At 44.4% G+C, this 144,179-nt stretch overlaps 1 protein-coding gene across 2 annotated transcripts; it reads left to right on the top strand.

Annotated features, from left to right (window-relative positions):
• The first annotated feature begins 56,932 nt into the window (after positions 1–56,932).
• LOC143935278 (protein-glutamine gamma-glutamyltransferase E-like) lies at positions 56,933–127,998 on the top strand. 2 transcript variants are annotated; one of them, XM_077459025.1, is made up of 14 exons: positions 56,933–57,047; positions 71,429–71,617; positions 75,186–75,398; positions 80,908–81,026; positions 83,987–84,115; positions 88,889–89,063; positions 90,008–90,143; positions 96,710–96,813; positions 100,104–100,346; positions 107,200–107,514; positions 117,797–117,859; positions 121,329–121,486; positions 122,738–122,871; positions 127,517–127,998. In XM_077459025.1, the coding sequence occupies exons 1-14, from the start codon at positions 57,020–57,022 to the stop codon at positions 127,671–127,673; spliced, it is 2,163 nt and encodes a 720-aa protein (XP_077315151.1). In that variant the 5' UTR covers positions 56,933–57,019; the 3' UTR covers positions 127,674–127,998. The 2 variants fall into 2 exon arrangements, with proteins under 2 accessions (XP_077315151.1, XP_077315152.1); XM_077459026.1 differs by lacking the exon at positions 117,797–117,859 and having other exon boundaries at positions 127,517–127,997.
• Positions 127,999–144,179: the final 16,181 nt, after the last annotated feature.

Below are 144,179 nucleotides of genomic sequence, written 5' to 3'. Positions count from 1 at the left end.
TCGTCTGTACTCTTGCCACCAAAAGAGAAAGAGATTGCCACCCAACCGCGTCCTGCCAACCGATGACATTATTGGCTGCTAAGGACTCGACGGCAAGAGTACGGAGAGGAGCAGAGATCGGGGGGGGGGGGAGGTGTGGGCACAGCTCTCTGCCTCCTCTGTACATAGGAGTTACCCATGTGCTCTCCCTCCTGTTAACAGAGGCTAACAGAGGATCGATCGGATCAGGTTGTTGCTATGGAACCCCAAAGAACTCATCACTTCAGTTGAGAAACACTGCTGTAAGCAATCCTCTAGTTGACTTTACTCTTTGCAAAGCTTATAAATACTACAGCACTTTAATTTTAATATTTTATAAATGTTATCCCAATTTTTAAGAATAAAAAATGTGCAAAATAAAGCTATTGTATGGCACTCTGGACATTGAGGGTGTACACCTGAGGTCTCTTGTGTTTACTAAGTTGACAACTACTGAGCTAAACTGTGATATAAAGCAAATCACACTATTACAGTTTTCAGATTATTTAAGGCGTCAGACGATGTTTTCTTTGTCAAAGAAAACATGGACCAAGCCCTCAGCTAATGGCTGCAATTATGTTGTACGGCTTTTTGTTATTTACTTCGCCTTGGCATTAGATTCAATCTGAGTTCAGCAAGTATCTTGTCATGTAATTATCAAACACTTCCTGCTAAGAAACATGCATTGGCTCCAAGGCCTATTGTATTGTGATGTACTGTATATTCTTATTAACCAATAGGATATTAGAAAAAATGCAGCTTTTACTCAACAAACCAAAATAAAAAGTAAAAAAGAACTTTGGTAAAAATAAAGCAAGTAAGCAGGTTGAGACTCTACAATTATGTATCTAATGCCCAACCAGGGTTTCTTGTTTAGTTAGGTGTTTGTTTCAAAAAGGGAAATTGATTCTTTGGCAAGTAAAGGGCTTTTCTATTTCTCTTTATTGGTAATAGAATTAGATTTTCCACAGAATAACTTAAAGCACTGTACACCAACATCTCTCTCAGTAGCACAACAAGTGGGTAACTTGTATAGATGTGTGTGAACACCAATTTGGGTCCGTCTCCCATCTCCACCTCCACTCCACCTCCACACCACCTCCACTGACTAGGTGCTAGCCCCGTCCATCACGGATTCCAATGAGCAAAAAAGAATTCTAGTTGATCGCACATCCAGTAAAATCAGCTTTATTTCAGCAAGTCCATAAAAACATGTCCAGATACACAAATAGAGGGGAACAGCACCAGCTAACGTGTTTCGCACTTCCTTAGCGCTTAGTCATAGCTCACAGCAACTTGTGCTCCAGGGCACACACTCCAGACAGTGCATTCTACCCAGAATTCTTCCTCTGTCATAGGAAGGACCTCACTAGGAAACAGGATTAAGTCTTGCTTCTCCAAATTGAGGCATCAAAAGACCACCTATTTCTCTCTCTCCGTCTCTCTCTTATTATCTCCCTGAGGGCCTCATAGGTGGGAAACAATTATTTCCTTCAAAAGGTCACCAACTCTGGTCAACAATAGTCCTAGGTTCCCCTCTCTGCACTGCTCTTTATTAGAGTTTGACAGTCTCTCATCTACTATTCCATTTTCTGAAGTTTTTGGTAAACAAAATGACTTTATGGTGCCATAGTGTCAATAGGAGTCCACACAATCGGATGTCTCTGAACTTTGAACTAAAAGTCTTTTCTCAGATGAACAAGTATGACATATAATCAAACTGGTGGTGCTTCCTGGAGTTTCGGGCATTTTTTAGGGCAGTTTTTAGTGAGTTTTTCTGGCGTTTTTTTTCAGGCATTTGGAGGCAGGTTTTGTGAGTAGTGTTGGTGTGGTTTGTGGAAGGTCAAGTTTCTATGTGCTCCTTGTGTGCTCTCCAGTTTTTGGAAGATGTCTGCTAAGAACAGTTTCCTCGCATGTGCAGCAGCTGCACTACTGATGCTGGAGGAAGAAGAGCAAGAAAACATGAGCAGATACTGGGTCTACCCTGTTAATGCCAATGGAGAACAGCGTGGTCAGTTCTGGGTAATGTACAGTGATCTCCGAGTGCATGAAGATAAATTCTTTGAGTACACACAGATGTCTGTAAAAAGGCAGATTCATCTCCTCAACCACACAAAGTTTGTACAATCTCAACAACGTGTGATAGATTATTTACCTATTATGAATCTTCTATCCTATAGTTTTGATGAGTTGCTTGGGTTACTCTCTGCACATCTGCAGAGAGAAGACACCTATTTTCAGGAACAGTATTTCATCAGTGGAAAGGCTCATTATCACACTGAGGTAAGCAACAACAACACACCTCCCCGTCATACTCCCCATACCCTATCCAAACCCCCATCTCCCACTCCCTATCCCTCTCTTCTCTCTGGAACATGTTAAATGTTCCACCCGATTTTGGAACTTGCAATACATTCCCAAGGCTGCTTCACCGATATGGGGAGAATTTCCCCATACTAGCTGACACTAGTTGAAAGCAGTGTGGCTGTGCGGGCCCGCACCCACATGACCACGTCATTCAAACACACAGCTACGTGTGTCTGAATGACTACAAGGCCAGACTAGTGGTAGTACTCAATGAACTGGTAACTGTACGGGTAAGGCGGATACACTGACAGTGTGCTGGAGACCGGCATAACATCAGCGATCTGGTGAGCACTATGCAATGATAGGCTCCTGCATGCAAACAAAAAGTAAAAGATGCCTTTTTTTTACCTTAAAAAAAAAAAGATAATTTTTAGGTATGTGCACTGCTGAAAAATGTGTTAGTTTTCGTTTAATTCATTTTTTGTTTTTTTCGTAAAATTCGAAAACTCGTAAATTCTAAAATTTGGCATTCGAAAATCAGGAATTCATAAATTTGAAAATTCAGACATTTGAAAATTTGAAAATGAGAAAGGAAAATCCAAAAATTTTAAATAACTAATAACGAATTCAATTGTCTGTTAGGCCGCGTACACACGCGCGGACTGTTTGCCCAACCTTGTTCGTCAAACAGTTTCGGCAAACAGTCCGCTCAAAATTTGCATGAGCGGACTTGCCCACACACGAGCGGACTGTTTCAGCAAACTGTTTGCCAAACAGTTCGCTCAACTTTTGAAATGAACGGACTCGCCCACGTAAGGAGGAGGCAAATCCGCCCATTTCGAGCGCGTGTACAGGTAGGCGGGGCCTGCGAAGGAGACGTCGCGGGCTCCGCCGCCTGGAATGGGCTTAAAGGGGAACCCCAACGCCGAAAAAAATCGGCGTGGGGGTTCCCCCAAAGTCCACACCAGACCCTTGTCCGAGCACGCTGCCCGGCCGGCCAGGAAAGGGGGGCGAGCGAGCGCGCCCCCCCTCCTGAGCCGTACCAGGCCGCGTGCCCTCAACATGGGGGGGTGCCTTGGGGAAGGGGGGGCCGCGCGGCCCCCCCACCCCAAAGCACCTTGTCCCCATGTTGATGAGGACAAGGGCCTCTTCCCGACAACCCTGGCCGTTGGTTGTCGGGGTCTGCGGGCGGGGGGCTTATCGGAATCCGGGAGCCCCCTTTAAGAAGGGGGCCCCCGGATACCGGCCCCCCACCCTATGTGAATGAGTATGGGGTACAATGTACCCCTACCCATTCACCTGTGAAATAAAGTACAAAAAAAAACACAACACAGGGAAAAAATATTTTATTGCACAGCTCCGGGGGGTCTTCCGTCTTCGGGGGTCTTCTCGCCGGACTCCTCCGCTATCTGTGTGTAGCTCTTTTACTAGCGGAGGAGTCCGGCTTTCTTCCTCCCCGCCGCCGGCCTCTTCTCCCGACTTCGGGGGTCTTGTCCCCCTCTTCGGTTCTTCTGCCGGGCCACCGCGCCTTCTTGTAGCTCTTTTACAGGCGGTGGCCCGGTCTTCTGTCGCCGCTGCCTTCCGTTCTTCTGTCGCCGCCTTCGGTTCTTCTGCCGGGCCACCGCGCCTTCTTGTAGCTCTTTTACAGGCGGTGGCCCGGTCTTCTGTCGCCGCTGTCGTCGCCGCCGCCGCCGCCGCCGCCTTCCGTTCTTGTTCTTCTTCTTGTTCTTCTTCTTCTTCTCCTGGAGATGTTGACTCGACGAGCTCTCCGGCCGGAATGCCAGGGCCGCGCTGTGCGGTCACTTATATAGTGACAATGGGGCGGTGTCACATGGTATATGTCACATGGGTTGGTCACATGGGTTGATGTCACATGGGGACTATGACATCGTAAGGGGGCGGGGTCACCATGTGACCAACCCATGTGACATATACCATGTGACACCGCCCCATTGTCACTATATAAGTGACCGCACAGCGCGGCTCTGGCATTCCGGCCGGAGAGCTCGTCGAGTCAACATCTCCAGGAGAAGAAGAAGAACAACAAGAAGAACAAGAACGGAAGGCGGCGGCGGCGGCGGCGGCGACGACAGCGGCGACAGAAGACCGGGCCACCGCCTGTAAAAGAGATACAAGAAGGCGCGGTGGCCCGGCAGAAGAACCGAAGGCGGCGACAGAAGAACGGAAGGCAGCGGCGACAGAAGACCGGGCCACCGCCTGTAAAAGAGCTACAAGAAGGCGCGGTGGCCCGGCAGAAGAACCGAAGAGGGGGACAAGACCCCCGAAGTCGGGAGAAGAGGCCGGCGGCGGGGAGGAAGAAAGCCGGACTCCTCCGCTAGTAAAAGAGCTACACACAGATAGCGGAGGAGTCCGGCGAGAAGACCCCCGAAGACGGAATACCCCCCGGAGCTGTGCAATAAAATATTTTTTCCCTGTGTTGTGTTTTTTTTTGTACTTTATTTCACAGGTGAATGGGTAGGGGTACATTGTACCCCATACTCATTCACATAGGGTGGGGGGCCGGTATCCGGGGGCCCCCTTCTTAAAGGGGGCTCCCGGATTCCGATAAGCCCCCCGCCCGCAGACCCCGACAACCAACGGCCAGGGTTGTCGGGAAGAGGCCCTTGTCCTCATCAACATGGGGACAAGGTGCTTTGGGGTGGGGGGGCCGCGCGGCCCCCCCTTCCCCAAGGCACCCCCCATGTTGAGGGCACGCGGCCTGGTACGGCTCAGGAGGGGGGGCGCGCTCGCTCGCCCCCCTTTCCTGGCCGGCCGGGTAGCGTGCTCGGACAAGGGTCTGGTGTGGACTTTGGGGGAACCCCCACGCCGATTTTTTTCGGCGTTGGGGTTCCCCTTTAAGCCCATTCCAGGCGGCGGAGCCCGCGACGTCTCCTTCGCGGGCCCTGCCTACCTGTACACGCGCTCGAAATGGGCGGACTTTCCGAGCGGGAACAGTCCGCTCATTTCGAAAGTACAGCGGACAGGCCCACACACGGGCGGACTGTTCGCTCAAACACAGTTTCAGCGGACAGTTTTTTGGAATTTCCGAAAGACTTTGTCCGTCCAACTGTCCGCTGAAACTGTCCGCTGAAAGCCCACACACGAGCGGACTGTCCGCCCAAACACTGTTCAGCGGACAAGGTTGGGCGAACAGTCCGCCCGTGTGTACGCGGCCTTAGTGAACGTAACGAATACAAATTTATCTGAAGTTTCAAATTATCCGAAATAAAGAATGCTGCATCTAAACAAATAGAATGGAACAAAATAATAATAAATAATAATAATAATACATTTTTCTTATTATTAATTTGTTAGGTTCCATTAGTTTAGATATGGCATTCGTTATTACAGATAATTCGTAACTTCAGATAAATTCGTATTCGTTACTTTACTAACAGCCAATTTTAAAAGAAAAATCAGGCGAAATTCAGTCATTTACAGTTCGTTTGTTTTTCGGCCGGTTAATAGACACAAATGGGTAACCGAAGGACAATTTGGAAATTTTCTGCTGAACGAACGATAAATTAAAGGGTTAATGTGTTTCCCCTCCAAACTGTTTGCACTAAGTATATGTGAAAAAACAAACAAAAAACTGATTAATTTATGTCCATTGAGTGATTTATCAGTCATTACATGATGGCAATATCGTTTGCTCTCACGCCGAATGTTCGTTTTCCAAAAATGGGTTTGAATGATTTTTCATATAGTGTATTATTATTAGTTAGTTATTATTTCAGATTTTCAGATTTTCATTCTTATTTTTGGAATTTCGTTCTTTTGAATTTTTGGATTGCTTTGGATAGTAATAGTTATTTTTGGATTTCCAAATTTTCGGATTTTACAATTTTAGAATTTCCAAATTTTTTTAATTTTGAATTTTCGAATTCCCGAATGTTCAAATCGAATTTCTGAATATTCACAAAAATTTGAACATTCGGAAATTCTGATATTTCTGAATCAACAGATTTGTCTAAATTTGTTAAACTAATTTGGAACTAAATGAATTGCACATCTAATAATTGTCTAATAATTTTTTTAATATCCTTAACCCTTAACCTACTCCCCTGCAATCCTAACCTCCTACTCCCAACCTCCTTCCCTCTCTACCCTACACACTATGAAGAAGAGACACATATACACAGATATTGCTTAAAGTGTACTTGTAGTGCACACATTTATTTATTTATTTATTTTTAAACTGTATGCTTTAATAGTATATAATATAAAATAACGATCTAGCCACCTCTCTTCTCACCCTCCAAAGGAGAATGAACAGACTGATAGAAAGGCATCACTATAACCATTGAACCATACTAACCATACTAATGTCATTTATTTCCAAATGTCCTTTTGTTATTTAAAAAATCTGTTCTGCAGAAAGAAGTTATTATGTTATTAAAAGCACTTAGGTGTAAGTAAGCTATATTGTAGATTTATGTTTTCTTTCTGTAAATTAGACTTAAATCCTTTTTTTGTCAAAGATTGAATTACTTTTTTTTATTTCAATGGTTTTTATTGAAAGTTGCAAAATATGTTTGACATTTTGGCATACACTTTGTGCTATATCTCAAAGTATGTATACAACAAGCTCTTCACAGAAAAGCAACTTACTAAATGCTGATCAGCACATTTATCATTCTATTATTGCATTTCCAGAGAATTCTGTGGTTTGGAAAGTAATTGTAATTGTAATTATCATCCTGTCCTCCCATTCCCCTAAACCCCACTGGGGGGGGGGGGGGGGGGGGTGATTGCCATGACCACAAACATCTCCCTAGGAGAAGAAAGGAAAGAGTAGAAGTAGGAAAAAGGAAATTTCAGAAAGAAAAGAGAGGTAACAGAGAGATGTGCACGCCATATAATTAATTTGGTGGGTCCCTGGTGATTGAATTACTTTTAAAGCTTAGGTAGAATAAAGCTAAGTTACATTAAGAGGCCAGACATGAGGAAATGCACCTGGATGTACGCCATGTTTCTAGATCCCTATCATATTTAAGAAATGAAATGTTCACATATCAGTGATGCAAATATATTCAGGTATATGTAAAAAGTCACAGACATTAGCTCATTGTGACATGTTTGGGAAAATAAAAAATAAACATCTTCCTGGAAGTTAGCTGGGAATTTTAATTATATAGAACCAATGACCCATTTAATTATGTATATACAATATTTATTTTCAATATGTTTGTATCTGTAGCATTGACATAGGTAGCGCTTTAAAATGATACCTATTATCTAGCTTTTATTCCCTTAAGCCCCATACACACTATCAGATTTTCTGCTAATTTTTGTCATCAGAATTACCAAAACCATGTAGTGCAAGGGCCTGCCTGATTTCATACAAATTTAAACACCTAAGGTTTGACCTCATATTATATGGTTTTGGTAAATCTGAAGACAAAAATCAGCAGAAAACCTGATAGTGTATATGGGGCTTTACTATTTAGACCAGGGTTTCTCAACCAGGGTTCCATGGAAATCTAGGGTTCCTACAGAGGTTGCTAAAGGTTCTACCTCTTAGATAAGTTTCCATTGACACCATTGATCTTTTTATCTATCTGTAAGGGGCTAATTCTTCCCAATGAGCACAAGTGTAAGGAAGGAGCATCCTTCCTACTATCACACTACACTAATGTATCATGAGTTGTAGATAGAGTACATTTTAACAGGGGTTCCCTGAGACCGGAAAGTTGTTTCAAGGGTTCCTATGTGTTGAAAGGCTGAGAAAGGCCGATTTAGACCCTACTACTTCCTGCTGCCACGGTGGTGGTCTGCCTCTTGGCGGTGGGCTCTAGTGATGGACGAACTTCCGACGGGACGTTTCGCGAACGCGAAACGCGAACGGACACAAACGTTCGCGAAAACGACCGTTCGCCGCGGGCTCCATTGACTTCAATGGGAGGCGAATTTCGCAAACCTTTAGGTCGAATTTGCGGCCACGGGGTAATTATTAGGGGGTAGCACGTAGTCCCACCACCTGGACAATAGCATAATACATGTATGAGGTGAATTTGGGATCGATAACTACAAGCATTTTTTTTTTATTTGGGAAATTGTTCTGACAATTCAGGACTATGGAGCTAATGAAGGCAATGGAGGAGAGGGAAGGTCAGGGACCAGGGTAGGCAAACAAGAGGGTGCAGGAGATACAGAGCACTGACAGCAGCACCGTAATACAGAGCACTGACATCAGCACCGTGACATACAGCGCTGACAGCAGCTCCGTGACATACAGCGCTGACAGCAGCTCCGTGACATACAGCGCTGACAGCAGCTCCGTGACATACAGCGCTGACAGCAGCTCCGTGACATACAGCGCTGACAGCAGCTCCGTGACATACAGCGCTGACAGCAGCACCGTGACATACAGCGCTGACAGCAGCTCCGTGACATACAGCGCTGACAGCAGCTCCGTGACATACAGCGCTGACAGCAGCTCCGTGACATACAGCACTGACAGCAGCTCCGTGACATACAGCGCTGACAGCAGCTCCGTGACATACAGCGCTGACAGCAGCACCGTGACATACAGCGCTGACAGCAGCTCCGTGACATACAGCGCTGACAGCAGCTCCGTGACATACAGCGCTGACAGCAGCTCCGTGACATACAGCGCTGACAGCAGCTCCGTGACATACAGCGCTGACAGCAGCTCCGTGACATACAGCGCTGACAGCAGCTCCGTGACATACAGCGCTGACAGCAGCTCCGTGACATACAGCGCTGACAGCAGCTCCGTGACATACAGCGCTGACAGCAGCTCCGTGACATACAGCGCTGACAGCAGCTCCGTGACATACAGCGCTGACAGCAGCACCGTAAGCAGCCCCAGGAGGAAGTCAGCACAGCACAGGGATGGTGTGATCCCCTCATAATAAGAACCCCCAGGAGGAAGTCAGCACAGCACAGGGATGGTGGGAGCCCCTCATAATAAGAACACCCAGGAGGAAGTCAGCACAGCACAGGGATGGTGGGAACCCCTCATAATAAGCAGCCCCAGTAGAAATATGACACCGCTCAACCTCTTCAAAGAGGAGGGTAGGGGCATATAGTACGGTGTGCTTTTTTGGGTCAGGGAAGTGAGCCAAATGAATTAAGAAGGTCTGTGTGCTTGATTCCAAAAATTGTTTATAGACATATACATGGTCTACTGATCACATGTGTTGAATTCCTCCGAGATCCATGCCTCATTCATTTTTAGAAATGTGAGGTAGTTAACACTGTGGTGAGCTAGGCGAGTACGCTTATCGGTCACAATCCCCCCTGCTGCGCTGAACGTCCTTTCGGACAGGACACTGGATGAGGGGCAAGCCAACAGTTCGATTGCAAATTGGGCAAGCTCTGGCCAGAGGTCAAGCCTGCCCACCCAGTAGTCTAGGGGTTCATCACTCCTCAGAGCGTCCACATCGGCCGTTAACCCAATGTAGTCGGACACCTGACGGTCTAGGCGTTCCCTGATGCTGGATCCGGATGACACCTGTCGATGGGTCGGCTGAAAGAATGACCTCATATCCGAAGTCACCAACACATCTTCAAACCGGCCTCTTCTTGCAGGCGCTGTTGGATTGGTACCCGCAAATCCTTCTCTGGGAGTGGGAATTGCTCCTCTGCCAGCGCACGCAAAAGCAGAATGCAGCATTTCTCGAAGCAAGGCCTGGAAGTGCTGCATTCTGACAGCCCTCTGCGACGGCGGTAACATTTCCGCCATTTTGTGTTTGTACCGGGGGTCTAAGTACGTTGCCACCCAGTACTGGTCCTTGACCCTCATGCTTTTTATACGGGGGTCCCTATTAAAACACTGGAGCATGAAGGCCCCCATTTGCACTAAAGTGGAAGCGGTGTGGTGGCCTGGCTCCTGCTCATCATCCAGGATAATGTCGTCCTCTTCATTCTCCTCTCCCCATCCTCGCACAACAGGGATCCCAGAAAGGTTTAAAGCATGCTCTTCTTGCTCCTGCTCATCCGCCCCGGCACCATCCTCCTCTGACTCCTCATCAGACTCCTGTTGTTGACTTGTCTCAGATAGAGTAGCCCCCCCTGGGAATTCATCCAGCATTGCGACTTCCTCATCTTCCCGCTCCTGCTCCTCCACAGCCTGATCAATGACACGACGCAATGCACGCTCCAGAAAGAAGGCATAAGGTACCATGTCACTGATGGCGCCATGGCTGCGACTGACCAGTTTGGTGATCTCCTCAAATGGCCGCAGAAGTCTGCATGTGTCGCGCATGAGCAGCCACTGGCGCGGTGAAAAAAAACCCAGCTCCCCAGAACCGTTTCTTTCGCAGAGTTCATACAGGTAGACGTTAACTGCACGTTTCTGCTGGAGCAGCCTATCAAGCATATAGAAGGTTGAGTTCCATCGCGTCGGGCAATCGCAAATAAGACGTCTGACCGGCAGATGGTGTCGCCGCTGAATGTCAGCAAGGCGAGCCATGGCCGTGTAAGATCTTCTGAAATGGGCCGAGATTTTCCTTGCCTGCCGCAAGATGTCCTGGACCCCAGGGTATTTGACAAGGAATCGCTGCACGACCAAGTTTAAGACGTGTGCCATGCACGGCACGTGCGTGATTTTGCCCTGTTTCAATGCGCTAAGCAGATTGGCACCGTTGTCACACACCACTTTACCAACTGTCAAATTGAGCGGTGTTAGCCACTCATCTGCCTGTGAACGCAAAGCTGAAAGGAGTGCCGGGCCAGTGTGGCTCTTTGCTTCCAGGCACAACAGACGCAGCACGGCATGGCAACGTCTCACCTGGCATGTGGAATAGGTTCTGGGGAGCTTGGGCGGTGCAGTGGAAGAGACGCTAGCAGCGGAAAAGGAGGAGGCAGCTGAGGAGGAGAGGGAGGAGGATGGAGTAGGAGGAGGAGAAGAAGAGTCAGGCCTGCATGCAATCCGTGGCGGTAAAACCAAATCTACACGGGTGCCACGGGTTACATGCTTGACGGCCGTCAGAAGGTTCACCCAGTGGGCAGTAAAACTGATATACCTTCCCTGCCCGTGTTTGCTAGACCACGTGTCTGTGGTCAGATGTATCTTGGCACCGACACTGTGTGCCAGAGATACATTCACTTGCCGCTGAACATGGCCATATAGCTCTGGGATGCCCTTCTCTGAGAAATACTTCCTTCCTGGGACCTTCCATTGTGGTGTTCCAATGGCCACAAATTTGCGAAAGGCCTCCGAGTCCACCAGTTTATATGGCAGTAGTTGGCGGGCTATGAGTTCTGACAAGCCAGCCGCCAACCGTTGGGCAAGAGGGTTATCCGGCGTCATCATTTTTTTACGCTCAAACATTAGGCCCACGGAAGCCTGCCTTTTTGCAGAAAAATGTGAGCTTGGCGTGATGGAAGGTGGAGTGGAGGACAATTGTGAGGAGAGAGGAGAAGGAGAAGTAGAAGACGAGGCTGGACGGTGAGAGCCTGCAGTGTGGCTTTGTGTGTTCCGTTGCTCCCACTGGGCTCGGTGATGGCTGCTCATGTGCCTTCTTAAGGCGGTCGTCCCTAGGTGAGTATTGGGCTTACCGCGACTAACGCGTTGACTGCAAAGATTGCAGATGGCAACGCTATTGTCAGCAGCGGACACGTTAAAAAAAGCCCACACTGCGGAGCCATGTGCCGGTGTCCTGGGAGCGCCAGATGTGACCGTACATGGTCGATGACTCGCTCCTGATACATTTGCAGTCTGCTTTGTCCCTGCTGTGCAATGTAAGTCATTGCTGCTTCTCCTCCCTATCTGCTGGTCCATATCTCCCTCTGAACTCCCCTCCTCTTCCTCTCTTGTGGGCACCCACGTGACATCACTAGACACGTCATCATCAACGTCACCTTCCCCACCGCTATAAGTAGAGTAGGCAGCAACACCGGGGACCAACCTCCTCCTTGGGCTGATCTGGGTACTGGCGTCAGACTGCTGAGTAGCGCTTGTTGCTACCTCCTCTTCCTGATCCAATACCAAGAGTGGCTGCGCATCAGAAATGTCCTCTTGATATGGATCGGAAAATAATTCCAGTGACTCAAGCGGAAGGTATGTGGTGGTGGTGGTGGTGGTCGTGTTGTTGGTGGTAGTGTCTTTGGGGGTGCACATAGCAGAGAGTGAAGAAGAGGGTGCAGATCGAGAGGATGAGGAGGGTGCAGAAGAGTAAGGCTGAGCGAGCCACTCAACCAAGTCTGGTGCATCCTTTAAAGTAATTGAACGCACCTTCTGCAACTTCCCACTTTGGCTCAAGCCTGTTGCTCCTGCCCTACCCCTACCACCCCTGCGGAAGGGCCTGCCTCTTCCTCTGCATGTCATTTTTTAAATGACCCTGTGACAAAACTCTTAGTCCCTATACCGCTGAAGGACTGCTGCAGTATAGGTGAGCGGTCAGCAGTGGTGCACGTCAACCCTATCTATTGTGGACCGATAGCGGTCCTTACAGAACAGCAGACTGTACCGCACTCAAGCCTATGTACCGTAGCACCCTATACCAAGTTACCAGTCCTTATAAGAACTTTTGTGGACCAAGCAGGTTGTGTATTAGTGTTTAGCAGACTGTACGTCAGTCCCTATACCGCTGAAGGACTGCTGCAGTATAGGGCAGCGGTCAGCAGTGGTGCACGTCAACCCTATCTATTGTGGACCGATAGCGGTCCTTACAGAACAGCAGACTGTACCGCACTCAAGCCTATGTACCGTAGCACCCTATACCAAGTTACCAGTCCTTATAAGAACTTTTGTGGACCAAGCAGGTTGTGTATTAGTGTTTAGCAGACTGTACGTCAGTCCCTATACCGCTGAAGGACTGCTGCAGTATAGGGCAGCGGTCAGCAGTGGTGCACGTCAACCCTATCTATTGTGGACCGATAGCGGTCCTTACAGAACAGCAGACTGTACCGCACTCAAGCCTATGTACCGTAGCACCCTATACCAAGTTACCAGTCCTTATAAGAACTTTTGTGGAACAAGCAGGTTGTGTGTTAGTGATTAGCAGACTGTACGTCAGTCCCTATACCGCTGAAGGACTGCTGCAGTATAGGTGAGCGGTCAGCAGTGGTGCACGTCAACCCTATCTATTGTGGACCGATAGCGGTCCTTACAGAACAGCAGACTGTACCGCACTCAAGCCTATGTACCGTAGCACCCTATACCAAGTTACCAGTCCTTATAAGAACTTTTGTGGACCAAGCAGGTTGTGTATTAGTGTTTAGCAGACTGTACGTCAGTCCCTATACCGCTGAAGGACTGCTGCAGTATAGGGCAGCGGTCAGCAGTGGTGCACGTCAACCCTATCTATTGTGGACCGATAGCGGTCCTTACAGAACAGCAGACTGTACCGCACTCAAGCCTATGTACCGTAGCACCCTATACCAAGTTACCAGTCCTTATAAGAACTTTTGTGGACCAAGCAGGTTGTGTATTAGTGTTTAGCAGACTGTACGTCAGTCCCTATACCGCTGAAGGACTGCTGCAGTATAGGGCAGCGGTCAGCAGTGGTGCACGTCAACCCTATCTATTGTGGACCGATAGCGGTCCTTACAGAACAGCAGACTGTACCGCACTCAAGCCTATGTACCGTAGCACCCTATACCAAGTTACCAGTCCTTATAAGAACTTTTGTGGACCAAGCAGGTTGTGTATTAGTGTTTAGCAGACTGTACGTCAGTCCCTATACCGCTGAAGGACTGCTGCAGTATAGGGCAGCGGTCAGCAGTGGTGCACGTCAACCCTATCTATTGTGGACCGATAGCGGTCCTTACAGAACAGCAGACTGTACCGCACTCAAGCCTATGTACCGTAGCACCCTATACCAAGTTACCAGTCCTTATAAGAACTTTTGTGGAACAAGCAGGTTGTGTGTTAGTGATTAGCAGACTGTACGTCAGTCCCTATACCAATGAAGGACTGCTGCAGTATAGGGCAGCGGTCAGCAGTAGTGCACGGCAACCCTATGTATTGTGGACCGATAGCGGTCCTTACAGAACAGCAGACTGTAACGCACTCAGGCCTATGTACCGTAGCACCCTATACCAAGTTACCAGTCCTTATAAGAACTTTTGTGGACCAAGCAGGTTGTGTGTTAGTGATTAGCAGACTGTACGTCAGTCCCTATACCAATGAAGGACTGCTGCAGTATAGGGCAGCGGTCAGCAGTAGTGCACGGCAACCCTATGTATTGTGGACCGATAGCGGTCCTTACAGAACAGCAGACTGTACTGCACTCAGGCCTATGTACCGTAGCACCCTATACCAAGTTACCAGTCCTTATAAAAACTTTTGTGGACCAAGCAGGTTGTGTGTTAGTGTTTAGCAGACTGTGCGTCAGTCCCTATACCGCTGAAGGACTGCTGCAGTATAGGGCAGCGGTCAGCAGTAGTGCACGGCAACCCTATGTATTGTGGACCGATAGCGGTCCTTACAGAACAGCAGACTGTAACGCACTCAGGCCTATGTACCGTAGCACCCTATACCAAGTTACCAGTCCTTATAAGAACTTTTGTGGACCAAGCAGGTTGTGTGTTAGTGATTAGCAGACTGTACGTCAGTCCCTATACCAATGAAGGACTGCTGCAGTATAGGGCAGCGGTCAGCAGTAGTGCACGGCAACCCTATGTATTGTGGACCGATAGCGGTCCTTACAGAACAGCAGACTGTACTGCACTCAGGCCTATGTACCGTAGCACCCTATACCAAGTTACCAGTCCTTATAAGAACTTTTGTGGACCAAGCAGGTTGTGTGTTAGTGATTAGCAGACTGTACGTCAGTCCCTATACCAATGAAGGACTGCTGCAGTATAGGGCAGCGGTCAGCAGTAGTGCACGGCAACCCTATGTATTGTGGACCGATAGCGGTCCTTACAGAACAGCAGACTGTACTGCACTCAGGCCTATGTACCGTAGCACCCTATACCAAGTTACCAGTCCTTATAAGAACTTTTGTGGACCAAGCAGGTTGTGTATTAGTGTTTAGCAGACTGTGCGTCAGTCCCTATACCGCTGAAGGACTGCTGCAGTATAGGGCAGCGGTCAGCAGTAGTGCACGGCAACCCTATGTATTGTGGACCGATAGCGGTCCTTACAGAACAGCAGACTGTACCGCACCCAAGCCTATGTACCGTAGCACCCTAGACAGACCAAGTTACCAGTCCTGATAAAGAGCTTTGTGGAACAAGTGAGTTGTGAATGATTAGCAGACTGCAGCAGAAGGGCAGCAGTCAAGTATAATATTCTTTCTATATTTGGAAGAAAGAATATTATACGTGTACAAGCCTATTACCGTACCACTGATACCAGTCCTGAAAAGAACCTTTGTGGAACTAATAGTAACAGCAAGTCTTTAAAATTATCCTCACTGCCTGACACACTGCTTCCTGCCTGTCCCTATACAAATTGGCAAAAAAGAGTAGGCTGGAACGATTAGCTGGAACAGCTCTTTTGTGGACCTGATAGTAACAGCTAATGATGATGATGATGATGATGATGAAGAAAGACTAATCTGGCTGAGCTGTCCCTAAAATAGCAGCATACAGCGCTCTGTCCCTTTATCTAAACTGACAAAAGAAACTCAGGCTGCTGACCTAACACCTATACCAGTCCTGAAAAGAACTTTTGTGTACCAAATAGCTAGCGTTTTCTCTGTCCCTACTCCACACAGGATCCTTTCCCTACAGTGACAGAAGAAAGAATGTAAAATGGCCACCGGATCGGGTGTATTTATAGGTTAGGGGGAATGTCCAAGTGTCCATGAGCTGTCATGTCTCAATTGGTTGTCCTGTAACACATGATAAACGTGTCACGAAAGGTTAAAGTTCTTGTATACATTAAACACGTAAGTCCGCCGGGGCGAACGACGGAAAAAGGCGTTCGAACCCGCGGACGGCGAAAGTCGGAAATTCGCCGCGAAACGACCGCCGGGCGAACCGTTCGGCCATCACTAGTGGGCTCTGAAGTCCCTATTTTGTGCTAACAGGTGCGCCATGATTCATCATAGTAATGTGAGTTGTATATATTAATATGTTAATTTTTGCACATCATGTATAATTTTGTGAAATTTCATGTATACTTATACATATATATTTTCTCTACTAAAACAAGCATAGTGCTGCCCTACCCTGAAGAAGCCATGAATTGGAAACGTTGACCTGGCAGACCTCGCTACCTGAAGCGTACAGTCTCTACTATTTTTTACTCTATTAGACTCATACATATATGGAAAAACTTCCAGTACTTCTGTAGAGTATGTGTGATATTAACACGTGGTGGATATATTTGAGGCTTTTATGCCTTCGTTTTTAAACTCTATTTTAATGTTTAACATTAAATTAATGTTTTATAATTTGGTGTGGTCTCCTATCCTGAGCCGATAAAGTCCGGTCTCTTCTGGAGGTATCTAACTTTTGTCATTCCATAATTTTCCACACTGTTATCTAGATTTGCGCATATCTATTACCTATTCATGTATGTTCAAAGGACAGTGGGGTCTGATGCCATTTAACCCACCAGTAAAGATTAGGGAACAATGCAAAAGCACTGGAGTATACTGGGTAAATGTGTCAACTCAATATGCTGCCACCTTGTCCTGCACTATATAACAGCCCCTACCACCTTTATCATAAAAGCAAGTTTACTCATTGCTGCCAAAATCGCTATTTGCAATTAAACTTTAAAAACATATAGCATGCCACTTAACACGGAATGTGTTACTGCTTGTAGCCCAGTTGTTGGACTCTGGGGTGGTGTCCATACTTCTATGTCTTTTACTTGTTTTGTAACATGGTTAGATGCTCTGCATAAAGTGTTTACTTCATTCCATGTCTCCATTAAAGTGGACCTTCCATGCAAATGGTTGGTTGGCATTACTCATTGCCCTCCACCTTCAAACATAAATGGCTTGGGCCTCATGCACTCTGGTTTATTGTAAACGCTGTTCCTCCTGACAGGAGAAAGTCAGCATTAAAAACTCACCTTAAGCTGCATTTTTTCAAACCAGTTTAGGTTAGTTTAACCACTTAACAACCGGGCCATAGCCGAATGACAGCTACAGCGCGTCTTGATAACTCTGGGAGGGTGTTTATTGACATTCTCCCAGAATCGCACTCCCTCTCGCCCCCTGAGGAGCGCACACGGGAGTATCCTTGACCGCTAGGTCCAGAGGACCAGGCGCTTCACAGTATATGGCCGCTGACAGTGGCCATTTACCACGTGTTCGCTCCGGTAAATGCCAAAGCGATCACTTGTAAACAAACTGGCGCCATGTCCAGTTCCTCTCTCCCCTCTCTGTACCTATCAGTACAGTGTGAGTGGAGAGGGGAGAAATCAGTTGCAGCAGCGCTGTGGGATGGACCTGTAGTGCCCATTGCAGCCTCATCCATCCATCCATGCTTAGCCATCCCTTTCTCATACTCATCCATCCATGCTCAAACATCCATACTCAGCAATACTCATCGATCCATCCTCAACCATCCCATCCAACCCCAGCTGTACCCAGCTGTGCTCATTCATAATCAGCCATCCCATCCATACTCAATCATCCATATTTATGGTTCAACTATGCTCAGCCATCCCCATCCATGGCTCATCTATCCCCATTCATGCTCATCCATGCCAGATCAGTTCTCATCCATGCCACTACAGTGCCTCACAAAAGTGTAATAGGTAGTGTGACGGTACAGTTTCCTGTCCTAGTAATTGTCACCCAGGGTTCTCAAATAGGCAGGTTGAGGGGCTCCAGGAGTATTTAATGTGGAGGACTCTGTTTTATCAGTTTCCTCAGTTTCCTCCAAAGTTTGTAAAATCCACTTGGGGACCTGGAGCCCGGAGATTCCATAGCGTTATGGGTGGGATGGAATCTCTAATCCTGGGACTGGGTTTTTGGAACAGCCTGGGTCTGGCTGGTTGATTGAGCAGGTGGGTCCTAGGCTTATAGCAAAGTTAGGATTAGGGTTCTCGGCTCCACCCAGAGAGACAGGAGGTCTCCAGGAGTCCAGAGAGTGCAGGTGTGCACTAGAGAAAGCCAGAGACCCAAGTCTGAGGATCCAAGAGACCCAAGTCAGGAAATATTGGCTGTCTGTGGAAGTGCAGCCAGGCAAAAAGCATTGCTTGTTGCAGGTGGTGTACCTGTGAATGAAAAGTCTTTTTTTTTTTCCTGCTATGAACTGTGTTTGTGTGCATGAGACAGAACAATCTGTGTGTGCACTGTGCAGGTGAGGAAAGCTTGCATGAAGAGAAAAGCAACTTGCTTTAAAGAGACACTTTAATTTTCCTGGACTATGTAAAGTTGTTCTGGAGTCCCTAAGTATGGGGCGGTCAAAGCTCCTAAAAGAAGCAAGGTTTGCTGAAATGAGAGACAGAGCTCTGTGGTTGGAGGGGTTGTTACCGCCCGAACGAGCCCCATACATACCTGATCAGAGTTTATCAAGGAGAAAAAGAGCTGGGGTTGTCCCTAGCAACACTGGTGCAATGAGTGCACAGGTGACTGCTGTTATTGAGAGTCCACCAGCATTTGAATCTGCAGTGGATTGGTGCAAGCGGCACCTGGCAGGAATTAACCAAGCTACAGAGGAAAGCAAGCCAACCCTCAGTGCAAGGGGAATGCCGCTGAATGTCCATAAATGGAAGAGGGGTGTTGTTGCCCCTGGCAAAGCTGCTGCAGTTAAAACAGCTATTGTGAAAGATGTGAATGTGTCACAGCATGAGACAGGATCCAGCAGAGAGAAGCCCATGCTATATGCAAGGAGAGAGGCTGATCAAAGGCTGAGGATGAGAGTGGTTGCCCATAGCAACGCAGAGGAAGCCAGTCGGGTTGTTTCTGTACCATGGGCTATGTCTAAAAAGGATCGTGAAAAGTGGCTTAAGGAGGAGCCCATATATCATGTTGGAGAGAGCCAGCAAAGTTCTTCTGGGAGAGTGCGGTCTCCCATAGCAACCAGAGTGAAATTTATGCCTGAAAGGAGCTGCAGTAGAGATTTGGTTCAGCGTCCCCACAAAGAGGCCTGTGCATTCCGGCCAGCTGGGAATCACCAGGAGAGAATCGCTTTGGAAAAAAATCATCCAGTACCATGCCTGGAATGTGGCCAGCTGGAGCATGGTGGGTTTTCTTGCCCTAGGTTCAGGGCCAGATTAACATAGGGGCTATTGGAGCTGCAGCTCCAGGCCCCTTTCTCAAGATAGGCCCATTTTCCCCCAAAAAAAAAAAAAAGATTGACTTCGAGGATTGTAGCTCGGCAATCAGGAGTCACAGAGACCCCACATTTGGGGGGTAGGTAGCTAAAGACCCACTCCAGCAATGGTTAAAATATGGGGCTGCTATCATCTATGGTTCCGGAGATACAGGGCTGCTTGCACAGCCTGTCAGAAGCTACATACAGAGCGGCCAGTTTAAACACAATCTGGAACACTCTGCAGCAGACTGAGAGGATGAACTCACAGAGCTTATAATAATTATTTGTACATTACTTATGATAATTAACCCCTTGGCAACCAGGCCCATTCTGAGACTTCTCTCCTACATGTAAAAGTCATCATTTTTTATGCTAGAAAATTACTCAGAACCCTCAAGCATTATATATTGTTTTAGCAGACACTCTATGGAATAAAATGGTGGTCTTTGCAACTTTTTATGTTACATGACATTTGCGCAGCAATTTTTCAAACTTTTTTTTGGAAAGAAACAGTTTCATTCATTAAAAAAACCCACTAAAGTTAGCACTATTTTTTGTTGTGTACTAAGCGATGCTTTAAATTTTTTTACAGGTTACACGTTTAGAGTTACAGAGGAGGTCTAGTGCTAGAATTATTGCTCTCGTTCTAACGATCGTGGCGTATGTAACCTGTGTGTATCTGGCTCTGAAACTAACCAGTGCCTACCCAGGGACTGACTAGTATCTCACCCCAGCCTGTCCCCACACACCCTCTCACCTGCTGACCTGTGAATCAATCACTCCCGCAGTGTTATTGTGTTATTGTGTTCTGCCAGTGAATACAATGATTAGTGTTGCTAACTATAGCTGGCAGCACTGATTGTTTTGGGGAAAACCTGACAGGCTGGTTGTACTCAAGTCGATTAATAGGTTGACTTGTGTAAAACCAGCTAGCCCATACATAGATCGACTATGGCTGGTCTCTGCTTAATTGGTGTAATTTCAATCCATGTATGGCCCGATTAACCACTACGCAGTCCCTAAACATCCTTCCACAAACCTTTACATTTTTCCTTCCCAGATTACTTCATCCTCCTCTCCCATACATAGTGCCCACTGTCATACTCTCCACACTTCTCTCCTATACATAGTGCCCACTGTCATACCCTCCACACTCCTCTCCTGTACATACTACTCACTGTCATACCCTCCATACTCCTCTCCTATACATAGTGCCCACTGTCACACCCTCCACACTCCTCTCCTGTACATACTACTCACTGTCATTCCCTCCATACTCCTCTCCTATACATAGTGCCCAGCGTCATACCCTCCCTCCACACCCCTCTCCTGTAATTACTGCTTACTGTCCTACTCTCCACACTTCTCTCCTGTACATAGTGCCCACTGTCACACCCTCCACACTCCTCTCCTGTACATACTACTCACTGTCATTCCCTCCATACTCCTCTCCTATACATAGTGCCCAGCGTCATACCCTCCCTCCACACCCCTCTCCTGTAATTACTGCTTACTGTCCTACTCTCCACACTTCTCTCCTGTACATAGTGCCCACTGTCATACCCTCCACACTCCTGTACATATTGCTCACTGTTATACCCTCCACACTGTTCTCTTATACATAGTGCCCAATGTCATACCCTCTACACTCCTCTGCTGTGCATACTGCCCACTGTCATACCCTTCACACTCCTCTCCTGTACATAGTGCCTTCTGCCATACCCTCTGCACTCCTCATGTACATAGTGCCCACTGTTAGACCCTCCACATTCCTCTCCCTCACCTGCACATACTTCCCACTTTTATAGCATCCATACTCCTCCCCTATGCCTCTTACCCACAAAAACTGTTCTTTAAAATTATACTGAATATCCTCAATGTTACCAGCTCTAGAATGGGCACTTTTGTCAGTTCAACTAAAGGAAATCTCACAGTCCTCATATTTGTTCTGCCCCGTTATTAGTATTTATTTAATTTTGTAATTACTATTGTGATGTATAGAGGAACACGGGGGATGTCAGCCACTCTAAATATAGCATTTGTAAAAAAGCGTTCCTGAAAATATTTTTGAAATGTTGACAACTATGCACTTAGGCACTGCCCAAGGGCCACAGGGTCAGTAGGGGGCCCCATGAGAGGCTCGTGATATTAAAGCAGTAGTAAACTTTTCGAACATTACTACTTTTTAGAGGCCCTGGGGTAGGTTATGCCATAATGTACAAGTATGCCCAGCATATTAGCACATTAGGGTACACTTAAATTGTCAGACTGAGCCCTCCAGTGCTGTGCTGTGATCAATCCGGTGGGGCCTGGGCACTAACATCTTCACCCGGTCTTCCTTCTGGGTTCTTTGCCTTCGGTCACTTGCCTTGGCCAGGCTGCATTGATGTCATTCCCACACATGCTCATGTGCATCCTCTTTCTCTCACCCCCCCCCCTTTCTCTCTCATCCTCGATCCCTTACCCCTCACACCTCTTTCATCCCCTTTCTCTCTCTCTCATCCTCCCTCTCTCTCTTTAATTTAATTTGTTATAACAAAAAAATGTTTGTAAAAGGCCCTACCAAAATCCTCAGCACCAGGCTCATGATGTTCTTAATCTGGCCCTGCCTAGGTTATGGAATACAGCTGGAGATAATGTTGCTGAGAAAAAAGTTTTGCCTGTAGGCCCAGATTCCTGTGAAAATATGTTTGCAGTCACCCCTAGCAACAAGGAGTTTCCTGTTGTGCCTGCAGGGGGTGCTAAACAGTGGGAGATGCCTGTTGTAGTTTCATCCCATGGCCACCAGGGGAAGTTGGCCAGTAAAAGTGCAGCAGAGGACTGGTGCATAAGACAACGTACTCAAATGAAGATGGTGACCCCAACTACTGCGGTGGGTAAGACTGTCTTTAATGAAATGATGGCTGGAACTGCTGATTTCATGTATAAAAGGACTGGTTACGAGACTGTCCATGATGATGTGAGAGTGACCCCAGTTAGTGGGGTCACTGAATGTGCACTTGAGAATGACTTTTCCCTATACAGTGGGAATGCAAGGGTCAAAGTCCAAATAGAACCTGTGTTGGTGACTAAAAGTGTTGTGCCTAGTGACTATCAGGCTCAAGTTGACCGTGGGCTAGGACAGCCTGAAAAAGCTAAAAATGCTATAAGTGTTACTGTTAATGAAAAGTTTGCTGCTGTTGGGAAAACTTTTGCTCTGAAAGAACCTGGGGTTAGCAAAAATGGGCCATTGCCTGTAGCAACTGGTGGTAAGACAGCACAGTTGTCCACAGGAATCTCCAGGGAACTTCATGTATTGGAGTCAGAGGTTGCCCTGGACAACTGCGATGTCACTCTGGTGGGACAGAATGGAACTGTACCCTGTAATGGTAATGTGTTAGTGCAAGCTGCTAGTACTAAAAATCTGCAGGTAAATGGTGGATTAACACAACCTGTGCAACATGCAAAGGTGTGTGAGGTTTATGAAACGCAAGCCGAGCAAGGTGGTGAATATGGTGTATTGCAACCTGTGCTACCACAGTCTGACATGATTTACAATGACTGGTGTAATGAGTCTGCAGCTAAGCCAGTCTGTTCTTATGCGTCTCCTTGGGCAGATGGATCGGTGCTGAGGAGTACCGCAGAAAGGAGCGCACATGCAATAGATTGGGATAGTTGGAGTAAAAATCTTGTCTCCCTGATAGCTAAGGCTTTTATGCACAAAAATAAGGTGGACATGGTTTCTGCCGTACCAGCAGGAGGGGCCGCAGAACAGCCTGTACCTGAGGGCGCGGTGACTGCTGCAGGGGTTAACCCTGATGAGCAGGATGAACCAAATAAGGGCACAGCAGAGACATTGTCCGTGACCCACAAAACTGAGGTTTACATGGAGTGTCAACGTGACGTCACTGGTAATGTTCTGGAGCAGTTCACTGATGCTGAGCCTGAGAAGGTGGGTATGAGTCCAGCACCTCTCAGCGCTCTGGTGGAGCACCAGGCTGTGTTTACCTCCAGCTGGGAGGGGGTTCCGTTAACCGTCGCAACTTTTCAAGTCTCAGCAAGTGAGTCTCTCTGCATTCCCAGTGTCATGAAAGTCCCCAGGAAGGACTTCGGTCTGGAGTCAAGGGCCTGGTTATTAACCAAAGCATTAAAAGAGATGCTTGAACTTTGGGATGTACAGCCAATCTATACTAGTGTGTCTCCTCGACAGTCTGATGGTCTGGTACTGTGGAGTCCCACTAGGTGGAGCACTGTATGGCAGGCTGTACAGAGCAAAGCAAAACAGGACAGGAATGGTTTATTCCTAAATTTGTTACTTTTGTTAAAAGTTGCCACTACGTATGCTGCTGGATTACGTCCAGAAGAAATATTTGAGACAGACTTTGGAGAAATGGAACATAAGCCTAAAATGTCTGTGGTTTCACCTCCTAACAGCCAGATGGGAAGCATTTCTGCTGCTATGGTTCAGGGTGGTGCTGGTCAGTTGTTGGTGAAGGGCACGTATACTGCACCAGTGGAAAAACCACATGAGATGGAAGGGCCAAGTGTGAACCTGAAAGCAGCAGAGATCCTGACCAGGGCTCAAACAAAGGTGGTTAAAGAGACTGGGGTCCCCAGTCCAATGGTTGGTTTAGGTGACAAACCTAATAAGGTCCCCGAGACAGGGGAATGGACAAGGAGCGTGATGAAAATTGTATGTGGATCAGACGAGAGCTTGCCTGTTCAGGTGGATAAAAATACAGATGGCATCAGAACAGGTCAAGTGGTAGAACAGCTACCAGGGGAGGCGACGTCCTGTGAGGTTCTTGTGGGTGATGACGGCCCTCCAGTATGTGTGCCCTCTGCGGACTCTACCCTAGCAAATGTTAAAAAAAATAGGCATAGGTGACATGTGTAACATTGAGAGGTCTAATGTTGGTTTGAATATGTCTGTCAATGATGAACCAAGTAATGTGTTAATGGTACATGATAATGTGGTGTCCAAAGGTACAGGTAAACCTGGTAAACAATTAGTGACTGCTGAGTCAGGTACCAGAAATAAGAGGCGGGTTCCCGTTATAAACACTATAGAAATAGGCCCCCTACAGTCTCAGAACAGTAATGCTGAGAGAGTTTTGGGGAAACCAGGAAACTTGAAGCGTGAAGGCAGAAGGGTTGGTAGAAAGACCAGGGGTACCCTGTTTAAATTTCAGGAGAAGAAGTCCTTATGGAAATGCACCCGGAAGAAGAGTCGGGAAGATCTCAAAACCCATTACAGAGTGACAGGGGGGCAAAGTGAGAGGCACCAATGGAAGTGGTGGGTTGAGTTCCCCTTTAGGAGAAGTGAGGTTGGACAGGGTTTGACTTCTGTAAGGTGTAGTTGGCACATAGGTGCCAAAAGGAAACAATGTGTTTCGCCCTCTGGTTCGAAACAAGGGGGAGGGATATGTGACAGTACAGTTCCCTGTCCTAGTAATTGTCGCCCAGGGTTCTCAAATAGGCAGGTTGAGGGGCTCCAGGAGTATTTAATGTGGAGGACTCTGTTTTATCAGTTTCTTCCAAAGTTTGTAAAATCCACTTGGGGACCTGGAGCCCGGAGATTCCATAGCGTTATGGGTTGGATGGAATCTCCAATCCTGGGACCGGGTTTTTGGAACAGCCTGGAGTCTGCCTGGTTGATTGAGCAGGTGGGTCCTGGGCTTATAGCAAAGTTAGGATTAGGGTTCTGGGCTCCACCCAGAGAGACAGGAGGTCTCCAGGAGTCCAGAGAGTGCAGGTGTGCACTAGAGAAAGCCAGAGACCCAAGTCTGAGGATCAGAGCAGTGAGGGGCTGCTTTCTAGATAGACACTGTGTGTGTTAAAGCTGTGCGCATCTGAGACAAATGAGAGCCTGAAGTGGAAGGCCTGAGCAGCAAGGAAGCTGAAAAGAGGTACAGTAGTTGTGCGGGAACCCTGTTATATGGCCAAGAGGGCTGAATTGTAAAGCCTAGGTGGCAGTGCTGCTAAAAGAGAGCCAGGTGGCTTGGCATTTTTCATGTATTGTTTTTTGGCAGAAGAACCCCTGTGTGGGGGGGCGTGGCCTGGGGTGCAATGGAGTAGGACGTCTGCAGTCAGTGCTCCGCTCGTCCGTACTCCTTTTCTCATCATCCTGCACCATCCTTCCCCTGCATGCTACCTGGAGGACCCTGACTTACTCCTTGCTCTTCCCCTGGAGCCATCTGCCCGTTTTGGAGGCCGCGCGGCGCCGCTCCGGTAAGCTGTATCTCCCTGGGGGCAGCCTGTAGGAAAGTCCGCAGCTTCGGCCTAGTCGCCGGAGCGGCGGCCATTTTGCTCCACCCGGCGGTGGATTTCTCGGCCCTCCTCAGCCCTCCGAGCCGCTCTGGAATTGCCCCACACCACTCCCGGCTCCCGGATCGCCCTCTGCCGCGGGTGTGGTGCCTGTCAAGTTGGTAGAGGCCGGTTGGATAGTCCGCGGTGCCGGCCTGGTCCCCGAGCCTCTGTAGGCCTCTTTTACAGTTGTCATCCATCCATCCGCCTGCCTGTGGCTGCCAAATCGCCCCCTGCCGCCTGTGAAGTGCCCCTCTATCCTGCAGCAGCCAGTTAGACAGCCTGCGGGGGCCGGCCTGGGCCCTGGAGAAGTGGCCATACTGCTACACCCACTGCAGTCCCTTACTAAGTACTCTGCATCCACCTCCCCTTCCTGTGCCCATTTCTCCTCTGCTGCAGCCACTGATCCTTGCAGGCACCAAGCCCCCATCTGCTAACCGTACCTGCAGCACTTGGCGATTGTTACGAGAGGGGCGACTGAGGAGCTGGCCTAATATCTAGCGGCCATCTTGGAACACCCCGGACCATCCTGGACCATGTCCCCTCTGAAAAAGTCCAACGAGGCCGCTGACAAGCTTGCCAGATACCGCCGCCATGAAGAGGACCACCGGGCCAAATATGGCGCTGGTGTTCCCTCTGACGCAGACCACTCTACGTCGGCCACTACCCAAGTCCTGGACGCTATAGCCCTCTGTCAGAGTACGCTTACCTCCAAAATTGAGGAGGTCAAGATTGATGTGTCTCTCATCCGGCAAGATCTCTCTACCCTCCGGGATCATGTGGCAGAGACGGAGACCCGCATCAGTAGAGCTGAAGACATCATACATCCCCTGTAACACACCACTGACGAGGTGCGCCATCAGCTGCAACAGCTTTGCGCGAAACAGGACGACATGGAAAACCGTCTCCGAAGATGTAATCTCTGCTTCATCGGCCTCCCTGAGACAGCTGAGGGCAACGATCCGGCGGGTTTCCTTGAAAATCTCCTGACCTCCACCTTCGGAAGAGAGGCATTCTCAGGTGATGTTCGCTGTGGAGAGAGCTCATCGAATTCCAGCCCGCCCCCCTCCCCAGGGGGCCCCACCGCGTACTCTGATTGCGAAATTTCTTAACTTCAGAGACCGTGACAAAATCCTCCGCCTGACTAGAGAGAGGGGCAATATCCCACATACCAATACTCATGTGGCAGTATTCCCAGACTTTTCCAGCGAGGTACAACGGCAGCGATCCAGGTTCCAGGATGTTAAGCGACGCCTTCGGGTTCTACACCTTAAATATGCAATGCTGTATCCTGCGAAGCTTCGCGTGGAATGCGAGGGGCAAACCCACTTTTTTGAAGACCCTGCCTTGGTATCCACCTGGATTGACCAGAGAGAACGCCGAGACTGAACATGTCACCCTACATGTCAACTGTGAATGCTTTTCCCTTTTTTTCTTTCTCCCGCCCCCGTGGATACCCGCGATCTCTCCTCCTGCTACTTTGACGATTGAGTCGTCGCAATGAGCACACTATCAATCGACGCCCCTTGCAGGGCCGGGGGACTATCCCGGGAAGATTTTCTTTACATCTCGTACTGGGTCTCACAGCATGCCTATCCTCTCCCGGTGTTCTCGCTGATCTGAGATCCCTACCTCCCCTGGGCCTGAGGAGCACCTGGGGAAGACCGATGATTATACGACATCCAGGACTTTTCTATTGTACTTTATTCATCATCCCTATGGCGGGCGGAGCTCCTCCCTGCTTAGCCATGATGGTATCACACCTTTGTGGCCCCTGCTCCCCATGCACCTTTCAGAGAAGAAGTCGCCCCCCCTAGGATTTTTAGGACTTTTGTGTACTTCTCCCTCCCCCATTTGTCTGATTTTTTTTTCTCCCCCTTTGTTTTTCTCTCTGTTACCTTGGGTATCTATGCTTCTCTGCAATTAAGTTCCTTGCCTCCAATGGATTCTAAACATTGGATGTCCCCTGTTGGTACCCAGTTATGGGGTATGATGTCCAAGCCGTGTTGGGGTGGCGCTGGACTGGGTGGGGGGTGGTATGTTGTGGTTTTTATTTTTCTTATACCGCTATGTTTGCTAACGTTTGTTTATGCTAAAGGTACCATGTTAAAGTCATACATGCATTTTTGGAATTGGCTGCTATTGTGTTTTGTGCGCACTGACTTGGCCATGACTGCCCTGTTGATTCTGGCCCGCCTATGGTTTATTGTTTACGCCCTGCGCCCACCATGAGCTCTTTAAAGTTCCTTACGTGGAATGTCAGAGGCATGCGGAATAAGATAAAACGCACTGCCGCCCTGACATTCCTTAAGTCTCAGCGTGCTGACATTATCGCGCTTGTTGAGACCCATGTTACTGGCCATCTCCAGTCCTCTCTTAAGAAGCCGTGGATAGGTTGGGCGTACCATGCTACCCACACCTCATACTCCAGGGGGGTTTCGGTCCTAATTGCTAAAAGGGTGCCGTTTAATCTAGTGCTGCTCCAGACGGACCAGCAGGGCAGATATGTATTCCTACATGCCACCGTTAATGTATCCCCTATTTTGATAATAGCCTGCTATGTCCCCCCCTCCCTATAACTCGGTTGTACTTAAGGAGGGCCTTGCATTTATGGCCCACTACCCCTCGGTGCCGGCAGTGTGGATGGGGGACTTTAATATGACCCTCATTCCCGCTCTGGATCGCATGGGCACCCCGGACTCCCCTGGTGACCCACCAGCCCATACCAGACTACACCGTATATTGACCGACTTTGCTCTTGTGGATACATGGCGCCACAAGCATCCGCATGCTCAAGCATACTCGTGCTTCTCAGCCAGCCATAACACAATGTCCCGAATTGACTTCATTCTCATTTCACAGACCCTGACACCCAGACTGGAAGATGTGGGCTTTGCTCCGAGAATCCTCTCGGATCACGCCCCCTACTGGATTACGATGCAGCTTCTGGGGGTCTCTCCCTCTCCTACTTGGTGGCTGAACCCATTTTGGCTGGCCGCCCTGCAGGAGCAGGAAGACATCCCTACGGAGTTGCAGCACTATTTTGCAGTTAACGGGGACTCCACTACGTACGACATAGTGTGGGACACATTTAAGCTTTACGCCCGTTCCCTGCTCACCACACGTATTAACAGACTTAAGCGGTCGTCCAAACTTGTTGTCCAACAGGCTACGGACCACCTACAAAGATTGGAGGAGGAGTTTCATCGAGACCCCTCGCCTGACGCAGCCAGTACTCTTAAGCTCCAGCTACGACAGGTCTCCCAATTACATACGGAACAGGCCAAGCAACGCATCTTTTTCTGTAGGCAAAGGATCTTTGAGTATGGAGAAAGATCGGGCAAACTACTTGCTTACCTCGCCCACTTAGATTCCCATCCCCCTGTCGTGGTGTCGCTGATGGACACCCAGGGGAATGGTATCACTGAGCCGCAACAGGTGGCGGAGGAATTTGCGAGATTTTATCGAGCACTCTACGCCACTCGGGTCACTCATACTCCCCAAGCCACCAGAGACTATCTAGCCAGAATTACATTTCCCAAACTGACCGATGCCCAACGTGACCTTTTGGAGGCCCCCATTACTGAGGAGGATATTTCCAAGGCTATCTCCTCTCTGGCCACTTCTAAAGCACCAGGACTGGACGGTCTGCCGCTAGAATTTTACGCCACCTACTCTGAAATATTGACCCCTAAACTCCATGACTTATATGAATCCATATTTGACACGGGAATCCTACCCCCCCTCCATGAGAGAAGCACAAATAGTTGTGATTCCCAAGCCAGGGAAGGACCCACACTATCCGGAATCATATAGACCTATCTCTCTACTACAGGTCGACATTAAAATATTGGCCAAGATTCTTGCCTCCCGCCTTAATCAGGTTATCCTCTCACTGATCCACCCTGACCAGACTGGCTTTATGCCAGGAAAAAACACTGCCATGAATATCCGCCGCTTACTTATGAACATCCAGGGATCCCATGATGAAGTCGGCTCGCGGGTCGTAGTGGCTTTGGATGCTGCCAAGGCCTTCGATTCCATGGAGTGGAACTACCTGTGGGAATGCCTCTCGGGATTTGGACTTGGCCCCAACTTTATCCGATGGGTCCAACTCCTGTATCAATCCCCGAGGGCCAAGGTGTTTGTGAACGGCTGGCTCTCTGATCAGTTCCCGCTGGAGAGAGGGACTCGACAAGGCTGCCCCCTTTCCCCAATGTTGTATGCGTTGGCTGTGGAGCCACTGGCTATTATGGTTCACGTAGACGCCAAAATTCGTGGCCTTAGGATAGGAAACCTGGAGGAAAAGATTGGGATGTATGCTGACGATACACTCCTATACTTAGCCGACTCGGGTCCCTCCCTTCTTGCAGCCCTTCACACCATAGACTGTATTGGTAGTCATTCAGGTCTGAGCATTAACTGGTCCAAATCCCAGATCCTTCCGCTTGATCATTTCCCCCCTGTACCCACGTCCCCTCCTCTAGATCTACCTAGGGTTTCCGTGATCAAGTATTTGGGACTGCAGGTCACTAGATCGCTGACAGACTATGTACCCCTAAACATTGAACCCCTTTACACCCTGATCAAGAACAAGACACAAACCTGGGTCAGACTACCTCTGGGTGTTATGGGACGCATCAATCTTGTCAAGATGATACTTCTGCCCAAGATACTTTATTTGGTGTGGCATGCACCTCTGTATATACCACAAATTTTTTTCAAGACGATTGAATCAATTCTCAATTCATTTATATGGGGCCACAGCAGACACAAATTGTCTTGGAGACTTCTGAAGAACCCAGTGACAATGGGAGGGGCTGCCCTTCCAGATTTCCAGGATTATTATCTTGCCTCCCAATTGTCCCATTTTTATCACTTTGACAAGAGCGAGCTACCAAGATACCAGACATTACTTTGTAAACGCCCTGGCGACCCTGCCCACACCCCACTTCAGTCAGTTCTTAGGGCCCCACTGTCAAGACGTTCCCCCTATCAAAAAGTAGACATGTTGACACACCACAGGAGGATATGGCGGATGGCCCTTAACAAACTTGGGACCCCACAGATTCATTCTTATACTCCTCTCTGGTTCAACACTCACTTGCCCGAACTGCTGTCCGTTCCGGACCCCGCAGCTTGGACACGGTATGGGATCTTGTACATGCACCAAGTTATGACTAGCATTGGGCTTAAATCCTTTCAAATGCTAAAGGAAGAATTCACACTCCCTAACCATCTCTTCTTCAGATATTTACAGCTCCGACATGCGCTACAGACTCAATTTGTCGGCTCCAACCCCCCTCTGACAGTCCCTCCTATAGTAGACATAATCACAGGTGCTGAGCCGACCAAGTTGATTTCCACACTCTACTCCACCATCCATCTCCCAGGCTCTGGGGCATTGGCTTATGCCGCCAAGGCCAGCTGGGAGGTGGATGTTGGAACAATTGAGGATGAGGAATGGGATGATGTATTGGGGGATGTGAAGAGAGTATCCCCCAGGCTTTCGGACCGCTTCACACAGCTGTACATTGTACATAGGACATACCTGACCCCCCAGAAGGTAGCACGGTTCAAACCCACGTATAATCCGGGCTGCCGCTTATGTGACCACACTCCAGGCTCCTTCTATCACCTCATATGGTCCTGTCCGGCTATCCAAACATACTAGATACAGGTGATTCGCTTTCTCCATGACCAGATGGGCTCTCCTGTTAGCCTCGACCCAAAGCTGTGCTTACTTGGTCTTTTGCCAGAGTTAGATGCTGACAAGTCCCTTCGTACCTTTTTACATGAAACTCTGTTCCTGGCGAGGAAAGTGATTGCTCGCGGCTGGATGCAGGCCCTCCCCCCACGGTCCAATGCTGGAAGAAAGAGGTTAACGATACCCTCCCGTATAAGAAATTGATATATACGCATAGAGGATGTCCACTTAAATACGAGCAGATATGGGGCAGATGGTTGGGGGATGGGGAGACATGTACTTGATATGCTGTTATATTGATCCCTTGCCCCCCTCCCCCCTCTGTTTTTCCCTTTCTGTGCTTCCTCCACCTCCTGGGCCTACTTGTATTGTGTCCCCTTCCCTTCCCCTTCTGCCCCCCTTTTTTTTCCTTTCTTTTTATGCCTGCTGCCCCTTCCCCGGTTGACACGGATTGGTCTTATAATGACTCTACCCATGACGGGTGTCTAAACCCTATGCAGCGCAGCTAACCCAAAGAACTCATGTATGCAACACTGCCTTGGCCAGGTTGGCCCTCATTACTTGATGTACCTTTATGTATGCTTACTATGTATGTTATCTTCTCTGTTTCCTTCCCCTTCTTTTTTATTTATTTTTTTTCAATAAAGTTTGTTTTTCAATTGGAAGAACCCCTGTGTGGGCAACCAAGTGCATGTATGAACTTTATGTTGTTCCTTTTTAATAAAAGTGGGCTACCATGCCCTTAAACGAAAGTTCCTGTTCGCTGTGAACTTACTGAAAAGGCATCTGCCACTGAGTTAAACATCCCCCAATGTTACAGTAGTCTAATTAGATTTGAGAAATGTATGCTCCTAGAACAGCTGATGCTGCTCCCTGCATGTTGGGCCTCTGTATGTGGCTGTAGAAAAGTCTCTCACATGTGGTATCACCTTACTCAGGAGGAGTAGGAGAATGTATTTTGTATTTTGTGTTTCCTAGACCTTTGCAGTAATATCATGTGACATAAAAAATTGCCACTACCACTATTTTATTCTCTAGTCTAGGGTATCTGCATTCAGAAAATATATAATATTTGTGGGTTTTGTGCAATCTTCAGGCCTAAATTTTTTTTTAACATGTGTACAAAAAACGGCTCTGGCAGCGAAAAGGTTCCAGCCTTTGGGGAAAAAATAAATAAAAGTCAGCAGCTGCAATTACTGTAGCTGCTGGACACATGTCCAGGGAGCCCGCAATATTGGCGGGTGCAGGTGCCCAGCATTTTCACTAAGGGAATCAGGAAGTGAAGCCTTGTGGCTTCATAGCCTGTTCCTTACTGCGCATGCGCACATCGTGCTGTGCTTTCTGAATAGTCCCTGCTGTTTTATGGGACCTTCTCATTCCCCATTGACAACGTCATTTATGACGAAACGCATCTGGGAAGGCACGCAGTAACGCCATCACGTTGTAGAAGGGGAGGACGGGCTCCCGAATGCCGGCCGGCTTTTTATGTTTTACTCTGCATGCTGTATCTGAACCGATGCCCATGTAAGTGCATTATTTATGTTTCAAATAAAATTTCCAAACGGTGTTATACTATGCTGGTTTCCTTTTCTTCCCTGGAGCCATTGATAGCACTTTTTGGGATCGCTGAATGAGATACTTATATATGTGAATGCTGCTTTTCACTACGGTTAGCTGATCCATTATAAGGAGGAGTATATTGAGGAGACTGAGGATTTGCATACAACGCTTTAATTAAGCTTCCATCTGGTAAGCGCACTCACTTCATGGTGACGGGCACTTGTGCGCATCCTTGTGTGTGTAATCACCGTGGTGTTCTCGTAAAGGATCGCAACTGTGGATTGTCTATGGACTTTTTATGAACTCTTCAATTAACCACTACAATACAGGGCACTTTCACCCCCTTCCTTCCCAGCCCAATTTTCAGCTTTCAGCGCTCTAGCGCTTTCAGTGACAATTGCGCGGTCATGCTACACTGTACCCAAATGAAATTGTTATCATTTTGTTCGCACAAATAGAGCTTTATTTTGGTGTTATTTATTCACGACTCCGTTTTTTTTTTTTTTTTTGCGATATAAGCGCAAAAATAGCGGAAATTTGGAAAAAAAACAATATTTTCTTTTTTCTATTTGAAAAGAAATCCAATAAAATCAAATTTTGTCATAAATTTAAGCCAAAATCTATTCTGCTACATGTTTTTGGTAAAAAAAATTCCGTTAAGTGTATAATAATTGGTTTGTGTGATCACGGACATATGTACGCAAATGATCATGTACATATGTGTGCAGGTGATCACGTACATATGTGTGCAGATAATCATTGGGACATGTGATTTTAGTGGGACATATGTGGGGGGCATGTTTTTATTATTAGGGACATGTGTTTTTATTATTTGGGGACATGTATGTTTTGGGGACATGTGTGTTTTGGGGACATATGTGGGGACTGTGTTTGTACTGTGTGGTGTGTTGTGTGTTTACACTACACTGATGATCAGTGAGTAAAAAGCTGTAAAAAGCAGCCCATACTCACTGATCATCAGCCGGCTGCAGCGTTCTGCTCTCCTCTCCTCAGCGGTGACTTCCGTGTGAGGAGAGGAGAGCCGATTGCCTAGCAACCGGCTGTTTGTTTACATCACATGACGGCCGTGATTGGACACGGCCGTCATGTGATCAGGAGGGCCAATCACAGAGCCCTCCTGCCGATCTGAGATGTGCCGTGTCCGGGTGACACGAGCACATCGGGATCGCGCCGCTGTGCGAGCGCGCGTGCGCGCGATCCCGCTACTCCTGAAGGACGTTCCTGAACGGCCTATCAGGAGTAGACGGCTCCCACCCGGCCGTATATATGCATTGGTCGGGTGGGAAGTGGTTAAGAAATCACATTAATTGTCATTTTTTTCATTTAATGTATAATGAATGTGTTAATTATTTATAACCTTTAAATTTTTTTATATTCTCTGGGTAGTTAGGCATAGACCATTTTCCCTGTTGGCGCAGCTTTTCGTATTTTCTTATTTATGGGACCTGTGTGTCTCCCAGAAGGCACCGGGGAGGAAGGAGGAGGGGCCGGAAGTTTTGTAGATCAAAGGACAACAATTGTGGCAATTTTACTCTGAAGTGGGAGCGGCTCCCTGGTTTTGACAGGTATCTGCTCCCCCCCCCCCCCCGCCCCGAAGGTGCCAATTGTGGCAGCGGAGGCAAGGAGGAAGCCAACAAGTGGAAACTCAGAGCACAGCAAGAAGCACTTTCAGAAGCACCTTCTTTTAGACAAATGACATAGTTGCCAGAAAAAAATCTTGGCCTGAAAGGAAACAAATGACCTTACACTTATAGTGGCATGGCTGGAAAGGTATAGCAATTGTTGCTCATTCTTATATTTTTAAATAGTGGCAAGTACGTTGCTTCATAGGATAGAAGGTAAAATGCTTACATGCCAGTAAATGGTACATGTCTAAACAATAATTATCTGTGAGAGTTTGAGGTGTAATTATTTAAACTGCTTCCATATGCAGTCTGGTAATGAGTGATAAGTACCATCTATATAAATAACTGTAGAGTGACATGAGTTTGAAGGAGATTAGAGCCTGTATGATTAGTAAAAGGGAGGGATCTAACTTTACATCAATTATCTATAAAAATGAAAATATCATTATGACCTTAAAGCGGAGTTCTACCCATATAAAGATCAGCAGCTACAAAAGGTGTAGCTGCTGACTTTTAATAATCAGACACTGACCTGTCCCACGGTCCAGCGATGTGGGAAAACAAACCCTGTTCCTCTCCCCCTCCTCTCCATGGCGCATTCACAGCCTGGGAAGCATTGCGCATGCGCGAGGTGCGCTGCATGCTGTGATTGCCCGTCACAGGTCCCAGAAGATTGCACGGAGGAAGGGGGGAGAGGTGAACTTCCTTCCGGCACCGCAGAGTCCCAGAAGAAATTGGAAGCTGGAAGCCTCTAAAAAGAGGGTATCCACTCCCCCCAAAAAAATGACATGCCAAATGTGGCATGTCAGGGGGTCACCTTCTCTTAAAGCGGAAGTTCTATTGTTTGGGTGGAACTCCACTTTAATAAAAGAGCAGTATTGTGCATTAACTGCTAACAACTAGACAAAAACTGCTTTAAAGGCTTTGAATTAGCAGATTAATTGACCCAATTTATTATTGATGCCCATGGGTTTCCACGTACCTCTGTTCTTTCACTTCGTTTTTATCGAAAAGGCAAAAGAAACACAAGTAGTGTTTGTAAATCTTGACCTAAAGTACAGCCAGTATAGATTGTCTTTATTCAGACAAAATAGTTATAGTGTGAGAACAGGATATGCTCTACTCGCCAGTGCAGAGGGCCTAAGGCTTTTGAAACAGGCATCGTCAAGAATATAACCTATTAGATACCGGAGTCTAACTTAGTCATGATTGTCCTAAAATGTTATAACCAATGGAAATGACCGGAATAATATCACAAGAAAGGCCATGGGCAAATTAGCAGATGAGGCTTTAATAAGTCATAGATCTCGGTGGTGAAGTAAAACCATTTAGGAGATGTAGCCCCTTGCTTGAAGTCACCTGCAGTGGAAAAAAAGAATCAGGCAAAAAAAAAGGAAAGCCTACCAATGTGTCCGAGAGAGCTAGAAAAAGACAACTAAGAAGAAAAAGGAGAAAAAGAAAAAGAGAGAGGAAAGGAGGTAAAAGCAGGAGCAAGAAAGAGAAGGGGAATGAAGAGATGGAAAGGAAGGGAGAAAGGGGAAGTCCAGAAGCTTGTGCTATCATGGCATAATAGACATTATTTATTTATTTCAGTTACTTATATACCGCCATCAATTTACGCAGCGCTTTACATATACATTGTACATTCACATCGGTCCCTACCCTCAAGGAGCTTACAATCTAAGGTCCCTAACTCACATTCATACATACTAGGGACAATTTTACACAGGATCCAATTAACCTACCAGCATGTCTTTGGAGTGTGGGAGGAAACCGGAGTACCCGGATGAAACCCACGCAGGCACAGGGAGAACATGCAAACTCCAGGCAGGTAGTGTCATGGTTGGGATTACGAACCAGTGACCCTTCTTACTGCTAGGCGAAAGTGCTACCCACTACACCACTGTGCCGCCCATAGGGTATAGTCAAAGCTCCAGAATGCGCACAGTTAATGGCGTGAGAGGAAAGTAATCGTTCCAAGGCTGCCAGGTAGGTAGACATTTGTTATGGGTATTGTTAAGGATTGCTGTGAGTTTTTCATTAATCATTGTACTTTGTATGCAATTTTTTACCTCATCAATGCAAAGAATCTTCGATTTGCATGCCCTTTCTATCGTTTGTTTCGTTGCAATGAAAATATGCATGATTAATGTTCGTTCTCGACAAGTAACATTTTCGATCGGCAGATTAGTGTGGAGTATTATATTGACCATTGTGTAAACCTATATCCACAATGTCTTTACTTTAGGGCATGTCCACGAGATATGTTTCATATCGCTTTGTTCCGGAAAGCTTTGAAAGCAAGAGGAACTATAGGTAGGAAGACAACATGGTATCCTGGCAGGAGTGTAATACCGTTGAGAATTTTCCAAAGCGCCAAAAACCTTTGCGTGAGGATTTAAACATTTTATTCCACGTTTCGGGAAGCAACCTGGTCGCGAAATTTCTAAAGAAAAAACAGGTCCACACACATTTAAATTGACTCGCAGTTGCAATTGGGGTCCCCCGCAGTCCATACCAGACCCATTGCACAGCCTGGCAGGTTAGGAAAGGAGGAGGAGCGAACACTCCCCCTTCTGAATTATACCAGGCCACATGCCTTCAACATGGGGGGGTGCTTTGGGGCAGGGGTTCTCTGCCCCCTGCCCCAGAGCACCTTGTTCCCATGTTGATGGGAACAAGAGTCTATTCCCCACAACCCTGGGCAGTGGTTGTTTTTGGGGAGATTCTAGGGGCAGGGGGCTTATTAGAATTTGGAAGCCCCCTTTAACAAGGGGGCCCCAAGACCCCTGCCAACAACCATTCACTAAAAATGTGTCAAAAATAACAAAAATACAGAGACAGTTTTTATTCCTTTATTAAAAATAAATAAATAAAATCAACCAATGTAAATCCATCGTCAATCATACCTAAAAAAAAAACCAAAAAAAAAAACTCCCGTCGTCCATGAAGGCCGACCGCCTACTGCAGGCTCTGCCGCTTGACAGTTCTAATATATATAGCGTTGTGAAAAAGTATGTGCCCCCTTCCTGATTTTTATTTTTTTTGCATATATCTCACACTTAAATGATTCAGATCCTCAAACAAATTTTAATATTACACAAAGATAAGCGAGTGAATCCAAGATGCAGTTTTTAAATTATTATTTCATTTATTAAGGGAAAAAATCTGTTCAAACCTGCCTGGTCCTATGTGAAAAAGTAATTACCCCCTCCCCTGCTGAGTCGTGAATGAACTGTGATTAACCATAATTTTTTGGAAAGCTGAGCTAAATTTAATTTGCAACACACAGGCCTGATTACTGCCAGACCTGTTGAATAAAAAAATCACTTAACCACTTCAATACAGGGCACTTAAACACCTTCCTGCCCAGACCAATTTTGAGCTTTCAGCGCTGTCGCACTTTGAATGACAATTGCGCGGTCATGCTACACTGTACCCAAATGAAATTTTTATCATTTTTTCCCCACAAATAGAGCTTTCTTTTGGTGGTATTTGATCACCTCTACGGTTTTAATTTTTTGCGCTACAAATAAAAAAATACAGAAAATTTTGAAAAAAAAAATGTTTTTTTTTGTTTCAGTTTCAAAACTTTGTAAATAAGTACGTTTTCTCCTTCACTGATGGGCACTGATGGGGCTACACTGATGGGCACTGATAAGGCGGCACTGATGGGCACCAATGTGGCACCAATGAAGTGGCACTGATAGGCGGCACTGATAGGCGGCACTGATGGGCGACACGGATGGGCGACACGGATGGGCGACACGGACGGACACTGATAGGTGGCACAAATTGGCACTGATAGCTGGCACGGATGGGCGGCACGGATGGGCGGCACAGATGGGCATGGATAGGCGGCACAGATAGGCATGGATAGGCGGCACAGGTGGGTACTGATAGGCGGCACAGGTGGGCACTCATAGGCAGCACAGGTGGGCACTCATAGGCGGCACAGGTGGGCACTCATAGGCGGCACAGGTGGGCACTCATAGGTGGCATTGGTGTTATACTATAGTAATGGATGCCAATCAGTGCCAAACAATAATGCATGCCAATCAGTGATGCCCATTGTGGGCACTGATTGGCATCCATTATGGGCACTGATTGGCACCCATTGTGCTGACTGGCATCCCTGGTGGTCTAGGGAGGATTACCTTTTCCCTGGTGGTCTGGTGACGTCCCTGGTGGTCCAGTGTGGGCATCCTCGGGGGGGCTGTGCTGATAATCGATCAGCACAGACCCCCCCCTGTCAGAGGAGCAGCCGATCGGCTCTCCTCTACTTGCGTCTGACAGACGCGAGTGAGGGAAAGCCGATCACCGGCTCTTCCCATTTACACTGTGATCAGCCGTGATTGGACACGGCTGATCACGTGGTAAAGAGTCTCCGTCGGAGACTCTTTACCGAGATCGTAGTTGCCGGGTGTCAGACTGACACCCCGCAACAACGATCGCCACGATGCGCGCCCCCGGGGGCACGCAGCGGCTCATAATCCTGATCACGTCATATGACGTCCGGTCAGGATTATGCAACCACTTTGCAGCCGTCAATTGCCTATAGGGCGGGCGGCAAGTGGTTAAAGCTGTCTGACAAAGTGAAGTACACTAAAAGATCTCAAAAAAAGCAATGCCGTGATCTAAATAAATTAAAGAACACATGTGAAACAAAGTCATTGACATTTATCAGTCTGAAAAGGATTACATTTCTAAGGCTTTGGGATGCCAGTGAACTGTGGTGAGAGCCATTATTCACAAATGGAGAAAACTTGGAACAGGGGTGAACCTTACTAGGAGTGGCAGTCCAACCAAAATTACTCCAAGAGCACAACGACGACTCATCCAGAGGTCATAAAAGAACCCAGAACAACATCTAAAGAACTGCAGGCCTTTCTTGCCTCAGGTAAGATCAGTGTTCATGATTCAACAATACGAAAAAGACTAGGCAAAAATGGCATCCATGGGAGAGTTCCAAGACCAAAGCCACCGCTGACCAAAAAGAAACACATCTCATATTTAGCAAAAAACATCTTGATTTTTCCCAAGACTTTTAGGCAGATATTCTGTGGACTGATGAGACAGAAATTGTACTTTTTTTAAAGGTGTGCGTCCCGCTACATGTGGCATAAAACGAATACAGCATTTCATAACAAGAATATTGTACCAACAGTCAGACATGGTGGTGGTAGCGTGATGGTCTGGGGCTGCTTTACAGCTTCAGGACCCGGACGACGTATCACAATTGATGGAACAATGAATTCTGAGCTCTACCAGAAAATCCTAAAGGAGAATGTCCGGCCATCAGTTCGTAACCTCAAGCTCAAGTGCACTTTAGTTATGCAGCAGGAAAATGATCCGAAACACAACAGCAAGTCCACCTCCAAATAGTTTAAACAAAGCAAAATTTAGGTTTTGGAGTGGCCTAGTCAAAGCCCAGACTTAAATCCAAATGAGATGCTGTATCATGACCTTACACAGGCCATTCGTGCTGGAAAACCCTCCAATGTGGCTGAATTAAAACAATTCTGCAAAGAAGAGTGGGCCAAAATTGCTCCACAGCAATGTGAAAGACTCATTGCCAGTTATCGCAAACATTTGATTGTAGTTGTTGCCACCTAGGGTGGTACAACCAGTTATTAGGTTTAGGGCCAATTACTTTACTTTTTCACATAAAGCCAGGCAGGTTTGAACAAAACTGCATTTTGCATTTACTCGGGTTATCTTTGTGTAATAATAAAATGTGTTTGATGATCTTAGTCATTTACGTGTGACAATTATGCTGAAAAATAAAAATCAGAAAGGGGGCAAATACTTTTTCACATTATTCTAGGTAAGGGCGGGGCTGGTGACTTCACCCGGTGGCACTGCCCCACCTTGTGATGCCACGGACCGATGCATGCTGGGTCGGTGATATCACAAGGGGGCAGTGCCACCAGGTGACATTGCCAGGTGGGTCCTCTTTTACAAATATAGGAACTGTCAAATGGTGGAGCCTGCAGTAGGCGGTCAGCCTGCATGGATGATAGTGGTTTTTTTTCAGCTCTGGCAGTGGCAGCATAGGCGTCATGATTGATTATGGATTTACATTGGAGGACAATTTTTTTTTAAATAAAGGAATTGTCAAAAACTGTCTCTGTGTTTTCATTACTTCTTGACACTTTTTTTTGGTGTGTGTCTTTTACTATATACCCCATATGCATTCACATGGGGGGGTGGGATCAGAGGGTCTCGTCGCCTTGTTAAAGGGCTTCCAGATTCCAATAAGCCCTCTGCCCGCATACCCCTACAACCACAACCCAGAGCCCCCCACCCCAAAGCACCTGCCATATGTTAAGGACATGTGGTGCGGTATGGTTCAGAAGGGGGGGGGGGGGGGCGCTTGGTAGTAGAGGAACAAACCTGCAAACAGAAATCATACTCAGTGTTGTACTGAGGCAAGTACACGCTAGAGAAGGAGATGTTTTGATCATTTTTCATGTCAGAGATACACTTTAAATCAGAGAATCTGACATTGATTTAATGCTTTATACTTTTGCATACATTTTCAGACAGGAAGTGGCACTCTCACATCTTAACTGGTCTATTTTTAGCTGTGCTGGTAAAATAAAAGTAGCCCGCTTACAGAGATCAATAACTCAATCTGAAATGTACACTTAAAGCCCTTTTCCAGGCAAAAAAACTGTTCAATGCTGCACCATAGGGGAGTACTGTTTTCCAGTGGAATGAAGAATTGGGTGAGTATAAGCTTTCTCTTCACCGCTAGACAAAACGATCAGTTGACCCGTGCACTGCAGGCATAAGGAAAACTTTTTTTGATTTAAATGATGCAGAGGAATGACTCCTACCCTCCCCTTCTGTTCTGTTCAAATGAGACCATATGGAGAATCAGTTAGAGAGTAGAAAAGCTTCTGTTGCTCTTAACATCAAATATTTAATACACATAGAAAAAAGAAGATATAAATCACGTGTGTGAAAACCCGTTTAACTTTTTTTTCTGAAAACTTAAATTCTAAAATTTGGAAATTCGTCAAAATCTGAAAATTCACAAATAAGAATGAAAATTTGAAAATTCAAAAGAACAAAAATAAGAACGAAAATCCAAAAATTTGAAAACCCGAAAATCCGAAATAATAACTAACTAAAAATAATAATAACTATTATTAACCATTAAATTATAGGTATTGGAATTTCCTTTCAAATTTGGCTGTTAGTGAACATAATGAGTATGAATTTATCCGAAGTTACGAATTATCCAAAATAATGAATGCCGCATCTAAACAAATAATAACTTTTTTGTATTATTATTATTATTATTTATTATTATTAATTTGTTGCTTTCCATTCGTTTAGATGTGGCATTTGTTATTTTGGATAATTCAGATAAGTATGTATTTGTTATGTTCACTAACAGCCAAATTCAAAAGGAAATTCCAATACCTATAATTTAATAGTCAGTTATTATTAGTTAGTTAGTTATTATTTCGGATTTTTGCATTTTCGGATTTCGTTCTTTTAAATTTTCTTTCCTATTTTTGGACTTTCGAATTTTCAAAATTCTGGAATTTTCAAATTGTTGGATTTTTGAATTTTGGATTTTCGTTCTTTCAAATTTTCGTTCTTATTTTCGGATATTCAAATTATCGAATTTCTGGATTTTCTCATTTTCAAATTTCCAAATTTTCTCATTTTCAAATTTCCAAATTTTGATTGTAACAAATGACCCGAAAAAGAATAAAAAAAAATATGAATGACATGAAAACAAAAAATGTTTCTGCAGTGCACATGTCTAATCACTGTCATCTGATGTCTCCAGCTATCGCTACATACACTATATTATCAAACATATTGGGACACCTGCCTTTACACGCACATGAACTTTAACGGCTTAAGGACCAGCCACCGCAGTTGTACTGCTGCAGGTTGGCTCCCCTGCGTGAATCACCCGCACGCACCCAAAATCGTTCCCGAGAGAGACAGAATGGAGATCTGTCAATGTAAACAGACAGATCTCCGTTCTGTCAGGAGAGAGGAGACAGATCTGCTGTTCATACTGATTATGAACAGCGATCGGTCTCCTCCCCCAGGCAGTCCCATCCCCCCACAGTTAGAAGCAAACTCTAGGACACACATTAAACCCCTTTATCGCCCCCTAGTGTTGACCCCATTCCCTCCCAATGACATTTACACAGTAATCAGTGGCTTTTTTTTTTAGCTCTGATCGCTGTATAAATGTCAATGGTCCCAAAAAAGTGTTGAAAGTGTCTGATCTGTCCGCTGCAATGTTGCAGTCCTGCTAAAAATCAAAGATCACTGCCATTATTAGTAAAAAAATATATATAATAAAAATGCCATAAATCTATCCCCTTTTTTGTAGTGTAGCACCCTCTACCTTTAGGTAGCTGCTAGAATAGGATTTTTCTGGGTTTAAGATATCAGTGTAGGCAAATTTAGACAGGCCTGTGCTTTGGGCCTGTTTGTTTTGGTTTGAGGCTGGGAGTGTTTAGTATAGTGGTAGGTGTGATCACCTGTGCAATGACTCCCCTGCTTTCAGGAAGATTGTTCTGGAACAGAGGCTGGACCTGAAGTTTGAATAGCAGGCAGCTCATGTGAGGAGCTCTGACCAATCCTCATTTGTTTTTGCCAGGGGGCAGGCCTCCCATATAAGCTGGGGTTACATGCTGCCCAAGAGATTCTGATGGTGCAGGTAAAAGGAGAATGGAGTTTTAGGTAGCTGCCGCAGGGCGTCCACACATGGGGGGGCGTGCCCAGCGCAGAGGAGGTCTGGAGAAGCTTCCAAGATGTATTCCTGGATAAAGATCTTCACCATGGAGTTGGTGTCAAGCTGCTGTGCCCGGGGAACACAGGACTTGCACTTTGGAGAAGGTCAGTGAGGAAGAAGCAAAAGGAGAACTGCTGAGAGTAGTCCAGAATGCTGTGGCTGGGGAACACAGCGTTTGCAGTTTATGGACTGGCTGGGAGCAGTAGTCTGCTTATTGCCATGTGCTAGGCCATTGGGGAGAGGTACTGAGTAATGCGTGGCTACCAAATTCACTGAGCCGCCGGGGAGAGGTGTAGTATGCCTTTAGCTTATTGATTTGCTGAAGTGTAGCACTGACCCCCGAAGGAGCTGCTGGTTTGATTGGGCTTACCGTTACCTTCTTCTCCTCAATTCACGTCTAGGGGTTTCCCATGGTAGATGGCCCAGTAACTTGAGAGACTGACGACAAATCCACAAAAAGGGATTTTTATTTGCAAAAAATGTAGACAACGAACAGTCTCTTAAATTAGGGTCAGAGGGTTAGGAAGAAAGTTCAGGTACTCTTAGTGTCAAAGGAAATAATAAAGGACTTGCTTACTTTGACTAAATCCAGAGAATAGCCATTCACAACTGGATGTTCACTCAAGTTGGATAGTCCCTCTCTCACAAGGCCTAGCAGCCAACAAGGTGCTTAACTCGGGAATAAGTCTCTGCCACAGACGTTGTTGTAGAACACGTAGGAAACTAAACTTGTAGAACACTTGTGTGATACCTGGATCTTTCAGTCAGTTTGGCGATACCCATGAGACTGGATTCACTTAGGTACTTCAGCCCCACCAGGCTCTTGCTAAGAAGCCAACCCATACGTGGCCTTCTTCTGAAGAGTCCTCCCCTGGATAGCTATGAAGTTACTGGGCCTCTCCAACTACCAGAGACGGCACCGGACCACCTCGGAATCCTTCTTTAGTTTCCTTGCCTCGGGCTAGCCAGCCCCGAGACAATAAGTCGGGTGGATCCGCACCCCAGGCCATAGCCTTCCTGGAGGCTGGTCAGGAGGACCAGGACCATGGAGTCAAAACATCCCTCTGGACCGGAACCCAGAACCACGTGACATCCACATCTTAAGTACCCTCTCCCAGAAAGCACAGCAAGAGTGACACTCCCACTGGGCGGGCTCCGAGAGAGAGTAACCTTAAAGAACCCAACCAGACTGTGGTTCCATGCCTGCCAGAAGAGACAGTGTCCCCTATGGCCAGGCTGAACATCCTATAGTCCAGTCAGACTGATGCTGAGGTCCCAATTTAAAACAATTGTACCCAAACCAGACTGCAGTTCAGGTGTAACCTTACATTTCAAAAACATAGCGCTCTTCAGGAGCCGGCACTACAGAAGCAACACCATTCTAGAGACTTTATTACAGTAACAAAGTACAGCCAGAAAACTGGGGTCATTCCGAGTGATCCCTTTTTGTCTCACTGGAAGTGATGAGACCTAACAGTTTTGCAGTAAAGGATTTGTACAAGAGGAGATCGAGGTAGTGATACTCTGCAGGAGTCAGTGCAGAGGAGGAAGAGGACCAATAGTCTGCAGTGGAGATATGCAGGAGAACAGACTGTGAATGTTAAGCCGCGTACACACGGGCGGACTGTATGGCCAACTTAGTCCGTCAGACAATCCGACGGACAGTCCGTCCTACTTTCGAATGAACGGACTTGACCACACACGATGCACAAACAGTCCGTCGAAAGTTTGCGCGATGACGTGTACAGCACGTACGACGGGACTAGAAATAGGAAGTCCAATACACAGCAATGCAACCTTTCGCCGTGTAAATCCTTTCTGAGCATGCGCCATACTTAGTCCGTCCAACTAGCCTACTCACGAGCGGATTGTCCGCTGAAACCAAAGTCTGGCGGACAATATTACGGAAATTACGAAATACTTAGTCCGCCAGACTGCACGCTGAAAAAGTCTGCTGAAGCCCACACACGAGCGGACTGTCCGCTGAAATGTGTTTCGACGGACTAAGTTGGCCAGACAGTCCGCCCGTGTGTACGCGGCTTTAGAAGTGCATCATTTTCAGGGCTAAAGCTGCTAGTCAATGTTCTACAAATGTGATGGCAATTCAATAAGTGCTATGGGCATCCCATATCTTCCTTTACCCCAACTAAGTTGTATCCTACAATAAACATAACAAAACTACGCAAATGACTGCTCATTGTCTCAGAGGTGATATATGGCAGTAGGGTGATTTGGCGGATTGTTTGTCAGTAGTGCTATCACCATGGCTACAGGAGACTCTAACTTTTGCGCAAACCAATCAATATACGCTTATTGCAATTTAAAGTAGAAGAATACATATTGGCCTAAACTGAGGAATATTAATTATAGCAAAATGTAAAAAAATTTTTTTTTTCAAAGCTCGATTTGTGGGAAAAAAAAGGACATCAATTTTGTTTGGGTACAGCATCGCATGACCACGCAATTGTCAGTTAAAGTGAAGCAGTGCCGTATCGCAAAAAATTACCGGTCCTTAATGGTATTCCAGTCTTAGTCCATAGGGTTCAATATTGAGTTGGCCCACCTTTTGCAGTTATAACAGCTTCAACTCTTCTGGGAAGGCTGTCCACAAGGTTTAGGAGTGTGTCTATGGGAATGTTTGACCATTCTTCCAGAAGCACATTTGTAAGGTCAGGCACTGATATTTGATGAGAAGACCTGTCCCGCTGTCTTTGCTCTAATTCATCCAAAAAGTTGTTCTATTGGGTTGAGCTCAGGACTCTCTGCAGGCCAGTCAAGTTTCTCCACCCCAAACTCGTTCATCCATGTCTTTATGGAGCTTGCTTTGTGCACTGGTGTGCAGTCATGTTGAAACAGGAAGGGTCCATCCCCAAACTGTTCCCACAAAGTTGGGAGCATGAAATTGTCCAAAAAGTCTAGGTATGCTTAAGAGTTCCCTTCACTGGAACTAAGGGGCCAAGCCCAACCCCTGAAAAAAAAACCCACACCATGATCCCCCCTCCACCAAATTATTTGGACCAAGGTCTATAAAGACATGGATGAGTGAGTTTGGGGTGGAGAAACTTGACTGGCCTGCTCAGATTCCTGACCTCAACCGGATAGAACACCTTTGGGATGAATTTGAGCGGAGACTGTGAGCCAGACCTTCTCATACAACATCAGTGCCGAACCTCATAAGTACACTTATGAAAGAATGGTCAAACATTCCCATAAACACACTCCTAAATCATGTAGACAGCCTTCCCAGAAGAGTTGAAGCTGTTATAGCTGCAAAGGGTGGTCTAACTCAATATTGAACCCAACGGACTAAGTCTGGGATGCCATTAAAGTTCATGTGCGTGTAAAGGCAGGTGTTCCAATACTTTTGACAATATAGTGTATTTGTCGCTTTGAACTTTAGGATTATTGTGCATTTATGTTGTCATAGATCTATTTTTATTGAGTAAAATCTTCATTCTTCATCCTGGAGAATGCAGCTGGTGACACGGAAAAGTTGCTAAAAGCCTGAAAGAATGAATCATTAAAACAATAGAAACTACTGGTCTGACAAATACTTCATTAATGAACAGTAGCTTGTACTAAATTTTTGACATTGTCACACTGTCTGAGTGTTATGCCCGTAAATTAGACTTTGCAATTAGTTCATGACTCACAGAGCTTTATGTCATCAGAACATACCTATTCAACAACAGCTAATGCCATTCATACCAGCGTCTCACAACCTACTGCGAAATAGCCTCGTATTTCACTCAGGTCTGTCATTTTCTTACTCAAGTCGCTCACTTATGTCTCCTCCCTATTCTTTCCCAGCTTACCTTTGTATTTGGAAACAGTTGTCACACCCGCCATAAATCCGGTAATGGAAATGTATTATGCTGTATTATTACAAATTGAGGATGCTTTATGCAAATGGTAAATCTTGTGCTAACCAGCGAAAGCGGGCATGAAATGTTTTTACGAGCTGAGACCTAGACATATTTCATTATCTCTAGCCGGGAAGGAAGTGCAACACAAAGCAATTGTTGTCCCTCTCGCTGGCTTGTATGTCACTGCAGGATATAGAAATTGGTGAGTAGGGATGAGACGAACACCCCCCGCTTCAGTTCGCAGCAGAACATGCGAAACAGGCAATACATTTGTTTGAACACGCAAACACCATTAAAGTCTATGGGACACAAACATGAATAATCAAAAGTTCTATGCAAGTTATTGCCATAAAAAGTGTTTGGGGACCCGGGTCCTGCCCCAGGGGACATGTATCAATGTAAAAAAAGTTTTAAAAGCTGCTGTTTTTTCAGGAGCAGTGATTTTAATAATGCTTAAATAATGCTTAAAGTGAAACAAAAAAAGTGAAATATTCCTTTAAATTTCGTACCTGGGGGGTGTCTATAGTATGCCTGTAAAGTGGCGCATGTTTCCTGTGTTTAGAACAGTCCCTGATCAAAATTACATTTCTAAAGGAAAAAAAGTCATTCAAAAGTACTCGCGGCTATAATGAATAAAAAATAAAGAAGTAATTGAAATACTGGTATAAATATTGAGGGGAACCCTGAACCAAAATGGAAAAAAAAATTGTGTGGGAGCCCCCCCAAATTCCATACCAGGCCTGATATTAAGGGGAACCCCGCGCCAAAATTTTGTAAAAAATAGCGTGAAGGTCCCCCCAAAAATCCATACCAGACCCTTATCCGAGCATGCAACCTGGCAGGCCGCAGGAAAAGAGGGGGGACAAGAGAGCGCCCCCCCTGAACCATAATAGGCCACATGCCCTCAACATGGGGAGACTGCTTTGGGGTAGCCCTCCAAAACACCTTGTCTCCATGTTGATAGGGATAAGGGCCTCATCCCCACAACCCTTGCCCGGTGGTTGTGGGGGGTCTGCGAGCGAGGGGGGTTATCAGAATCTGGAAGCCCCCTTTAACAAGGGAACCCCCAGATCCCGACCTTCCCCCTGTGTGAAATGGTAACAGGGTACAAATGTACCCCTACCATTTCACAAAAAAGTGTCAAAATGGTACAAATGACAAGACATGACTTGGAACAAGTCCTTTATTAAAAAATAAAAAAATTAAAATGTCCCACGTAGTCCATTCATCTTCTTCTCTTGCTCCGCTGACGGACTGAAAAAGAAAAAGTTTACGGTCCCTCTGATGCCCCAGCAAAGCCATAGAGAAGTCCCCGTGCGTCAGAGGGGGCGGGGTCACCCAGGAACATCACTGTGTGGCCCTGCCCTCAGTTATAATAGAACTGTCACCTGAGACGACGATCATTGTGGCGGGAGCCTCCCATGGAGGCGGATCAGTGGCAGCATGTTTTTTTTTTTTTTTCGGTCCGCCGGCGGAGCTAGAGAAGAAGATGAATGGACTTCGTGGGACATTTTTAGTTTTAAATTTTTTAATAAAGGACTTGTCCCAAGCCATGTCTTGTCATTTGTACCATTTTGAAATGGTAGGGGTACATTTGTACCTCTTACCATTTCACAGAGGGGGGAGGCTGGAATCTGGGGTCCTCTTGTTAAAGGGGGCTTCCAGATTCTGATAAGCAGACCCCTACAACCACCGGGCAAGGGTTGTGGGGATGAGGCCCTTGTCTCCATCAACATGGGGACAAGGTGCTTTGAGGGGGCTACCCCAAAGCAGACCCCTACAACCACCGGGCAAGGGTTGTGGGGATGAGGCCTTTGTCTCCATCAACATGGGGACAAGGTGCTTTGGGGGGGCTACCCCAAAGCACCCTCTCCATGTTGATGGCATGTGGCCTGGTACAGTTCAGGAGGGGGGCGCACTCTCATCTCACCCACTTTTGCTGTGGCCTGCCAGGTTGCGTGCATGTTAATGTCCCATAGACTTTAACGGTGTTCCGCTGGCTTTAGAATTTGCCCCAAAAACCGCATATTGTTTGGTATTCTGCAGATCATCCGAACAACCAAATTTCGGCCCGAACTTATGCTCAGGCCGAACTATTCGCCCATCCCTACTTGTCAACAGTCCCGATTTTCCCCGGGACATTCACGGTATTCAGACTAAAATCTTGGTCTTACTGTGTCCTGGGAAAAGCCACAGGAAATTGGCTTTGTCCCGGTGTCTGTGATGAATCGCCCGTCGCTGCCGCTAGAGATCCATGGTCGCTGACATTTTTGTGATGAGCAGCTCTCCTTGAGGCCGAGGCAGGGTAGAAACAAGAGGCAGAACCTGGGTTGTGGGCCAGGCCGTGGGGCGAAGGGTTGGCGGCAGCTCCATTTCTATTGGCAGCCACTTTCATTGCCACCCGGGCTCCACCTATTGTTTGTTTGTTCCCCTCGGCCAATATCACCAGTGCCGACCTTAGACTTATAGCAGCGGCTCTGACAATACAGCAGCATGGAGGTCTCAGAATCTAGCGGTAAACTGCATCTGGTGACAAGTGAGCACTGCATCTTTGTGACAGGTAAGCTGCATCTCTGGTCACAAATAAGCTACATCTGCATATTTTTTTTTTTATATATATACAGGGATGTGGATGTGATTATTTGTCCCTAGAACAGGTCAAACAATTGTATATATATATATATATATATATATATATATAGTGAGCACTGTATCTCTGGGGACAAGTGAGCACTGCATCTCTGGTGTCAAGTGAGCACTGTATCTCTGGGGACAATTGAGCGCTGCATCTCTGGTGACAAGTGAGCACTGCATCTCTGGTGTCAAGTGAGCACTGTATCTCTGGGGACAAGTGAGCGCTGCATCTCTGGTGACAAGTGAGCACTGTATCTCTGGTGACAAGTGAGCACTGTATCTCTGGGGACAAGTGAGCGCTGCATCTCTGGTGACAAGTGAGCGCTGTATCTCTGGTGACAAGTGAGCACTGTATCTCTGGTGACAAGTGAGCGCTGCATCTCTGGTGACAAGTGAGCGCTGCATCTCTGGTGACAAGTGAGCGCTGTATCTCTGGTGACAAGTGAGCACTGTATCTCTGGTGACAAGTGAGCGCTGCATCTCTGGTGACAAGTGAGCACTGTATCTCTGGGGACAAGTGAGCGCTGTATCTCTGATGACAAGTGAGCGTTGTATCTCTGGTGACAAGTGAGCATTGTATCTCTGGTGACAAGTAGGAAGCTGCATCTGGTGACAAGTGAGCACTGTATCTCTGGTGACAAGTGAGCGCTGTATCTCTGGTGACAAGTGAGCATTGTATCTCTGGTGACAAGTGAGCATTGTATCTCTGGTGACAAGTAGGAAGCTGCATCTGGTGACAAGTGAGCGCTGTATCTCTGGTGACAAGTGAGCGCTGCATCTCTGGTGACAAGTGAGCGCTGCATCTCTGGTGATAAGTGAGCACTGTATCTCTGGGGACAAGTGAGTGCTGCATCTCTGGGGACAAGTGAGCGCTGTATCTCTGGTGACAAGTGAGCGTTGTATCTCTGGTGACAAGTGAGCATTGTATCTCTGGTGACAAGTAGGAAGCTGCATCTGGTGACAAGTGAGCGCTGTATCTCTGGTGACAAGTGCGCTGCATCTGGTGACAAGGGAGCACTGCATCTCTGGTGGCAAGCTGCATCTATCTTTCTTTCTCTCCCTCTTTCTCCCTTCCTCCATCCATCTCTTCCTTCTCCCTCCATCCCTCTTTCATCTCAGACTCTAACCAAACCCCCTTTAAGCCATGCCCAATATTTAGTTTAAACCACGGCCATCTTTCGATGCACCACGCTCCCCCCGCTATGTCATCCCTACAACGAATGCCCCGCCCCCAATTATAATAAGACTCTGCCTACAGACAAAAAAAAGTGTCCCTATACATTTTTGGCAACTATGGTCAAGGAAAGGTAAGTATATACCCTAGTCTTTTACAGACATTGCTTCTTTCAGCTTTGACCTTGTAGTTACAGGGTCACTTAAAGTGTTACTAAACCCAGGACCCTGCATTCAATATATCTGGTCTCCCACAGTACACAGAACATTGAAATGCAATTATTTTAGTATATATAAACTGCTAAATACCTTTTCATTCTCCTTTGATTGTCCTATTGAGGCTGCAGGACCCCTGAACCTCTGTCTGGATAGTGCTGATTGGCCCTGTGCCGATCACGTGCACCCTCCCCCCAAAAAATAAAAACAACAACTATAACAATACACACCAAACTGAGCATGTACAGAATGACTCCAAAGGCTCTGTCTTATGTTGAGATGGATGGGGGACAGTGGAAGAAGTGGAGGATCAGAGAAGACAGAATCAAACAGCTTTTTTACACATGCGGAGGATTAACCCCTTAGGTTCCACAGTGAGTATAACAAGCATGCTTTACTGCATATACAGACTGATTTTACTGTTGTGGGTTTAGTAACACTTTAAAGTGGTTGTAAACCCTTACAATCCACTTTTTGCTACAGGTAAGCCTAGAATAAGGCTTACCTGTAGTTACCCCAGATATCTCCTAAACCTGCACGGTTTAGGAGATATCCCCTGTATCTGCATATTCCAACAGCGCTGGCACATGCACACTGAAGCAACGGCACATACCTGTCCTCGGCAATGACGAAGGAGAAAGCAGAAGAAGAAGATGACGGTGATGAAGGAGAAAGCCGAGCCACCGCTAGTGGATTTCGATAAGCCCCCTGCCCGCAGACCCCGACAACCAATGGCCAGGGTTGTCGGGAAGAGGCCCCTGTCCTCATCAACATGGGGACAAGGTGCTTTGGGGTGGGCGTAGGGGGTTCCCCTTAAAATCCATAAAGCAAATGTCCGATGGAGCCCACACACGATCGAATTGTTTGACAGATTCGTTCCGTCGGACCTTTGCTGTCAAAAAGTCCGGTCGTGTGTATGCGGCATAAGAGTTTCAATTTGTATGCAATCAGGCAGGCCCTTGCACGACATGGTTTTGGTAAATCTGAAGACATAAATTTGCAGAAAATCTAATAGTGTGTATGTGTGATTCAAATCTTTGTCTGTAGGGTCAGAAAGATATTAGCACATTTCATACACCCTGGTCTTACAGGTAAATTGAATTCCACTACAACAGACAACGTTTGCTTTGAATACACATTTTACTTAACTTATTTTTAAACTCAAATGGCAATTAAAAAGTACTTCATCTTAGGGAGGTGTATTTCAAGGGAAGGTCCATGACTGATCTTGTACAAAGTGTAATTTTTGCTGCATGATAAAATATGTATTATTAGATCGTAGTGTCACAAGTTAGCCAGCAGTTTCCTGCTTGTGTATTCTTACCTCCTTGCCGCAGTGTTTCTCTAACCTGATTCCTTTCACCTGTGTGGTTTGGCTGTGCTCACCTATGGGCATTGTCTGCTATTCTGTGGTCCTTAATTTCCTTCCCTTTCATCACTTCCTTGCCTGCCTCTTAGTTTGCTTGTCTACATGCTCATGACACGTGGCATGTGGTATACTCAAAATATAAATGCATTTGGGAAACTGTATCTCAGGTGGCAGCTGATTTTTTGACATCGCCTCAGCCACTCTTCAAACATCTTGATTGGTCAGGTCATTTCTGTCAACACCCTCCCCGAGCATCATAAAAGAGTGGCTGCATCAGCATTCCAGAGCTCTCCTTTCCCATCGAAATTAAGACCATTTGCCAAAAGCCTTATTTCTAGAGAGCCCGAAGACTTTGTTTCCCCCTTTCCCTCTACGATTCAGACCCTATTGGGTGAAACATGTTACAGGGAGTTCTCCCATAGGTAGGAGACCAAGCTGAAGCCATTTCCTTTTGGGTTAAACATGTTAAAGGGGTTCTCCCATAGGTAGGAGACCAAGCTGAAGCCATTTTTTACTAAGAAGAGCTCACTATATGCTGAGACAATGTGCATACAGGCACCATTATTTTGCAGTCCCTCAGTGTGTCTGACGGGCCAGTAATAAACCCGACCAGCACCTACAAACACTGTGGCCATTTGGCTGGGATAACAGATTGGGGCATTTGAGCCAAATCTATTTTGTTTGTTTTTTGTTTTATCATTTATTTTTCTGTTGCTTCTTGTGTCTATTCTGTTTATTCTATTCCATTCTATTCCATTTCCTGTAAATATGTTGCTTGCACCATTTTCCTTTTCTTTTAATAAATGATATTTAAAAATTGTTAAATTATTGATTTTACACAAAGCCAGAATCAAAGAATTCCTGTCTTTTTGACGAGGGCTACACTTTTTTCCCCTCAGGTGAATGGGTAGGGGTACGATGTACCCCATACTCATTCACACAGGGTGGGGGGCTGGGATCTGGGGGCCCCCTTATTAAAGGGAGCTCCCGGATTCCGATAACCCTCCCGCCCACAGAGCCTGACAACCAATGGTCAGGGTTGTCAGGAAGAGGCCCTTGTCCTCATCAACATGGGGACAAGGTGCTTTGGGGTGGGGGGGCCGCAGGGCACCCCCCTTCCCCGAAGCACCCACCCCCCATGTTGAGGGCATGCGGCCTGGTAATGTTCAGGAGGGGAGGGGCGCTCCACCCCTTTCCTGACCAGCCGGGCTGCGTGCTCGGATAGGGGTCTGGTATGGATTTTGGTGGGACCCCCACACCGTTTTTCTTGACGTAGGGGGGTTCCCCTCAAAATCAATACCAGACCTAAGGGCCTGGTTTGCCCCTGGAGGGGAACCCATGCTGGTTTTTATTATTAGAGAGGCGACTTTTCCTGTAAAGTTGTTTCAATATAGATGGAGATCTGACTTGGAGGCGACTTCCATTGAATTCTATGGGTACAAGTCACCTAGAATTTGGATTGAAGTAGTACAGGAACCTTTTCTGAAGTTGGAGCGAATGCAGTAGTGTGCATTAAGACGGATCCATTCACTTACATTGATTATTTCATGTAGCGTGACTTGAGGCGACTAGGGTTCACTTCCATCTTGTAAGTGTATTTAACCCTTCCTGGTCATTAAGGTGTTTTATTAATGCACTTAGGAGCGCCTTCACTCTGTTTTGTTTTTTCAAATATAGCATTTAGCAGACAAACTTAATGTGCTATTTAGGCACTGGAAGTTCAGAGTTCCCTAAATATATAGTTAAGCATGCACAGGTGTCAGCTGCAGCATGGCCCTACTGCAGTACACAGCAGGGACCCCCAGATGGAGAAGGACAAGGATTGACTATTACACTTCTGGGTAGTAGGTCAGTATGGACCAATTTACAATAAGGTCCCCCTTTCATAATCTGGTCTACAATATGTGCATCTCCACCCCCCCCCCCCCCCCCCTGCCCACTACAATCTAGTCACATGGCTTTTTTCCCACCTCGTACAGTTCAGTTCCCTCCTAATACAATCCAATCTCAATGTTCCTGTCTCCTTTTCCTTAATTTAGTTCTACTGTCTCCTGTCTCTCATCCAAAGTTGGATCTTACTGCTTCTTCTCTTCCTTCACAATCTAGTTTTTCTGTGTCTTTACCCCACACCCCTTCACAATCGACATTTATTTTTTTCCTCTTCTGTTCTAAAGGCTGGTCTAACTTTGCCATCTCCAAAATCCAGTTTTGCTGTCTCTTTCCTCCCACCCTCATTCACTATGTGGTGTTATTGCCTTCTTTTTCCCCTTCACAATCTTGTTATACTGCCCTCTCTATTACCTCTCCACAACTGTTGCTTCTTTCTCATTCTCTTTTACTATCCAGTCTTGCTTCTTCCCTTCTCTCCTTACTCTGCAATCCAATCTTGCTACTTCCAGTACCCCCTGGTCCACAACAGAGTCTCTGTGCCTTCACTTTGCTTCCATTATACAATCTTGTTGCATTGCCTTCTATCCTCCACTATGCAGCCATGCTGCTGCCTGTTCTCCACCATTTGATTTTATGAGACTGCTACCATCTCTATTATACTTCCCCCACAATTCCATCCCACTGTTTTTTCTCCTCCTCCCTTCAATATTTGGCTCCACTGTCTCCTCTTTCTTTCCTCACCACTATCTAGTCTTTCTGTGTCTTGTCTCCTCATGAGAAAATGGGAATCAAAACTGGTATAGTAAAAGTATAGTATAGTATAGTAAAAGTATTTGGGAATACATAGGATGCATAATGTACTTGTTGTACTGTATATGTAAGTGAATTTATTTATTTTTTTGAGAAACAGGATTGGACAGAGTGATATAGTCACAAAACATGTTAGATGCCAGCGACTGTAGGCACAAAAACAACCAACCAGTTGGTTAATAGGATTAAGGCCACAAAAAACTGTACTAGAAAATATGTGGCAGGTAAGTCCCTGCCCCATCTGAACCCTCCTTAGGCAAGTGACTCTCCTGCTTCTGCCTCTGCCTGGTTCTGTTCAAAATTAAATAAATAAAAAGATTGGGAAACCATCATATTGGGCGCACACTCAGGTGCAAAGATATCACTAAAAGAGTCCCAAAGACCTTTAATAACTAATGATAACTTTAGCCGCCGTAACCTTTGGCAGGGCGGCCTTAACTTTTGGGTTTACCTCTGCTTGGCTGGTTCTTCCACGTCTAGGTGTTCCCAGAGTTAGTACCCATCAACCTTGGACACTGACACCATAAAAGTCCTTTAGAAAAGGTTTTTATTTGCAGGGGTAACATCCAACAACACAGTCTCATATGGGAACAGAAGGAAAGGGTGAAGAAACTCAGGCACCTTGAACTGCTAATATCAGAAAGTCTCTAATATCACCCAGAGAGCAGCCACAGCTGGGCGCTTCAAGGCTGAACAAAGCTCTAGCCAGAGATTATGGCAATCAGCGCTTTGACTCAGAACTTGTGAAATCTCTGACCTTGAACAAGTTGTAACTGAAAGTGAACAGAAACCTTTTTCCTCGGTACCTGGAACGTTCTCTGTCTCCTTGACAGTACTGGAAAAAAATGTGAATTCATCAGTGTCCTTCACAACTCAGCAACCAGGCACTTCTTTGGACCAGCCGGTTCCGAGACTCGTGGAACAGACGGATCCCTACCCCAGACCGGGCGGGTCTATTGGGGTTAACCAACCGAAGCATGTTGAGGAGCAAAGAACGCTCCCCGGACCGGGACCCCTCACGGGGCTACCCCGGTCCAGAATCAGGAACAGACCGCTAAGGTTTTCACGAATGAACCCGGAAAACACGTGACTTCAACACCTTAAGTACCCTTCCCCAGACTCCTCAGAGGGGCCTGGCGCACCCACTGATTGGCTCCGGGGAAGCTGATACCCAAAACGTCCAGGCCTGGGCATCCAGGCCTGGTTCTGAGTCTGTCATGTGCACCTCACTGTACACATGACCAGGCAGAACTCTAACACAGCCCGGCCACACTGATGTCAAAGTTAAACCTACACAATTAACCCTCAGAACCCCTTTACTGTTCTGAGGGAAAAACTAAATTTGTACATGACAGACACTTTGTCATCGCTACATAACTATTTAGGTGGCTAATAGGACAAGCTGAAATGTAGTGTGCTACAATTGCTTTTGTCACTTACTTTGTATACTTATACACTAGGAATAATTGCAGGAGCAAGTCAATATAACATTGTGATCCACCCAGCTAATTATAAATAAGAGTAATTAAAATCCAAGCAAGTATGTGTCACTATATAGGCTAGCTGTGATTACTCAAATCACACAATAGACATAGACACCGAAGTATCAACACAGACATCATGGCAGGAGCTGGAAGCGTCTCATCAGGTATGTACAAGCGCAAAATATTTTAACATGGGACAAACAACTAACTTTAGTTAACAAAGGGGAAGCAGTATTTTATGTAATATTAATTTTCAATTAAGACAGAATCCATTTCACCATCACTCACTGGAGCTCTTATTGAACAAAAAACTGAATTATTGAACATCAGTACCTGCTAGAGTTTGTTTAACGATGTGATATTCATTGGCATTGAAGAATCCAATTTACAGTTACTTACTGCAATTCTTATTGAAGAAACAGCATGATTAGTTACATTTGAAACACTAAATCCACCAAAAGCCTACATTTTAGATACCCCAGTAGGCTGAACCCATCGGTTGGCTTCTTATATCACGGATTGTCAGAGAGATGCCTCCTGCGACATTCTCCAAAAAACATTTGTTAACTATACATTTAACTATCAAAAAGGAAAACTGCTCATAATCAGTGTTGGGAACTTGGGTATAAATGTATTACTAATATCCAATTCAGATCAACGCTAATTCAAATCAAAATTAATATATCACCTTTGACAGGATTTCATTTTAAATTATACACTTCAAAGTAATCATGTATGCTTTCTAGGCAGTATTTAATTAGTGTTCCAATAGATGTGCATGCCTTCGGGTTAAATTGGTAATGATTTAGTCTTTTGTGGAGCATTGGTGGTTGGCAATGCATTGAGTTTACATTCACACCTCTGCTTTTGTCCTGGAGTAGATTCAAAAATTTTGCTTGCTGCATCTCAGGTTCGGTTTTCAACAAAATTTGATGTTCATAGGTATGAAAATAATGCATGTAAAAAGCATTTGTAATGTACTATACTGCAAATTCACTTCATAAAAAAGTAGAATTGTGAATGTAGCCCAAGGAGAGAATTAACCTCAAATAGACCTTTATTTGCCTATTATGTTATATGAATATGCTGTAAGTAACGTGAACCATAAAGCCAGTTTATGTCTGCACTGCAAGCAGAGAAGTGATGGCTTAGACTTGGTCTTAAAGTTTGGTAAAACCTAGTGCTCCTGAGGAATTGTTTTGTAGTTGTAGATACCTCATAAATATGTTGAGTGTTGTCTAAAGCTAGCTTTACACCTATAGATTTTCATTTTAGGGGGAAAGTATAAAAATCGCTTGTTCAACCGTTTGATGGTGTATTCATGGACCAGACTAAATTCAAGTGACTTTTTGTCATACCATGTCAGTGTCTCAAATTTCATAAAATGATCATTGTATTTGTGCATGCACATACAGTATCTCACAGAAGTCAGTACACCCCTCACATTTTTGTAAATATTTTATTATATCTTTTCATGTGACAACACTGAAGAAATGACACTTTGCTACAATGTAAAGTAGTGAGTGTACAGCTTGTGTAAATTTGCTGTCCCCTCAAAATAACTCAACACACAGCCATTATTGTCTAAACCACTGGCAACAAAATTGAGTACACCCCTAAGTGAAAAATGTCCAAATTGGGCCCAAAGTGTTAATATTTTGTGTGGCCACCATTATTTTCCCACACTGCTTTAATCCTCTTGGGCATGGAGTTCACCAGAGCTTCACAGGTTGCCATTGGATTCCTTTTCCACTCCTCCATGACAGCATCACGGAGCTGGTGGATGTTAGAGACCTTGCGCTCCTCCACCTTCCATTTGAGGATGCCCCACAGATGCTCCAATAGGGTTTAGGTCTGGAGACTTACTTGACCAGTCCATCACCTTTACCCTCAGCTTTTTTAGCAAGGTAGTGATTATCTTGGAGGTGTGTTTGAGGTCATTATCATGTTGGAATACTGCCTTTTGACCCAGTCTCCGAAGGAAGGGGATCAAGCTTTGCTTCAGTATGTCACAGTACATGTTGGCATTCATGGTTTCCTCAATAAACTGTAGCCCCCCAGTGGCGGTAGCACTTATGCAGCCCCAGACCATGACACTCCCACCACCATGCTTGACTGTAGGTAAGACACTTGTCTTTGTACTCCCCACCTGGTTGCTGCCACACACGCTCGACACCATCTGAACCAAATACGTTTATCTTGGTCTCATCAGACCACAGGAAATGGTTAAAGAAATCCATGCTCTTAGTCTGCTGGTCTTCAGCAAACTATTTGAAAGCTTTCTTTAGAAGAGAGTTCCTTCTGGGGTGACAGCCATGCAGACCAGTTTGATGCAGTGTGCGGTGTATGGTCTGAGCACTGACAGGCTGATATCCCACCCCTTCAACGTCTGCAGCAATGCTGGCAGCACTCATACGTTTATTTCCCAAAGACAACCTCTGGATATGATGCTGAGCACATAAACTCAACTTCTAAGCACGTAAACTCAACAATGGCTGGGCCTGTTCTGAGTGGAACCTGTCCTGTTAAACCACTGTATGGTTTGGCCACCATGCTGCAGCTCAGTTTCAGGGTCTTGGCAATCTTCTTATAGCCTAGGCCATCTTTATGTAGAGCAACAATTCTTTTTTTCAGCTCCTCAGAGATTTCTTTGCCATGAGGCAGTGACCAGTATGAGAGAGTGAGAGAGATAAAACCAAATTTAAAACACCTGCTCCCCATTCACACCTGATATCTTGTAACACTAACGAGTCACATGACATCGGGGAGGGAAAATGGCTAATTGGGCCCAATTTGGAAATTTTCATTTAGGGGTGTACTCACTTTTGTTGCCAGCGGGTTAGACATTAATGGATGTGTGTTGAGTTATTTTGAGGGGACAGAAAATGTGCACTATTATACAAGCTGTACACTCACTACTTTCCATGGTAGCAAAGTGTAATTTCTTCATTGTTGTCACATGAAAAGATAATAAAATATTTACAAAAATGTGAGGGGTGTACTCACTTTTGTGAGATACTGTAACTTAAGTTATGATTTTCTTAGCTGGGAGTTAATTCAATAATTCAAAATTCATTCCTTCCTATTAGATGGATTGCTTCTCCTCTCGGCCAATCGGGTCTCAGGACCCGCTTCCTGAGCCGGGATTGGCCGCTATTGTCACACAACTGGGTGGGCTTGGGCACAGTGCTCTGCACCCCGAGCCCACCCTTTTTTGAAGCCTCTGGCTCTAAATATGTGCTTCTAAAAAAAAAAAAAACCCATGCATCTGGTGCCCTACATGTAGATTATTTTTATTCTTGTTGAATCATTCCTTTAACTCTTAGGCAAGCAAACAAACATTCTGAAAACAACCCTTTTCATACAAAATTCTACAAGGCCAACATAGGCCCATTAGGCAACTGTTGTCTATGCCACTGACCATTTTTACAGCTATATTTTGCTCTGTAATTTGGTGTTATAGAATAAGAGAAGTTTGAGTGACAAGTCCACGACAACTTTTCACTGAGTTCAGCAACGTTAGAGTGTAAGACTGGTCATAAATGGGCAAGTTCAGGGTAAATGTGCCACATGATGCCACATATGGACTGGGGATGAGATAGGAGTAGGCCAGAAAAGCTTCCAACACTGGAATAGCTTGTTCTCATTCACATAGATTTTGCAGCAAATTGGAAGATTTCGGTGAAACCAGATTGACCCTTCCCTCTTCTAACTGAAAAGAGATAAGGAAATGTAGAAAATGCAAGTGACACTGCTATCAATTGTCCATAACTGTTGACTGATTGCCTGCAAGTTGTCTTGATTTCAAAGGTCAGCAGATACCTCCTGGGATCCTATCATAACCCTATGTTTTTATAATTTATTCAGCTACCCATTCAATTTACATACAAAATACAAGGTCTGGGTCATTTTCCATATTCGGCACAATAATATATGAATAGTTTTTCATTGTTTTGTTAGCTAGAGCGCTCTTCCTTGAAGAGAAAGGCCTACATAAGGTGATATTTTTGTTGTCTAATGTAATCTAAGTGGCAATGTACATTTATTGAGGTTTCCAATTAGCCGTCTTACTGAATAATTAATAGGAGGACATGAGGAAGGGTCTTATTCTTATTCTTTCCAATTGGGTGATTTTCTGTCTTGTTATATCCATTCCTTGTGGGATAGCACAGAAAATGGGTGCAGCAAGTCAAAAAGGGTAATGAGCTCACTATCGGAATCAGTGATGGGTATAGTATGCAGCTCCCTGAGGTACTTCTCACTTCAGCCTCTTAGCAAGCACTAAGCTTTGAATGCCTTTCTTTATCAAACCTCTGCTACATTATATAATTGCAATAATAATTAATTTAAATTCAAAAACAATCCAATTTATATAATTTCAACCAATGGTATGGTGACGTTTATACTGGATTCTATAACTAATGTCTGCCTGACTCTATCTTGAATGTATTGAGCCACAGTCTCCAGAACAAGCATGCAGCCAGTTTAGTAAGGGTAAAGTCATAATATCCAGTCTTCCTACTTATTCCTAGTCAGTGATGCAGAAAGTATTGAAGCCACTGGATCAGCATGACTGCAAGGTCAGAAGTGAGGTCAGCAGGCACAATTTTCCCATAGAGTTCTTTTGAGTAGTTTATCCTCTGTATACGTCACTGCTACTGTTTATATTTGATTGTACCTTATAAACTGAAAACATTGGAGACCTATGTATTATATGGCTTCTAGGAATACAATGGAGCATTGCTCTGCTATGGTTATGCTAAGTGGTATTTTATGGCGGACTGTAGCCTGCAATTGAAATAATGCTGTCTTTCTTGAGAATCTTTCTATTATACATACTTATGACTTATTTTTGCAATTTAAATTAATTTAAATGAAATTGCTCCATTGGTGGTACACCTGGTATTCCATAATGTACAGAAAATGCTATTAAAAGAAACCCTATTGTATTTTTACAAGTCTTCAGCATTGAACACCAGGAGTGTTGGATGCCTTCCTGTGCCCCCCCCCCCCCCCCCACTTTCCTCTGACTCCTATTGCACTACCGAGTATTGTAGTAAGGTTGGGTCTGCAGGAATGCAGTGGGGAAAGCTGGCTTTTAAGACAAATGTCAAAAACACAAATGTCAAATGCTGAAAAGACTGACAGAGGCTGAATTGGTAGAATGGATGAAGGTTTGAGAAATGATGAGAGACTAGCTCTTTCTTTGTAGGAATTTCTTCAATGACAGGCTTTATAATCCTTTTCCTATTAATAATATGGCTCTCGTTTCACTGACCAGGCTCGTAAAATCCTGGCCAGGTGGAAGCACTAATACCATTATTCTATAGCAAAACTGATGAAAATAAGAAAAATGAATAATCATATATTTGTTTCATTCTTTCGTTCGAATGAAATCTACAATTCAGACCATTGCTATATTAAACATTTCCTTGTTTGTAGGCCTTGTGTACTGTACAGCACTCACATGCTTGGGCAGGTATAATCTGCCAGCTAGAAGGTCTGGTGTGTCTTTGATCTATATAGCTAATGAGAGCTTCTGTGAGTTGTTTGGCATCTATTACATAAGGTTTTACTAAAATAAGAACTCTCACAGCAATTCAAATTAATATTCAGCTTTTTTTCCATGCTAATTAAAGTACATCTGAAGGCTCCATTTTTTTCCTTTAAAATGACCCATGTGTTATTTTCCTGCTTGCATGTTGGCAGATACTACCAGGTGGTGTGGGAAGGATTGAGTAGCTATTGGATCTATTTTTTCTATGATAGGCAAACTGTTGCAGACATTACAGTAGCCCAGTAGGTGGATTTGGACAAGGCCATCCTCTGACTGATAAGTTAGAGACTTGGGAATCAACAATGAGCAGCAGGATGAACTTAAAAAACAAATACAAAACACAGATTCCTGTGCACAACACAAGCAATCTCCCCCTCTGTTCTATTGCATTCTGACAGGGGGGACTCCCCTCTCTTGCAGAATACACAGATTAGCTCTGCAGCCGTTGGCTGTAAGCACTGATCGAATGCTAGTTTTCCCAGCAGAACTGTTCGACAGAAGACAGTTGTTAGACCGGCTTCTGTTGAATAGACAGTGGTACCCATGTATCGAAATTCATCCCATTCCTGCTGAACCAGCTGACTTTCAGCATTTGTATACCCAGCATTAGACTGCCAGCAAAGACTCCTGAAGGATCTGTTGGATTTTTTCAGGCCTAGATATTTTGTACTACAGCTGCCCCAAACACTTGCTGGCCCATTAGTGGCAACTGTAATACAGATATTTAGCACATCATTGTTTTTTGCAGATTTTATTGCCACAAATGTCTAAGGCAACCTTTTTTAAAGTTGCTCTAAAGCTTTAGGCTCGGATCACATATGGGCTACATTCGGCTCACGGCATGGGGTCTGGTGCGTGCTGGTTCACGATTTCAGGTCCGATTTCAGCCGAAATTTTAGGCTGAATTTGAACCTGAAACAGACCAAAAGACACACAGCATTTTTGTGCAAAACGCACCGGACCCGCTGCAGAGATATGTGAAGTGCTTCCATAGAGAGAGGCAAAATCTCCTGCTATTGCGAATTGGTTGCGGGGAACCCGCACATCCAGTTCGCTATGGTGTGAACCCAGCCTTAGGTTTTTTAATCTTAATGCATTCTCTGCATTAAGGTAAAAAACCTTCTGTGCTGCAATTGTCCCCCCAGCCACCACTTATATTTGCCTAAGCTTAATTTGGATCCAGTGATGTGCACGAGAGCAGCATCTGTCCTGGTTCTGTCCCTCCTCATTGGACAGATAGATAGCAGTGGGTGCCAGTGGTCAATCAAACTCTGTAATGAGGGAGCGGGGCCGAGGCACACTGTCTTTGTCAATGGTCACAGACAAGACGGGTCAGGAGGGAGCCCACACATGTGCCCCCATAGGAGGCAGCTTCCTATGGGGTTACTCGCCAAAGAGGAGGAGCCAGGAGCACTGGTGGAAGGACACCAGAAGAGGAGATGGGCTGCTCTGTGCAAATCCATTGCACAGAGCACGTAAGTATAACATGTTTGTTATTTTAAAGGGAAAAAAAAACAAAGTTTTAATGTTAATTTAACATCTTTACCATGGAGGAACCATTGAAATAATTTTTGGGTTTGGTTTTCAGGGAGCCCCTGCTATAATATTTTATCTATAAGTCATGACACATTAGAATGATCAAGTTGTGTAAAGTTTTAAATAAAACAATAAGAAATGTGGCATAGCTAGAGTATTTGACACCCAGAGAAGGTATTGCTACAAAACTCCCTGCTCTATACCATAATATCCGCCTTAATATAAAACAAATAATATTAATGGCCAAATATAAAATGTAGACTGTGAGAAGTGCAGTGTCCTCTTATACTAGTGGTTTGTGGAAAAGTACCCTTTACGTTGGAGGTGAAAATCCCTTACAGTGTAGAGGCATTACCTTACATTTGATGCCAGTAAAAATATCCCCCAATACATTGATGGTCAGTGTAGAAAGGAGATGAAACTGCAACTACCCAAGAAACCCCTAAAAACCTCTGGAGGAAACTTGGTTGAGAAAGCTTGGTCCAAGGGATAGAGGATTAGGTCAAGGGGCTACCCCAAAACATCAACAAAATTCCATCCATTCAGTAGTTTCTTGTAGTATCACTGACCTCTGTTACAGGCCAATGGCAGGATAGGTAGATCCAAAGGACATGTACCTTTAGCCCGCATTCACATTTGGTATGCAATTTGACTATTTTTGGCCAATTCGGGGGCGAATGAACTCGCGCAGATGTCTGTTAAATTGCCCCCCCCCCCCCCCCCCAAGTTGAACTGCATTGCCGGTTTGAAACTCGCACAAATTCTAACCCACGGCAGTGAGAACCTGGGCTTCAGTATCTTCAGCCTCTCTCACAGGGTAGTTGTGGTACCTTTAAGCCAAGACTGGCTATTGACTAAGTAGACCTCTTCTAGTATGCTGTGAGTGTTGTAACTACTGTAGTGTTGTCACTACTGCACTCAGGCCTTCTTCAGCCCATTCAGCATCTGCAATGTATTACACAAACAATTTATCCCTTCAAGTCTATGAAATATTTTAGACAATCTGCAGTAAGAATGGAGACAAACATGTTCACAGCTCAGTTAGTACAATAAAGGATCACAGCATTAATGGTACCATGTTTAAAAGTATTAACAGTTACTTTTCCCATCTCCACATCAATTATTTGAGTGGTCATATCCTTTAAGAAAACACTATCCTTTAAGAAACCTTTAAAGTTTGGAATTGTAGTAGTCTTTTTCACTAACTATTACATATTACTCACATGAAGTAAACACCATTAAACCCTATTTTACGTCATAAAGCACATATCATCTAATCTGCATACTGTGACTAACTTTAGAACATCCCAAACAAATACTCAGTAAATGTAATTTATTCTATTACTCATTTATAAAGTGGAAGTATCAATCTGTCAGAGTTTTGAGTCTATACTAAAGGTACATCCCTGATACTTCCAGCAGGTTTCATGAACAGGTTGGAGATCTGCCTGCTGCCATTTTAATCTGCTAGGCACACCAGTACGCCAACAACAGAATGCTTTTCCAGCAATAAACCTACACCATGTTGACTGACTAAAGGCCTATAAACTATAAGCATATAGCAACAAGCCAAGTCTTTCTCCCTCGGTTGAATATTGGTGTTATCAATTATCAGGTGGACAATTGAATGAAGCTTTTTATATACCTATGCAATTGTCAGCTCTTGGGAAATAGTCAACTCTTTGGCTATTGTTGACAAATAGTTAAAGTATACCCAAAGGCCAATTCATTGTTTTTAGTTTTGGATAGAGTGGAGAGGGATTAGAACACCTGTCATTTTATTGCTGTCTGTATCCCTATTATGGAGGTTCATCACCTCAATGTGTCCTGTTTACCATTATCATCAAAAGTAAAAGAACAATAATAGCCCGGAAATCCTCCAATGGGGACACTAGTTCTGGTGACAACCAGGGATTTCCTCACTTTGAAGTGATGTACCCTCACTTCCTGTTGTGGCTATGGGACATGAAGTAAAGGGAAACTGGGACACAGACGGCAAATAAAAAATAAAACTTGACAAGGAGTTTTAACCTTCCCTTACTCTATAAAAAAAATTAAAGTTTTACGTTTAGTTTGACTTTAAAGTGGTGTACCGTTTAAAAAAAAAATGGCTGCATTCGTTTTCTTTTTTTTTAGGTTTCTTTCCCCTTTATTTTCACCTGGTGATCTGGCCAGTAAATCTGTTATTTTTCAACAGAACAAGCTGCCCTGCACATGCAGCGGTTAGAAGGGTGCTTGCATGATTGTCTTTTATTTACCCTATTTATCGGCGTATAACACGCACTTTTCTCCCCTTAAAATCAGGGGAAAATTGCGGCTGCATGTTATACACGGATCCTCCACAATTTCTGAGCGATTTTGAGCGTCTGGGCGGCTTTCAGCCGTCTTCGGCTCTTCTCGTGGCTTTCTGCCGCGTTCGGCCATTTTCGGCGGCTTTCGGCCATTCTCGGAAAACCGCCAAGAATGGCCGAGAGTGTCCGAAAGCCGCCGAGAACGGCCTAACGTGGCAGAAAGCCGCGAGCAGAACCGAAGGCGGCCACAAGCCGCGAGAAGAGCCGAAGAACTACCGGCTGCGCCGAGATACACAGGACATCTCGGCGGCGCCATTTTTAAAAATAAAATCTGCAATTAGCACAAGGGGACAACGATGCACAAGGCTGCAATGATAGACAGGATGCAATGATGGACAGGCTGCAGGACAAGGCTGCAAATGACACTGACAAGGCTTTAGATGGACACTGATAAGGCTGCATTGATGGGCATTTAAATGTAAGTTTTTTTTCCTTAAATTTCCCTCCTAAAAGTTTTTTTCCTTAAAATTCCCTCCTAAACTTGGGGTGCGTGTTATACGCTGGCACATGTTATACGCCGATAAATACGGTATTCATAAGGTAAGTTATGTGGTCACTAGACATGTGAGCCGTCAATAAATTCTTTTGTTTCATTCTGTTCTGTTTCCTATTAGAATGAATTCGTACTTCGTAATTTGTGTCCGAAATTGTGTAGGAAATACGAATTTTAGTTAGGTTCCTTTTCGTAACAATTCCGAATGTTCGTTATGATGAATTTATCATTATGAGGGGCTCCCACTATCCCTGGGTTGTGCTGAATTCCTGGGTTTTTAACTTTTAGGTCCGTTAACTTTTCGTAAAACAATTACGAATGTTCGTTAGGAATTTGAATTTGAAATTTCGTATTTCGTACAGAATTCGGAAGCATAGCAATTCATATTTCGGATCCTCCCGAATGTACAAATTTACGGAAATTCGTACGAATTTTCGATTTGTACGAAACTAACCGCACGTGTCTAGTGGTCACAGATCAGTGTCAAGTTTTACATAAGATATGGCACCAACATCCCATTAGATAAGAACAAAACATATGGGAGATATGGGAATTTAAGGGTGCGAATCATTAGAGACAATAAAATATATACAAATTTTTGTAAATGAACAACATCATTACTAAAAGTAATGCATACAATACAGTCATGACCATGGATGTGAACAATGCTTCCTATTGAATGAATGAATGAATGAAATACTTATATAGCGCACAATGCGAACTGAATCGCCTCTAGGCGCTGTGGCGAGCTTTGATCATCTGCTAAAAGAGGAAGGTCTTGAGTTTTTTCCTAAAAGCCAGGTGATTTTCTTCCAGGCGGATGTTGATTGGTAGAGCATTCCATAGCCGAGGCCCTTGGACAGCGAATCTCCGATCCCCCTTGGATTTATACCGGGCTTTGGGCACGAGGAGGAGGTTTTTGTTGGCTGATCAAAGACTGCGGTTTGGTGTGTAATGATTTATTTTCTCCATTAGGTATTGCGGAGCTTCTCTATGCACGCATTTGTGGGTGAGGCAAAGGGTCTTGAACGTGATCCGATTTTTTACGGTTAGCCAATGTAAGCTCCTCAGTGAAGGAGAAATGGATTCCCAGGGTTTTTTTCCTGTTATCAGCCTTGCCGCCGTGTTTTGGATCAGTTGTAATCGCGCAAGTTGATATTGTGGTAATCCTATGTAAAGCGAGTTTGCGTAGTCCAGTCGTGAATTAATGATTGTTCCAACTACCACTGCTTTGTCATTCTTTGGGATAAAAGGGATGAGTCTGCGAAGCATGCGCAGCAGATGGTGAGATCGACTGACTACAGATCCTATTTGCGCATCCATTGACATTTGTGCGTCTAAAATAACCCCGAGACTCTTCGCTTTGGTCTTTGGGGAGATAGTCTGCCCAAAGACGGTTGGTGGAGACCAGGAGGTTTTGGTTGCGGGCTTATGATTTTGGTGTAAGATAAGAAGCTCTGTCTTTGATTGGTTCAGCTGGAGGGAGTTGGTGGTCATCCAGTCCTCTATTGATTTGAGGCAGTTTTCAAGTTGTTGTTGGTGATCTTTTTTTCCATTGATCCGGAAATAAAGTTGCGTGTCGTCAGCGTAAGAGTGGAAGCAGAGATCTGAGCATCTGATGATTTGAAGGAGTGGGCGAATGTAAATGTTGAAGAGAACAGGTGACAACGGAGAGCCTTGAGGGACTCCGCAGGTGACTGCCCGAGTTTCGGGGAGGAATTTTCCTAGTTTCACTGTCTGTGACCGATTTCCTAGGAAGGATGCGAACCAATGGAGATCTATGTCTTGGACTCCGGCTACTTCTGTGAGGCGGACGAGTAGAGTATTGTGATCTACTGTATCAAACGCTGCACTTAGGTCTAGCAGTACGAGGAGACACGGCTCTCCGTCATCTGCCGCTTCAAGGGCGTCATCCCAAATCTTGAGGAGAGCTGTTTCTGTTCCATGACCCGGGCGGAAGCCTGATTGCAGCGGGTCCAGGAGTTTGTGAGTATCCAGGTGAAGTTGTAGCTGATGTACTACAGCTTTCTCCATGATCTTAGAAATGGTGTTGAGGCTTGTAATCGGCCTACGGTTGTTTGGATCTTGAGGGTCCAGGTTTGGTTTCTTGAGTAGAGGTTTGACGATGCCTTGTTTGAGGATGCTGGGAACAATCCCTTCGTGGAATGATCGGTTTATGAGGTGGGTTATGGTTGGAGCCACGATGTCGGAGCATTCTTTCAGTAGTTTTGTGGGGATGATGTCAATAGGTGAGGTACTGTCACGCAGTTTATTAATGATGTTTTTTGCGGTGTCTACGGTAATTGGGGATAGTGAAAATTTTGGCGGTTGCGGTATGTTGGTGCGGACATCCTCTTTATGTATTTGCTGGCTGAGGTTGGATGTTTTCTTCTGACAAATTGTTTCCCTGATGGTTTTGACTTTATCGATGAAAAAATCCGACAGTTTGTCACAGTAATCCTGGGATTCGCTTTCTGGGGGTTCTAGGCACACCGGATTCATTGATTGATTAACCAGTTTAAACAGTTCCCGTGGTTGGTTTGCGGCCGTTGAGATTGTATATGAGAAGTGATCCTTTTTGGCTTTGAAGATTGCTTTCCGATAATTCTCTGTCAGACCTTTGTAGTTAAATAGGTTTTCCTCGGTGGGATTTCTTCTCCATGTTCTTTCCGCTCTTCTGCGTTCTTGCTTTAGTACGGAGAGGGAGCTATTAAACCATCCAGCATTTTTCTTCCTGATGAGAGCCCTGTGTTTTGGTGCTACCGAGTCTGCTGATTGCAGTAATGCCTTGTTCAGGGAGTTGAGTGTTTCCTCCGTAGAGTGGTTTAAGGTTATTGTAGATATTTTTTTGGACAAAGTGGTTTTGAAGGCTTCGGAGTACAGTTTTTTATGCGATCTGGTCCAGTGCGTTGTTACAGGTTTCCGTTTTGCGTTGGTGATGTTGGTAGTGATTTTGAATTTGATGGCGTGGTGATCCGTCCATGGCAGAGTTATGTTGTCGAGTATGTTGACGTCGATGTTCTGTTTGAAAATGAGGTCCAGGGTGTGTCCTGACCCATGCGTGGGAGTCTTTATCAGTTGCTGTAGACCCAGTTCTTCTAGTTGATTGATGCAGGCAGTCGCGATGGGGTCTTTAGGCTCGTTTGCCCAAAGGTTGAAATCTCCGAGTGCCAGGAAATTTTTGAATTTTAGGGTGTGCATTGCAAAGGATTCCGTGAGGGGTGAAAGAAGATTGGACTTTGGTCCCGGTGGTCTGTAGCACAGTAGTATATGAGTGGTGTCATGGGGTGTTGGTTGAAAATGTAGCATCAGGGTTTCCATAAAAGACACTGGGTTCTGAGATGATGGTTTAGTGAGATCCAGGTGACCTTTAAAGATCACTGCTAGGCCTCCTCCTTTTTTCCCTATCCGGTGTTCGGTTAGGATCCTGTAGTTTTCCGGCACCAATTCGGTGAGGATGGTGTTGCAGTCAGAGGTTAACCAGCTTTCGGTGATGAAGAGGCAGTCTACATTGTTCTCGATGATGAAGTCGTGTACTTCCAGTCTATGTTTGACTGCAGACCTGGCGTTAATCAAGGCGCAATCTAATTGTAGTGGTCGAGTAGATGTCTTCCTGTGGTTGGGAGCTGGTTGCCGTCCGGTTTTTAATAGTTGTTCTCTTTGAAGTATTTTTTGTATGGAAGATGGCAATGTGGTGTTGATGTTCCTTAGTCTGTGCAGAACTTCAGCTGAGTATTTGAAGTAGCACATGGTTTGTGGATTCTGTTGATGGTACTATGGACCTAAGATGATGATCCTGATCAGGGTATTGATCCTGAGGTGGGGCTAGGTATCAGACTTGCCGCTATTATGGACAATGATTTACAAATCACATTCACGTTTTCTACATGTTTCGCCATATGCCTTCTTCAGGAAAGAACGTGAGAATTCATTGAATAACGAAACATATGATTCCACAACTTTTAGTTGTGCAATGAAAAAATAAAGAAAATACGGATTAATATGACAAATACAAATAAATTGCTAATGATTAGCACCCTTAAAGTCCCATATCTCCCATATGTTTTGTTTTTATTTATTCATGTAAAACTTTATCGCTAGAAAGAAAGAAAGAAAAAAAATGTTGCTGTAACTGCTTAAAAAGCCAGAGAACCAGTGTATTTAATCTGCCAGTGTATTTAAATCTGCTAGTACATCTAGCAATCCCCTTCCCCCAGACTGACAATGCTGCTGTTGAAAGGTGTCTCTGTTGCTCCTTCATCCAGAGTGTAGGCACCCTAATACAGGAGGTGTGTTACTGGCAGGATCACCAAGTGAAAACAAAGGGAAGAAAGCCTAAAAAAAAAAAAGAAAACTGATGCAGCCACCACATCCAGTGATTGGTAAGCTGCAATATTATGTTTTTGGTTTTATGTTTAATCCCTTTAAAGCCATACCTTTTTAAACCTTGGATGTTATTATTTTTATGCGTTTATATGTCTTTTAAAGTGAAACTTTGTATGCAGATATCTGTTTTTCATTGGAACCTTAAAATCCCCTTTGTAAGTAACCATTTTAACATATCTAAAGATTTGTCATCAGTGAAGTGTCTATAATCTCTTCCCACAGGTCTGCAATTGACCAACTATGACCTACAGGTCCAATCTAATAAATCCAAACACAACTGTGACTCTTACATGGGCAATGACCTGGTAGTACGCCGTGGACAGGCATTTACCATAACATTGCAGTTCAATGCACCTGTGCAAGCTGGAGACCAGCTACAGCTCACTGCAAGTCTTGTTCCCACAACAGGAGGTAAAATGTTTGTAATTTTTCATTGAAATTGAAGTGTGGGTGGTTTCGTAGAAGTTAGCTTTTGTTTCAATGTTTTATTGAGAATAAGAAATATTATCTAATTAATATCTAGAATACTATTACATACATTTCAGCTTGCCTTGTTTTCAAGTGGAACTTCACTGTACTGAATCAATGAGGATTAAAATGCTGGTAACATTTTCATTGTTGCTGGTACTTTTATTGGGGAAAGTCCCTTACTACCTATCTCCAATTTAAAAAAAAAAATAACACAAAAGCAACTGTATTGTCCATGTGTATTGGATCTCTGCACTACTTGTTTCTGTAGTCTCTGGGCCAAAACTTGGCCATGGTGTTGAAGGTTAGATCTATAGGTTCACTGCACTGGAGCGATCCTGATCTTTGGCCCAAAGAACTATGGAAAGACTCAGAGTAATACATCAGATCATATAGGCCATTCTTAGTGCAAATAATTTGTTAAAGCTTCTTGCCCATGCACAGCCCTCTAGACTGTGGGTTCCTACATTTTTATGATTACACACCCTTCAAAAGGATTTTCCAAAAATGTCCCCATACACCCTTTGTCAGACTGTCAAAATCATTACCATCCCCAGTCCTTTTAGGTATCAGTCTTCTAGGTTTGACATAAAAACTGTGTAGCAGTCCTCAGGTACTTAGTTGCCCATATGTACTAATTGTGGATCAGATCAGGGCACAGACAAGGGGTGGGCAGCTGCCCTGGGCACTGTACTTTCATGTGAGATGAGGAGGGGGGGGGGGTGCCACAAGGAAATGGAGGAAAGGGATTTGTGTTGGATGGGGAAGTTTAGGGGGGCAGCAGGGTAAGCCATGTTCTAAGAGGGGGAGGTGTGCTAGGAAAGGTGATTTGGGGGGATTTGGTTAGGAGGGGGATGGGGGAATTGGATTTGTGCTAGGAGGGGGAATTTGGGGTGTTTGTACTAGAAGAGGTGATATGGTAGAGGGATGAGGGGATTTATTCTAAGAGGGGTTTTTTTTTGGTGGGGGGGATTTGTGCCAGTAGGGATGATTGGTTGTGTATTTGTGATAGGAGGGGACATTTTGGAAGGTGGATTATGTGTGCTAGGAGGAGGATTTGTGCTGGAAGGGGGTATTTGGGGTGTTTGTGCTAGAAGAGATGATATGGTAGAGGGGTGAGGGGATTTATTCTAAGAGGGGAATTTTTTTGGAGGGGGGGATTTGTGCCAGTAGGGATGATTGGTTGTGTATTTGTGATAGGAGGGGACATTTTGGAAGGTGGATTATGTGTGCTAGGAGGGGGATTTGTGCTGGAAGAGGGGATTTGGAGAAGGGGCAAAGAATGTGTACTTGGGGGGAAATTTGATGATTTGTGCTAAGAGGAGTGTTTTTTTTTTCAGAGGGGTGTGTGATGAGGGGGATTCGGGAAGAGAGAGACTATTTGAGCTGCAAGGGGATGGGGGGGGCAAAGATTTGTTCTGGGGGGGATTTCAACAGAGGATAGCCTTGTTCCGCCACTGGTGGGTCAGATGGATGGGACTCCATTCTCACGTAGACCTGGACACAGCTCAGTTCAGTCTAGGTGTAAATGAATATACAGTGGTAGTACTCCTTTTATGTTAATATTTACTATCAAAATTCCCCTTAATTAAATAAGTATTACTATCAACAGTTATTCATATAAATACTAACAAAAATATATACATAAAAAATATGTATATTTATTAGGGTCATAAAAATGTTACCATTAAAACGTTAAATTATAAATAGACCAGTCTAGACCACTAATGTTTAGTAAGAAGTGTAATAAGGTTTTCATTTCTTCCTTCATACAACCATATAGGTATCAATGATACGCTTGGCACTACTTCAAAACACATGCAAATGTGTGTGTTGTCATACCACATGCAGGCGAAGATCTAATTTGTCCATCTAATTAGGTTCTTTCTCTTTAAGTGATGACTGTTCCCACATACATATGAATAATATAACCGGTATTTCTGGTACTGCTATGAAACATGTGCTACTTTAGTTGTAGCTCACATTATATGGGAAGCAATGATTGCATTTCTCTATCAAGTAGATGTATTTATAGCTGTGTTATTATCCCGGAGAATGCAGCTTCCAATGGTGGCACACCGAGAAGAGGAGGAGCCAATAGCGCAATAGAATAAAAATTCCCCATTAAACTATTTGTTAAATATTTTACCCCAGACGTTTACAACTTCTAATGTTGCTTGCTCTTAATCTATTGGTGCTGCTTCCCTAAACTTTTGATCTTCATGGGAAAGAGAAAAGCAGGCTATACATGGATCTCAGTGTGATTGTGCAGAAGTTGATCTACCAATCAAGTTCTTTACAACCACTCTGTCGTAGGGTTGCCACCTTTCCTTCAAGCCAAACCCAAACAGTTTAGCGGCACACTGCATTATTTTTTTTATTTTATTTTTTACGGGGGAACACTGGGGACTGTGGTATAAAATGTAACTCTGATGTAAGGGGGGGTTCTGCTTACCAAAGCCCCCACTAACATCAGAATTCCCAGCATTTCCCATTAAATCAGGGTTCTCAAAGATCCCCCTTACATCGGAGTCCACAGAGCACCCCTTACATCTGAGTCCCCCTTACCTTAGTGTACTCACTTGCTCAGGTGCAGGACAGAGAAGGGAGGGAGGGGGCCTATGCACTGTGTGGTTGTGGTACTTTGGTTAATGATGAGCATAGGTGTGTGCAACCCGGGGCGAAAGGGGCAATTGCACTGGGTAAATAGGGTGTGCCCTGGCATGCCTAAGTTATGGGGGGTTGCAGTCCCATCTGAATAATGTGTCCGGGTTTCAGACAGTCTGAAACCTGGACACATGATTCAAAACCTGGACTGTCCAGGTGAATCCCGGACAGGTGGCAACCCTACTCTGTCGGATTTTGGGCTCTATCTGGCAGTGCTGTTCAGTGTACTCTAATAGCAGATACGTTTTCCAGCTGCCAGGATACAAAAGCTCAGCGAGAGGATTCCTCTATCCACCTCCAATGTGTGGGTGGGGGAAATGGGTTGTTTTTTTTTGTTCAAGGCGCGGTTAAATAAAAAAAAACTGACTCGTGTATGGGGTGCCTTCACAGTGGACATTGCAGTCTATAGCCAGCCTGATAGCTTTGAGAATGGGGGGGAGGGATAAGCAGGAACAGGGGAGTGCCTTGCCATCCTAGGCTATGGGGCTGTGTGAACATGACAATGAGGTCCATGTACTCCAATGGCCTCCACAGTCACCAGATCACAATACAGTAGAGCACCCTTGATGTGCAGCCAACAAATCTGCAGGAACTCAATGATGCTATCTTGTCAATATGGACCAAAATCTCTGAGGAATGTTTCCAACACCTTGTTGAAGCTATGCCACGAAGAATTAAGGCCAAACCGGTACTAGTAAGGTGTACCTAATAAAGTAGCCGGTGAGTGTAGGTTCACTTGCAAGTCATTCCGTAAAAAATAACCCACTACTTCTTTAAGTATGCAAATTACTAAGACAACTGGTTGCATTTATAATCCTATAACCAATCATTTCTACAATGACAGGTAACTCCGTCCTTGAAAACACTTTCACTGATTCCCCATCACCTTCACCAAATCGCTGGGGAGCTCAAAGAGGCTCGAGTGGCTCCACCTCTGTGAATATCACCATCTTTACCCCTAATGATGCAGTAATTGGACGATATGTTCTATACTTGACGAGTGGAGTCAGCAGGCGTATTGGGGAGTTCTTTCTGATCTTTAACCCTTGGGCTTCAGGTAATAATCAACTATTTTAGGATTTGTCTTCTGTTTAGTCCTGAAATAGTAATTAAAGCCAAACTATAGATTGTTTTCATTGTTTACTTTTTCATGTAAAAACATAAAATAAAAGTGTATGTTAGGGTGAAAAAACATATGCAGCACATCTCTGCAATGCATTCAGATTTCCCATGGATTTACCGCCTTAAAGTGGTTGTAAACCCTAGAAAAAACAAACAAACAAACAAAAAAAAAAGCCCTGGAAGACAAAGGCAAAATGAGCTAGTATGCATAGCATACTAGCTCATTATGAATTACTTACCTAAAATCGAAGCCCCTGAAACCGTCCTCGTACCCCGCACCAGGGGCCGGCATCTCTCACGGAGTTACTTCCGGGTATCGTGGGCGATGTGATTGGCTGGAGCCACGGTGATGTCACTTCTGCGCCCGTGCGTGGGTGCCGCCGATTAGGGCACAGTCTAACTGAAGCAACGGCACATACATGCCGTTGCTTCAGTGTGCATGTGCCAATGACGTTGGCACATACAAACACAGGGGATATCTCCTAAACCGTTCAGGTTTAGGAGATAGTCACTGTAGCTACAGGTAAGCCTAATTATAGGCTTACCTGCAGCAAAAAGTGGTTGTAAAGGGTTTACAACCACTTTAAAGACCTTGTAATTACAGAAAAATACCTGTTCATCTGACGGAAATGTATTCAGCTCCTGATTTTCTGTTGTGGGTTGGAAACACACTGCCTTTACTGAACTGAAATTGCAAGAAATGATATCAACCTTTCCTTGTTTTCCTTTTCCTGAAATACAAAAGAACGAAGTTTAAGAAAGGGAGCTAGGCAGAACTAATAATAGTGCTTGAAATAACAATCTCATAGGGGAAAAGACACAGAACAGCTCTAAATTTCTGTCCATAGTTAGGGTTTACATATGTAGCACCCTCTAGTGCTAGAGACGTAGATAGTAGACGTAGATAGTTTTTGTAAATGTAGGTAAATTTATGCAGGCTTGGCTGGCAGCCAAGCCTGTCTGTTTTGTCCTGGGTTGGCAAAAATCCAGAGGGGGCTGGATGACTCACAGGTAGCATCACTGAGACCACCTCCCCCTCTTTCTAGAATGTACTAGAACCTTCTGGAAAGGGAGAGGAAAGGTGGAGCTGCCTGGAGTGTTCTGAGGGCCCTGACCAATCCCCAACTTGGATTGGCAGGGGGCAGGCCCCCTCAAATACTCAGGGTCAGCCCAGCTGGGGAGGAGTTGTTCGGGTGGAAACTGGAGACGGAGTGTTAGGCTGTCGTGGCCTTTGAGGGAGTTCCCCAGTCTGGGGGGGGGGGGGGGTGAGCTTGGGCCTGGGCTCATGTGCGGATAGGACCTTCCTAGAACCATGGAAGGGTCATGGCCAGGAGGCACCTGGAGCAGAGAGGACAGTGGGACTACACTGCCAGGCAAGTCTCTAGGAGGAACAAGAAACAGCCAAGAGGGCTGACTTTGCTGATTTTTAACTCACTCCTGGGCAGAATCTGTCTGACTGAAAACATAGACTTTCTGTAGTTTTTAAGGAAGGATCAAGCTTTAAGGCTTAATTCACACGGGCATACATTCACAGGCATTACCCTGTGTACATCTGTGTCAGTCTGATGCAGGGAGCAGAATTCAGTCTGTGTACATCCTAATATATTCATCGTACCCACACGAATATGCATAGCAGGATGCACATGGAGGCCCGTGCATGTCATTGATTTCAGTAGACTGTCTGCACTTTCCTGCACAGAACACCTGTGCATCCCGGGTGGCTGAAGACAGGCCTTTGTGCAGGCATACAGATCATTGCGCCCATGTGCATTAGGCCTTAAGATATATGTAAACCATAACAATAAACTTGTCTTATTTGCTCCCTTTTGGGAATAATTTTGTTATATTTGATTATTAAAAAAATTATTTTCAGAAATTGTGAGCTGGCCTGTATCCTCTGCACTGTTTCAGTGTTTTCTCAAAGAGGCCATTTAGCCCTCCTAGTAGAATATATAGCCTTTATGTTGCAGCAGACATCCCAAGTCTCCCGTGAGGTGCGAGAGTCTCCCACATTTTGGATGCTGCTCCCTGACACCCGCAAGTGCCGCATGATATCCCGGCCGCAGGGCCGATCCAAGGAGAGCTACAGGGCCTCTGTCAGTCCCCCCTCTCTCTTAGCCCCTCTCTCTGAGCCCCTCTTCACTTTCAGCCCCTCGCTCTCTCTCAGCCACCTTCTTTGTCAGTCCCCCCTATCTCTTTCTCAGCCACCCTCTCTCAGCCTCCCTCTCTCTCAGCCACCCTCTCTCTCAGCCACCCTCTCTGTCAGTCCCCCTCTCTCTCAGCCACCCTGTCTGTCAGCCACCTCTTTCTCAACCACCCTCTCTCAGCCTCCCTCTCTCTCAGCCCCCCTCCCTCTCTCTCTCTCCGCCACCTTCTTTCTCAACCACCCTCTCTCTTTCAACCACCCTCTCTCTTAGCCCCCCCATGTCTCTGTCAGTCGCCCCCCTCTCTCTCAGCCTCCCTCTCTCAGCCTCCCTTTCTTTCAGCCCCCTCAGCCCGCCTCTTTCTTAGCTTCCCATCTCTCTGTCAGTTGTTCCCCTCTCTCAGCCCCTCCCTCTCTCTCAGCCCCACTTCTCTCTCTCAGCCCCCCTATAAGTTTCAAGCAGAAACACTCCTACTACCATGACCACTTCAAATCACTGAAGTGGTCATGGTGGTTATAGTGTTCCTTTAATATCTCTCAGAAGAAGTAAACCTGTGTATATTGATTCCATTTCATTTGATCATCCTTTAGTTGAGCTAAATTGGTGTGGGGGGGGGGGGGGGGTGGAGCAGAGCACCACCTCCCTGAAATTAGTTTGTCACCTCCCTGAAATAAGTTTTTGTGGGTTGGGATGTCTGTTGTAGAGATCTTATAATGGGAGTGGTTAGTGTTAGTTTAGCAAAAGACACTGTCAGCCCACAACTTGACTTAAGACCTGAGTGCACATCTGGATTAAAATTAGTTTTTTTGTACCTACAGGGTCTTTAAAGGTATAAATCAGCAGAAAACGGGCTTGTAGAGATGTACTGCATATGTTTTTTCTGTTTTTGGTGTTTGACATATCTTTTAAGTACACTACGCTAAACTGCACTAACCCCCATCAACCATATCCCCCGCGCACATGCACAAACACCTCAACTGAGTCAATAGGACTCTGTAGGCTGAATAAAATATAATTACCTTTCGTAAATAACCCCCATTGTCTCATCTGTGGTCACCATGTGAAAAGTGAACAGGTCACAGCAAAATAAAGAATAATGAGGATGAGTATTAGAGGGTGACTAAACGTTAAATAATAAAAATTAAAAAAATTAAAGAATGTTTAACTAATACGTTACCTATAGCAATGTTAATAAGGTAAAGTTGCACTTTGAAGAGACACTACAACCAAAGAAAAAGTAAACAGCATAGGCAAGTACTTTTATAATGCTTACCATTATTACCTGCATTGGAGCTGGTCTTTGCTGTTTGCTGAGCTACAGACTCCGGTAGAATCTTTAGCATTCAGAAATGTTTTAAATATTGTATGCTACTGGCCATGGCTCCCTCATCCTCTTCCTATCCACAAAGTCACTAGCATGTATTTCTACAGAGCAAGGGATGTATTGACCAGCGAAGTGAGGGTGGGGGGCAAGCAGCAGGGGAATTGGAAATGTAGGCATCTGACACTCAGGAAAGTGTCGGATACTGGAGTACTGCAAGACAGCAAAGGTTACATGCAACAAAAGAAAAGATTTGCAGAAATATACACAAGGCAGTTCAAGAATGCAGGGCTTACGTACAGATGCGCACCCATGAGGCTTCCCGTGGTGGCTTAAATGAAAGTGCGCTGTCCTCGCCATTGTGATGTGCAGTGCTGCATCCAGATAAGGAAGCTTGAAAGTGTTAAAGAGGCCTTCCTAGGATGCAGAGCCGACTCCAGTAGCGCCCAGGAGTCTCCCTACTCAGCAGGAACCTGTCGCTAATGTTAGAAAATATAAAAAAAAAGGATTGTTGTTACTTTTGACCAGCCCAGGTGAAAAAACAACAAGGAGCAGCCTAATGCCGGCCATACACGGTTCGAATTTCGAAAGAATTTTCTTTCGAAAATCGTATCTAAGAATTTTCGTATGAATTTCGCACCATTAGTGGGCTGCAGCAACAGCCAATTTTCGTGCGGAAATAAAATTTGAGGAATCGGACATGTTGGAAATTTTTAGAAAAACAAACGATTTTCTAATTAATGATGGGAGAATCGTGCGAGAAACGTAATAAGAAAAGAAAATGTACGGAGATAAAAGAAAATGTACGGAGAGAAAAGAAAATGTACGGAGAGAAAAGAAAATTTACGGAGAGAAAAGAAGATTCCCAGCCAAGAAAATTCTTTTCTGTAGCAACATGAGGTGAAATTGAAGGCTTGGTCGGCCGAATTTCGAAAATCAATGGTGGCATCATCGGATCACAAAAAAAACAAATTTTCTGATTTTAAAAAGAAAATTCGTTCGAAATTCGACCGTGTATGGCCTGCATAAGCCTACATGCCTCCACCATACCATACACCCTGATGCATTTAGTCTCGCCCACCACGGTAATCCTTTCTTCTTTATGTTTACTAGCCCTCTGGATTGGTATCGGGATAAGCCTGCGCCCCATGTTCTGGGAAACAAGGATTTACTTTTGCCTCTACTTATATATATAAGAGGTCACTGTCGCTAATGCTAGATATACTTATCCTCACTAACACTAGCAGGACTTTGCCCCTTCCCTGACAGTGGGCTTCACCTAAGAAACCCAGCAGGAGCTATATTTAATGCTTTATAAGTCCAAGATGGCCACCTAAATCTCAGGAAAGCTTTGTGTCTAATGATATTCTGGCTCTCCCAAGATGGTGCCTGGAGTCCATGGAAGAGGACACATCCTATGCTTGGCTCTCATCCAGGATCCAGTAATGAACCACACCATTTTGTTTACCACAGAACTAGGAAGTGATTAAACGGTCCTGGAATCACCTCACCTCACCTCACCTCACAATGTGACTTGAGGTTTCCAGCAGCTACACTAACACTTGCCAACAACAGTGTCTCTATAAACTCATCCTGATGATCACGTAAGATGATAGAACAGTTACTCATATGTTGAGCCGCAGCTTCCTTTACTTAGGACTACATTAAAGATTAAGATTCCAGTCTGTGTGTCACAGTTTCTGCTCATGACAATAAATGGTGTGTCAACGTGCACTGTCATGTGTGTTGGTCACATAGAACTACCCATAAAGTGTCACAGGCCATGTGCAGAATTTACTATGTACGAGTAATCCTCACATGTATGCTTTTACAGAAATTATGTATCAAACTATCACTCAAGATTTTTGGCAGGTACATTTTTTGGAGCTGTGTAATACAATGTCCTTACATGTCAAAGACAAGAAACAGACAGCTCAGACTTGTCTCGGTAACGCCCAATATTATTTTCTTCCTTATAGGTGATATGGTTTACTTGGCAGATCAAGCCCAAAGACAGGAGTATGTGTTGTCAGAATTTGGTCTTATCTTTGGTGGCGATGTCAGCTCTCCCGCTCAGTTTCCCTGGAACTATGGGCAGGTACTAACTGAAATTTTATTTATAATACACCCCATCTTGCATTTCCTGCATTTATATAAACAAAATAAGGTTTTGTGTATATCAGCCTTTCCCAAATGTTTTATCCCAATGGAACCCTTGAAGAAAAAAAAACAGGTCTCAGGGAACACCTGTTCAGATTAATCAATTAGCGGTAATTGGGAAAATGCCCCTTACATTTTTAGTGGTCGAAAAATACCCCCTTCCAGCGGTGGTCAATTTGCTGCTGGCCCTGCCAAATTGCATTTGTCCTGGAACTTTGCAGGTACAATCACATGTGAGATAAGCAAGTCACAGTTCAAGTAACCCCTGGTGACCTCTTGAGGAACCTTAAGGTACCACTGAACCTTGGCGGAGATTGGCTGGTTTACATATTCTGAGCAGTGTATCTTGGATGCAAATGTCACATTTGTGGCTTGTTATGAATGTGGTTCCAAAGTTAATGTTGCACTGTACTTGTGTTGAAAAAAACACTACAAGTTTCTTAAAACTTACTTCAAATGTTTCTAAACCTACCCTCCACACTATGAAATGGCTACTCTAGCCACATGTAATGAAAAGGTGGTCTTATTCAGATCTAAAATAATTTTCTCAAAGGGGCATAAATAGAACTTAATAAATGAATAGCAAGCTTACCTTGAAGTCAACCCATGCTTTCCCATAGATTGCTACAGGCCCGGACTGGGACACATAATGGGCCAGGGCATTTTATACTGAGCAGCACCACGAGAGGTGGCACACTGCAGCAGGAGGATTTCTCTGCAGATGTAAAGAGGAACGCTGATGTAAGGTGGTCTCTTGTCATCGGAGCCCCCCTCCCTTACATCACAGTCTACAGAGTTCCCCTTTACATTACAGTTCACAGATTTCCCCTTTACATCATAGTCCACAGAGTTCCCCTTTACATCACAGTTCACAGATTTCCCCTTTACATCATAGTCCACAGAGTTCCCCTTTACATCATAGTCCACAGATTTTCCACTTGCAATGTAAAGGGGAACCCTGTGGATTCTGATATAAAGGAGGACTCTGTGCACTCTGATTTAAGGGGGAACACTGAGATCTCTGATGTGTGGGGAGACTCTATCCGCCCAAAGCACCATGTGTTGAATTACAGGACACCTTCTCCTGTGACCTTTCAGCATTGGCTAATGCATCTGTAGTTGAAAGTGTTTCCCAATAAAGATGGGCTGAAGGACCCCTTGTTCGGTTCGATCAGAACTCTCCAACATCGAGAAAGTTCGGAGTCGAATAACGAAACCCATTAAAGTCTATGGGACCCGAACTGGTAAAATCATGAGGGCTTAGATGCAAGTTATTGGGCATAAAAAGTGTATGGGGGTCAGCTATCCAGCTGCGGCTGGATAGCACGGGCAACATCACTAAACAAAAGAAATGGTGCCCTGCCTGAAGACAGACCACGTCCACCTTTGCCTGTGGACACATACGCTGCTGGCGCCCTCACAGTGTCATGGGAACATCTGCCTCTCATGGTTGGCCTCCCAGACATCATGGGGGGGGGGCTTATTACCGAAATGTAACAGAGAAGGGAAAATGTGTACCTGTATTTACTTTAATCAAAGGAAAGTGGTGTTTGGTGCACTTTAAATTAAGTACTAGACATGCGCAGAATAAAAAAATGTGCTTTGTTTCGATTCGTTATTTACATAAATTTGTTTAGTTAAATTCATTTAATTTGTATTCGAATTCGGATCGATTTGAAAAGTTTTCGAATCAATTTGGGGGGCGCTACACCATTTTTTTATTTTATTTTGGCGTGGGGTTCCCCTCCAAATCCATATCAGATCCGGAGGGCCTGGTATAGACTGGGGGGGGGATCCCACAATGTTTTATTCTTTATTTTTTAACCGGTACTTTTTTTCTTTTTATTCGGCTGTCAGAGGTGAAACCCATTGACAGCGCAGTTGTTTAGGATGCAGCGACCGCCCCCCGGCCCCGTTCCTTAACAACTAGCTTACACTGCGCCTTGATTGGGTAAAGCTTTGCCCAATCAGAGTGCAGAATGCACTGTGCAGTGCTCAGTGCATTGCAGGGTATTCATCGGGATGAACACCCAGGGAACACCCTGCAAATTAGGGCGTTAGATGAATGGCTGAACAGGCAAATGTTCGTTGATCCTTAGTCCTGAGCAGCTCTGGTAACACAGGCAAAAAGCTGGAAGTATCCCAGTACTCCACTGGATCTGAAGTACTATTGCAGCAATCGGAGAGGAGGTCCCTTCTGTAGCTGGGTCAACAGGAATAACTCCAGGCATTTACTTTGGAACCATAGGTGTGCGCAGCCTATTGCATTACGATGTGCATTCCAAAGCTCAAACACATAGTTCCACTCACTCACGTGTTCATTCAGATAGGGAAGGGGGTGGTAAATTACATATTTACAGGCCCCTTCCCCCACTCATTATGAAACATCCCCATGTGTGCCCACAGCAGCCCCTGCACAACCAGAGGGAGAGAAGAGGAAGGAAGCTGGCAGGGCTGTGTGGAGGAGCCAGGGCAGTAGGGGTTTGATTAGGGTGTGCCCAGACACACCTTGCACACCCTGTGCGCACACCTATAATTGGAACTGTTAAAAAACTTTAAGTACAGGAAAATTTCCAAGAGTTGCACATACAGCAATAATGATAATAAACATAATAATAAAACTCTTTCTAGTTGAAAAGGAGAGGGGCATACTCCCCTACAGTTTTCTGATGTTATATGTGTCACAATTCCATTAGTGACTTTCCCTGACTTCACACCAGAGTGACAATTATTGAAGAGAAATCTCCACGGCAAAGCATCAGGCAGCAATACAAACGTGCCCTAACTTCATCCAAAATTAAAAAAAGTTGCAGAGATTATGGTTTTTATTCTTTCTAACTTTTTAAGAAATGGAATGTTTACACTAGATATATAATTCACAGATACATTTTTACTCAGTTTCAGGCACAGATTCTCTACATCGCTCTCGTACTGCTGGATTCAACGCTGAGTTTTCGCAGAAATGCTAATGAAGATGTCAGAAAACGCAACAACCCTTTACATGTCTGCAGAAACCTGAGTGCTATAGTGAGTGAAGACAAAATATACAGTCATAATTATTCAAGGCTATTATTTTTCTCATGGATGCCAGTTCCTGTATATATTTGACTCACACCCACTATATGTTTACCTGCTATTACCATGACATGAGACTTAAAATCACTTTTATATTTTTAATTTATGCAGCAGCATGAATGAGACTATCCAGCTGCAGCAGGAGACTAATACTCTCTGGTGGTGACTAGCAGAGTCAACAGCTTTGGCTTGGTGATATCACCACTGGAGTCATGAACAACTAAACAAGCCTTGTGAATTGTTCATCTCAACATTGCATGTCTATAAGGGGAAGATATATACACTATATTGCCAAAAGTATCGGGATGCCTGCTTTTACATGCACATCAACTTTAATGGCATCCCAGTCTTAGTCTGTAGGATTCAATATTGAGTTGGCACACTATTTGCAGCTACAACAGCTTCAGCTCTTCTAGAAAGGCTGTCCACAAGGTTTAGGAGTGTGTCTATGGGAATGTTTCACCATTCTTTCAGAAGCACATTTGTGAGGTCAGGCACGAATGCTGGATAAGAAGCCCTGGCTCGCAGTCTCCGCTCTAATTCATCCCAAAGGTGTTCTATCCAGTTGAGGTCAGGACTCTGTGCAGGCCAGTCACATTCCTCCACCCCAAACTCACTCATCCATGTCTTTATTTACCTTGCTTTGTGCACTGGTGTGCAGTCATGTTGGGACAGGAAGGGGCCATCCCCAAACTGTTCCTACAAAGTTGCGATCATGAAATTTTCCAAAATGTCTTGGTATGCTGATTCCTTAAGAGTTACCTACACTGGAACTAGGGGGCCAAGCCCAACCCCTGAAAAACAACCCCCACACCATAATCCCCCCTCCACCAAATGATTTGGCCCAGTGCATAAACTTTAGTTTTCGATGGGGCAGGGAAGAGTAAGGATCTTTGTCAGGTTGTTATTACTGTCTGTGTCCCCACTTGCTAGATTCAACCCCATCTATTTTTCATATAACAGAAAAACAGGAATGCAGGATCCAATTTCGAATAAAAGTAACTGATTTATTAGCAAAAGTGTAAAGCACACTTACAGTTAAAATCTGGTAGATGAGCGTGTGAAGCAGAAGGCACCAGGACAGACTCATAATCAGTTTCCTCAGCCACTAGCTGTTGCCTTACAGTAACCTCTACGTGAAGGGCATGGGGGTGGTAATGTTTCGAAGGACAACACCTTCTTTCTCTTTCTCTGGGGGTTTGAGAAAGAAGGAGTTGAAACGTTACCGTCTCCCATATACTATGCTATAAATTTTTGCTAATAAATCAATTCCCCATTGACAATGTCACATATGACGAAACGCGTCTGGAGAGGATACGTGCTGACGTCGCCACGCTGTCTCAATAGGAGGACGGGAGTTTGCAACCGACAGGCCCTGCTGTTTTTTATGCGCAAATTTTAAACTGTCTACAATGTAAGTGCAATATTTTTTACTTAGTAAATACCCAGTTAGGCAATATTACACTATGGTTGGTTCTCTCTTTCTGGGTTTACTGCTGAGTTTGTTGCTGAACTAATGGTCTTGGATTGAGCGGTGTTATCAGTGTTTGGATATACCTATGCAGCCATCCATCCAGAGCTTATCTCCACAATCTTTCCTGCAAGCAAAGGCCTTGGCTGGGCTATAGCCACATGCCTGGTTTTGTTTGCCATCTGGTAAGCAAGTTTTTCTAAAGGTGGTGGCACACTTTGTTGAACAAATTCACTGTAGTGTTAATACTAGAAAAATCTGGTTTATTATTCCACAATTTTTTGCCATTGGAGATATGATGTTCATTTCTACAATCAAATGTTTATAAAATTTACTATATTAGCGCGGCTTCTTTTTTTCTATATAATAAATTAGTTGCTTTCATTGTAACTTGGATTTCACTATTCTGTTTTCCTGTTGTTTGAGCTGCACTGGATCACCTCGGATCCCTTTGTGGAAAAAGCAGGATCCTACTACTCCATAATTCTTGGTTCCCTTGTGTCATGGATGGAACTTTTTCTTGTCATTGATTCTGGATACTGAAGTTGTTAATTGTGGTGGGCTGTGGTGGTTTGTGCATTATCTATTTTTCATGGTGCCCATTTGGGATAAACCCATATTCATCCAAAGAAGCTGTCAGTGCCAGGTCATGTCAGCTGAAGGCGGTGGATTCCCTGCCCCAAATCTGCATGTACACAAAGGGGCAGGGCTTAACAAGACATCATTGACCCAATATGGCCACATGCCTGTTGTAGGACAATGTCATTGCCATGTGGCCATATTAGGTTCATGATGTCTTGAACCTAATTGTGTACATGCAATACAACCTAATTGTGTACAGTACATACATCCTAATTGTGTACATGCCCCTTTGTGTACATGTAGCTTTTGGGGGGGGGGGGTGGGTTGCTCTAGCTTCAGCTGATTGGGTTGGCACCGACAGCTTCCTGACATGGGTTCAGACTTAACTCAAGCTTATCCCTAGTGACCACTTACACTGAGAAAGGTGGTGGAAAATCCAAAATACTGGAGTTGTCACCAGAATAGGTGCAGAGGGTAATACCTTCATTGGGGATGTCCATTCCAGTGTTCATATAATTATAATTCAGTACAAAATAAACAGTATATGTACACAATGCTTATTGACAACCCTAACAACTTAATCTAGCTGTCTCTGGCACATAAATCATGTCACTGTATTTTGGCTCTGTTCCGCATATTAAATCTTAAGCCTTAGGAAAATATTGCTCAAGCAAATGATTTTGCTTTGCTTGCCCAGCAAGCTCCTTCTTGTCTATAAAATAAGCATAGATATGTTTAAGGTGTAAGGACTATACAGTATATCATAACAAAGCGAAGGATTGTACTGCTTATATTTTCTTCTATGTAACAAAGTAGCATTTAAAAAGATCTGGAGATCAGTGGAGGCCCATAATTCAAGGCGCACGGGCGCCGCTGCCGACCCTATCGATTTGTCCAGCCCCCTAATCTACATGCAGGGTGCGGGATGCATGGATTCCAATCAGGGTTTTTTTTTTTTAAGCATATGATTAGAGCTTGAGGCTCTAATAGGCTTCAAAAAAGGGTGGGCTTGGGGCAGAGAGAACTGCGCCCTAAGCCCACCAACTTGTGTGACAATATTCGCTATGGCCCCACTGATTCTCCTCCTGGCCAATCAGGAACCCATTTCCCGATTGGCCAAAAGGAGAAGCGATCCTATTGGCCTAGGAGGAGGGAGGAGATGTATGGCCGAAGCCGCTGAGGAGATGCAGTGGAAGCCACCGCCTGGAGGGAAGCGCTGCCCACGCCAAAGATGGGGTAAATGCGGGGCTGGTAAATGACCAACTGAGGTGGGGTTGTGGGTGACCCAACTGATCAACCGGAGTGGGATGGTTCAGTTGACCCAACCTCACTGGAGGGTGAGGGGGGGTTGGCTGTGGGTGCATTGTTTGCACCCCCCTAAAAAAAACACCTTCCGCCACTGCTGGAAATGCTGTTCTGCACCAGCTGCCCCCTCCTTTATTACCTTTTACGTATGACCTGGGGAGGAGCCAAGATAAATATAATAGCGTGACGCTTCAGAGTCAGCTGGGACTGCTGGCACCCAAGATGGTGGAACCTAGCACCAGTTACAAGGCTTTTGGTTGTCCATACAATGTATAAAATATTTTAAAGTGGTAGTAAACTCTCCTTTTTTATTTTTACCTATAGGTAAGCTTATAATAAAGCTTGCCTGTAGGTAAAATTAATATCTCCTAAACATGCATCCTTTAGGAGATATTCTAGAGAGCAGCAGCCACTCATGTCACCATCACATGTGCTCTGAAGAAACGGCATAACCCTGTTTTTCCTTCAGAGCTGTGTGCTTTGGTCGTGATGTAATCGCGGCTCGGCCATTCAGGTTGCTTCAGGCCATGAACCCAGAAGACTGGGTGAAGATGGAAGCCTCTGCATAGGTGACAGTGTGCCGTTAGTCTTTCTTTTTTTTTTTTACTAGTAATGGTAGATCATTGATTTTCAGCGGGACCGCGACATTGCAGCGGACAGATCAGACACCTAATTTACATTTTTTGGGGGGAACCAGTACAGTAATCAGTGCTAAAAAATGCACGGAAATTGTAATAATTTCAGGGAAGGGGTTAACATCAGGGGCAATCAAGGGGTTAACTGTGTTCCCTGGGTGTGTTTATTAACTGTAAGGGGGATGGGCTGCTTGGGACAACACACAAATCCGTCTTCCTGCATAGTAGAAAGACAAAATCTCAGTGTAATCCCCCGTCAGAACGGAGATCTGCCTTGTTTACACAGGCAGATCCCCGTTCTGTAACTGCGGGGAATGATTGCAGGCAGCCAGCGGACATAGAGTCCGTCGGACCTGCTGATTGGCTCCCCCCACTGGCCAATGGGCGCGCATGCCCACAAAAAGCCATGTACAAGCCCAATGTACACCTACGGCGTTTCACGCAGCCGAGCCAACCTGCTGCAGTATAACTGCGTCGGCTGGTCAGCAAACGGTTCATGAAAGGTGCCTAGGGTCCATCTGTAAAATAATAACATTGTTTCGTAATGCTGACATGCCTAGTTGAGAAGAGAATGTTAACAATAGGTTCCTTGGGTTCATCCTTGGGTTCATCTTTAAAATAATAACGTAATTTGTTAATGCTCACATGACTAGTTGAGATGAGAATGTTGATAGGCCCGTGTTAATTCTGAGAAAGCCGGTACAAATTTTGTGTACAATGTATTTCTGCCAGGTAAACAGTAAAGACGATAATGGAGTGGTGACGGGTAACTGGAGCGGGGACTATTCTGGTGGTACAAACCCCAGCGCCTGGAATGGAAGCACAAGCATTCTGAAGAGCTGGTATGAACGCAGACAGTCGGTAAAATATGGACAGTGTTGGGTTTTTGCTGGTGTTCTGTGTACAGGTAAATTTATATTCTAATTCAATATGTTTTTACAGATGTATCATTTCTTTTTAAAACAAACAAGCAGTTAGCCATTGAAGTGTGGGCACAAGTTTAAAGTGTCATTAAATCCACATCATTAAAAACTTTCCTGTATTACATGGTGTTTATACTTACTCAGTCACCATGGGATTTGTTTTCTGTATTATGCAAAAGACCTGGTTGATCCTCCTGTTCACCTTCCCTCCCTCCTTTTCTGTGTCCCTGCTGCAGCCTGAGATTGTATAGACTAGCCATTGCCACATCTACTGAGAATGCTCCAGTTTCAGTTCCCTTCTAAGCTGTTCATTACCTTTTTTTTCTTATCTGTGCAGCCCACATGGATATAGAGCCACACATGTGGGCATAAACACATCAAAATGAAATCGCATGCCCACTAAACAGCTATACACAATGGAGGCAGGATATTGTATGTTGCTTGATGGAGGCTTCACCTCCCTGTAATTCTAAGCACATATAAACAATTGACACGGGCTGGAGGGGCGTGAAACAGGCTGTGATTGGTGGAACCTCCACCTAGATAGCCCACATAAGTATTTGCACAAAAATAATTAAGATTTGAAGTCAAATACATATTTTTGTGAAGATTTAATATGTATTTTTCCTTTGTATTTTAAAGACTTTTTTTTAAACATGTGACTAGCAGCAGAGAACTAAAAGCTCCTCCCACCAACGTTTCACTGCAGACAGGCTGGGAAAGAGCTGAGTCAGATGACAGCTATATATCGGTTATGAAAAAAAAAAACACTTAGATTTTAAGTATATGTCATCATCCATATACAGAGGAAAGATAATTAAAATGAAGCAGCAAATTAAACAGCGGGTGTTTGGTATCACTTTAAGGCTATAAAATTGTTAATAAGTGTATTTCCTTTTTAACTGATTCTCTATTTTCGCCTCTTTAGTCAGCAGAGCTCTGGGTTTACCCTGCCGGGTAATTAGTAATTACAATTCTGCCCATGACGCAAATGGCGACTTGGTAATTGAAAAATACTTTGATGTATCAGGAGAACCAGTAACGTTAAGTGATGACAGTATTTGGTAAGTATTAGACTACTGTGTAATGATCCATCTGATTGCAACTTGCAATTTTCAAGAAACAGTCACACCTCTGCTAAGCATTTTGATAAAAGTATTGCATCATTTACTCTTATTCACCCTGTGGATCCTGTAGAACGGGATTGTACACTTTCTACAGAATGGCGTATAGGGACATCTAGTGTTTAAATATGATGTTGGCAATTTTTTTTCCCTTTAAATGAGCAGCTGATTTTATAGCACAGGTAATAAAAAAGGATTGCCATATAAAAAGTTAGGACCTTGATTCATTACGATTTTGATCCAGCACCTACAACCTGCCATTTTTAAGTGACATTTAATTCTGGTTAAAAAAATATATATATATATATATATATATATATATATATATATATATATATATATATATATATATATATGAAAATAAAATGGAAAGAAATGGCAAAGGGGTCCGTGTTCAGATATGGCACCTCATCCCAAGGTTAAATTGGTAAACATGTAGAACATTTTGAGATAGAAGGGATTATTACGGTGCCTGTCATTCAAACCAATAAACAAATGTTTGATAACAGGGAAATATATTGAAATTTTTTATTACAACATGAGAACAATATAATACATTCAAAATACACGCTTACTGTATTTTGAATGTATTATATTGTTCTCATTTTGTAATAAAATTTTTTTTTTTTAAAGTGACATTTAATTCTGGTTTATAAAAATAAATATATATATATATATATACATACATATATACATACACACACACACACACACACACACTATTGCTAAAAGCATTGGGACGCCTGCCTTTACACGCCCATGAACTTTAACCACTTTCAGACCGGACCATTTTGCTGGTAAATGACCAGAGGTCTTTTTACACTTTGGCACTGCGCTGCTTTAACTGGTAATTGCGCGGTCATGCAATGTTGTACCCAAACAAAATTTGCGTCCTTTTCTTCCCACAAATAGAGCTTTCTTTTGATGGTATTTGATTGCCTCTGCGATTTTTATTTTTTGCGATATAAACGTAAAAAGACCGCAAATTTTGAAAAAAAATGATATTTTCTACTTTTTGTTATTAGAAAAATCCAATAAACTCAATTTTAGTCATACATTTAGGCCAAAATGTATTCAGCCACATGTCTTTGGTAAAAAAAAAGTCAATAATTGTATATTTATTGGTTTGCGCAAAAGTTGTCACATCTACAAACTAAGGTACGTTTTCTGGAATTTACGCAGCTTTTAGTTTACGACTGCCTATCTCATTTCTTGAGGTGCTAAATTGGCAGGGCAGTACAAAACCCCCCCAAATGACCCCATTTTGGAAAGTAGACCCCCTAAGGAAATTGATAAGAGGCATGTTGAGCCCATTGAATATTTTATTTTTTTGCCTCAAGCGATTGAATAATGACAAAAAAATATATATATATTTTTTTTTTTTACACAAAGTTGTCACTAAATGATATATTGCTCACACATGCTATGGGCATATGTGAAATGACACCCCAAAATAAATTCTGCTGCTTCTCCTGAGTACGGGGATACCACATATGTGGGACTTTTTGGGAGCCTAGCCGCGTACGGGGCCCCGAAATCCAAGCACCGCCTTCAGGCTTTCTAAGGGCGTAAATTTTTGAGTTCACTTCTCACTACCTATTACAGTTTTGAAGGCCATAAAATGCCAAGATGGCACAAAACCCCCACAAATGTGGTAGTAAACTCTCCTTTTTTATTTTTACCTATAGGTAAGCTTATAATAAAGCTTGCCTGTAGGTAAAATTAATATCTCCTAAACATGCATCCTTTAGGAGATATTCTAGAGAGCAGCAGCCACTCATGTCACCATCACATGTGCTCTGAAGAAACGGCATAACCCTGTTTTTCCTTCAGAGCTGTGTGCTATTACAGTTTTGAAGGCCATAAAATGCCAAGATGGCACAAAACCCCCACAAATGACCCCATTTTAGAAAGTAGACACCCCAAGCTATTTGCTGAGAGGCATGTTGAGTCCATGGAATATTTTATATTTTGCCACAAGTTGCGGGAAAATTACAAACTTTTTTTTTTTTTTTTTTTTTTTCACAAAGTTGTCACTAAATGATATATTGCTCACACATGCTATGGGCATATGTGAAATGACACCCCAAAATAAATTCTGCTGCTTCTCCTGAGTACGGGGATACCACATATGTGGGACTTTTTGGGAGCCTAGCCGCGTACGGGGCCCCGAAAACCAAGCACCGCCTTCAGGCTTTCTAAGGGCGTTACAGTTTTGAAGGCCATAAAATGCCAAGATGGCACAAACCCCCCCCAAATTACCCCATTTTGGAAAGTAGACACCCCTAAATTTAGGGGTACACTAGTGAGACTAGGTAATAAATGGCGGGTGCCCTGAAACTATAAAAAAATAACTAACCAACCAGCGTCACCTGTAACAGTTATATGGTGATCACTGGTGAAAGGGTTAACTAGGGGGCAATCAGGGGGCTTTATGCGGTAGTATATGGGGGTCCCTGGCGCTATAAAAAGCTGCGGCGAACCTAAATACCTACCTTCCTAACTAGCATCACCTGTGACACTAATACAGCGATCAGAAAAACGATCGCTTATTAGGCTGGGTTCACACTGGAGCGATGCGGGAACGCCACGAATGCGCGGCGGGTTCCCGCATCGCATGCCTCCCGGCGGCAGTTCACACTGCCCTATGCGAACTGCTGGGAGTGTCAGTGAAATGTTAATGACACCCCCAGATCAGTTCGCATATCGCAGTGCGATCTGCAAACTTGGATCGCATGGTGTGAACACCCATGCGATCCAATTCTGCTGCGGACCAAAAAAAGGGTCCCGTGCGAGTTTGCGGCGGGTGCAACGCGAATTCAGCCATACTATCTGTATAGCTGCACTCGAATCGCACAGAGATCGGATGTGATTTGCACTGCAGTGCGGTGCGAATCACATTCGTTCTCATAAACCGCTGCAATGTGAACCCAGCCTTAGTGACACTGGCGACGGGGGGTGATCACGGGGTTAAACCTTTATTGGGGGGGTTAGGGGGTACCTTAGAACTAAAGGGGGCTAACCCTAACTGCCCTAACCGTTATTACAGTCACAAATGACACCAATGCAAAAAAAAAAAATGACATTGGTGTCACTGTGACTGGGGGGCAGGGGTAATTGGGGGGGTGATCGGGGGGGTGTGAGTGTGCCTGGCATGTTCTACTGTGTGTGTATAGTGTTGGTGCAACTCACCGATCCGCTCTCCTCCGTGTCGGAACGAAAAATACCGACACGGAGGAGAGAATACATCACTTCCTCTCCTGTGTTTACATTACAGGAGAGGAAGTGATGTCACGGGGGATTTCTATTCGTCGGGAGCGATCGCGAGGGGGTGGCCATGAATGAATGGCCGCCCCCTCGTCCCGGATCGCTCCCGGACGAAAACCGACCGCCGCAGGCACCGGGCGGGGGCCCGATCGGGCCCCCGACCCGCGGGAAGGCAGGGACGTACATGTACGCCCATATGCCTGCCCGTGCCATGCTGTCGACGTACATCGTCGTGCGGCGGTCGGCAACTGGTTAATATCATCCCAGTCTTAGTCCGTAGGGTTTCAATATTGAGTTGGCCCACCCTTTGCAGCTATAAAAGCTTCAACTCTTCTGGAAAGTCTGTCGACAAGGTTCAGAAATGTGTCTATGGGAATTTTTATGTTTGACCATTCTTCGAGAAGTGCATTTGTGAGGTCAGGCACTGATATTGAAGAAGAAGACCTGGCTCGCACTCTCCGGTCTAATTAATCACAAAGGTGTTGGAGATCAGGACTGTGCAGACCACTCAAGTTCCTCTACCCCAAATTCCCTCATCCATGTCTTTAGGGACTTTGCTTTGTGCACTGGTTCAAATCATTTGGTGGAGGGGGGATTATCATGTGGAGTTGTTTTTCAGGGGTTGGACCTGGTCCCTTAGTTCCAGTGAAGGGAAAACTTAAGGCATCAGCATACCAAGACATTTTGAACAATTTCATGCTCCAACTTTGTGGGAACAGTTTGGGAATTGGCCCTTCCTGTTCCAACATGACTGCGTACCAGTGCACAAAGCAAGGTCCATAAAGACATGGAGGAGTGAGTTTAGGGTGTAGAAACTTGACTGGCCTGCACAGAGTCCTGACCTCAACCTGATAGAACACCCTTGGGATGAATTAGAGCGGAGACTGCGAGCCAGGCCTTCTTCTCCACAACAGTGCCTGACCTTACAAATGCACTTCTGTAAGAATGGTCAAACATTCCCATAGACATATATAATAGACTCATCCTCCTCCTCCTCCTATTCAGTAATATGTTGCCCCCTCCTATTCAGTAATATTCAGTAATATGTTGCCTCATACCATAGGTGTGTGCACCGGGTGTGCCAGCTATGCATGGGCACACCCCAATCACCCTGTGTGGCACAGATTCCCCCTGTTTAGACCCCTGATATTTCACCAAAGCGCCCTAATGGGGGGTTATAAAAAATTGTAAAAAATAAAATAATGTAAAAAATAAAATAATAAAAATAAAAACGATTGACACCGTCCACTGCCCTACTGACACCAATCCCTGCCTTAATGTCACTGTCTACTGCTGTACTGATACCGTCAGTATATATACACATGCACACACACATATGTGTTTGACCTTTGGGGTGCACACCTATGCCTCATACCCTCCCCTTCTGTCAGAGAGGGGGGCTTTTGCACTACTTATACAGTCTCTACTCTTTGTACACCAGGGAGGGTGCTCACGCACAACCTGCAGAGGGATAGCTTAGCTCACGTATGCCTTTTTCCAATGTCCACCTACCAGACATTAGATGCACCCCCATCACTCACCCAATCCTCACAGGGTGAATGCTATTTAACTTGATAGCCAAGAACCCAAGATTGTCTGGGACATAACACTTTGACTGTTTATTTCCAAGTGTGATATCCTCTTCCACATGAAGCTAACACTCCCAATACACAACTGGCCAGTGTTACTTCCAGACATTTACCACTAGCTCAGCTTGTTCTGTGGCTGGGCTCCAACTCATGGGCCAGTTGTTAACCATAACAAAATATCATGCAACAAAAAAAACATTCTAAAAACCTGCTTGACTCATAAAATTAGAAATGGGACCAGTCATTCCTCTACAAAACCAGCACAGTAAAGTCAGATGTATTAAAAAGTCAGCATTAGTGTGTATGAACCTCAAAGCTTTATCTGACACAATTAAAGTGCATGTGAAGCCCCAATTTTTTATTTTAGTTTTGAATAGAATAGGAATTTGCCATTTTGTTTCACTTCCCGCATTGTGTATGCAACAGGAAATTACTGAAGAGTGAAAGGAATTCCCTTCTTTGACTGCTGTTGCCAAAACAGGTGTCTACATTGGAAAAACTACCGTCACCCTTGTTCTGGTGACAACTGTTAAATTTTTGGATTTTTCATCTTTTTTTGTTTCAGGGACAATGGCCACTATGAAAAAAATATAGGGTGAATCTACCCAGCTAATACATGGACAGCAATAAAAACTGTCTGCCAAACAAGCTGCTGATTGGGCCTGTGCTTTCAATTTACACTGGAATAAATACCATTGTAGGTCCAGTTCACTACTGGTTTGTTTACTTGGTTGCCAGTCAAGCCCGATAAAGGTGGCACTTAGACACCTTGCCCATCGAGCCGCCTAGGGCGTCAGCGGTACAGCGGCGCTATTTTTAGCGGCACTATTCGGCCGTTAGCGAGGCAGTTTTAACTCCCAGATAGTGGCCGAAAAGGGGTTAAATCCGCCCGAAAAACGCCACCGGAGCAGCGTTTTGCCAGTGGTATTGCAGCACTGCCCCATTGATTTCAATGGGGAGCAGCGGTGGAGGAGCGGTGAATTCAACGCTCCTTCACTGCGCCAAAGAAGCTGCTGGCAAGACTTTTTGTGACGCCCTGCCAGCGCACAGCTCCAGTGTGAAAGCCCTCAGGCTTTCACACTGGAGTGAATGGATCCACTTTTTTCAGGCGCTATGCAGGCGCTATTTTTAGCACTGTAATAACACCCGCAGTGTGAAAGGGGTCATAGACACATGAAACACGTTGGCTATTTGTTGAATTGAACCCCCAAATTTGAATGGTATAAAGTTGTATCTGGACCTCTTAGTGATGGTGTGGCACTTAAATTTCAACTCTTCTTACATTACACTACAAGCCAAGGAGACTAGAGATCCTCTGGGGTGTAGAAGCTGCCTGCACAGGAACCAACATTGTTACCTTAAGATAACAATACCAGTAAAATAAACCTACAGGTCCAGTGCTATCTTTCCACTTTCCTCAACAGCAATAAAAACCTGACAGAGCTTTTTATTTTTTCCTTGACTCTTAAAAAATATAAAAACATGTCTATAGAGTGCATACACTATTAGTTCTACAGTTATATTGTCTTTTTATCCATTTACTGATAATGTTATTATTTCAGAAATCTTTCCGTTTGCACCAGGTCTTATCAGATTTATATTATCTGACTTAAGTTATATTTTGCTTTTTGTTTGTTTTTCTGAATATAGGAATTTTCACTGCTGGAATGAATTTTGGTCCATTCGACCTGATCTTGGTAGCTTCTATAATGGATGGCAGATTTTTGACTCAACTCCTCAAGAAACAAGTGATGGTAACAATAAAAAAAAGTTTTTATATTTTATTAAAAGTAAAGTTTAAAATATAAATTTTTTTATACTTATAGAACTTTGATCAAAAATAAAATTTTCATGTCATGATGCTATTGGGGATTTTTTCTGCAAATTAAGATGTCACTTGGCATGATGTAACGAAGGAGGTGGGCATAGAGAGGAAGGAAAAATGTTACATTTAGTATTTTATCCTGATTCTTGCAGGCTGCAAACAGTACTAGAATTTTTTTTTTTAAACTTGCACCTAGCAGATAGGTATTTCTCTAGAGAAATACATTTCCTATCAGAGATAAAGTTATTGTTTTTACCAAAATATACAAAAATATAATACATTTAATTTATTGCTATGACATGTACAGTGCAGAGTTTTCCTTTATTTATACAAAATTATAAGCCAGCTAGTACTACCAAGAATGTAGAATATTTTGTGTGGATGTTTCCCTTATTGATATTGATTCTTAACCACTTCAGCCCCCGGAAGATATGGCTGCTGAATGACCAGGCCATTCTTTGTGATTCGTCACTGCGTCGATTAAACTGACAATTGTGCGGTCGTGCGGCGCTGCACCAAAACAAAATTGACATCCTTTTTTTCCCACAAATAGAGCTTTCTTTTGGTGGTATTTGATCATCTCTACGGTTTTATTTTTTAAGCTATAAACAAAAAAAGAGCGGAAAAAAAAAAAAAAAAAAAAAATGTTTGCTAAAAAAAAGCATTTTTTTTCTTAGTTTAGGCCAATGTGTATTCTTCTACATATTTTTGGTAATAAAAATTGCAATAAGTGTATATTGATTGGTTTGTGCAAAAGTTATAGCATCTACAAAATAAGGGATAGTTTTACCAGTAATGGCGGCGATCTGCGATTTTTTTCGGGACTGCAACATTATGGCGGACACATCGGACGCTTTTCACACATTTTTGGGACCATTGGCATTTATACAGCTATCAGTGCTATAGAAATACACTGATTACTGTAAAAATTTCATGGGCAGGGAAGGGGTTAACACTAGGGGGCGATCAAGGGGTTAATTGTGTTCCCTGTGTTTGTTTCTAACTGTGGGGGGAGGGGACTGAACTAGAGGAAATGACAGATTGTGATTCTTAGCTATTAGGAACTTGCGATCTGTCTCTTCTCACAGAACAGGGAATTGTGCACATACACACGTCCCTGTTCTGCCTCTCGTGCCGCGACCGCCGGTCACGAGCATCGGCACCCCCGCAATACAGCGAGCATGCGCGCACCCCTGCTATCCCACTTAAAGGGACCGACGTATAGCTACGACGGTTCACGGGATCGAGCTGACCTCCCGCAGTATAATGATGGCGGCAGGTCGTCAAGCGGATAAAGATGTTAGTAGTATGGTCTGAATTTTAGCAGTGGTGCAGTAAAAACATGTCTTCCTGGTGTGTAAGTAGTAGGTACTACCTTTTTTCTTTTATTGCTTATCTGGACAATAGATGGATTTCAGATTAAAACTCTCCACAAGCTATGGTTGAATTAGTTCCAATTTTTTGGACAAATCTGGAGTAATCTGGAGGTACTTGGGAATAAGTGAGACAATAATTGGTGAAGATTTCTAACACTGAAAACTACTAAATAGTAAATTTATTGTGCTATTATACCCTATTATTATTTACATATTTTTTTTTTTTTTTATATAACAACATATACACAAACATAACATTAAAATCAGAACACAAAAAACATACACACAGAAAAAAAAGGGGGGGGGGGCAATTTTAGCCCACTTCTTTTCCCACTCCTTTTCCCACTCCTTCCATTATCAAGTCAATATACAATCCTTTTAACCTATAAATAAAAAACTGTTTTTCTTTTTCCATACGTCTGTATTCTGGCAAAGGTACCTCCTAACTCAGTCCCGCATCCATATGGTCAAGCAACAGCTTCCAAATAGTATCAAACCTCTTAGATAAATGTCTCATAAAGAAAACATGCCTCTCATTGTAAATAGATCTATTCAGATCAAATATACAATCAGATATAGTCAAAGGGTGAGGGGAGGTCCACCTAATAGCAATTTTTACTCGTGCAACAGTAAACCACCTTGGTGATTTAAGCACTGAGCTATCAAGATAGCCCAGTAGACATATTAAAGGATCCACTGAAAGATTCAAATCTAAGAGCCCATTAAGTGTACCCAGCAACCTCTGCCCAATACCTCTGAAGTTTCGGGCATCGCCATATTAACTGCATCAATGACCCCAGATTGCCACATCTGGAGCAAGCCGAGTCAGTTGTTAAGCCAATATTAAACAAAAGTTCTGAGGTCCTATATGCCCTGTGCAATATATAAAATTGTATTAATCTAAATGAGGGTGAAAGAGATACAAAAGGAAGAGCCCGAAGGGTCCTATCCCAGACACATTTAGAGATAGGACCAATATTGCGCTCCCATTTCTCTCTAGATGGACAATGAAACTTATTAGAAGTACACTGTAATAGAAACTTATAGGTAGTGGATATTAGGCCTTTGGTAGCGGATGCCTGAACCACTCTTTCCAAGACAGGGATCGGGGGAAACAAAACAAGAGAAGAAGATTTGGCATATAAGCCATGTCGTAGCTGCAAAAATTGATAGAACCATCTAGGGTTCAAAGAAAATTCCACCATTACCAACTGATCAGACATCATATATATATATATATATATATATATACACACACACACACACACACACACACACACACACATACACGTGATTCTGCACAGCGTGGCCGCCCTGCAGCAGTATATCTGCTACGGGGCGGTCGGCAAGTAGTTAAAGTCTTCCTGACCAGAGGTGGGTATAAGTAGGGCTCCCAGAGTCCACGACACTAACTCCTGAGCAGAAAGGCAACTGAGTAAAGTGTCTTCAGAGTTCTATTTAAAAACAGAGCGTGGAACCTCAACCAAAACCATGTAAAGGGTGGGAAGAGTTAGAAATTCTGTCAGGGTTTCATTGCTGCCTCTCCTTGTCAAGCACATTTCTCCTCATATCCTGCCCTAAGGACCATATTTCAAGGAAGATAAATCTTCAATGGGGACACAAACAACAATCCAAACAGTGTTTTTATAGTTTTATCCTCTTTAAAAAAATATATTGCTGTTTGCGTCTCCATTGCAGAGATTTTGCTCCACTTCCTATAACTACAAAATAAATGGTGGACAAAAAAACTCAGTGGCAACACACACAGCACCATAAAAACTCTAACCAAAACAAAAAAACAAAAAAAAAAAACATTAAATGGACTTCATCTTTATATTTACAGGCATTTTCCAACTAGGTCCAACATCTCAAGTTGCGATAAGAGAAGGAGATGTGAATAAGCCTTATGACACTGTTTTTGCATTTTCGGAGGTAAATGCAGATGTCAACTACTATACTGTACAGATTAATGGATCAAAGTCAAAATACAAGACAGATACAACAGAGGTTGGCTTATTAATCTGCACAAAAGCTGTGGGTACATCCGATTATGAGGATATCACTCATTTGTACAAGTACCAAGAAGGTAAGATTACTACCATATAAACAGTGGCTGATATTAGCAACATCACATACTGAAAATATTTTAGGAATTTTTTTAATTTACTATGGAGATCAGCAGTTTTATAAATGTATAGGGCTGCATAAATCCAATATATAAATGTTAATTATTCCTAAAGAGGCCCTCTCAGCAGACCATTCATTTCAATAACAATCTTCCCATATTTATTAGGCCTGTTATTTAGCTGTACAATATTTTCTTGTCGGCATCCAAAAGCCCTGAGACTATTGATGGCAACATCTTGGATGCAATGTCAGCAGCCTACTGCAGCTACATTAAAGAATAGTTGGGTGAAGGGAGGGGTAGAGAAGTTGGGCTAGCAAAGGCAGTAATTAAACATTGCTGAGTTTATATCATTCCATACAATTGACTGGACAACACATACATTAATCAAGTTTGATGCTGAAGTTTAAAGCTGATTACAGGCCCTTTAACTAGTTTGTTTGGGCCATGGTGGGCCAAATTATACGATTTATATAGCGTCAACGGTTTACGAAGCACATTACAATGTAGAGGGGGGGGACAGCACAATTACATTACAGTTCAATACAGAAGGGGCAGGAGGGCCCGGCTCGTAGAGCTTACATTCTAAAGGGAGGGGGTGGTGGTACAAAAGGTATTAGATGCTGGAAATGATTTGATGGGGAATGGCTCAGGGACAGTTGTTAGGTGGGTGTGGGATAGGCTTCCCTGAATAAGTGAGTTTTCAGGGATCTCCTAAAGGTGGACAGGTTAGAGGCTGAGTGGATATACCAGGGCAGGGAATTCCAGAGGATGGGAGAGGCTCTGGAGAAGTCCTGAAGACAAGCATAAGAGGAGGTAACAAGGGAGCTAGAGAGCAGGAGGTCCTTGACGGAGCGGAGAGGATGATTTGGGCAATATCTGCAGATGAGGGTGGTGATGTAGCTGGGGGCGATGTTGTGGATGGCCTTGTATGTTGTGGTTAGCATTTAGAATTTTAACCAGTGGGGTAGGGGGAGCCAGTGAAGGGATTGGCAGAGAGGGGCAGCAGTCACGGATCGGTTATTGAGGTGTATTAGTCTAGCAGCAGCATTCATAATAGACTGAAGGGGGGATAGCCTGCCTAAGGGTAGGCCATTAAGAAGAGAGTTGCAGTAGTCAAGGTGGGAAATAATCAAGGAGTGAATAAGTTGCTTGCTGGTGTCATTAGTCAGGAAGGGTCAAATTCTGGAGATGTTGCAGAGTTTAAGGCAACAGGATTTAGCCAGTGATTGGATATGGGGGCTGAAGGAGAGGTCAGAGTCAAGGATTACACCCAGCACCCTGGCATGTGTGGAGGGACCAATGGCTGTGCTTTTGATCTTAATGGTTAAGTCATGGGGGGGACTGAGAAGGAGGAAATATAACAAGGTCAGTTTTAGAAAGATTGAGTTTTAGAAAGTAGTGTGACATCCATACCGATATGTCATTCAGTTTGAGATCCGTGAGGAGATTGAGGGGGTGATTTGAGGAGCGGAGAGATAGATCTGGGTGTCATTGGCGTAAAGGTGGTATTGGAAGCCATGGGAGGTTATCAACTGGCCCAGGGAAGAGGTATAGAGCAAGAATAGGAGTGACCCATGGACGGAGGCTTGGGGTACCCCAACAGAGAGAGGAAGAGGAGCGGAGGAGATGGAGTTGTAAGTGACACTGAAAGTGCGCTGAGGTAGGTAGGAGGAGAATCAGGATAAAGCAGAATCACAGAGGCCAAGGGAGTGTAGTTTGCCAAGGAGGAGCAGTTGGTCAACTGTGTTGAAGGCAGCAGAGAGGTCTAAGAGTATGAGTATGGAGTAATGGCCATTGGTTTTAGCAGTTAATAGGTCAATGGTGAGTTTTAGTAGGGCAGTTTCGGTGGAATGTTGTGGACAGAAGCCCGACTCTAGGGGGTTGAGAAGGTTGTTGTCCGTTAGGTAGCGACTTATTCGGTCATGGACAAGGCGTTCGATGAGCTTGGAGGCAAATGGGAGCAGGGAGATGGGTCTTAAGTTATTCAAACAAGTGGGGTCTAGTGAGGGTTTTTTCAGTATGGGAGTAACCAGTGCATGTTTGAGCGGGGAAGGAAAGGTGCCGGAGGAGAGAGAGAGGGGCCAAATGAACTATTCCCTACACTAATAGGTGTACAAACTGTATGTAGCTCCTGCTACAGCACTGTGCTCTGGCTATGGGACGTGAAATTCCCATCCCACAACTGGAACAAAATAGAGTTGGCATGGATGTTTGCAGAACTTTTTTCGGGGGGGGGGGGGGGATGGGGGGCATCATTTTAAGGTCACCCATGCTCCAGCACTTTTCCACAATGTCATGAAGGGGAGGGGCTCAGTCATCATATAAAGCACAGGCATGCAAGGGTTTGAGAAACATGAAAAAACCTGATGCTAAATCTTAATAGAAGGATCAAGCTGCCATTGTCTGATTAGCTATTTCTAATCTATTTTTAACCCCTACCCTGCCCCTAAGTCCACCCCTAAACACTCCCTAGTAAATTAGCTCATGAAATTACACTGTTAAATGTTTTATGCAGAATTAAGTTCCAAAAAATAAATATTAACAACAACTTAACAATATTAACATAAAGCATATCAGTGCAGCCAATTAGTGCCCATCAGTGCAGCCTCATCAGTGCCCATAAGTACAGTCCCATCAGTGCCCATCAGTGCAGCCTGATCAGTGCACCCTCATCAGCGCCCATCAGTGCAGCCCCATCAGTGGAGCTTATCAGTGTCCATCAGTGCCGCATATCATTTCCCATCAGTACAGCCTACCATTGCCCATCAGTGCAGCCTACTATTGCCCCTTAGTGCAGCTTACCATTGCTCATTAGTGCTGCCTACCATTGCCCATCAGTGCATCGTATCAGTGCCCATCAGTACAGCGTATTATTGCCCATCAGTGCAGCGTATAACGGCCCATCAGTACAGCATATAATTGCCCACCAGTGCAGCATATCATTGCCCATCATTGCAGCGTATATCATTGCCCATGAGTGAAGCATATCATTGCCCATCAGTGTAGTATATCAGTGCAGCCTCATCAGCGCCCATCAGTGCAGACTCATCAGTGCCCATCAGTGCAGCCCCATCAGTGGAGCTTATAATTGCCCATCAGTGCAGCATATCATTGCCCATCAGTGAAGCCTATCATTGCCCATCAGTGCAGCCTACCATTGTCCATCAGTGCAGCCTACCATTGCCCATTAGTTCAGAGTATCAGTGCCCATCAGTACAGCGTATTATTGCCCATCAATGTAGCGTATCATGGCCCATCAGTGCAGCTTATAATTGCCCACCAGTGCAGCCGAGCAGTGCCCACCAGTGCAGCCTAGCAGTGCCTACAAGTGCAGCGTATCATTGCCCATCAGTGCAGCGTATCATTGCCCATCAGTGCAGCGTATCATTGCTCATCAGTGCAGTGTATCATTGCTCATCAGTGCAGCATATCACTGGCTATCAGTGCAGCATATCATTGGCCATCAGTGCAGCCTGTCATTGCCCATAAGTTCAGCATATCATTGCCCATCATATCAGTGTGCATCAGTGCAGCATATAATTGCCCATCAGTACAGCGTACCATTGCCCATCAGTCCAGCGTATCATTGCCCATCAGTCCAATGTATCATTGCCCACCAGTGCAGCGTATCATTGCCCATCAGTGCAGCATATTCTTGCCCACCAGTGCAGCATATCATTGCCCATAAGTGCAGCCTCATCAGTGCCCATCCGTGCAGCCAATCAGTGCCCATCAGTACAGTCCCATCAGTGCAGCCTCATCAGCCCCATAAGTGCAGCTTATCAGTGCCGCCTCATCAGTGGCCATCAATGCCACATATCATTGCCCATCAGTGCAGCCTATCATTGCTCATTCGTGCAGCCTATAAGTGGCCATCAGTGCAGCCTATAAGTTGCCATCTGTGCAGCCTACCATTGCCCTCCAGTGCAGCATGTCATTGGCCATCAGTGTAGCATATCATTGGCCATCATTGCCCATTAATGCAGCACATCTTTACCCATCAGTGCAGCATATCATTGCCTACCATTGCAGCCTATCATTGCCTACCAGTGCAACGTATCATTGCCTACCAGTGCAGCATATCATTGCCCATCAGTGCAACGTATCATTGCCCATCAGTGCAGCATATCATTGCCCATACGTGCAGCATATCATTGGCCATCAGCGCAGCATATCAGTATCCATCAATGCAGCCTATGATTGCCCATATGTACCGCCGCTGTTAAACAAAGTCCTGCCTCCTACACTGGTTACTCTAATAAACAGCATGCTGGTCTAATGTCAGACCAAGCAGCATGACTTCATTTGACAGCCGCGGCTATTCATATACAAGCTGCTGCTCGATCCTTCTGACAGTTTCCTGGCTGATTGCTTCTGGCAGAAGCAGTGTGGCCTTTTGTACAGGACATCAGATTGGCCCGGGGGCAGGGAGCTTCTGCCAGAAGCAATCTATCAGGAAACTGTCAGCCCAGTCTTCCCCTGCTCTACACTAGCCCTCCGCTAATTTCCACCCGCGACTTGCCAAATGCTAGCAGGCGAGTGGAAATTTTGAGAGCTGTGTGTGTGGACACCTTGCTCTGGGGGGGGCTCCCCTTTGCCCCCCATGTGGATTCCCATGAGAGTTGAGATGAACGCTGCTCAGCTATTCATGGGCAGCTTTGTATTTTATGAATTATTACAAATCTTACTGATTGGCTAAGGCTGAAAAGTGATATCATGATCTCAACCTCAGCCAATCAATGGGAACCTTATATTCAGAGAGTACAAATCTGGCTATGAATGGCTGAGCAGCACTCAGCCTGATTACATTTTGTTCTGGGATTGTGAAAGGAAGTTCCAATCCCACTGTCAAAACACAATGCTGTATATTGTATGTAGCTGAAGCTACATACAATTTATACAGCATGCCCAGCTAGAGCATCTACTAGTATAGGAAATAATTTGATTGGGCCAGCTTGGACCAAACTAACTAGTTAAAGGGCCAATAACCTGGCGATCAGCTTAAAGCTGCTTATATTTTGCCTTCCATCGTTTCTCCTTTCTGCCCTCATCAACACGCTAATGAAAATTTTAAATAAAACATTTCTGTTTACATTGCATACCTTATTTTAGACTCACTGATATCAATACTGGGTTTCTGTACTTCTCTATACCATGCAGACAGGTAATGGCTAGTGAGAAGGCACATCAGGTTGCTCTACATTTGCTGTACAGATTTGTACATCTGAAACCAGGATCTTTGCTGTGTCTGGCTGTAGTTGTTCTTGCTGAGCTACCGGCTATGCTGGACAGCTCCCTGCCTGTTCTCTTGGACAAACTTACTTTACATCTTGTTTTTGGTGAACCTTGAATCCTTTACCCTTCCCATGAACTTCCTATTTAAGCCTCAGTTTTGCACTTACATTTTGCCAGATTATCCAGCTAATATCTTGTTCCTTGCACTTCTGCTAATGTCCGTGTCTTAATTACCATTTATTAATGACCTTTGGCTAGTTCCTTGACTACGTTTTTGCTTGGTCCCAACCTGCAACCATTTGTTGCCAACATTTGGTTTGTTCCTCAACTACGCTTCCACTTGATCTCAACCTGCAACCACTTGTTACTGACCTTTGGCTTGTTTTCTGACTATGTTTCTGCTTGATCCCTACCTGCTTCATCTGCTATTGTACCTTGGCTTGTTCATCTCCTAGTGGGGCAATCCTGAGAACAGCAACCTGGCACTAGCACACTGCGAAACACATCTCCACCATCATCAACTCTGGTTAAGACCACTTAGTGCTTAGACCCTGCGCCTTTGATGAGTCAGCATCACCCGCATGGGGAATCTGCTTGTGTATTTATCCAGCTGGTTTCTTTATTAGCCTTTTCACTGCTATATTCACTGGCCTGCGAGCCTGACCTCTGATCATGACAACATCATTTCCTGAAAACTCCATAATTGGCGGCAGCCACTGTTTCAAAAAAGTCCAACATGTCCTTTCAACAGAAGTCGATCAAGTGATTAATATCTGACAAGCAGGGACAGCCACGCATTGATCAAAATTCGGGCAGTCCATGCTGAACCAGCCAAATTTCGATCAGTTTAAGCCTAGCTTAAAGTGGTTCTAAAGCCTAAACATTTTTACCTTAATGCATTCCTTGAATTAAGGTAAAACATGTTTAGGTAAAAAGTATTGCTCTCAATCAATCCTGTGTTGTGCTCATCTGCAAAGACTCTCCTCTCACTTCCCTATATCACAGGCTTTGCTAAGGCATCAGGAGGCGTTGCTGTCAGTCAAATCCTGTGGTGAGGGAGCAGGGGGCAGGGCTGAGTCTATGGACACAGGCAGTGTGGCTCGAGATTGAGCCCACGGGTGTGCCACAATAGGAAGTGGCTTCCCTTTGACTTCCTTTGGTGGCACAACAGGGAATAGAGAATAGGAGGAAGAATGCCAGCGAGGGACTCGAGAAAAGGAGGTTCAGGGCCACTCTGTGCAATTCCATTGCACAGATCAAGTAAGCATAAATCTGTTTGTTATTTTTAAAAAATGCATTTACAATCACTTTAAGGGGGAAATTTAGCTGGGATACATGCAGAATAATAGATAATGATGAACACAAGCTCACAGACACTGAAAGACATAGAAAAAGATATATTTCAAAAGAGGCTGATGAAAGCACATACTGTAGGTATCGGTAGACACCTACGTTGACCAAAACTAACTCAACATTGAGTGATCAATTTTAGAATGGGTGTTTTAATACAAAACTGTGAACAATCCTGAGATGCATAATATCAATACTCTGTACTAACAATGAATTCACCATTTAGGCGCTTCCAAAGAGAGAGAAATGTACAGGAAAGCCCAACAAATAGTTGGCGTAAATTCTGGATTCATGGGATTTTCAGCTGATGGATCTGCAGATTCCTCCCCTGATCGAGAGCAAGATGTTTCTGCAGCAATAACCTTTTCTGGAACACCCCAAGTTGGGGAAGATATCACTGCAATACTGACTCTAACAAATTTGAAACCTACAAGCAAAAATGTCACTTCCAACATATCTGTGGCTGCTGTTGTGTACACCAATGCAGTGAGACACTCCATTCTCAAGAAAACTGTCAATGTGCAACTTAATCCAAATGAAGGTACCCTTTTTGCAATATTATTGAATTACTAAATTAACTATGTTTGCTTTATCTCTTTGGAAAGCTAGTGATTAAGTTGCTTAGCCAAGGGTGCCTGACCATAAGAACCTGGTGCTACCGAGTTTTGGTCAATGCACTTAAGATCTTCTATGATTTTGGTGGTTGGGCCTATGCTACTAGACACCAGTGGAGTGTAGGCTTCATGCACATTGATGTTTGCAGATATAAAATATGGCTAGCTTAAAAAACATAGCATCTTTCCACAAAGGAAGAGCCACAGCTGGGGTATACTGTGAGCCATAAAAGTGAATACAATAGTGGTTCTGTGTAACACCATTCACCCAAGCATGCGTGCACATTTTTTTTATTAAATGCAACATATCCGCATTTGTGGAAATAGATTGAGGGCACATTTTCAGGTACACAAGCATCTGTGTTTACATGAGTACAGGGGTGGACAGCCATTCACTTATATGGCTGGCTATACTCCCCATCTGTAGCTCTCTGGGTGCTGGAAACACTGGGTTTTTTACTAGAGGTATATTTTTGCTTACAAATGCCCATGTGCATGTAGCCTTAGGCCCCTGCTATATTAAGTGCAAAAGAACTGGAAAAAATAACAACTACTGAGCAATCCTCTTTTAATAACTTCTCAAATTACTGATGATTGTACATCGTTGCCTTTTGATTTCCCTATTAAAGTTCACCTGTGCCTAGCCTAAGAACATTAAAGTTTTAACATCTCTAGCTGCTTGCACTGTGAAGTAATGCATCCTCACAGAGCACAATAGAGACACTAAAGTCAAGTTCCAGTCTGTTTCTAGCAGCTTTTGGTTTACATTATGTTCTCCATAGAAAATAAAGGATAGAGTATCTGTAATGTAAAGTAATATTAAAGGGTCCTGCCGATGAAATGACTTACTTGTTATGCCCCATCTTTCTTCATTCAGCTATACCTTTCCTCCAAATCTGTACTGTCCCCACATCACTGACCACACTTTCTGGTTCTAGAGCCTATCTTTTCCCTCACAGGGATCTGCATGCGAGCCCCCGGTCAGGACTACACTATGTACAGTACTTATTATGTGCTATATGCAAACCAAGCCAACAGTATCCAAAGTAAATATGTGTGGCTAGTGTCACATATCAACAATACTATATATTTGAGAATGTAAAATAGACTTCTTAGAATGCATTCTTTAAAAAAATATAGGGCATTTAACGCTAAAGTTTAACCAAAAAATATTTTAACCTTACAGCTTTAGTGAACTAACCTACCTGTAGTTAGGATTGTTCCACGTTGTGCTGGATCCTTGAGAAATCCTCACTGTAGGGATGCCCTTTTTTGTTCCTCCCTCTGAGTTTCAAGCTTGCATAGGGCTAATAGACAAAAGTTCCTTCATTACTTTTACAGCCTGAAGATATTAACACACTGCACGCTGGAAGTTAAAGTAGAACTATAGGCAAAACAGATTTTTTGGATATATTAAGTAGTGGCATAACATGGGGGGTGCAGGGGGTGTCGTGGCCTGGGTGTGACATTTAGAGGGGCACCAGTATGTGTCTGGCTGCCTCTTCCTAATTTTAAGTTCCTGTGTCCCCTGCGCTCCAGCCACCATGTTCAGTGTCTGGCGCCCTGTGATTGCGCGTATGGGGGTCATGTGAGGTGTAGGGCTGGCCTGTCCGCGAATGCTCCTGAAGTCTCGACTCCACACATGACCCCCCATACGCCAGATCACAGTGTACCGGCTGGACACTGAACATGGCAGCTAGAGGGCGGCGGAGAGAAGCAAAAATTTGAGCCGCCGCTGTCTTCTCCTCCTCCTATCTCCGGACTGATGCAGGCCATGACAAGAAGGTGAGTGAAACTCTCTCCTGAGAGTCGTGGTACTGGCCCCGGGGAGGGGGGTGGAGAGAGACTGTAGGTAGGACAGTATAGTGTAGTATAGTGGTCAGTGTAGTGTAGTATAGTGGTCAGTGTAGTGTAGTATGGTGGTCAGTGTAGTGTAGTATGGTGGTCAGTGTAGTGTAGTATGGTAGTTAGTGTAGTGTGGTGGCCAGTGTAGTGTAGTATAGTGGTCAGTGTAGTATGGTGGTCAGTGTAGCGTACCATGGTGGTCAGTGTAGTGTAGTGTAGTATAGTGATCACAAGGGGGCACAAATTACGTGCCTTGCCCCAGGCGCTGACAACCCACGCTACGACACTTGATAGTAAGGGAGGGTTCTAACCCCTGACAAATGTTTTTTTGCCATCTGTGCCCCATTGGGGAGATTTCCCTTCACTTCCTGTCCCAAAGGAAAAAAAAGGAAGTAAGAGGAAATCTCTGCAAATTAAGATGTAGCACTAACCCCCGAAAGAGGTGCTGGTTAGATTTGGGCATACGTTACCTTCTTTTCTCCTCACTTCACGTCTAGGGGTCTCCCGTGGTAGATGGCCCAGTAACTCGAAAGACTGACAACAGATCCACTTGAATGGATTTTATTTGCATAATGTAGACAAATGAACAGTCTCTTAAATTGGGCTCAGAGGGTTGGAAAGGAAGTTCAGGTACTCTTAGTGTCAAAGTCAAATGTTGAAGAACTTGCTTACTTTGACTGCATCCAGAGAATAGCCACTCACAACTGGATGTTCCCTCAAGTTGGACAGTCCCTCTCTCACAAGGCCTAGCAGCCAACTAGGTGCTTACTCAGGAACAAGTCTCTGCTACCGACGTTGTTGTAGAACATACAAGGATAAGTCTCTGCCACAGACGTTGTTGTAGAACACGTAGGAAAACTAAACTTGTAGAACACTCATGGGATACCTGGATCTTTCAGCCAGCTTGTCGATATCCACAAGACCGGATTCTCTTGGGTACTTCAGCCCTTCCAGGCTCTTACTAAGAAACCAACCCGTATGTGGTCTTCTTCTGAAGAGTCTTCCCCTGGAATGCTTGAAGTCACTGGGTCTCTCCCAAACTGGAGACGGCACCCAACCACCTCAGAATCCTCCTTTAGTTTCCTTGCCTCAGGCTAGCCAGCCTCGAGACAACAAGATCAGGTGGATCCGCACCCCAGGCCATAGCCTTCCTGGGGGCTGGTCAGGAGGACCAGGAGCATGAAGTCAGTACATCCTTTTGGACTGGAACCCCCGAACCACGTGACGTCCGCATCTTAAATACCCTCTCCCAGAAAGCAAAGCGAGAGCGCCACTCCCACTGGGTGGGCTCCGAGAGAGAGTAACTTAAGAACCCAACCAGACCATAGTTCCATACCTGCCAGAAGAGACAGTGCCCCCTGTGATCAGGCGGAACATCTCATAGTCCAGTCAGACTGATGCTGAAGTCCAAATTTAGACAATCGTACCCAAACCAAACTACAGTTTAGGTATAACCTTAACTGTGAAAAACGCATATCGTGTGCACTTCGGGAGCCGGCGCTACAAAGGGAATACATTGGGGACCCCCAGGTTACCAGAACTGATAGAGAGGGTAAATGGCCCTAATGGGGTTACATAAAGCAATAAAAATTTAATAGATGTTGTAATCCCTCGCCAAATTTTTTTTTCTAATTGACCTTAGTTAAACTGTTTATAAAGGCTTTTTTTTAACCTTAATGAGTTCCCTGCATTAAGTTAAAAAACGTTCCATGGTTAGCACTTTTCCCCAAATAGTTAACTGAGCCCAATCTCAATCCAGCACTATGCCCGAGATGGCACTGCTCTTTCTCGCTCTCTTCACTAAAGATGGAAGCAGCAGCAGAAGCTACTGTCAATCAAACCCTGTGAGGAGGCAGCGAGGTTGGGCCTGAGCCACACTGTGTGTGTCAATAAACGGCATGGCTCGAGATCAAACCCACACATCTGCCCCATAGCAAACAGTTTGCTATGAGGGCAGAAGAAGGGGAGCACCGGTGCACCGGTGGGGGACTGGAACCGTTCTGTGGAAAACAAGCAGTTTACTATGAGGGCAGAAGGAGAAGAGGATGAGCACCGCCGGGGGACTGGGAGCCACTCTGTGGGAAACTATTGCACAGAACAGGTAAGTATAACATATTTTATATGCTTATTTTTACAAATCACTTTAAAATCCAGAAGGACTGATCAAAGCTAAAGAGTTAAAAATACATTTTAGCAAAACAGCTTTAATACTACTTTAAGTGCCTTTGTTGTAAACTTTGAAGATTAATTTCTACACAATGCCTACAGTGCTTTTTCTGTTTGTTCAGAATATGTAAGTACTTTTAAAAAGCCCATCCCCATTTAAACCATTCAGCGTGGTTGCTTTTACACTTACTCAAGTAAAATGAAGAGTAGAAAATCTAAGCAATGAGAAAGCAAAAGAAAAGAAAAAAAATCACCCCTACAGTCATTCATGGAGCCATCTACAAAAGGCAATGTTGTCAGCAGTTCAATGAAGGAAGCCACAGTGTTATATAAAAGAAAGCCCCCTTGACATCCAACCATGCAAGCTGCCTGGTCCTTACCAACCATTGACAGCTACGGTAAAGAGCAGAGCCATCTAAACAAATGCAGAGTGCCTTGACCTGTTTTTATAAGACAGGGTTCTTTATCACTGCATCTCCCAAAAATTAGCAGGAAAATTGCGAACTATGAAAACGCATGGGCAAATTTGTTTGATATGCCTGTATATGCTAATGAACTGAAGGGATTTTAAAAGTGCACTTGTCCTTTTAGTCGGATTAGTTAAAGTAAGTTGCTTCACTTTGCATATCATCACCATCGTCATTGATGTTTTATTGAGCTCCACTGGTGTCTCAGGGTCATGATATAGAATTTTCATGTTCTTAGAATTTTGTGAATATATGTTTGTGTGTTGTATTGCCGACCTGCATTTTTTTGCATTATGTATCGCTGCCTTTTATATTATGTAAAGTAACATTTAATGTTCGCTTTACATTTTCCCCAAACCCTCGATTTTGTTCCGCCCCTTTTCCTCTTCTAAGCTGGGTTTCTTTGCTTGCTATGAACAGTTTCAGGTTTGGAGGTTTGTCCATGGAAATATTTGTGGTTTTCATTAATGGCCAGGGTGAAAACTATATTTATTTTAATAATTAACCATCATTACTGGACATATAGTGGTTAGCCATCCTCCAAAATAAACCAGAGTTCCTGGAAATAATTTTCAATTATTGACAGTTATACGTTGTATTTTTCACCCCATCTAACCACCCCTTAAGAATGTCAAACGCTCTAAATACACAGTGCTTCTCCAGTTTGCATCTTCTATCCTACAGTGCAAACAATATTCTGGACATAGAAAAACATTAATTATATAGTTCTCCCGTCTCCACAGTGGACAACCTGGATTTAGTAGTCTCCCCAAGAGACAGACAGGGATTTATAGGCTGCTATTTTATATTTAGGTATCAAATCAAACTAAAAAACATGCATAGCTTGGAAAATTGTTTTGCTGGTGTTCACTGGTGGACTAGAGGGCATTTGTGCACAGAAAACCATTGGGACTCTTAGCGGTGCTAATTGTTATTTACCCAAACAATTGCATAGCAATTTTCATGGGTGATGGCTGCCAGTCTCTGTCTTTACCAGCTTTGCATGCTTGTTGTTGGTCAAGAATGCTCTTGTAAACACTTCCAAGGTGCAACTGCCCACCCTGCTCCTTGTCCCTGTTTCATCTTTACACACATCACCTATTGATGTGTTTACTGCTGCTATCCATGTTATGTCCTGTGGTATCACCAGCACAGAAGGATCTGCAGACCTAGAGCAAGATCAACCTGAAGACTGGTATGGGTAATCTGCAGAAAGGAGACTCTCTATATTTCCTTCTGAGGTTCTTTTTATTGTCTACTGATGAACCCTCTTGTCTTTTTTGGAGCCCCTGTGCTCTAGAACAGGCTGCACAAGCAATATATGTATCCCAGCTGGTGTCTTCAGAGAGCATTACATGTGAGTAACTAAATGAGGATTACCACGTGTCATATAAAACCTGCGTTGCCCACTTCACCTTCAGTGGATTAAGCCTAATTATTAGTTATATGGTTGGAAAAGCTAAACTTTGCACATTTATTGGACAGCAGGAAGGCAGAATAAAATTGTTCATGAATTAACACACTGTGGGACATAAAAAATATTCATGAAAATTCTAATGCCGCATACACACGACCGGACTTTTTGACAGCAAAGGTCAGACGGAAAGAGTCCGTCTGACAATTCGATTGTGTGTGGGCTCCATCGGACCTTTGCTTGGCAAAAATCCGGCGGACTTCAGAAATAGAACATGTTTTAAATTTTCGCGCCGGAACTCCGCCAAACCCAGTTCCTATCGAGAAATCCATTCATGTGTATGCTAGTCCGATGGACAAAAACCGACGCTATGGCAGCTATTGGCTACTGGCTATGAACTTCCTTACTCTTGTCCTGTCGTACGTCATCACGTTCGAATCTGTCAAACTTTGGTGTGATTGTGTGTGTCCAAGTACGTTCATTCGGAAAGTCCGCCGGAACTCCGCCGAAAGTCCATTTGGAAGACCATCGGACCTAGAAAAGTCCAGTCGTGTGTACACGGCACACTTTGTGGTACCGCAGTGAGTGGTTGCCAGCAAATGCAAATGAGGATCCTTACTTGTAATGCAGTGGTTAAGGGTGGTGATTACCAATAGGGATGGGTGAACGGCTCGCCCAGAGCATAACTTTGGTTGTTTGGACGTTCAGAAAACACCGAACAATATTTGGGGTTTGTGGCAAATTCGAAAGCTGTGGAACACCATTAAAGTCTGTGGGGCACTAATATGAAAAATCAAAAGTGCTCATTTTAAAGGCTTATATACAAGTTATTGTCATAAAAAGTGTTTGGAGACCTGGGTCCTGCCCCAGGGGACATATATAAACAAGGGGACACCCAGATCCCAGTTCCCTCTATGTGAATTGGTAAGGGGTACATTGTACCCTACCATTTCAAAAAAGAAAGTGTAAAAAATAGTCAAAAAGACAGGAAACACTTTGGAACAAGTCTATTAAAAGATAAAGAAAATAAAAATGTCCCGCAATGCCAATTCATCTTCTATAACGCCGCTCAACGAACTGAAATAAGAGGCCCCCATTGAGTGACGCTTCTTCGTGGTGACAGCACTTATATAGCTGATGGCGGGGCCACCTGGTAACTTGTTAAAGAGGGCTTACAGATTCCAATAATCCCCTGCCCGCATACCCCCACAACCACCGGATAAGAGTTGTGGGGATGAGGCCCTTGTCCCCACCCACAATACTCCAAAGCACCCTGCCCATGTTGTGTGCATGTGGCCTGGTACGGTTCAGGAGGGGGGGCGCTCTCTCGTTCCCCTCTTTTCCTGCGGCCTGCCAGGTCACGTGCTCAGATAAGGGTCTGGTATGGTTTTTGGGGGGTCCCCTATGCCATTGTTTTTGGCACAGGGTTCCCCTTAATTTCCATACTAGACCTGAAGGGTCACAATTTATTTTTTTATTTTTTTGCTTGGGTGTTCCCCCTAATATTTCAAACCAGAGCCAAAGGGCCTTGTAATGGACTGGGGGGGGGGGGGGGGGGGGGGGGCCATGCCGTTTTTTTCAATGTGTTTATCTATTTTGCTGAGACCCGACAATTCATTACAGCCACGATCAGTTTTAACCACTTGCTTACTGGGCACTTAAACCCCCCCTCCTGCCCAGACCAATTTTCAGCTTTCAGCGTTGATGCACTTTGAATGACAATTGCATACAACACTGTACCCAAATGAAATTTTTATCATTTTTTTCCCACAAATAGAGCTTTCTTTTGGTGGTATTTAATTACAGCTGGGAGTTTTATTTTTTGCTAAACAAACAATGCAAAATAGAAATAAAATAAAAAATCATGTTTAATAGTTTGTTATAGGTCATTTTTCTCCTTCGTTGAAGTGCGCTGATGAGGCGGCACTGGTGGGCACTGATAGGCTGCACTGGTGGACACTGATAGGCTGCACTGGTGGGCACTGATAGGCATAGTTAAGGCGGCACTATGAGGCACAGATAAGGTGGCACCGATAGGCACAGATAAGGCAGTACTGATGGGCATAGATAAGGCGGCACTGATGGGCAAAGATGGGCACAGATAAGATGGCACGGATGGGTGGCACGGATGGGTGGCACTGATATTTACCACTGATAGATGGGACTGATGGGCACTGATAGGTGGCACTGACAGGTGGCTCTGATAGGTGACACTGCTGGGCACTGATGGGCGGCACTGATGGGCACTGGTAGATGACACTGATGGGCATGGATATGTGGCACTGGGGTGCAGCACCGTTGTTGAGGCAGATTGTGGGCACTGATGGGTGGCACTGTGGGCACTGACGGGGGGCACTGTGGGCACTGCTGGGTGGCACTATGGGCACTGATGGGTGGCACTGACGGGGGGCACTTATTTATTCCTGAGGTGGCACTGGCGGGGGGCAGGTGGGCACTGGTAAGCTGGCCGTGATCGGGACTGATGTCCCAATCATGGCCGCCGGTGATCGGCTCTTTTTTTTTCTCCTCGCGCTATCAGCGCGAGGGGGAAAAATAGCCGATTACCGGCTCCGTTGTATCACATGATCAGCTGTCATTGGCTGACAGCTGATCACGTGGTAAGGGGTCAGGATCGACCCCTTGCTCGGATCCATGATCAGGCGAGTCTCATAGACTCGCCGATCACAGAGCGCACCGCACGCGCCCCTCAGGGGGCGCGCAGGCCGCTCGTGCACGGGACAACGTCAATAGACGTCGTCCTGGCAAAGGAGGTCCGCGCTGTAGCCGTCATTTGGCTATAGCGTGGATCTCTAGTGGTTAAATAACTTTTTTCCTTTAGAAATTTTATTTTGCTGTGGTACTGTTCTAAACACGGGAAAACTGCGCCACTTAACAGGCATACTATAGACACCCCCCAGACATGATATTTAAAGGAATATTTCATTTTTATTGTTTCACTTTAAGCATTATTAAAATCACTGCTCCTGAAAAAACTGCAATTTTTAAAACTTTTTTGACATTGATACATGTCCCCTGGGGTAGGACCCGGGTCCCCAAACACTTTTATGACAACAACTTGCATATAAGCCTTTAAAATTAGCACTTTTGATTTTTCATGTTCGTGTCTCATAGACTTTAATGGTGTTCGTTTGTTTGTTCAAATTCTTTGCCTGTTCGAGTGTTTGGATGTTCTAGTGCAAACCGAACTGGGGGTTGTTCGGCTCATCTTTAATCACCAAGTGTGTCCCTGCAAAACTTTGATGACATAGTGGCCAGCAGGTTGGAACCACAATGTTCAGTGTGGGATACAGGCATGCAACACACCCAGTTGGATGCTGAAGGTTTTTTTGGCCAGCTTAACTCTACAAGGGAATCAAACCAAAGTCACCAGATGCTGGATTGGAAAGGATTATGCTTCTTTTACAACTGGCTTGTTTTTCTTTTTGCAATTTTCACAATGCAGTCGCTTTATGCAACATTTATAACTTGGTGAAAGGAAAATATGAAGAGAAGATGTACATTTACTATTGAATGTATGGCTGAGAACCTCATTACTGTTATAGAAGTATACAAATGAAGGTTCATTCTCCAATATGAAACAACTACGGTGCTGAGATGCCAAATCAAAAATGGTTGGTCTGTGGTACAGAGCATCCCAGTGGAGGAGAGGTGAGTATGCAACCAAGGCATTATATTTACATTAAAGAGGGTTGGTAACGTTAGGGTTGGGGTTACAGGAAGTGCTAGTTTGAAGGCAACCTTATGGTAAAATATCTACAGTATATTGAGTGTTTAAAACTTCCAGAGCTAAGGTTCCAAAGGTGACAGGTAATATGTAGTATCTTGTAAGTCCACGGCCATTCTCTATTAAGTGATCACCATCACCAACCACATAATACTCTTCTGCATTTAGTCACATTTTTTCTTACAGAACCTGCACTATTATAATCGAAATTACCCAAACTCAAATCTCAACCCTATTTATCATTTCAGGTTTGTTCAAACTGCCTGTGGGTATAAAGGAATGAGAAAATATTTAGTGTCTTCCTTTCCTTTGTCCAACATGCAGTACAGACAACATGCAGTGTTGCAACATGCAGTGTTTTCCTAGCGTGAACCCATGTATTGTCGTCTTGTTGTACAACTGCTTTAGGAAATAATTACAATCAACATTTTTTTAGAATAATTTTGTTTAAATAAAATAAAAATGTGTCTGTCTTAGGGTTTACATAATGTGGCTTAATGACATACTGAGGATAGAATGGGCAATAATGGTTTTAAATGGCACCAGTTAATCTTGTACTTGTCCTACCGTAGGTGGGGGGCAGGGATTTCCTGCTTGCTTGTCCTGCATTCCAACTAAAAAGAGAAAAAAGTTTGGTAAGTCTGCATTTTTTATTGTTAAAGCATTTTTGCTATAAGGATGTCAAATAATGTAATTAAGGTTTATACATAATACTTTTCTGTGCGCCATGGCTTTCTTTTATATTAGCGATGACAGTTCCCATATATTTGCAGATAACATGAAGAGATTGGTTGCTTTACACCTTCTTTGCCAATAACCTGCCTCAGACATTAGACACTGACAGATACTCCTTAGATATTACTCTTATTTGTCAGATCTGACCACATTTTGTCCTTTAAACAACATTAGTAGCCACACCTGCTTGCTACTCTCAATAAGAACTTAGCAATAGGATGGTCCCTGTTTGCATATAGGCAACCTTCCCTGAAAAACAGAGATCTTAGGCAGCTTACTCTTCACATGTTTGGTCGACTTTATTCTACCAGAGCTTTGTAAAAAATGTATAAACCTTAATATTTTACATTTATTTGATATGATTAGAGCCTAGTAAGTTGGTAAGTAGAAATGGCTTTTCTGTTTGTTACATAGCCACTGCCTTGAAGCCTGTTCATTATAGTATAAGTAAAACAGAGTAGAAAGTTCAGTTAGTCCAGTGAATGCGTGTTCCATTCAAATAGGCAGTCATGGCATGAATAAAAAAAATAGTACATTTGCCTTGCAGATTGTTGGATGATAAAGTGGACACAGTCTACTTACTCTACTCCTTTAGTAAATCAACCCAAATGTGTTGACATAATGAGGTTGATTTACCAAAGGCAAACAGGCTGTTCACTTTGCAAGGGAAGTTGCAGATTGCAAGCACAATTTCATTTAGCAAAAAACACCCAATCACATGTAAAGAAAATTAAAAACAACAGCACTGTGCTTACACATGATTGGATGATGGAAGTCGGCAGAGCTTTACCTAATTTACTAAGCTCTGGGGAAAGTTCCCTTGCAAAGTGAACAGTCTATTTGCTTTTAGTAAATCAACCTCACTGTGTTTAATTTGATAGAAAGCTAACAGACAATTTATTTCCATTTGCCCCAATATATCAACATATTTAACCAGAAGAATGAACCCAATAGCAAAATGAGTTTTCAATTGTGCATGTCTGAAATCTAGGTAGATAGCTTCCCAGCAGGGCCCTGGGGCAAGCATCCAAGGCATTGGTTATGTTCACACGAAAAAGAAAAAAATCTAAATTTAAGACTTAACTATGCTTACTCATTTTTTTTTCCCAAACTCCAGATTACTACAGTATATACCTCTGCCTTTTCTCCAAAGTAAGCAAAGGGCCTTCACTATTGGATTCAGTGACCAACAGGCAGAAGGAACAAAGGGGATATGCAAAGAAGCATATGAACTATACGGAAACACAGTAAAAAACGTTGACAATAAACATGCTGATAAGGGTAGAGCGGTTGATTTACCAAGAATGGAGAGTGCAAAATCTGGGGCAGCTCTGCACAGCTTCCAGGTCTTATTGTCAAAGCTTAACCACTTCCCGACCAGCGCACGACGATGTACGTCGACAGAATGGCACGGGCAGGCATATTGGCATACAGGTACGTCCAATATTCAATGCCGCCCTGCCATCGGGAGCGCGCCACCGGCGGCGCGCTCCCGCGCTGGTCGGGACCCCCGTGAGTCCGGTCGCGGGACCCGCGGACTCGATCGCCGCGGGCATCCCCGCGATCGTCTCACGGAGCGGCCGAATGGAGGAAATGCAGAGTAAACAGCATTTCTCCATTCTGCCTAGCAACTAGTGACGCTGATCTCTGCTCCATGTGATTGGAGCAGAGATCGGTGTTCACTAAATGAAAGCCCAACTCCCCCACAGTTAGTAACACACCCCTAGAAACACTTAACCCCTACACTGCCACCCACTGGTTAACCCCTTCACTGCCAGTGTCATTTACACAGGAATCACTGCATTTATATAGCAGTGATTACTGTATAAATGACAATGGTCCCAAAAATGTGTCAAAAATGTCCGATGGGTCCCCCACAATGTCGCAGTGACAATAAAAATCGCTGATCGCCGCCATTACTAGTAAAAAAATAAATAATAAAAAATTATTAATAAAAATGCTATAAAACTATCCCTATTTTGTAAACGCTATAACTTTTGCGCAAACCAATCAATAATCGCTTATTGCGATTTTTTTTTACCAAAAATATGTAGAAGAATACGTATCGGCCTAAACTGAGGGAAAAAAATGTTTTTTTATATATTTTTGGGGGATATTTATTATAACAAAAAGTAAAAAATAATGCGTTTTTTTCAAAATTGTCGCTCTATTTTTGTTTATAGCGCAAAAAATAAAAACCGCAGGGGTGATCAAATACCACCAAAAGAAAGCTCTATTTGTGGGAAAAAAAGGACGTCAATTTTGTTTGGGAGCCACATCGCACGACCGCGCAATTGTCAGTTAAAGCGACGCAGTGCCGAATCGCAAAAAGTCGTCTGGTCTTTGACCAGCAAATTGGTCTGGTCTGAAAGTGGTTAATTGAACAAGCTGTAATTAGAAGCTGATTGGCTACAGTGCACAGCTGCACCAGATTCTGAGTGCACCAGTTTTAGTAAATCTCCCCCAAGGTGACAGACAGATAAGCTTGTTACGATGCTGCTTCTGCTTCACTATGAGTAACACAGCTTGGAGTAGGCCCATAAAGGTTTGGACTCAAAGTTAGTGGGTTGAATGATGCTAGCTGTCATTCAACCCAGAAGACTGAGGACATCTTGTGGGGTAAAATAAGTACTGCAGGGGAGAACTGCAATGAAGCAAAACTTTTATTATATTTTTAAAGGGTTTTTATTTCTAGCTTATTGTAGGAGGTCCTCTTTAATTCTAATATGGAACCAAGTTAATTGCTATTGAAAACTTGCCCGCTTTTTGCGCTTGTTTTATTATATTGTCAAAACGCCCTAGAAAAGCCCTCGTGGGTATAAAGAGACTATTTAAAGAAGACTATCAAATGATGATGATATGAACAAAACATGGACAAGACCAGAGTAATGAGGTAAGAAAGACAAAGGCACATATCTGAAGATCCAACTTCTTGACCAAGTTGTGGAGCAGATGACTCTTTAAGAAATTTGAGCACAAAAGCCTGTCCAGATCTGAAGACCCAGATATACTTGGCATCTCTGCCAAACTTGATTGCGTACATGACAAAACAGATTCATTTCATTATAAATGAATGACAATTTTTAGACTTTAGCAGGGAATGCACATCTCTACACGAGCCATTTAATTTTTAACATGGTAAAGCCAATGGTTTTATCATTTTAAAGTTGTTGATAAAGCTAAAGAAGGTTGTATAAGCAAATTGTAGCATATGTGGCCAGCTTAGAACAGCACAATCTTCTACTGCATGAATAGCTATAGCAGCTATTACTAGAATATTTTTCAGTGTCAGATTATTAGGCGTTATAAGTGAGTACCTGTCATCAGTAAAGGAACTAAATCTTCTGTTCATTTTTATCTTTTTTTTAGTGAAAGAGATCCCAATTCATGTGAAATACTCTGAATATGAAAAAGCCTTGACAACAGATTCTATGATCAAAGTGACGGCAGTGTGTCAAGTCGAAGGCTGGGGGGATCTAATGGTGGAAGGTATTACTACATTGAAGAAACCAAATCTCATAGTTCAGGTGATTTTCATTTTCACACTAAGTAACTTGTAAACATGTTTTAAAATTCTGAATCAGTCTTAGCTTAAGAAATTTAGCATTTTTTATGAACAAGCCATTTATATATTTTTTTTATATTGTACACTATGCCCACCTCTCCTAACCACTGTATGTGTGTTTATTTTCCCAATGAATGCAAAGTTTTCTTTGGTTGAACAAGGTGGAGATTGTGATATCCTGCCTCTCCACCTCATCTGTCTCATCGAGAAAATGTAAAGTGTTCTCTGTATGGACACGATTTGGCATGGCCAAGCAAGCAACCACCTGTGTTCACAATGCAACAGCCACTCAGCACAGGATCCAGAAGAAAGTGGAGATCACTGTTGTAGTGGTGTTTACTACAGTGATTTCCAGTTTCTAGAGGGATGCTACAGGTATGGTACATTCATAGTTGCACTGGTTCAAGCTGGACCAATGTAATATGGTACAAAGTATCCATACCTGGATTTAAAGTGGTTGTAAGCCCTCACATATACCCAGTGAAGTGAATAGCCTCAGATTATCCACAACGATGAAACAAATCCCCCTACATAGGTTTTACTTGTATATCTACTGTCTTCAGCTCTCTACACTCATTAGAAATTGCACATCATGTTAAAACATTTTCTTCCCCTTACAGCAGCACATAGGGGTGGGTGTGGAGAATAGGCCTACGCTGTATGTGAGCTGATTAGAAGAAAGGGACACCCCTCATGTGAGCTGATTAGAAGAAAGGGAACCCCCCCCCCCCCCATTGCCATAGATATGAAGGAACATATAGAGCTGTAGTTTGAATAGACAAGTTTAGTGCTAATCTCCCTCTAAGCTTCCGCCAGTCCCAAATTTTCAACTCATGTTATCTCATGTGTCAGACAATTTCTCAGAAGTGACACATGCTAATAACAAAGCAACAAAGCGCCAGAGAGAAACAGCCTTTAGAGCTTTGGATAGAGAATGGGCTTTACAACCACTTTATCTTGACTGACTCCTGAGGTTTCACAGAAAAACAAAATCATTCTTTGTTTCTATTATGCAGGAAAATCGCAAAGAAAATAGACTGAAGTGAGCACAGCTTTAATTGGCCAAATGAACATTTTAGTGTTTGGTCAATTAATCCCATCATCTCAGCATTCTTTATTGTATGCTGGACCAAGGTTTTTTCTTTAACTTTTTGTTGTATTTAGTAAATATTTTCATCTGTGCTATTGTAACTTTTGTCCTCTCATCTGTCAGGCTACTGGACCAGTCATGGTGGGCAAATCAACAACCATTGAAGTTAAATTTACAAATCCTCTGAATCTCCCGGTAAATAATTGTGTGCTCACAGCAGAGGGTAGTGGTTTAATAGTACATGAAGTAAAGAAGAGGTGAGTACTATATAGCAGATGAAAAATGTTTTGGATTTTTTAGTAATCATTTACACTGCTATAATTGCCAGCAACATTGCCAGGAGAATCTGCGTATCTATACATAAACAAATAGAACCAATGGTTGTGTGTGGTTTAGGCTACATAAGTAGCATGTAGTAATTAATGTCACTTAATTGCATAGTGCTTCAATGATGTGTGGTTGATTTCTGCTTTGTTCTACCTGTAACATTAAAGGAAACTGTTTGTCCCAACGATCCACTCTTTGCAATTAGAGTGAACCAGAACTCAAAAAGTGAAGGTTTGCCACCTGATAGGAAAAATCTAGACATGTTAAAAGTGTATAATCAGTATTCTGAGAGTTTTATCTTTTGTATTATATCTTTCTTTAAAAAAAAAGGGCAGTTCCTATGCTTAGGCAGTCTTGGGCCTTGAGCCTATAATCTATGGCACTGTTGCCTGTGCTAGTCTCATGGGATTTGGAGTGAAATTAAAGTAGAACTATAGGCAATTTATTTTTTTCATTTTGGATGGCGTACGGGAGGGACTGTGTCTCCCATTGGGGAAATTTCCTTTTTGTCCCATAGTCAAACAAAAAGTGAGAGGAATTTCCTGCAAATTAAGGGAATTCATTGAGGACCCCCAGGTCACCAGAACTAATGTCTTAGTTGAAAGAGTTCCCCTCTATTTTTCTGGGGAGAACTCAAACATTGGGATTTTCTTTTACTTTCACTTTCAGTGATAATGGTAAACAGAACAAATAGAGAGGGTGAATCCTCCACTCTATCCAAAACTAAAAAAAGTTTTGTCTTTAGTAACACTTTAATAATATCACTACTGTGCTGCTTCCTTTTCAGTTTGTTGGAGAGGAAGCTACACATGGGGACTTAAGTACAAGGATCTCCCTGCTTTTTCTTCACACAGTCCATGGATCTGTGCTTTTTGATTTTTACCTGCTGCTTCTTAAATATTCCCTTCACAGTCAACAGATCATGAGTTAGGACAACTTTGTTATACTGTGCCCTTCCTCTACCATGATGGCTGTCTCCATACATGGTAGGTCAGCAATACCAAAAATATCAGCTGCAGGTGAACCACAGGCAATACAAGTCCTTTGCCCCTGCTTCTCTGTTTTAGTGACTGCATTTAGGTTCTCCTTAATTGCTGAGGATTTTATGTAACTGAGCATCTAACAATGCGTGTGTAGATCTAGCATAAATATTAATGGCATTTTTTACACACTTTCGTTCCTTCAATACTTACCCCCATCAATGAGATGTAACAGCAGCTATAGTCTTAAGCACCATACACACTATAACAAAATTGGGTGAACATATTCCTTTGAGGAATAATTGTAGGATTTTCTGATAGTGTGTACACAACTTCAGCCAGTTCTGACCTTCCGAACGAAAATTTTCAAAGGGACAAACGCCAACATTTTTCTTGTACAGGAACAGAACAAACGATTTCCGTTTAATGTGTGCCATTTTCTTTTGATTTTCGGATGAGAAATATCAGATACAAAAGACTGCGCATGATCAGAACAAATAACAAAAAAAAGGTCTTTGTTGTATAACAATTTTCGTAATTTTTTTCTATCCTTGGTTACAACTTCCTGTGAAACTTTTTGGAATGGGTCCAGAGACTCCAGCTAATTAAAGCGGAGTTCCACCCAAAAATTTAACTTCCGCTTTAAGTACTCCTCGTCCCCTGATATGCCACAATTGGCATGTCATGTTTTGGGGGGGGGCTGGGTACCTGGTTTGGAGTGGGACTTCCTGTCCCACTTCCTCCTTCCGAGCTTCTAACTGCCTAGGTAATTCCTAGGTGGCCCATCCCTCCCGGCAATGTTCTGGGACATGTGACTGGTCCCAGAACATTGCCTGGCCATTGACAGAGCGCAGCGTGGCTTGAGCATGCGTAGTACCCTGCTCGCCCAGCTGTGAAGCCACAAACTGTCACAGCCAGGCGCCAACACTAACAATGTCGGCACGGAGAGGAGGGGGAGAAAATGGAGGCTTTGGGCGGCCACATTGCTGGACCGTGGGACGGGTGAATGTCTGTTTATTAAAAACACAAAAAAAAAACAGTGGAACTCCAATTTAAAGCAATTGCTGGGTCAAGGTTGCATGAAGCTCCCTTTGGCCTGCCTGCCAGTTGGCTAATTGGAGTAATACATCAGCATCATTACTCCCAGTGACTCAGTGGGTCGTAGTTGAGGCTGATGCTTTGCTGTGGGAGGAAGTCTTGGCTGTCCTTTCTTCTTCTCCTCTTTCACCTACTGTATCTCTGGCCGTTAAGAGATTTGTGCATGTAGAGGGAGTAGAATGAAGAATGTGTGAAGTTTTGGGTACCTTGATTTTATTAAAGGACAACTGGATCTTAAATAAGGGTTATTACGGATTTACAGTATGTAGACAACTGAATTTTGATTAAAACTAAGAAAGAACAGGGCAAAGGTGGCAAGAAAGGAGAGGGTCTACTCTCTACACTAGCACAAACATTCTCATTTTAAAAAAGCCATACATGCCAGGTCTTTGTCCATCTTTGAACCATGCCTGTTTGTAAATCTGAGCCAATCACATCATTGATCCATCATTAAGAAAGACTTGTCCAGGAGGTCATAAAAGCTCATCATTGTCCTTGGCCTCAGGCTTCGGCTTGCTTTGTTGAGAAAACACCCATCAACTGCACCCATCAACTAGGTTTGCACAACAACCCAGAAACCCTCCATCCGTGCATTTGCCTAGTTTTTCAATGTAAGCTGCCACAGCTACTATGTTTGCATGGTATCCCCAGCCTCCCTCCAGACAGGCCCGGGCTGCATGCTAAACTCTGTGGGGCCACGGGTTGGAAACCCCTGATGTAGTACAATGACCTGCCTGATTGGATACAGAGTAAATGGATAGATAGGTGGGTCATCCTGTTCCATAGTTTTGGTAAAGCTAAAGGAAACTGTACAGAGATTGTACAATCAGAGTGTATAGTGTATGACCACCTTTATACAGATATAATAAACTAGTCAAGCTTTAATGGCAACCCAAACACAGAAGCAAACACACATTTTGTGACGTGAAAAAAATAAGCGTCAAATGCAGCAAAACGCACAGTAAAAAACGTACAACTCGCAACACGCTGAAATGGCCCATGAGCTACTTTGCCACGTGTAGTGCAGACCATTGCCCATGCCCATTGGCTAGCATCGTCTCACACTCCCTTCCCTCTGTTGAAGAGTATTTCAGTGTACGAAATTGATGTAACCAGTTTGCAATCTAGTGACTGCAATGTCTGCATGTAAGGCTGCAGTCACTAAGTCACTGCATTTTTCTGGCTTTAGCTACATAATTACAACAGGGGCGTACTGACAAGGGTCTCAAGGGTCACCATTGCCACCTGGCCTCCTACTCCAGGGGGCCCTTGCAGCCCCCCTGTATGTCTGTATAGGAGGGTGGTGGGGAGGCAGCATGTAGAGGAACTGATCCCTCCATCCATCCGCAGAATGCCTGCTTCTCCTCCTCTCACTCCTGTAGACATTCGTCGGCTGCAGGAGGGAAATCAAGGCCATTAATTCCTCCACATTCTTTTCCCACTGCCTCCCCATCCCTGCCCTGCTGCCCCTGGCCCCTGTATGCTTCCCTGCCCCCCCCCCCCTGCCCTCTGCAGAGCTGCTGGGTTCCCCCTCCCACTGGCTGCTGCGGGGGATCTGTCAGGAAGAAGAGCAGGGATGGAGCTGGTAAATGTGCTATTCCTGTTCATTCATTCTGTGCAGCTGAGGCTGCAGAGAAAGGGACTGATGAATCTGTACTTAGTTCAGTTTCTCTGTCCCAAAAAGGGTCCTAATAAATATGTAAAAAATAATAAAAAAGAAAATTGTAAAAAAAAATACAAAGAAAATGTTAAAAAATAATAAAAAACAATACAAACAAAAATAAAAACTACTGACACCAGTGGCACTTCCAGGATTGAAAAGATCACACTTGAGACTGGGCTCTGGTGTTCTGCCACCATGAAGGGACCCCAAGATGGCAGGAAGGTAGCCTGCTGCTCGACCATAATAAAGGGTCTCACAATGGGAGTAAAGGGCCCCAGGATCAATGCCTCGGACTGGAGGCAGGGGGGCCCTTCATGGTTGCACCAGGGCCCTGACGGTTCTAGTTACTCCTCTAGATCACAGCATCACAAGTATTACTTAAGCTGTCCATACACTAGTGGAATTTTGGTTGAAAAATGTAATTTTAAGTTTGTGTCATTTTCTAATTGTTATTGAGATCCAATTGATGGTTGCTTTTGACTGAAGTGAAGAGAAAATGTGAAAAAGCAGGACAGAAATTTTATTCTTGCATGAACAAATATCTAACAGTGAATGTGGTTTTCATTCGGGAAAGTCTATTTATTCCAAAATCAATTATTAGAAGAAAACTATATATATATATAGATATAAGTCAAATCAAACAACATTCGTCATGCCACTCAATATATGGATGTGAATTTTCATAAAAAGGCCATAACACAACCTGTTATGAGACATTACACAACATGCCACATAGGTTGGACTTGATGGACTTGTGTCTTTTTTCAACCTCACCTACTATGTAACTACGGTATATGTCTGCTTAATTATATTATTATCTGTTTATCGTTACAGTGTTGGTACCTTGGAACCCGGAAAAACGATGACTGTTACTATGGACATCAAGCCTTTTGCATCCGGACACAAACATTTGTTATTCAATTTATCAAGTGACAGATATAAGGATATTAAGGAATTTGTAGCTCTGTCAGTGTCAGAACTTGCTTCTTAACTTTGGCTGCAATAACAGCTTTTTTGTTTTATTTATTATTTTCAGAACTCACTGATAGTTATTCATTGAAAATAAAGTGATCATTTACTTTATTAGATGTCATTTCTGTTATATATACTTGTACTTGTTCCTTTAATGTGTGATTTGTTTGATTAAAAAAAGGAAGGCACATGTAATATATTTTTCTTTTAGATTTGTTAATATCATTTTATTAAAAAGCAAAACATTCGGTGTTACAAAAAGAAAAATGCTACCTGGAACTACACTTGCAAAAATACAGAAAATTTCTGTTATCAACATGTCAAAATACATTTTGAAAATTTCACTTTTAGCTTTTACTAACTAGATTCTCAAGTTATCGTAACCTTTTATCGTTTTAATTTTATAATAAACTGATATTGTAAATATGTGACCATAATCTTAGCAATCAGTAAAAGATGTTTAAAACAAGTCATCAATGACCCCTGTAGCTGTAAATACATAAGAACAATTCCTTGCTTAATGCTTAACCACTTTCAGACCGGACCATTTTGCTGGTAAATGACCAGAGGTCTTTTTACAATTTGGCACTGCGCTGCTTTAACTGGTAATTGCGCGGTCATGCAATGTTGTACCCAAACAAAATTTGCGTCCTTTTCTTCCCACAAATAGAGCTTTCTTTTGATGGTATTTGATTGCCTCTGCGATTTTTATTTTTTGCGATATAAACGTAAAAAGACCGAAAATTTTGAAAAAAAATGATATTTTCTACTTTTTGTTATTAGAAAAATCCAATAAACTCAATTTTAGTCATACATTTAGGCCAAAATGTATTCAGCCACATTTCTTTGGTAAAAAAAAAGTCAATAATTGTATATTTATTGGTTTGCGCAAAAGTTGTCACATCTACAAACTAAGGTACGTTTTCTGGAATTTACGCAGCTTTTAGTTTACGACTGCCTATCTCATTTCTTGAGGTGCTAAAATGGCAGGGCAGTACAAAACCCCCCCAAATGACCCCATTTTGGAAAGTAGACACCCTAAGGAAAATGATAAGTGGCATGTTGAGCCCATTGATTATTTTATTTTTTTGCCTCAAGCGATTGAATAATGACAAAAAAAAAAATTTTTTTTTTTTTTTACACAAAGTTGTCACTAAATGATATATTGCTCACACATGCTATGGGCATATGTGAAATGACACCCCAAAATAAATTCTGCTGCTTCTCCTGAGTACGGGAATACCACATATGTGGGACTTTTTGGGAGCCTAGCCGCGTACGGGGCCCCCGAAAACCAAGCACCGCCTTCAGGCTTTCTAAGGGCGTAAATTTTTGATTTCACTTCTCACTACCTATTACAGTTTTGAAGGCCATAAAATGCCAAGATGGCACAAAACCCCCACAAATGACCCCATTTTAGAAAGTAGACACCCCAAGCTATTTGCTGAGAGGCATTTTGAGTCCATGGAATATTTTATATTTTGCCACAAGTTGCGGGAAAATTACAAACTTTTTTTTTTTTTTCACAAAGTTGTCACTAAATTATATATTGCTCACGCATGCCATGGGCATATGTGAAATGACACCCCAAAATAAATTCTGCTGCTTCTCCTGAGTACGGGGATACCACATATGTGGGACTTTTTGGGAGCTTAGCCGCGTACGGGGCCCCGAAAACCAAGCACCGCCTTCAGGCTTTCTAAGGGCGTTACAGTTTTGAAGGCCATAAAATGCCAAAATGGCAAACCCCCCCCCCCCCCCCCAAATGACCCCATTTTGGAAAGTAGACACCCCTAAATTTAGGGGTACACTAGTGAGACTAGGTAATAAATGGCGGGTGCCCTGAAACTATAAAAAAAATAACTAACCAACCAGCGTCACCTGTAACAGTTATATGGTGATCACTGGTGAAAGGGTTAACTAGGGGGCAATCAGGGGGCTTTATGCGGTAGTATATGGGGGTCCCTGGCGCTATAAAAAGCTGCGGCGAACCTAAATACCTACCTGCCTAACTAGCGTCACCTGTGACACTAATACAGCGATCAGAAAAACGATCGCTTATTAGGCTGGGTTCACACTGGAGCGATGCGGGAACGCCACGAATCCGCGGCGGGTTCCCGCATCACATGCCTCCCGGCGGCAGTTCACACTGCCCTATGCGAACTGCTGGGAGTGTCAGTGAAATGTTAATGACACCCCCAGATCAGTTCGCATATCGCAGTGCGATCTGCAAACTCGGATCGCATGGTGTGAACACCCATGCGATCCGATTCTGCTGCGGACCAAAAAAAGGGTCCCGTGCGAGTTTGCGGCGGGTGCGGCGGGTGCGACACGAATTCAGCCATACTATCTGTATGGCTGAACTCGAATCGCACAGAGATCGGATGTGATTTGCACTGCAGTGCGGTGCGAATCACATCCGTTCTCATAAACCGCTGCAATGTGAACCCAGCCTTAGTGACACTGGCGACGGGGGGTGATCACGGGGTTAAACCTTTATTGGGGGGGTTAGGGGGGTACCTTAGAACTAAAGGGGGCTAACCCTAACTGCCCTAACAGTTATTACAGTCACAAATGACACCCGCCGGGGGATCAGGGGGTTAAACCTTTATAAGGTAATAAATGGCGGGTGCCCTGAAACTATAAAAAAATAACTAACCAACCAGCGTCACCTGTAACAGTTATATGGTGATCACTGGTGAAAGGGTTAACTAGGGGGCAATCAGGGGGCTTTATGCGGTAGTATATGGGGGTCCCTGGCGCTATAAAAAGCTGCGGCGAACCTAAATACCTACCTGCCTAACTAGCGTCACCTGTGACACTAATACAGCGATCAGAAAAACGATCGCTTATTAGGCTGGGTTCACACTGGAGCGATGCGGGAACGCCACGAATCCGCGGCGGGTTCCCGCATCGCATGCCTCCCGGCGGCAGTTCACACTGCCCTATGCGAACTGCTGGGAGTGTCAGTGAAATGTTAATGACACCCCCAGATCAGTTCGCATATCGCAGTGCGATCTGCAAACTCGGATCGCATGGTGTGAACACCCATGTGATCCGATTCTGCTGCGGGCCAAAAAAAGGGTCCCGTGAGAATTTGCGGCGGGTGCGGCGGGTGCGATGCGAATTCAGCCATACTATCTGTATGGCTGAACTCGAATCGCACAGAGATCGGATGTGATTTGCACTGCAGTGCGGTGCGAATCACATTCGTTCTCATAAACCGCTGCAATGTGAACCCAGCCTTAGTGACACTGGCGACGGGGGGTGATCACGGGGTTAAACCTTTATTGGGGGGGTTAGGGGGGTACATTAGAACTAAAGGGGGCTAACCCTAACTGCCCTAACAGTTATTACAGTCACAAATGACACCAATGCAAAAAAAAAAAAAAAAAAAATGACATTGGTGTCACTGTGACTGGGGGGGCAGGGGTAATTGGGGGGGTGATCGGGGGGGTGTGAGTGTGCCTGGCATGTTCTACTGTGTAGTGTCGTGTTGGTGCAACTCACCGATCCTCTCTCCTCGGTGTCGGAACGAAAAATACCGACACGGAGGAGAGATTACATCACTTCCTCTCCTGTGTTTACATTACAGGAGAGGAAGTGATGTCACGGAGCATTTTCATTCGTCGGGAGCGATCGCGAGGGGGTGGCCATGAATGAATGGCCGTCCCCTCGTCCGGGATCGCTCCCGAACGAATACCGACCGCCGCAGGCATCAGGCAGGGGCCCGATCGGGCCCCCGACCCGCGGGCAGGCAAGGACGTACATGTAAGCCCTTATGCCTGCCCGTGCCATTCTGTCGACGTACATCATCGTGCGGCGGTCAGGAAGTGGTTAAAGTACAGTATACTGTATATCAGGGGTCAGCAACCTTTTTACACTTAGGGGCCAGAATCAATGTATGTGAATGCATGGAGGGCCGCATTCACCTGCTATTAAATAAAGATAATAATAATCCTAGCATAGTAATAACAGTACAGTTGCAGCCCGCAACACGCTGAAATGGCCCATGAGCTACTTTGCCATGTGTAGTGCAGCCCATTGCCCATGCCCATTGCCCAAGCACCACCGGGACCAAACTGTGCCAGCATCGCTCACACTCCCTTCCCTCTGTTAGAGAGTATTTCAGTGTACGAAATTGATGTAACCAGTTTGCCATCTAATGACTGCAATGTCTGCATGTAAGGCTGTCACTGCATTTTTCTGGCTTTAGCTACATTATCACAACAGGGGCGTACTGACAGGGGTCTCAAGGGTCACCATTGCCACCTGGCCTCCTGCTCCACTTTAAGGTGCTTCACGAATACAATGCCAGTTTACCCAGAGGGAGTATGTGCTGGGGATTCTGATTTTACTGCACCTACCCCCATCCTGGCACCCAAGTGTGGATGACGCCACCCTTGCCAGCCAGCATGGTCTGGAGATGGGATTCCTGTCCCTAGGTAAAGGGGGTCCCCATCCCTAGGGGAGATGGGGGCATTGGGATACATAAAAATGTTCATAAATCCTGAAACACTCCGTCAAGGAGTTATCATCCCAGAAGGAGCGTCCCCCCACCAGAGGAAAGGTTGATTGGATTATCCTCACCAGTGGACGGTGAAGATCATTAAACAAGCCCTTATGTTGAAACAGAATAACCTGAACAATGGTGCCACTTTACACAAAACCAACTGACAATGAAATGACCTGGTGTTTTGGGATCAGAATATCAAAACTTTTGATCAAAGAAAGTCCATGGTAAACAGCCCCGTTGTTTCAAAGGGTGAGATTGTCTTTTCAGTAAGAACCTAGTGTTGACTCAGCTTTTGTGCTTTTGTGTAGAACAATTATGTAGACACTAGGGGTGCATGGATCAAAAAACTCACGGATTGGATCGTTCCTCGGATCAGAGTCACAGATCGGATCATTTTTCGGATCAGCAAATAATAATTGAATTACAAAAACCTGTGAAAATTCCACCACCATATAATCCCCACTGTAATATCCACAATCCCCCCCCCCCCCCCCCCCACTGTAATATACATCTCCCCCACTGTAATATACATTTCCCCCACTGTAATATCCACGTCATCTCCCTCACTGTAATAATGGCTGAGCATGGCTGGGTATCGCTGAGTAAGGCTGGGTATTACCGAGTATTGCAGGGTATGGCTGGGTATGGCAGGGTATTGGCAGAGTTTTGGCAGAGTATGGCAGAGTATTGCAGAGTATTGGCAGGGTATGGCAGAGTATTGCAGAGTATTGGCAGGGTATGGCAGAGTATTGGTAGGGTATTGCAAAGTATTGGCAGGGTATTGGCAGAGTATGGAGAGATGGCTGTGATTGCAATTGTCACAGATCAGCTCTGTAGGCACTACAGATGCAGCCCACAGTGCTGCTGCCATCCGATCTCTCCCCTCCACTGTACATATCAGTACACAGAGGGGAGAGAGGAACCGGCGTCATCATGACGCTGGTTTGTTTAGAAGTGATCGCTCTGTCTGCTTTGACGGAGCGATCACGTTGTAAACGCTGACGGGTGCACCAAGATGGCCGCCGCTCCAGAACTAGGCCGAAGCCGTGGCCTTTCCTAAGACTGAGACCGCGGATCGTGGCATGTGCCGATCCGAACGGGGTGACCCGTTCGGATCACGGATCAGTGACGATCCGTTGCACCCCTAGTAGACACACAATTAATCATACACCAAATAGCCCAGTTTCAGCTTAAAGAGAAACAAAAAATAAATAAATATATAAATATATATATATATATATATATATATATATATATAATTACTATGTTGGATTTTGTAAGAATCAATGTATACTGGAGTCATCCATATGTTGGACAAGGACGTGACACTAGTCTTTTATGGTTAAAAGATTGTGTTGTTTGATTCCATAAATCTCTGCCAATCCCAATATATTTGGTTAGGTATAAATTTCTTATAGCCGGCAAAGTAAATGAGGTGGGGACAGCGTATAACAGGACTTGAAGGCAAGCAATCACCATATTATCTTAACATGAAACATATTAAATACGTTTCATAATAATACTAGACACCATGTTCTGATTACACATTTACCATGATCACAGATGGGTGGGTGAGAATTAGGGCGGTTACCTCCCATATTTGGAACCAACCAATGACGAGATGGTAAACAATAGGTGGGGAGGTGACAATCCAACAATGGCATTGCACCCTACAAAAGCAGAAACACACAGGATTCAAGAGACCGAGGACCACACATCCACACGCTGACATACACTCTCTGAACAAACACAAGCTTGGTGATAAGTGACCACTCCCCATTTTGTTGGATGTTGCTGTTAATACAAATCAAATATACATCTTTCCCTTTTAAATAGTGGTGAGATACAGACTATATACAGTATCTCACAAAAGTGAGTACACCCCTCAAATTTTTGTAAATATTTTATTATACCTTTTCATGTGACAACACTGAAGAAATAAACACGATATTTGGGGGGCACACCCTAAAAGATGCATTAAAAATGGTACAGCCATAAGACCATACAACAGAACAAAAAAGACATGTACCCACTGAAAGGCTATTTAAAACACCTAGACATTTTAAAAAAATATTATCAAAAAATATGGGGATTTGGTCACACCATATTGCTATATGGTGCTTAAGCCCACTTACTGCGACAAAGTACCCCATGGTTAGTGGGTCCTACACTATCCATAGACTGGGAGATCCTGCTGCTTCTCTGAACCATGGGAGCCATACACTCCTCTATATGGAAGAACTAAAGTTCTCCACCTATGACATGGGTGGACACTAATGAGAGGCACTGATGAGGGAGTGGGATGCTCCTGTCCAAAAGGATTTGGTCAGAATCCATACAATAGACAAACAAGATATTTAGGAGGCACACCCTAAAACATGGGTCTTCAAACTATGGCCCTCCAGTTGTTCAGGAACTACAATTCCCATCATGCCTAGTCATGTTTGTGAATGTCAGAGTTTTACAATGCCTCATGGGATGTGTAGTTTTGCAACAGCTGGAGGGCCGTAGTTTGAGGATCCCTGTCCTAAAAGATGCATTAAAGATGGTGCAGCCATAAGACCCTACAACAGAACAAAATATTACAGTGCACACATGCATTAATATCTAAACCTACATCCTCCATGATGCCATCACGGAGCTGGTGGAAGTTAGAGACCTTGCGCTCCTCCACCTTCCATTTGAGGATGCCCCACAGCTGCTCAATAGGGTTTAAGCCTGAAGACATGCTTGGCCAGCCCATCACCTTTACCTTCAGCTTCTTTAGCAAGGCAGTGGTCATCTTAGAGGTGTTTGGGATCGCTATCACGTTGGAATACTGGCCTGCGGCCCAGTCTCCAAAGGGAGGGGATCGTGCTCTGCTTCAGTATGTCACAGTACATGTTGGCATTCATGGTTCCCTCAATGAACTGTAGCTCCCCAGTGCCGGAAGCACTCATGCAGCCCCAGACCATAACACTCCCACCACCATGCTTGACTGTAGGCAAGACACACTTGTCTTTGTACTCCTCACCTGGTTGTTGCCACACACGCTTGACACCATCTGAACTAAATAAGTTTATCTTGGTCTCATCAGACCACAGGATATGGTTCCAGTGATCCATGTCCTTAGTCTGCTTATCTTCAGTAAACTGTTTGTGGGTTTTCTTGTGCATCATCTTTAGAAGAGGCTTCTTTCTGAGACGACAGCCATGCAGACCAATTTGATGCAGTGTGTGGCGTATGGTCTGAGCACTTACAGGCTGACCCCCCACCCTTTCAACCTCTGCAGCAATGCTGGCAGCACTCTATTACCCCAAGACAACCTCTAGATATGACGCTGAGCACGTTCACTCAACTTCTTTGAGCAACCATGGTGAGGCCTGTTCTGAGTGGAATCTGTCCTGTTAAACTACCGTATGGTCTTGGCATCTGTGCTGCAGCTCAGTTTCAGGGTCTTGGCAACCTTCTTATAGCCTAGGCCAACTTTATGTAGAGCAAAATTCTTTTTTTTAGATCCACAGAGAGTTGTTTGCCATGAGGTGCCATGTTGAACTTCCAGTAACCAGTATGAGAGAGTGAGAGCGATAACACCAAATTTAACACACCTGCTCCCCATTCACACCTGAAACCTTGTAACACTAACGAGTCACATGACACCGGGGAGGGAAAATGGCTAATTGGGCCCAATTTCGACATTTTCACTTGGGGTGTATTCACTTTTGTTGTCAACGGTTTAGTCATTAATGGCTGTGTGTTGAGTTATTTTCAGGGGACAGCAATTTACATTGTTATACAAGCTGTACACTCACTACATTGTAGCAAAGTGTCATTTCTTCAGTGTTGTGACATGAAAAGATATAATAAAATATTTACAAAAATGTGAGGGGTGTACTCACTTTTGTGAGATACTGTAAATATTAATCATCTTTTTCTTCCCAAAATTATAGGAATCGTATTTTACTGTTTATACTTTAATCTTATCAAGTACTGTGTAAAGGGTAGTTTAGTGTTTAATAATTAGCCCACATTATTTGTCTTGCTGTGTTTTGAAGCCGTGTCAGGGCGAAATTTCAGATCAACCTGTATTGCAACTAATTTGGCTATTGTGGTCCCAGAGATATTATTTATTGCCCAATCCAGTCTGGAAGCCATGTTAAATTAATCTTCTTACAAATTGATAATATCTATCGGTTGGCTCCTCAAGACATATTTTTGGCCTTTCTTCCAGCCAGAGAGAGCCAGAAAGTGTCTTCTGAGCGGCAAGAGATATTGTGTTTTTGAATTAAGGGTTGCGGTTAACCACACCCTTTTAACATGGTTGGTTAGAGCTGCCGTAGGGTAATTTTTCAAATATTAAGGAAAATGGTTTTTGGTAAGAATTCCCCATAAATTAACAAACTCAGGAAATTATTGTGATATGTTACTGATTGTCTGAACAAAGTTAAAAAAAATGTATTAACTGGCATAGGTTTCTGGAGGTACTGCGATTCTTTATACGTATTTTCAGACATTACCCTTTTATTTATCACATACCGTACGTCAAAACACTTTATTTATTTAAAATTCCCCATACTTATTATCAATAAAATGACATACCACACTCACAACATACAATTTGCAAGCACTGCTTGAGATATCTTGTAACAAAACATACTGGTGATTGTATTTTTATATACGTTGTGAAGGATATCTGTTGTATAGTAACATGGCAGGAAGTGATAACGAATCAAATTCATATAGAAACAGCCGGGATAGTAATACCACCCCAGCAGTAGCTACCTCAAACCCGAAAAAGGTTAATGAACCTCAGGTAACTTAAGTGGAGTTCTTGACAATGGTGTAACCAAATACATTCAAAAGAAATTAGACCTAAGAGGCAACTTAGAGAAGTTTATCAAAGAGGAGAAAGAACAGGCCCAGAGTTTGAGTGATCATTTTTTTATTGAAGGTAGTCGGGTTTACCAACTGATTATGGCCTTTGTTAGCGCAAAAGACTCAAAAAGTCGAGGCCGTCTCATTCTGGATTCTTGGCCGACTTGCGGTTCTTGTGTAATGAATGTCCCAAAAAGATGCCAGCCCATAAAGAAAGAATTGCTGGAAACCCACACCACCTTAAATAACAAAAAAGAGAAGATAGAATCCCTGTCAATCGAGCTCCAATAGGCTGAGAGTAGGCTCAGACAATCTAGAGAAGGTCAGGAAGATTTAGTGGGTCAGATCCAAAATGCTCAGCCCTTATATGAAGAGTGCCGTCACCTACTGAAAAAACTGCAAGAGAAATATCAAAAATGTAAACAGAAAATAGAACATTACAAACAAGTGAGAAAGGGCCCCATTGAAGCAAACTCTGCTGCTAGAGATAAAGTGAGTAAAGCAGAAATTGAGAGACTCAAATCACAACAGAGAGCAATGGAGGAATGGATAGAGAAATGAACATCCCAGTTAGACTATGAATCCATGAGCCGAGGTCGATTATGCGCGTACACACGTATCAGACTATCCAGCGGACTTAGTCTGGCAGACTTTTCGCCGGACTGTCCGCCGGACTTTCCGAACGAGCTACCTGCCCACACACGATACTTTTGCGGCGGACTAAGTCCACCGGACTATCCACCGTACTTTTGAAATGAACGGACATGCCCACACACGCGGAGGAAAGTCCGCTCATTTTGAGCACGTCTCCAGGTAGCCGGGACCAGCGAAGGTGGCGTCGTTGGCCCTGTCACCTGGTATGGACTTAAAGGGGAATCCCTATGCCGAAAAAACGGCGTGGGGGTCCTCCCCCTAGGTCCATATTAGACCCTTATCCGAGCACACAACCCGGCCGGCCAGGAAAGAGAGTGGGGACGAGCGAGCGCCCCCCCCCCCCCTCCTGAGCCATACCAGGCCAACTCAAAGAACCTTGTCCCCATGTTGATGAGGACAAGGGCCTCTTCCCGACAACCCTGGCCGTTGGTTGTCGGGGTCTGTGGGCGGGGGGCTTATTGAAATCCGTGAGCCCCCTTTAATAAGGGGGCCCCCGGATCACGGCCCCCCACCCTATGTAAATGAGTATGGGGTACAATGTACCCCTACCCATTCACCTGTGAAAAAAAGTAAAAAAAAAAAAACACAACACACAAGGGTTAAAATAGTTTATTGCACAGCTCCGAGGGTCTTCTTCCGTCTTCGGGGGTCTTCTCGCCGGACTCCTCCGCTATCTTCTGCTCTTTTGCTAGCTCTTTCACTAGCGGAGGAGCCTGGCTTTCTTCTTCGCCGCCGCCCTCTTCTTCTGACTTCGGGGGTCTTGTCCCCCTCTTCGGTACTTCTTGCCGGGCCACCGCACCTTCTTCTAGCTCTTTTACAAGCGGTGGCCCAGTCTTCTGTCGCAGTCGCGGTCTTCTGTTCTTCTCTTCCGGAGATGTTGCCTCGTCGCTGTCTCCGGTCACTATGACAGGACACGCGGCGTGTGGCGACTTATATAGGGACATCACCGGATGATGTCCCCGCCCATTATGATGTCACAGTCCCAGCATCCTCCATCCTGTTGTCGGGAAGAGGCCCTTGTCCTCATCAACATGGGGACAAGGTGCTTTGGGGTGGGGGGGGGGCCACGCGGCCCCTCCTTCCCCAAGGCACCCCCCATGTTGAGGGCATGTGGCCTGGTATGGCTCAGGAGGGGGGGCTAGCTCGTCCCCACCCCCTTTCCTGGCCGGCCGGGTAGCGTGCTCGGATAAGAGTCTGATATGGACCTGGGGGGGGACCCCCACGCCGATTTTTCAGCATAGGGATTCCCCTTTAAGTCCATACCAGGTGACAGGGCCAGCGACGCCTCCTTCGCTGGCCCCGGCTACCTGGAGCCACGCTCAAAATGAGCGGACTTTTCTCCGGGCGGGAAAAGTCCGTTCATTTCAAAAGTACGGCGGACTGGCACACACACGGCCGTACTGTCCGCCGAAATGCGAGTCCGCCGGACAGATTGGTGTGCAAAACTACTTTCTTAGTCAGCCGGACTTTTGGGTAAAAAAAGTCAGCCGGAGCCTACACACGGGCGGATTGTCAAGTCCGCCGGACTTTTCCACCGGATTGTTTGATCGTGTGTACGTGGCATTAGAGGAACAGGAAATGGAAAGATGGAAATATCCATATTTCCAGGGGACACAGGTAAGTCAGAATACAGGTCGACCCCTAAGCTTCAAAAATACTCACCAGAAGGAGGTACTCACTAGAGGAGAAATACTCATCAGAGGAGGAAGTAGAAAGTTCTTCATATGGACAAAAAAGGAAGCCTAGGACCCCAGTAAAAAGGTATGACACCCCCAAAATGATCAAATTCTTAAAAGAAACTGTTCCTGCTTTTTCCAAGAAAGGGACCCCAACCATCACTGACCATCTAGGAACATAAGAACGTACCTTAAAAATCTTAGACATTCAGGACGATCGTACTAAAATTTAGTTACTACCATGGATATTTGAAGAAAAGTACAGACAATTCTTTAATTCATTACAGGCCCTGTATGGTCAATCATGGAGAGAGATTAAACATAGTTGTCACGTACCTTAGATAGAGCCTGATGATAAAGCCTCTCGTACAACTCTGGTTCAGCGGCTGCGAGAGCACGGTTTGGTAGGAGTGCCTATGATGTTCTCCGTAGCAGGAGGACACTTGTAGCAGCCAGCAGCAGTAGTGGAGCTTCAGTTGGTGGCTGTGGGTGCAGGCACTTGTGGATGTAGGGATGTTGCAGATGCAGGGATGTTGCTGGTGCTGGGTACCACGAAAGCAGGTACATGGAGGCTAAAGCAAGGTGCAGAATAAGACAAGCCAGGTCAGATACAGAGGAATCAAAGTACATCAGAGGTAACACTTAAGAATGGTTAAGTTCAGGCAGAGGTTTGGCAACAGAGGAATCTGGGGGTAAGACAGAAAAAAGGTCAAGTAAGCCAAGGTTGGGAATGGAGAGAATCAGAGCAGTCAGGAAGCCAGGTAACGATCAGATCATAGGTAGGGACTGGAAACAGGATACAGGGGGAAACAGATCAGACAGCAAAGGCCCTAGTCCATCTGCCATCCTTGATTTTGGAAAAATGAACAATTGTGTATCTATCACAGGGTGGTGTCTGTGGATAAACTGATAGAAAAAATGCCGCGTCCTAATTATCACTTTGTGAATATAAATATTGACAGGGAAAAGGGGAAATGAGGGAAAAAATAAAAAAGAAATGAAAGAACCTTCACACAAAAAGACCTCAAAAAAATGTGGGTTCAGTTGGACTTTTTAGGCATAAAGAAAGTTGTAAACACAACCGGTATGAAAAATAATTATTTCTATTTATGCCATCCTTATATACTAAAAATGGGCAGAAATGCTAATGAGGCATGCGCACATGTGCGCATGCGCAAAGGCGTTCGTCTGCAGATCTGCCTGTCAGGAGGAACATCATTGGGATTGTGCCCACGCATGTACAATGGCCTCTGTCTCTGCACATCTGCTCTGCTATGGTCTGTGAGTCCCTAACATTTCCCCCCCCCCCCTTATGGGTAGGCTCCGGATGTCCACTCAGCCCTCCCTCTGCAGGTGCCTATGGAGAAAATCCTGTATCAGCTGTTTTGCATGGATATTCCCTTTGGGTTCCCAGGAGTTGTCCTCTGGACCATAACCCCTCAATTTTATGAGATATTGCAGCTAGTTTCTTCTTCTCCTGCAGTTCAGACTGGTCTCCACCTCATATTCCTTATCACCATTGATTAACACTGGTTTGGGTGGATCCAAACCCTCTGTCAGGGAAGGGGTGCTGTATCTCAGGTTTCAACAGAGATACGTGGAAGGACTGTTCATATGATACCTCATTCAATCTTTGTTTTACCGGAAAAGGACCTATGAACTTGGGCCCCAGCTTTTTTGATGGGCATGCTAGCCTGAGGTTTTCTGTGGATAGCCATAGTCGATCACCTGTTTGAAGATTTAGCTCTCCTCTCCTCTTTTTGTCGAATGCCCGTTTGTTGTCCATCTGTGCCTTTGTCACTGCTTCCTGTAGGATTTTTTTGTTGTAGCTGAGGAATTGCATAGTATTTTGCACTGCTGGGACTGAGGACTCAGAAACAAGATCAGGGAGAAAGAATATGTGGAAACTGCCCTGTGGCGGAATGGCTAGCATTCTTGTATTTATGACAGGGGTAACAATGACACCCAATCGTTTTATGCAAATGATGTAAAACACTGGATGTACTGCTCCAGGGTCTGATTTGTTTTCTCTCTCTGTCCATTAGTTTGGGGGTGCTACGCCGAGGATAAGGATAGCTTAAACTTCAGGATCTCCCATAAAGCTCTCCAAAACCACAAGGAGAACTGCACCCACCGGTCAGATACAATGTTCACCAGAACCCCATGTAATCTCCTTAATAAAGACTTTGACCATCTCCATTGCAGATGGGGTATTCTGCAATGGTAGGAAGTGGGCCATCTTTGATAGTCTATCTACTACCTTAAGATTGCCGTGCATACCTCTGATGGTGGGAACACTATGATAAAGTCCATTGCAATCATCTTCCATGGTCTATAGGGGACAGGTAGTGTTTTCAGTAACCCCCAAGCTCGGCTCCTTGCGGTCTTGTTTCAGATACAGATGGGGCAGGAGTTCACATACCTCTTGCAGAACCCCTCTAGGTCAGGCCACCAGAAGGTACGATGTACCAAGTCGATTGTCTTTGTGATACCAAAATGGCCTGCCAGTGGGTTATCGTAAAGGAGTTTTAGTACCCGTACCCAAGCCTGGTCTGGTACAAAAATCTGACTCTCCTGCCATTGTAACCCATCTCTGGCTCATCATAGTTACCCCGGGGGGACTACTGATATTAGTGGAGGCCTGTTTAATCTGTGAGAGTAGATCAGGTTGTAACAGCAGAAAGTTACCTGCTGATAAATTGGTAACTGGTACGGCCAGTTTCCTTGGGTCATCGTACATCCTTGACAATCCATCTGGTTTAATGTTCTTGGATCCAGGTCTGTAAGTGATATGGAAGGTAAATCTTGTGAAGAACAGCACCCACCTAGCTTGGTGTGGCCTAAGCCATTGGAGGAATTCTAGGTTTTTGTGATCCGTGTAGATCAGTATGGGGTGTGCTGCACCCTCAAGTTGGTATCTCCATTCTTCTAACACCGCCTTAATGGCGAGTAATTCTCGGTCACTCACATCATAGATTTTCACCGCTGGGGAGAGTCAGCGGGAGAAGAAGGCTACATGATGCATCAGGTCTCTTAATCCTTGGCGTTGTGACACCACTGCTCCTACTGCTGACTCTGGGGCATCTACCTCCAAGATGTAGGGTAGTGCTGGGTTAGGATGCCTTTGGATTGGAGCAAAAGTGAACAATTTCTTTAAGGTCTTGAACGCTTCTTGGGTGTCTGTACTCCAGTTGAATCTCTGGTGTGATTTGATTAACTGGGTGACAGGGGTTAAATCGCAGAAAACCTCTTTATGAATCTCCTATAGAAGTTTGCAAATCCTATGAATCGCTGCACCCGCTTCTTGTCAGTGGGTGCCGGCCAATCAAGGATGGCAGAAACCTTTTGGAGGTCCATCTTGATTCCAGCTGGGGAGATCATCAACCCCAAAAATGGAATGCTCTGGCACACGTTTCTCTATCTTGCCATAGAGTTTGTGTTGACTAGGTCAGATTAGGACACTCTTGACATGTCCTCAGTGGGCGTTCAGAGATAAGGAAAAGATTAGGATATCATCCAGATAGATGATGACAAAGATATGTAGAAAGTCCCATAGCACATCGTTGATGAACTGCTCGAAGGTGGCTGGCGAATTGCATAGGCCAAAGGGCATTACCAAATATTCATAATGGCTAAACCTGGTGCGAAAAGCTGTCTTCCCCTCATCCCCTTCTCTAATGAGAACCAGGTTGTATGCTCCTCTGAGGTCCAGCTTGGTAAAGATGGTTGCTTTTATCAGTTTTTGGAATAGCTTGGGCATCAAGGGGACAGGGTAGTGGTTCTTAACCGTGATCTTATTTAGTTCTCTGTAATCGACACATGGCCATAGGGATTGGTCCTTCTTGGTCACAAAAAAGATTGCAGCCCCTGCAGGGGATGTGGACGGGTGGATGAATCCTTTCTTGAGATTTTTGTCCATGTACACCCTTAGTGCTCCTTGTTCTTTCTCTGACAGTGGGAAGATGCATCCAAAGGGGATCTCAGATCCAGGGAGTAACTTGATGGGGTAGTTATATGGTCTATGGGAAGGAAGTCTGCACCCTGTTTACAGCAAACATCCTGGTATTCCTCATAGGCCTTGGGTACATGCTGACTTGTCTCCGGTTCTGAACTCATACATAATAAGCTGGTTGCGGTCTCAGAGGGCCTAGGGAGGTAGTGTTCCTGGCAGTAATGGGACTGAAACTTGATCTCGCCAGGGCTCCAGTCGATCTGAGGGTTATGGGCTTGGAGCCAAGGAAGGCCCAGAATGATGGGAAATAGTGGAGACAAGATCGCATCCAGGCTCAGGAGTTCTTTATGCTGAGCTGGTGTAGTCACAGAGAGGGGCCAGGTCTCCTGGGTGACTGGTCCTGACTTAATACAAGATCTGTCTGCCAAGTATACCGACAACCCCTGCGTCTTGGATCATAATGGGAAGTGCTGCTGAGTAGTGATGGACGAACGTTTCGCCCGGCGGTCGTTTCGCGGCGAATTTCCGACATTCGCGGTCCGCACGTTCGAACGCCTTTTTCCGTCGTTCGCCGCGGCGGACTTACGTGTTTAATGTATACAAGAACTTTAACCTTTGGTGACACGTTTATCATGTGATACAGGACAGCCAATTGAGACATGACAGCACATGGACACTTGGACATTCCCCCTAACCTATAAATACACCCGATCCGGTGGCCATTTTACATTCTTTCTTCTGTTACGATAGGGACAGGTTCCTGTGTGGAGTAGGGAGAGATAAACCACTAGCTATTTGGTACACAAAAGTTCTTTTCAGGACTGGTATAGGTGTTAGGTGTTGATAGGTTTGCTGTGCTGCTGATTCTTGCAG

Source organism: Lithobates pipiens, unplaced genomic scaffold (genome assembly GCF_037356315.1).
Source record: "Lithobates pipiens isolate NorthernLeopardFrog02 unplaced genomic scaffold, aLitPip1_a1.2 Scaffold_28, whole genome shotgun sequence".
Taxonomy (NCBI): Eukaryota; Metazoa; Chordata; class Amphibia; order Anura; family Ranidae; genus Lithobates; species Lithobates pipiens.
This window is presented reverse-complemented; position numbering and strand designations above follow the sequence as displayed.

Coding starts and splice junctions, on each gene's coding strand:
- LOC143935278 (XM_077459025.1), top strand. CDS start 57,020: ATGGCAGGAGCTGGAAGCGTCTCATCAG. Junction 81,027..83,986: donor TTCCCTGGAACTATGGGCAG/GTACTAACTGAA, acceptor ATTTTTACTCAG/TTTCAGGCACAGATTCTCTA. Junction 89,064..90,007: donor TGCTGGTGTTCTGTGTACAG/GTAAATTTATAT, acceptor TCGCCTCTTTAG/TCAGCAGAGCTCTGGGTTTA.